This window comes from Orbicella franksi, chromosome 8 (genome assembly GCF_964199315.1).
Source record: "Orbicella franksi chromosome 8, jaOrbFran1.1, whole genome shotgun sequence".
NCBI classification, from domain to species: Eukaryota; Metazoa; Cnidaria; class Anthozoa; order Scleractinia; family Merulinidae; genus Orbicella; species Orbicella franksi.
In genome coordinates this window covers 18,281,089-18,406,971 of record NC_138152.1, presented here as the reverse complement: position 1 = coordinate 18,406,971, position 125,883 = coordinate 18,281,089, and the positions used below count along the sequence as shown (strand labels likewise).

Here is a 125,883-nt window from a genome sequence, read left to right as displayed (position 1 = left end):
ACAATTTTATCGCCTTAATTTTTAGACTTTTGGTGTATTGTTCCAGTAGCCGGTTTGTTAAAAAAAAAAGCGGAACCGGAAACGCCTTTACGTCTCATTTAGTATGCAAAACGATGTCATGTGACGAAAACTCATCCGAGCATGACAAAGAAACAAGCGGTTTTGAAGTCAGAAGGAAAATAGTCTGCTTCAGGTATAAAAGTTCAATTCTCGTCGCTTGAATCAATGATGGAAGGTCTTTCTTTCTTCTGTGGTTGAGGCTGAGACTTTTCATTGTCTTTGGAGAAGGAATTTGAAGGTGCATCCTGCGTAATTCTGCGATGGATTTCTTTTGAGTTGTGAAACTCCCTCGAGTGCACGATGCCCAGTGGATGGTACGTTTTTTTCTTTCATACCGTTTAATGGCATGATTTTAAGGGAGTCCAGCTCGTTATCATCTCCGTTTCTTTTTGTAACCTCGGCGAAGGACTCAATACTCAGGACCTTGTCAAGTTCTTGGGGCGCCATTTGTTTCAAGATATTTCCAAGATGGCGGGACTAACACCAGCTTCGTAAGACGTTCATTCATTCACTGTTTTGTGGAGCGGGGTGTATTTTGACTATGTTTATTCACAGCGACAGAGTTGAGCTCTTTTGTTGCTTCGTTTGAAACTACCAGAAACCTGGAAACATCTATCTTCTTGAGATGGCCCTGAATTTGTTGTTGTGTGGTTTTCGTTTGTTTATGTTTTACTGGACTCGGTATCATACGGATTTTGAGCAGATGTTGAAGAAAAATCGCCAAAATATTCATCAAAATGGACACTGAAAGTTGGAAACTTCGATTAAAGTAGGTGTTCAGCCTGAAGGAGCTGATAATCGTCATTTAGAAACTGTAATTAATTACATTCGTCAAGTTTTTTGGAAAAAAAAAAACACTAACAACAAAGTTTTGGCAATACTAGTTGCTAAATTCTCCACACAATGGCTTTTTGCCTTTCATTTTCCTGAAATTTTATTCTTTACTTTAAACTAATCTTGAAATATGATTTGTTGTTTTGTTTTACTGTCCCATTTTCAATGGCTGAGAAAAAGATGCGATTTAGAGCAAAAAATAGTGCGATTCGTGAATAAATCGCACCATTGAGAGCCAATCAGATTGCAAGGATAGCCAGTGATTTCAAAATGGATTTAATAAAGGTAAGAACTACTTGGGAGTTGAACTCAGCTGAATCAGCCTATATATTCAATATTGATAATGTTAAGCAATTTGTGCGGGAAAAGCCGGCGCAGTTTTTCAAACTGTATTCGCCACTGTATTGTATTTCAAACCCAATGGAGAGTGCAGCTTCAGTGAAAAGCAAGACCAGAAAAGGCCTGATATGTCTCCGAACTTTGAAGGGTTTTCGAAGTTGTCAGTCCATTCATCTACAGTGATCTTACTTCCAAGTGTAATTTCAATTCTGTAATTTTAACGACCAGTAACTGAAATCCGATCCCGGTATTGCAGCCGATGATGACCGCTTTTCAACGCGTCGAATATGAGCTATTGAAACACATTTACCGCGTCTAGGACAAAACGAGATATTGAAATGATTATTTTTTTCCCGGTGCAAGAAAGTATTGTTTCCATTGGTTTCTTTACTGAAGTCCGATCGTGTTCTTTATATAACTGAAGGCTGATTACTTATTGCCGCCTTTTGGTATCGCCGAAAATTTGCCCTGAAAGAACTGTTGACCAACACACCTGATTGATCTAGTTCCATGCGAATTGTACTGTACTTTGGGATTTAAACGTCAAAGGTCAGAAAAGACCAGAAGGTAATCATGTCATGCCAGATTTTGTTCTTTCGGTGTCGATAGCGCCAGGACAATAATGTGTAATTTAATTTCTTATGCGTTTCAATTTCTTAACGCGCGTGTTTTTCGCACATTCAGTTTCTGTTCAGAGAACAAGTTGTTTTGGATGCCTGCGTTGTTACCGGAGATGGAGACATTTCGCCTTGCTGTCCTTCTTTTTATGATGGCACGGACAGTCATTATATCGTGGAACAATTATCGCGCGGTTCAATTCGTGAAGCTAAGGCAAAGCGCGAAACGTGGCACACGAAAAACTAGGGGAGGGGCGTGGCACCAGTTCACACCATTCACTGAATTCGCGCTTCTGGGTTATAGTTTGATGGCGAAATGAGCGGTAAAAAATCATTCCACGATTATTGCTTTCTTAATCCTTGCTTCATTTGATTTGCCCCAGGGAATATAATTTTCAGCAATGTAATATCAGTTAAAATCTAAGACATTTCATTGAATACTCTCATGAATGAGTTACTTTTGTGAACATAGTTCTTGATCTAGATCTTACATTTAGGGGATCCAGTAGTATCACCAGTTTTGTATATTATTATGTGTCCGTGGCTGTATGCGTATTTGGATGCACTTAACTGTGTGAAACTTTTAGCGCGGTGAACGGCCTTTAACATCCCAAGAATACCGGGTCTTTCCTGCGAAACTTTGCACTTAACTGTGTGAAACTTTTACGGTGAACGGCGTATAACATCCCAACAATGCCGGGGTCTTTGCTGCGAAACTTTGCACTTAACTGTGTGAAACTTTTACGGTGAACGGCCTATAACATGCCAGCAATGCCGGGGTCTTTGCTGCGAAACTTTGCACTTAACTGTGTGAAACTTTTACGGTGAACGGCGTATAACATCGCAGCAATGCCGGGGTCTTTGCTGGGCAACTCTGCACTTAAGTGTGTGAAACTTTTACGGTGAACGGCCTTTAACATCCTAACAATGTCGGGGACTTTGCTGTGAAACTTTGCACTTAACTGTGTGAAACTTTCACGGTGAACGGCCTTTAACACCCCCACGCATGGGTCTTGGTGAAATTTTTACGGTAAACCACCTCTAGGAATGTGATTGTCTTTGGTTGTTCAACTTTCGAGTTAAATTAATTTTGTGAAAGTTGTGTTGACAGTGCTTTGCAGTCTTGGGTAGGGCATGGATCAGCGACATGGACTGGGGTGGATCACCAACATTCAAGGTATTATCAAGATTTTTTTTGTTCATTTTATGATAAAGATTCTAATGTGGTTTACACTCTTTTATCTCGCAATTGCAGACTGTGGCAAGCTCAGAGAAAACAGTTGTGCAAAGAAAACGAAAAAGACGTTATTCAATACTTTTTTGCAGCAAGCATTTCTTTGGTGAAGGCAAGTTTGATCTGAATGTCTAGAGGGACTAGAGGGATCTTGTCTTAAACATTAGCGTGGATCATTTTAGATGTCAGAACGTAAAGTGTCAAACTGTCACACGTATGCTGAACCTGGAAGGCATCTGAAGTATCGGAAAAAAACCCGACCGTGTTGGGAGACACCTTGTCCGATCCGCTTAAGACATAAATGGTAAGTTGTATTGTTAAGTTTTTAAGTGATAACATAATCAAAGTGTAGATTGTGCTCATGGCGGCAAAATAGTCAACAGACAATAGGCTGTTGAATAGTGGTCCTAAACAATGCGTTTGTTTTTAATCCAGGTCAATACGCTAGCCAGAACATTTTTTCGCCTATAATTGCCTTGCTGGCATTTCAAATGTTACTCTTTACTGCTGGCTGGCTACTTGGCTAATTGCCATTTTTCTAGCTCGGTATTCAAAATTTTCATTATGTCTAGCTAGCAGCGAAGAGCGGATATTTTTTTCCCAGGAAAGTTAATTATTAATGGTAACTGACGTGTAGCACAGAATCAAAGCTTAGGAAGTCATATCTTTAATTTCCAGTTAAAGTGTCGTTGGGTACTCCTGCTCGGCGTGTCGATCGATAAATACTGTTAGCGGATCGATCGTGTTTTCTACTTTATGTAAGAACCACTGACGAGTATATAGGTTATTAATTATTTTTAGTGCCAGCGGTTTTCCAGGTATAATTAAAATTCAACCTGCAACCTGCAAAACATACCTGTCGTGTGTTCAGACGCGGCAGGTTACTTCTCCAGGTCACAGGTCACAGGTCACCAAAAATATGCCAAAACGTCATAAAACAGATGCGTAGAAGTGCGTCCCAAGTGTTACTATAACAGCTCTTTTCTGGAAAAAAAAAACGCATAAGGGAAATCGGGTGTAGCACTGAAATAAAAAAAAAATTGATCCAAAGAAAGCCAAGACTCATTTCTGTTGAAAACATAAATTCTTTGTAACCTTTCATCTGTGAATTATGCATTTACTTACGCGTGATTTGTGAACCAACCATTTCAACCCATTTCGTACATATACCACATATAGAAATTTTTTCATTAAAATTGTACAGCAAAACATTTTTAGTTGAGGTTTGTTACATGGAAACATCGATAAACCTCTTGGGAATCTCGGGTAATTCTGACATCGCGAGTTTTACTGAGTGCTTTTTGATTGCGACCAGTGACCTGTGACTTGTTACCTGCGACCTGCAACCTGCAAAAGAAACCAGCCGTTCAGACGTTATTTTTTTACGCTCTTCTGCTCACGCGCGACTTGCGCTTAGCACTCGCCTCGCTTTCGCCTCTGTTCACCTAAAATACGCAAAAAAATTACGACTGTTCTGCACGCTAGTGTTTCTGCAGTCACTGTTCAGACGCTGTCACGACTGTGCAAGTTCAAAACGAAATACAAACTGTATGCATTGAGAATACATCAGTGTGAGTACAGTCGATAAAATGTTGTAAGAATGAGTGCCATGAAATCATCTATCAAGCAAATAAACTGATGATGTTGGTTTTTTTTGTTCTACCCAGAACTTGATGTAGCGTTTGTTTTATTTCTTATAATGCTTGTAACAATTACAGATGGAAATTGAAATGTTCACCCAAAGTCTGGATCCTTCAGCGACAGGATATTCAAACGCTATGGTGGTAAAAAGTCATTTGAAGCAGGTCGATCAGATCAGATTTTTTGATTTTAAATCTATTTTGAATCACTGGTTATCCTTGCAATCTGAATGGCTTTCAGCAGTGCGATTTATTCACGAATCGCACTATTTTTGCTCCAAATCGCATCTTTTTCTCAGCCAATGAGAATAGGATAGTAAAACAAAACAACCAATCAGATTTCAAGGTTAGTTTAAAGTAAGCAATAAAATGTCAGGAAATGAAAGACAAAAAGCCATTGTGTGGCGAATTTTGCAACTATTATCGCTAAAACTCTATTGTTGTTGTGGTTGTTTTTCAAAACATTTGACGAATTTAATTAATTACAGTTTCTGTATGACGATTATGAGCTCCTTTAGGCTGAAGACCTACTTTACAGGAAGTTTCCAACATTCAGTGTCCATTTTGAGGAATATTCTGGCGATTTTTCTTCAGCATCTGCTCAAGATCCGTCCAACAAAACACAAACAAACGAGAACCACACAACAAATTCAGGGCCATCTCAAGAAGGTAGATGTTTCCAGGTTTCCGGTAGTTTCAAACGAAGCAATACAAGAGCTCAACTCTGTCGCAGTGAATAAACATACGTAGTCAAACTACGCTCCGCTCCACAAAACAGTGAACGAATGTCTTCCGAAGCTGGTGCCCCGCCATCTTGAAAATATCTTGAAACAAACGACACCCCAAGAACTTGACAAGGTCTTGAGTATTAAGTTCTACGCCGAGGTCACAAAAAGAAACGGAGATACTTACGAGCTGGAATCCCTTAAAATCATGCAGAGTGCCATTGAACGGTATTTAAAAGAGAAAAACTATCCACTGGGCATTGTGCACTCGAGGGAGTTTCACAACTCAAAAGTAATCCATCGCAGAATTACACTAGCTGCACCTTTAAATTCCTTCTCCAAAGACAATTAGAAGTCTCAGCCTCATTCACAGAAGAAAAGGAAGGTCTTCCATCATTGATTCAGGGGTCGATAATTGAACTTTGATGCATGAAGTACACTGTTTTCGTTCTGACTTCAGAACTGCTTGTTTCTTTGTTATGCTCGAATGAGTGTTTGTCATATAACATCGTTTCGTCCCAGTTACCCGGGCTGGAGTGTTCATATGGGAAAAAAACCCCGAGACCCGGCTTCTCATATGAACACATCGAAATTTTTATGAAGGAAAGAGTGGCGAGGCGAGATCTCGGAAACCGAGCCAGCCCGGTTGACTGGGCTAATATGAAGAGGCCCGTAATCATTTTGTCTTTGGCGACACGACGGGACCCGCGAAAGTTTCCCGCATGCACTCCCGTTCCCGTCCTGACCTTCCCGTCCTGGTATCTTAAGGTCCCTAGCGGCTCAAATCGTCGCCGGCAAGTATGTGGACTTGTCGGATCTCTTGGCTGCTAATTTGATACGTTCGGAGTCCGAACCTCAACTGCTCCTGGATGGCCGGCTTGTACTCAATACACCTCCGAAAATATAGCGTCGGCGCATTGGGCACGTGACAAGTTGGACAGAGGCTTTTACTATCTTTGCTCTGGTCATAACCACGTATTTCCCGCATCGGTGAAAAGACCTCACTCTCTAAAAGCTTCTGATCCTGCGCATCCATCGCTAATTTAGTGGTCGAGTTTGGCTCGCGTTCAATCAGGCCTTCCGAGAAAATGCCGCGGCTACAGGCTGACCGACTGGTCGGAATTAAAGTCCTTGTTGTTCAGTTTCCACTCCGGCGGATCGGCAGTTCGCGATCCCGGCACAGCAGCCGCAATCGACACTTCGGAACCAACAGGCTCGCCGTCCTCGCTGATCCCATGTATTTCGTGGAACAAGCGGCGTTGTACGGTCCCCTACGCGTCTTGTCGCTACCACCTTCGTTGTAGCAAATGCTCTGAAGAACATCGGGGAGCTATCGTGCTCCGTCCGGGCCGATCGTAAGTTCGACGAAAAACGGCGTTCACGTTCTCCGGCCGCTGGTCCACCCTTAAACAAATCTTGCCGTCATTAACTTTCAACTTTTGGCGGACCTAGCTCTCCCCTTTGGGATTCGTTCTTCCCCATACATCTACAATTCTGTGGCAGACATGGTGGAATGGATCCTCCTCAACCCCCACGGTGTATTGGATCTCCTGCATTACTTGGATGATTTTATTACGGCTGACCCTCCCAACTCTAACTAGTGTGCTTTCAATCTAGCAACTTCTGTGGCAGTTCGTAAATCATCAGGCCTCCACATTCACCCTGACAAGTGTGTAGGTACTTCGTCCCGCCTCGTGGCGCTAGGCATCGAGTTGAATTCCGTGGCTCAGGTGGCACGTCTTCCCGCCGACAAACCTCTTGCTCTGCAGCAGCTGATACGATCGTGGTGTAGCCGTCGCTAGTGTTCAAGACATCAACTGGAGTCTTTGAGTGGCCCTCTTCATCATGCTGCCGGGGTTGTCTGGCCAGGTCGCACGTTCCTCTGGCGCACGATCGACCTTCTGCGTTGTTTCCTTAAACGTGACCTTCCCATCCGCCTCAATGCTGAGTTTCAGCGGGATCTTCAGTGGTGGCAGCAATTCTTGCCCTCGTGGCATGGGTTTGCTTTTAGCTGTTTCCAGGAATGACGGCCACTTCAGATGTGGAAGTTACATCAGATGCTGTGGGTTCTCTTAGTTTTGGTGCTTACTTGAGGGGTGGGGGGAGGGGGGGGGGTGGTTTAGTGGAACGTGGGCTCCCTCTCAAGCAACCCAACCAATAGCCTATAAAGAGCTGTTTCCAACTGTGATAGCTGCTCACGTTTGGGGTCATTATTAGTGCAGGTGTCATGTCCTTTCTCGGTCCGACAGTAAAGCTGTGGTGCATATCTTAAATTCACGCACATCGAAAATTCCCTGTTTAATGCATTTGCACCGTCAGCTCCTCGCATCATCCGCTCGTTTCAATTTTTCCTTTGCCTTCTTACACGTTCCGGGTATTCTCAATAACATTGCTGGTGCACTGTCCCGCTTTCATTGGCAGGAGTTCAGGAGGCTTGCTTCCAAAGCTCAGGCGCTGCCAGTACCTATCCCGTCCCAACTTCTGGCGGAATTGACCGACCCCTCCGAGAGCGACAGTGCGAGCAGTTCTTGGTTCAGGGCTCTCAGCCACCACTCGCAAGTCATATGCATCCGGTCAGAAAAAGTTCATCCAATTCTGCACCCAAACGGGCAGACTGCACCCCACTGGCTCTCCATGTCGTACTGATGAATGGACATTTTGTCTGTTTGTATCCAATTTGGCCGGGTCCATACAGCATTCGTCTATCAAGGTGTACCTTTCGGCGGTTCGCTCCCTGTATATTAAGCAGGGCTTCCCAGACCCTCTTATTGATTGTGTTCGTCCACAGCTAGTGGTCAGGGGAATTAAACGTTCCCAAGGTTCCGCCAACTCGCAGCAGTTGCCTATGACAGACGATATTTTATTGGTCATTTTCAAGTCATTAGATCTATTGATTCCTGACCATGGCATGGTCTGGGCTGCCTGAAATCTCGCTTATTTTGGCTTTTTGAGATCGGCGGAGTTAAATCTGGCCAGCTTCTCCGATGCTCTTTACCTGAATGTAGAAGATATTGCTGTTGACTCTGACACCAACCCATCATGCTTAAGAGGCCCTGCGCCTAAGAAACGACCGATGATTTCCGGTTAAAAAATAAAATCGGCCGATTTTTATCTCCCAAGTAGAGGTTACCGAATACTATTTAAAAATGAATTTCTTTTGTTTCAGTTTCGCTTTAAACCAAAAATATCGAGCCGCAAAGTTTTTCCGCCTGAAAGCAGCAAAATCAGGCCGAAAATAAGCCCCCGCAAATAACTGTTTAGAAATTACTATCGCAACGCAAAATAATGAGAAAACTACACAGTGTTGAAGAAAAAGGCCTTTTAATGCAATATCATTCGATAAACATAAAAAAACTGCCGAAGCGATTAACAAATAAAGTTTCAAATATTGCATACTAAATTAGATGGAGCGTTGGAGCTGATTTTAAAATAATTATTTCTCAAAAGTTCAACGCTTTTGAAGGCAATCACAGTGATGAATGAGACATTGGAGGGATACAAATCACGTTTCTGGAAAAACATTTTTCGGCCAAAGTATATTGACCTTGTACAAAGCATTCAAAGTTACCGTTTTTACCGTTATCCTGCTACTTCGGCGAAACACTTCTCTTTTGCCAATACGGCCGTGGATAGCGTGTTATACGCCACTTTAAACCTTGCTAGGCATTCAAAGACCGTCCTAAGTAGAAGGAAGTAGAATTAAAAGAGAAAGGAAGATGAAAGATACACAGAAAAAGAAAATAACTCGAAATTACCATCTGCTAACGAAAGTTGAATCTGGAAAATGTCGTCGCGTGACAGCGGCCATTGACGTCATTTGTATCAATAGCGGTGGAATCCAAACGAATGCACAAATAGGAAAACAATTTTTCCCGGCCAGAAAACGTTTAGTGGAACAATGTTATGTTATTTTTCACAAATGATGGTCACTCAAAAAGAAAAACTTCCCCAACCGCCACACCGTTTTGGCCGCAGCGTGATCTGAGTTATGGGTCACGACTGGATCTCTAGCCGCTGACCGCCCAAAGGACATTGCAGACTCGTTTTCCCACGCTCTTGCGACCTTTACGTGACAAATGACATCATTGGCCGCTGTCACGCGACGACATTTTCCAGATTCAACTTTCGTTAGCAGATGGTAATTTCGAGTTATTTTGTTTTTCTGCGTATTTTTCATCTTCCTTTCCCTTTCAATTCTACATCCTTCTACTCAGGATAGTCTCTGAATGCCTAGCAAGGTTTAAAGTGGCGTTTACCACGCTATCCACGGCCGTATTGGCAAAAGAGAAGCGTTTCGCCGAAGTAGCAGGATAACGGTAAAAACGGTAACTTTGAACGCTTTGTACAAGGTCAATATACTTTGGCCGAAAAATGTTTTTCCAGAAACGTGATTTGTATCCCTCCAATGTCTCATTCATCACTGTGATTGCCTTCAAAAGCGTTGAACTTTTGAGAAATAATTATTTTAAAATCAGCTCCAACGCTCCATCTAATTTAGTATGCAATATTTGAAACTTTATTTGTTAATCGCTTCGGCAGTTTTTTGATGTTTATCGAATGATATTGCATTAAAAGGCCTTTTTCTTCAACACTGTGTAGTTTTCTCATTATTTTGCGTTGCGATAGTAATTTCTAAACAGTTTTTTGCGGGGGCTTATTTTCGGCCTGATTTTGCTGCTTTCAGACGGAAAAACTTTGCGGCTCGATATTTTTGGTTTAAAGCGAAACTGAAACAAAAGAAATTCATTTTTAAATAGTATTCGGTAACCTCTACTTGGGAGATAAAAATCGGCCGATTTTATTTTTTAGCCGGAAATCATCGGTCGTTTCTTAGGCGCAGGGCCTCTTAAAGGCGTCCAAGACAGTCCCCCTTCGTAAGGGCTGTTTCTTCCACATTGGTAGGGGCAACTATCCCCTCTGTGCTCTCCAATCTATTTGTCAATTAGGGGAACTCTGGAAGTCCCCTGTTCCTGTTCCAGGATGGCCGCCCTTTGTCTCACATTATGCTGACCAGCTGGATACGGCAGATGTTGGCCAGGGCGGGGATTCCTGGTAACTTTCCTAGCCACAGCTTTCGTACTGGTGCTGCTACCGTGGCTGCTCGTAATGGGAATCCGGACCATCTTATCCAGTCTTTGGGTCGTTGGTCAAGCAATACTTATCAACTTTACATTCGAATGCCATCTGAGGCCTTGGCTATTCTCTCGCGTCGTCTTGCTCTACAGTTCACAACCCCAAGAGCCCCAGCTACCAGCTGTTAGAACGATGGATCGAGTATGTTTGACAGCACGGTTCTCGGCTCACTGGCTATGGGGAATAATGCTGCCGAATGCCCGACAGAGTGTCTGGCGGGGCTTGGCCTCTTGGATATGACAGGTGTTCCGGGGCCTATGCTTGCTGCTTCTGCCAATCTCGCAGCCTGGCCTATTGGATATGGCAGGTGCCTGCTTCATGTTCCTGCTACTTGTTCTGATTTCGCAGTTTGGCCTTTTGGATTTGGCAGCTGTTTGCATACTTGTGCTCCAGGCTTGTGCCGTTCACGCAGCCCGGCCTATTGGATACGACAGGCAGTTGCTTATCTGTGCTTAAGGCTTGTACCGATCTTGCAGCCTGGCCTATTGGATATGGCAGGCCTTTGTATACCTGTGCCTTAGATTTGCTTCAATCACCCAGCCTGGCCTATTGGATACGGCAGACGTTTGCATTTTCGTGCTTTCGGCTAGTGCCGATCACACAGCCTGGTCTATTGGATAGGGCAGGCGTTTGCATACCCGTGCATTGTGTGAAATAACCACACTCCGTGGCCTTTTGGAGTCTGCGGGCCTCCTCCACCGTCGTACTCGCACTTGCTGACCTCACAGCCTGGCTCATTGGATTCAACAGACGAATGCAGACGCACGTTCCCTGCTCTGGAATCGTGGCTGACTTTGCAACCTGGCCTTTTGGATATGGCAGGCACCCGTACCTTGCGGTCATGGGCCATACTGTTGCAACTTGGCGAGGCAGATTTGCGCCCCCAGCTCTCATTGTTGCAGCTTGGCTTTGTTCTCGATTTGCTACCTGTGTATGTCTTCAAGCTGAGCTGGGGGAAGGTGCTTGGAGATTATTGGCAGTTGACGTAGGTCCCAGGCCCCCACCCCACCCCTGTTCGCGGGGCCCTTCGCCCTTCCAAGCCCCTTGTTGGGCGTAGGTTTCTTAGGTGGTTACCACTCTCAGGGTTGCCGTAGATACCTGCATGCTCTGCTCGAGGTTCATTTCTCGGCTCCACCATACCTAAGGCACCTTTCCCAAGCTCATCAATTGGCGATGAGTTTAATATTTTGCTCCCGCCCTAGCAGTATAAACCTGCGATTAGGCGTTCTATTTGGGAGGCGAACGCGAAGGCGAAAGGGAAAATTTTTCATAAAGTAAACCTGATCGCGGGTTAACGATCTAGCAGCAGAATTATATTACGCGGCGCGAGGAATATTCTGACAACGGACGTGAGCATAAATATTTGCATGCGTCGAGACGTTATATTTTCTGCGACATCACCGAGCCAGGGCGTGAACAAAATAAAAGCCGCGGGGGATTTGATGAACACGAATGCAAGGGATAGGTTCTGTGAAGCCTCTGGATAGCCAAAACAACGATTTTCACACATTCAAGGTCACGTAGTTTTATTCCATTTGTAGTTTTGTACTCGATATCTATTGACGTTGAAAGTGATGTAGGTCATGCCATGTTAGCTATTTCTATCGTTTCAACCGAGACAACCTACAGTGCTTTTTGGTTCACATTTGAACAAAATTGAAACAAATTGCAACATCTATCTTAATCGTTGCTGATTCGTATGACATGATAGAGGAGGCAAAGAGTGAAGACGAGACAGGCTAATAAAAACAATCACGGCAAATTATTTATGGTGAATTTGTGACGCTGATGATTCCAGAGTTGGCCCAGAGGATCAGCAAAAAGTAAACACTCGAAAACTCAGCTTTCCAAATTCGCCACGGTGGTTTATTTACCATAATCAATTAAGTGATTACTTGCCTACTATCCCTGCACAACAGTTTCTTTCGAAACTAGTTACTTTGTAACAGAAATGAACATGATTCAACGCTAAACGTTTGCGTGAGCAACAATCGCCAAATACAGTTGGTAGACACAGTTGAACGTACCCAGTCACGAGTTTCAGGGGCTAACAGAATGGCAACATAGTATACCACTCTTGTTCTATATTTGATGTTGACGAATGGATGACATAATGCCACCAGCGTTTCCAACTATCAAGAGCCTCCTTAATTCAACCAATATGTGCCAATTTATCACGAATGTTTGGATGAAGAATAAACAAAATTTAACTTAGATTAGTCTATTGCGATGGAAGCAAAACACAATTTTATTATTTTAAATATTGAATGTTGTTGTATACGTTTCCAGATTCACCTTTTTCCAGTTGCCTTATGCCCTTGACATGAAAATTGATTACTGCGAAAAAGAAAAAGCCACCTTCATCAAACCTGATCAATCACACAGACTATTATTACATACCACCTTACTCTTACTTTCCTGTGATCGGGTAACTGAAGTAAATCCATTAAAATCACTTCCAAAGGATGCAACACGTCAGACGGTCACGTTACAATTCATTACCTGCCTAAGTATTGTGTGAAAAAGACTGTTAGAGGCCCTTTATTACATTGCATTTTTCTTATTCCGATCAAGTGCGAACTGTTAAATTACCCTTACAATATGCGTAAAAGGCCCAAATAAGGCACCCAATTCATTTGATAACTTCCAATAAAATATAGGTAACGTTCTAAATGTCATAAATGGAGGCTTTTGGCCTCTCTTGTGCTGCTGTAGCAGGTTTCCCTGACTCGCTATCGGAAGTTTCAGCATGGTTATCACCCACAGGAGCTTCCTCAGACATTTCCATTTGTTTGGGGCCTGGATCAGTAGGTGTTGAGGACCGAGACCCCTGAGGTGAGGAGAGTGGCCGAGCTGAAAGGGCTGGACTGGGAGCCAGGATGATAGGTACTGAGCTGGGACGTACATTGTCCGCCAACGAGCCCAGATGTGTTGGGGAGCTGCTCCTGTTTGCTAAAGATGGAAGCGGTGGCTGGAGCACCACACAGACTTGTTGTTGTCCCCCGCTAGGAGGGGAAGAGATGCTGCTAGTGCTGGTGCTTCCCTGTTTTGAGGGCAAGCTTGGGCCAGGGTTAGGCTTGTCGGGCTTGTCTGGCTTATTCAATTTCTCAACTAACAAGAAAACGAACTGATCACTTGAGGGACTTGAACATTATAGCGTGTCTGGAAGCACTTCTTAGATTCTAACTATCTGGCCGTCTTCACACAATGACAAGTTTTAAACTGCTGAGATATATTTTCTCAATATCAGACAAATCTTAGTAGAAGACAGTGCGGATACAGTTTTGGATTCTTGCGCTCTAATCAAAATAGATAGCGTAGGCAATGGTAAGCAATCATCAGCATAACACAATAGGGATACGTCACGTTTCTTAGAGACCAGTTCAGATTACTGACAACACACAAACAAAGAAAGTTTTTCTTATTTAACTGACAGAATAACAGTTTCTTACCTTCCTCAACAGGACACGTCAAATCTGAACCAGGATTAGATGGTTCTGTCAATACCTTCTCTTGCTCCACCTTGACTGGAGGAGTGTTGGCAGGGGGAGATTGGCTACGAGGTGTAAAAAGCTCTTGCCGTAGATTGGGTAAAAAGCAGTCGATTCGCTCCCACGTGACCTGCCACAGGGCGGAGTACTTGTGTACTTCGGAGTCTGATCTGCTGTGTGTCTTGCGGCTGTCGCCCTGGGAATGAGCTGTTAGTGCACATTCCTCTTCATCAAATATCCCAGCTGTTGACATCACCAGTAACATGTTCTTCAAGGATTCTGGAATGGCTTCAAACTGTGAAGGTAAAGGTTAATAATGTAGTAGAATTAAGAGCAGAGAGGGAAATGTAGCCTGGGGAGGGGGAGGCTACTGGACCTCGCCCTGTACTCTCAGCACACCAGATGGAGTCCTATCAAAATGAAATAAACCTCGAAGTTCATCAAAAGTACTCCCTTCTCGGTGTTTGAAAATGTGGTCAAACACCATCTTGAATGTTTGATATACGTTCTCAATCGAAACTAAAACTAAGGAGAAAAAGGGGAAATAAACTCGTAAAAATCTATGCTAATTAAGATCAGATATCCAAACGCCGTCACAGTAATGCTTTTCTTTGTTTTAATGAGTTTCACGACATTTTACTACCATGCAACAAAAAAAGCAAAAATATAAACAACCTTGTCTGCGTACAACCGCCCGTCGGAGGAGCCTGTACACAGTCTGTAAACAACAAGGCCTGACACGCTGTAGGTTGCAGTTTTATTTGTGCTCATTTTTTGCCTTAAAAGATTACTTTACCCTTCTTAGGACGAATGCTACTTCTCTAGAGGAGTTACGTCTTCCTCTAAGTTTTGAAGTTTGATTGAAATATCCCAAGAACTCACCAAAAGATCGCTTTTATCTGCGTGCATGTACTTATCCATGAATTCAAGGATTGTAAGCCAGAGGGCAGTGAACGTGGACAGTGACAGTAAAGGAGTTAGATGCTGCAGAAATACCTGGAACATGAAAATAACAGATGTATCCATGACTAACTTCGTTAAAATTGATTGGAAACGAGCGTCCCATGTCTAGACAGTATTTCGGGGTTAGGTAAAGCATCAAGTTAGCCGACGGTTAGCTTAGAGGTACAGTTAACTTTGGCTCATGTTTAGCGGTTAGTTTTATAACGTTCTCAAGGTCATCCTCTCGGCTGCCACGCACAGGGTTCCACATATCACTACTTTCGGATGATTAGAGACGAGGGTCGCACATGTGATGGGTCACTTTCGTCACAATAGGTTCGTCCCAAATGGTCCATCCCAGGTGAAAAACTATATTAACAGCTATGACAAAAAAATACACACAAAGTGGTTCTATCTATCTGTCTGTCTGTCTGTCTGTCTGTCTATCTATCTATCTATATATAGCAGTTTGAATGTTTGAGAAATTCAGAGGATTTGAATGGGTAATAAATGTTACAATAACATGAAGTAGTCTCTGTCTAGTAAAATAATATACGCCAAATGTTTGATACCTTGCACAGGAGTGTGGCAGCTCTCATGCGTGTTTCCTCCACACCCATTGGGTCACCGTTGCTATTAACTTCTAGCAGCTGAGACAGCATGGGAAACAAAACCTACAAACACACGGACTTATCACTCATTCAGGGTGTATAAAGGTCATCGTGGCACACAGGCAATGTAAAGTACTCATTTTGTATTTAGTCAAATGACTGGCTAGTGTGTAACAGAGTTGCTACAAGTCGACCTTCCACGTATGCATAGTCACGTTCACATAAGGACATCTACAACGTTTTTACAAAGGCTTCGCATTTTTCTTTCCTCCCACTGAAGACCGTGTTCCGTGACAGGAGATACGATTGCCCACCGCAATTACCTCTCACACCATATACATCCAACAGGTATCTCTCTCTAAAGTACTATAGTGTGCAGTCTACTAACCTCTTGCTGTTACCTAGTAACAGTACTCTTCTCTCATTACGACTCACCTTGTTAAAGCACGCTTCCCACTCCACTGCTGTCAGATCTTGCAGCTCATGAACAAGTAATGCCCGCTGGAGATAAGTGAGCGCAGACATTCTTACATCACGGCGGACGTCACAACAGAGCCGCGCGATTCCTTGCAACAAGGGACACCAGCATTTAGTCCACAGGAAGTCCATGCTCTGATCATGTGCTGTTACGTCACTAGGCCTACTTTGCTGTGATTGGTTACTATCACCTGGGATTTTCTCAAAGATGCTGCTTGCATGAGTGTGTAGTGTGTACATGAGTTCGGTGAGTTGGAGAGACATAGCATCGTAAGTATTGTTAATAGTCTCTACAATTTCAGCTTCGTCTTCGCTCGTGGCTGGACTGCTTGTTGCTGACTTAGTAGATTTGCGCGTCTTTAAGCCTGTTGGGCTCACTTTCTTCAAACGCGAGGATGACGATGACGCCTTCTTGCTTGATCGTCCCCAGCTGCCTTTGTAATCAGCTCCGTTTTCTTTAAATTGCCAGCCGTCTTGCCGGTATCCCGCACCTCCATTCAGACTGGCTTCTGAAAACACGCGAATGGCGTGCACACACTGCAGGTAATTCTCCTTGGTGACGTGAGCGTTATCGCGGATTAAAAATGCCAAGGTCTGGCACGATTTGACAAATGATTTACTATCATGTTTGTTTAATTCAACACCTACAGTCAATTCATACTGGTTTGCAGGAGAACTTTCCGAATCCTGTTTCGTAATCACTAACCACGTGTCTCCTAAAACGCTTCCGCTTAATGCCGAATCTGCCTCGATGCTCGCAAATGAGCTTACATCGCTTTCCGAGTTCGAAATTCCGTCGGCAAATTCGTAATCTCCCGCGATTGAATCACTATCCGGATCCTTGGATACTGATGCCATGGCAACAGGACCCGAAGTGACAGTAGGTGGCGTGGCGGCAGCCCCAACACATTCTAAGAGCGTAAACACTGTGACCCAGTCTCTAGAGGATGTTATGCTTGAGGCATTGGTTCGAATAAGTTCGTGAAGTCCGAATGAAATTTGCCTGCCACAAGCTTGAAGAACATTTTGCTTCATTAGGAGAAGGATTCGTAGAGTTAAAAGGACTTGACTGGAGACTTCCTCTTTATGCAAAAGGCGAATCGCCAGCCGGAGTAAGCCCACAACAGACCTTTCTACAATTGAACTGCAAAAAAAATTCAAATTAAAAAGATTTTATACATTAGCTTCCAATACAGTAGGTAGGTTTAATACCAGTTTCACAAGTCGTATCAGCGTTTTTCTCAAAGTAACCCAAAACTCTAGATTCAACGATCAGCCCTCTTCAAAACAAACCTATGAAGCCCAAATATGATTAAAACCCGTTTTTGAATACTGGATTGAGCATTCCACGAGACTAAACATTTGTTGAACAACGTAGCACTGTCAGGCGAACAGGCAGTAATTCGATCAAGCGTTACCCTTCCAAAAAACGCCCCTCAATTAAACCCAATAAACACCCCCATTCCAATAAACGGCTCCTTATTCAGAGGAGTGAACTTTAAAATATGCTTCAACTACTGCTTCAACCTTCTAACACTGGTACTTTCGATAGATAAGATAATTCTATAAACAGCCGTTTAAGCCAAGTTCACAATTTGTAGTTCGGAGATGCAAGGTAAAAATATATAAACCTAAATGGGCGCTGCTTGCAAGTAAGTTCACTGTCTCCAATAACTGCTTTCCTTTAACTTACTACCAAAATTTATTAAGCGCCCCGGTCACTAATAGAATATTCAGGTATGCTATCTTGTTATATGTTTAAACTAACAAATCTGAAATAATCAGGAGACTGAAAAGTACAGCCACCAGTTGTTATGAAGTTCTTACCTGTGTTGAGATGCGTTCACAAGAATGTTGGAAAGATGGTCCCTTACCGTGCCCCATAATGCTGAAACACGATCCCTGAAAACCAAATAAAAACATTGTGTCCCTTGTTAACGACACTGTCATCTCTCAGTATTATAAAACACGTCTGACTCGAACCCAGCCAGACGTTATCTGTCTTGACCATTCGAAAACCGAAGATTAATTAAAGTGGCACAAATCTGTTGGCTGTTAAAGAGTAAAATTGTACATTACCGGTTTTGCAAAACAACTCTTATTAGGAGCTCAAGGAAGAATACCGCGGCCTCTTCATCACATGTCTGAGCGGACATTGATTCATGATTATCAAAACTGGAATTGTAAATCAGCACCTAAATCAATAAACACAACAAATCACCTGTTACAACAAACGGACTGAACTCTATACTAAAGCACCTAGTGGATTTTCTCTAATGTAAATATGATGTTAGTTACATCAAGTCAAAGCACTCGATAAGAGAACTTATCAGAGACATCGACTTGTTAGTTGACATGACCAAGCTCCAAACAAGTTGTAGCAATATCCCGGCCATCATAAGCATTATAGTGAAACATAGAGGACAACAAAGTTTCATTTCGGTCTTGTGCACGAACAAGTACATCACCTTCATAAGTTCATTCAACGACTCCGGTCTCAAAAACTTGCTCTCTGTGATAAGGAGCTCTGGATGGCAATCCTAAGGACACAGGAGTCAAAATAAACACGATTTATTTTCTAATTAGCAGCAGTCCGCTTCGGAGATTTTTACCAATAATACTGTAATTCACTTTTGAGTTTGATTAATCACACAGCGGATTTTAGCAATGGGGGTCGAAGTTCTAGAACCGTCCTAGATCGCGTCAAACTCCGTTAGCCCGTGGGAGAGGTTAGGATATGAGAGTCCGAAGAAAGACTCTGGATTTCACTGAAACAAAGCGATACATTGATTGAAGGAAGGAGAAAATGCTTCCGAGCACCACGAGAGACAGAGTGCAACTTTACTCCGTCAGTAAGCAACTACCTTGATATTTTCTGTATCGTGTCTGAAGACAATTCCTAGCCAACTCCTGAAGTGTATTACAAACACCTGATTCAGGGCCGTAGCTAGTAACAGGCAAACCGAGGCACTTGCCTCAGTCATTTGTTTCGTTTTTGTTGTTTATAGTCATCAAAAACACCCCAAATTCCCAGGAAGAGAATTAAACCATGAACATTGCCTCAGTCACAACTCATTTCTTGGACACTGCCTCAGTCATAATTTGTTTCTGGCTACGGCCCTGTGATTTAAAAAACACGTTCATCTACAAGGACACTCCTTTTCCCATTTTCCACCAAACAGGGTTGGAGAAATTGTAATGGCAGCAAAGCAGAGTAAAGGGAAACTTAACTGGAGTCTAAGCAAAGGCTACACATCGACTTTAACTCTTCAAATGTTATCAACAACAACAACAAAGAAGAATCAAAACTATAGTGCCCCGTCAAACAACTCACTCTAATGCAGTTATGAGCTTGTTTCTGTGCCTCTTTATCCTCTGTAGACTGGCCTCTGTAGCTCGCAGGTTCAGGGTTTGCAAACCACCACGAAAATATGGAGGTTTCCGGCCTGTGAATAGTAATAACAGTTTGAGCCAGAAAAAGTGCGGCCAGTCTATAATATGATGAACGACTTTACAGGCTGTTATTGGCTTGTTGCGCAGTAGGCATGTTCAAAACTCTTATGAAACACGTTTAAGGCGAGTGGTCTGGCATCGAAAGTTCGTTTGCACTTCTTGAGAGGTGGTTTCTCTGCTCTTTAACAGTGACAACCATGAAAAAAGGTGGTCGACTTGGGTTTTTAGGATAACATCGAAATCCATCATCAGTGTGAAATCGAACGTGGGGGCCGCTGACTGCAAGTAAAATCACTTCACTGCTGGAAGGCGACGAGTTTCTATTCCACTTGACAGTTCATTGAGGAAGACAAGACAATCTCTTAAGTTATCCGAAAGTTACCCTGCGTTGGGTTACAAGTTACGTCGTTTTTAACTTGGAAAATCCAAGTCATAGGTATGGATGCGAGTTTCACTCCATCCTACCTTCCCTCCGTCTTTCGATTCCTGTAAACTTTTTGTGATCGAATCCGCTAACCAATGTATAAAGCTTTTGCAGTCGTCGCGAAGTTCAAGTTCTATCCCATCTGAAGGCGAAATGATTTCCTTACGGAATGATTAATTTTAATTTTTATTCGCAATTTTTCTCATTTTTCTTTGCATTTTTGACGAAAATACTCCCTATCTTACCGCAGAAATGATCTACATTGAATAGATTTTCGCCCGAACGCTTTTATATGTAGAAGCTAATTGTATAAACAGCTCATTTCCCGAAGGTGTCCGCTTAATACAGGTTTAACTGTATTTGATTGCCGAAAAAGAAGATATTGAAAATCAAAAAATTGATGAGCCGTATAACTTTTCGAATGATTCAAGCCGTGATTAAAAACGGACAAGAGAATTGAGGAGAATTCGAACGACGCGTTTCGCTACTCTTTGTAAATAAATACACATAAATATGGACATGGTGAAATGATATGAATAAATAGAGAAAATAACATCACACAAGGCTGGCAGTTCTGCAGTCACTGATATCGCCTCGGAAAGGGAAGAAAAAAAAAAAAAAGAGAAAAAGAGAAAAAGAAAAAAAGAAAAAAAAGAAAAAAAAGAAGTTGTTACAACACGGGGTATTCGTATTTGGTCACCCAGCCAAGTAGGAACCCCGCCAAACACGAGATGCGGTGCTGTCCCTGTGGTATTAGGACTCTACGCTGGAAACGGATTTTGATTTCTAAGATCTCTCAAAAGGTAACAAAGAAAGAAAAAATCACATCTATCGGCTGGGAAAATGTAGAAAGAAAAAAAAAATAGGGAAGAAAATAAGAATTACTTGGTGATCGGATAAGAAGCGGTACTTTCTTTGTAATTGTCTGGGACAAGGATCACCGATACCTTCATGAATGTTTTCAACGGTGTCACATCTCCTTGTGCATTCTCTTACCGTTGCGTTTTGCACTATTTCTTGACAATGCCAGTAAGCTTTAACTTTAACTTACGGATTAAAAACTGAATTCAGCGGCATCACAATTGCCACTGTTTACAGACGATCCATTTTCCAAGTTGAGTGGCTCATACTTTCATCGACAAATGAGAATGTAAAAATTGTTTCCGTCAGTTATCACAAAAAAAGTAAAGTAGAATAGCCTTGAACGTAAAGCGTGCAGGAAAAGATACCCGTTACGGAAAAATGATTCAAAACATAAGCAGTCTGCAAATGGCTGGTATAGAACACAAACCTTGCAAATGGCAGCTCTTCTGGCAAAAGACTTATTCTCCCGCTGGCCTCCACGAAGTCCTCAGCCTGAAACGACAAAACAGTCAAAAGTGTGCTCGATCCGACATTCATTCGACTTTTTTGTCCCGGAATTGTACACAACAATGCTAACTCATTTAAACTTGACAACAAGTACTAAAATAGAAAGATAATAACACAAAGGCGGTAACTTTCAAATACCTCCACCATAGATTTGGGCAGCATCTTTGCCTTGAACAGTTGTAACATACAATCCATGATGTTCTTCCAGCCTTCACGGAGAATATCACCGTGACGATGAGCCAAAGCAAACAGTGTTCTTGCTGATTGCTGAGATTTCAGATTTCTACCAAACGACACTGGTAGACTTTCCCCACTCTGAGGACGAAATCATCAATTTTTGATTGAAAAGTAAGTCCTTATGCGTAAAATAACACAATTTTAACATCGTGAGAATACGATTCAGCGATTGATCAAGGACTGATTAGCATAGATCAACATCCAGCTTGGGTTTGAAAGTGTCTGGTTAAACCTAAGACATGGACATACCGATGGCAATAAGAAATTTCACGTTATAAAAGCCAAGAAGTGTTTTAAGCATATCGTAGTAACCAGCTCAGAAGAGAATAACAAGTAATCAGAAATCTAATACAAATTCAACTGATTGGGATAATTTGGCACAACAAGTCACAGGTCAGTACTGATACTTTTACAGCTTGCAGAGCAAATCCAAAAATCCTCTATTGTCGATCAGGCAAGTTATAAGAACTTAACTTAAGTACCTTTTAATAACGTACGAAAAGTGAAAATTACGAAGGTAAAGACCTCACTCGAAATAACAGATATTTTAACAACACATGAAGTCGCAAAATATAGTTACTGATTGCAGCAATGCAACTCACCTCGGGTGGGATAAGTAATGTGGTAAATTTACACAGTGAAATAACCAGGTTATCAAACACATCTGACAAGCTGTAATGGGCTGATATGAGGGCGCATTTTCTGAAACAAAACAAGAATCTAACACTCAAGCTCAGTCATTTATGCCCACGACACAACACTTGAACTCTTGAAGTTAAAACAGGCTTGAAATATAACATTAAAGTGGCACCATAGGACGATCATTTATCGCGTTGCACGGGTTAGTGTTGTATTTTGAAAGTTGGTCTTGCATTCCCTTTTGCATCCATTTCTCTCCAACTTATCAAGGAAGCAATGATGAAATAGTATTTTACAATCATCTCTGCTAAATCTCGCCTTTTAGCTTTGAATTATAAAAGCCCCACAATGTGTTTTTCATCGTTTATATGACTTTCTTTCGGATTTTCCTGAATTAGACCGTTCATCAAACTCAGAATACACACATCGGCGGTAAAAAATACAATAAAGAAATATAGTTGCCTCACGAAAAAGGAAACTGTCAAAACAATTATACGTAATAAATACATTAAGTTAAACAGATTTTTTTACCTGAATCCCAAAATAGCTTTCTGTGCAACACTTTTTTCCAGTCCGTTATCATACACATATGACAGAGCAGCCACTGCAGGACCCCAAATGATTAAAAACAAGTCTTGATCAAAGCTACTACCCAAGCCATGGATGTATTTCCCCTCTGGAGTGCTGCTACGTCTCAACAAAACCTGTTTGATATCATCACATGTTCAAATGGACATTTAGAAAGGCAACAAAGTAGAAATGACGACAATTAATAAGAAATTAACAGTACAGCTAACCTGGCAAAACTCATTTGTTTTTCAGTGTTGCTGATTCAAATGCACGGTTTAAAGTAAAACAACGCATACAGTGTCCAGAAATCCATCTCAGCTAATAGTCTGAAGCGTACTCCCGCAAGAAGTTTCTGCTGAAAGCAAACCACTGCTCTAGAAATGTTCATTGGGTCCTAGTAGACTTGAAAAGTTTTGGTGGCAACTTTGCAACTCGCTGAGACAGGATATCGTGCTTCAAAATAATAGTTCTACCGCAAAACTGTAATCATTCAATCCATTCTCACCTTCCATTCATAATTTTCTTTTATTTTTCCACTTCTTTCAGAAGGCATTACAATCTCCTCATTTCTGTTGACAGTAAACAAGACAGGTAGCAAAAGAAAGAACTTAATGTAGATGATCAAATCTAACTCTGGACGTGTTGTATATACCGGATAAAAATGCAGCTCATCCAAGACGCAAAGCATGTCCATACTTCCTTGAAATACTAAAGACGCTGCTATTTAGAGTCACCATTTTGGTTCATGACCAAATTTAAGGGGACTTGATATCGCAACCTTTATACAAGGACGCCCTTGTATTGAAAATGTTATACTGGTTTATATAATAAATAAATAATAGCCTCCATTTGGCGCGAAAGTTTGCTCGGATATTTGTTCGCGAACATTATCTGTTCCAAGAAGCGAACAGTCTGTGAGCTTTAAGGAACAGATACTGTGCAAGGACAAATATCCAAGCATATTTTTGCGCCAATTGAGGCTTTTGTGTTTATTATCCTTCAAATATTTTTCGCAACATGCGCAGTACAGTGAAACTCCACTCTACGGACACCCGCTTAATACGGACACCTGCTTCTAACGGACAGTTTTCTTTGTCCCGACAACTAAAAAGTTCATATATTTTCTCTTAAATTAGCCTGCTTAATACGGACACCCGGATAATGCGGACACTTTATCATGTCCCTTTGGTGTCCGTATTAACGGGGTTCCACTGTATTGAAAATTAGGGAATATCCTCGGATATTCCCCAGTTTTAGCTGGGGAATATTCAGTCACGTGATGCGTTTAGACCAATCGCGCGCAAGCGAAAATATTTGATGTATTATAACCCAAGTTATTCTCGCATTTTGATTGGTTCTCGCCTATGATCTATTAGAGGACAGACGCACGATTGACGTCTTCATTTCAAAGTTTTCACCTCTGTGTTTTAAAAGAGCGGAAAGTTTTGAGAATTTAGACAATATTTTACGTGACTGGGCGAAAGATAAAGTCCAAGTTATTCTCGCATTTTGATTGGTTCTCGCCTATGATCTATTAGAGGACAGACGCACGATTGACGTCTTCATTTCGAAGTTTTCACCTCTGTGTTTTAAAAGAGCGGAAAGTTTTGAGAATTTAGACAATATTTTACGTGACTGGGCGAAAGATAAAGTCCAAAAAAAGTCTTGTCGAGGCATTGAACAGGTACCAGAAGGAAGAAGACAGAAAAAGCCGTTTCTTTTTTAGAAAATGACTCCGAAAAACACTCGAGCAGTCTCAGTCGGCAGTCGAGCGAGACTAAACCAAACAAAATTGGTCTTGAAATTACTTTAAGGTAAGAAACCATCGCTTTGTCTCGAATTTAACAAACCCAGTTAATAAAATTGTTACATGACTAATTTATTTAAACAATTCAACTTTTCTCAGTTTCGAAATAATTAAGGAAACATGAAAACATCACTTCATAAAATCAGTTAAAATAAACACATAACCTTGCTTTCCGACGCGAATGTTCCAGTCCAGTAGAGCTCACAGCCAACTGTATCGCAGCTATAGGATGTCTCCGACACTATATCAAACTGATTTGAGAATCACCAACCACAGAGGACGCAAATTTCCACCGTCACTACCGGTCGTTTCATTTAAAACTCGAATCGAATGGCCTCCAGTGTTGACCGCAACCGCAAGTTTTCCGAGCGTATTTTTTCAACTCCTTCAATATTCAACGCAACATCCAAGCTTTTCGGCTCACAAGGCTGCTATAATGACAAAAACCGACTTGACTTTTCTAGCATTTTCTTCAAGATTTGTAGATTTCGCAGTTCAATTCTGCTTTCACTGTAAGTTTTCATTCCACGAGAAGCGATTTGTTTACGATAACTATAAAATTCTCGCGCGCTCATTGGCTACTTTTCATCGTCAACAAGCAGACAGGCACATAAATGTATAATTTATGCGACGCGTCAACGAGCGAGAGCGGACAATTTGACAATTTGTTATCGTAAAAATCAAATTGACGTCAGTTTTTCATGCATTTGTCCTGTTATTGACAATGAATTTCGTCATAACATTGTCAAAGTAGTGTGCGGATCCACACGTCTATCGCCTCGTGGATCCACAGCTACTTTGACAATGTTATGATGAAATTCATGATCAATAACAGGACAGACGCATGAAAAACTGACGTCAATTTGTTAATTCGAGTCAAGTTTGACAGTGGCGTGATTTTCCTGGACCAATCACAATTCTTTGCTGCGCATAGCAACCAATGAGATTAGTTCATTTTGCATAGACAATAGATTAGGTCAAATGGCTTTTCTTCGTGGCAAAGGCCGACTTTCGAATTAGGGTGAAAGATTCTGAAATAAAAAAGCTTTATATGTAGTAGCTTTTTTCTTTATTATATAAAACAAATAGATTTCATGTTGCCGTACGTCTGTTCAGTGATAGATCACAGAAGATGTCAAAATGTGGTATTAAAGAACATCAGTGTTGAGGCTATCGCCTCGTGTGTTACTTTTTTGATCTTGCAACATTTTGACGTCATCTGTGATCTATTACTGAACAGACGCAAGGCAACATGGAATCTTTTTGTGAAGTAGTTAATGTATCATACCAGGTTCAACACATCATAAAATTGACCCGTTTGTTAAGGGTTATTTGCGTCTTGCGTAATCCTCCGTAAGGAGAAAGGAAGCGACTTGTACATTTACCCAATTCTTAGAGCAGGAAAACCTTAACAACGCTCATAAAAACATACAAAAAGCTCTAAAGTATTCAAATGTAGCATACACAATTTCGTCAATACAAATATTGCCAAAATATGACTTTCCCTGTGCTTAATGGGCTGTGTTAGGTTGGCAAGGTATTGTGGTAGAGTGTAAAGCCGCCATCTTTAGTCTTAAGGGAGATTTGGGATGAGTATGAAGGCTGTTTTGCTCTTGGATGGTAGTTATAGAGCAGGTCCCAGTTGTTCAAAGGGAGGATAACACTATCCACCAGATAAATCGCTTTCCAGTGGATAAACGTTAACAAAACAAACCATGCTATCCGCTGGACAGTGATTTATCCTGTGGATAGCGTTATCCACCTTTCGAACAACCTGGGCCAGTGATGGTAATTCTGTATTACGATTGGTCTCTGATGTGTCAATATGTTATCACCAATTTAATCCACCAGATAAATCGCTTTCCAGTGGATAAACGTTAACAAAACAAACCATGCTATCCGCTGGACAGTGATTTATACTGTGGATAGCGTTATCCACCTTTCGAACAACCTGGGCCAGTGATGGTAATTCTGTATTACGATTGGTCTCTGATGTGTCAATATGTTATCACCAATTTAATCTAATAATTTAATCTAACTGAATCAACTTTAGCTGGAGAAAAATCCAGAGTCCAGAACCCTGTTACAGAAGACAGTTCAAGGAGTCTAAAAGCAGTCGCCAAGTCCACTGTGCTAACAAGTTAGCTATCTAATTTATTTCCCTCGAGTTATGGGGAAGTATTTGACCCTCGAAAGACCCTACGGACTGGGGTGATTACAACAGTGTACTGCAGTGATACCTGATTGCATGATAGACTTCTTCCAGCATGCTTGCTTTAAAATCACCGTTACCATTTGTTCTTCTCAGGTTTCTCTTAAAATCCTGCATTAAAATGACAAGCAGATTACGTGATTTTCTTTAACTTATCGGGCATTTTGCATATTGCTATTTGTTATGCAACGACAACCTTTTTGCCATAAGCCTGTTTGTTTGTTTTGCAGAATAGATTCTTCAGCTTCCAAAAAATGGCATACATATCGTCGCTATGTGTCACAATGACTTTTAATGTAAAACTTACTGATGCAGAGGTGTTTTACTTCATATCCTACCAGTAAATACGGCTTCATGGGTCATCCTTGCCTTTTATAAAATATTTAAGATAGTACGCGCAATCCCATTGGTCGATAGGTATGTTAGATGAAAGTATGTAAACACGGTTGTGTCGAATTATTTTAGAATTCTCGAAAATTAAGCGCTCCCCCGACTGCGTCTCGGGTTTGCATAGCTGCCTTGAATTCTCCCACCCCGCCTCGTGTTTAGATGAGGCCATGTCAACACGAAAAAAGCACTCTGCTGCTTAAATATATATAAAAAAACGTATTACACTTAGGAGACACTCAATGTCTTCTTTTGGAAATCCTAAATTTGATTGGTTCTCCCATTGCGGTCTGCTTCCACTGTAACTCACGACAACACAATAGTGATCATATAATGACTGCTGACTGTACCTCACATGTCATCGGCTTCTGCTGTTTGATGTTGGAATTGTGTTGATCCACGTTCAACATAATAACAGCATAACACAGCGTAAATACAGCATCCTTGTTGGCATATGGTTCTGGATTACTTTCCTGAAAATAATTTGTACTCCAGCATATAAATGGCAGAATAGACACAATGTAGCAGCTCTCGTTCTGTCTCTTCATGAATTTAGGTGGTTAAACTTCATTATATCTCGAACGTACCCCCGTCATCTCGAACTATTTTTCGTTTCCCTAGAACTTCGAGGTAGCAGGGTTCAACTGTATTTTGTGTAAAAAATTCCAAAGACAACATTACGACAGAAACCCACATGAACAGACGCCTTACAACCTTTGACAGAGTTTAAAGAGGAATTCTCACAACGAACATTATCATATTTGTAAATGAAAAAAAAATCATCAATTGTCTTACAACAACTGGTCATACAGGTAAATAAGATTCAGCACTGAATGTGTGTCATTACACATGTGAAGGTAGGTCTACTCACATAAAACTGTTTAGAAAAGAACTCCATGATGTGTTCAATGACAGGGCTTTCACCAGGAAGACGGTAGCTTTCCAGGAAAGAACGCAGAGCTTCATCCACTCTCAAGTCATGGAAATGGAAAGACCTAAGAACAACATAAACCTGCTTACTTTGGGTACACGTCACACTGAACAAATGAAATGAACTGTACTCCAGCAACACAGGCTCGCTCATTCAATAGTGAACTTGGAAAGTTTTTTTCTCTGTCTTAATGTGACAATTTTCGTCCGAAAGGCCCCAGCAACAGTTGTCACGTAGTTGTATTGAGTAAATATATCTAATTAGATGTTTTGATATCTAGTATCGCTGTACATTTTTACGAGTTGTGCCGTATTTTGACGAGCCCGTAAGGCGAGTCAAAATAAAAACGAGTAAAAATATACAGCGATACTACATATCAAATCTAATAAGAGATTTATTATCCAACTGTTGTAGTCAATAATTCTATCAGCGAAAGAGGGAGAGTATGACAGTTTTGCGTACGCGCGCTGACCTGTCCGGCAAACAGATAACAAATACAAATAACTGTACAATATCGCTGTATACTTGTACTCGTTTCGTGCGATATTTGGACGGTATTCGCTGCAGTTGGACAATAAACAATCATAATTCTTTCACAAAACTCACTGGCAAATTGCATAACATTTTGGGAAATTATCTGACAGTAACGTAACTGACAATGGTTTATTTAGAGGTCCACGATCAATTCTGCATGTAAAATAGGGCTGAAACTATACGTTTTTCTTTTGAAATGAACAAATTAATTTTCCCTATGGAAATCCTCCATGTCTGAATGTAGTGTAACTGGTAGACTAAAAAAGAAAATCATTTTACCGAACAAAGGCCTCTAGAATCCTGCTGTTCTTTTTGTCACCAATATAGTCACCAATAGTCTTCTTGTCAAGGCGAGGGTTTTCACGTAGAAACTTGGCCATTTCTTCTGGATTAAGGGGAGAGCAAAGCAGTCCATGTTCTTGGAGAAATTCAATTCCTTTCTTGGGCTTGGTGTTGAACTGTTCAGTGCCTGCTTGAAGAATCTAACAAAAACTACGACTTACTTAACTTATTTTGCAATAAGTAGTAAGGAATAGTGCTACAGATCTGACGCTAGGTCCATTGCGAGAGTAACATGTCATGAACCAAAACACAACAAAGCTTTCCATGAATAGCTCAGTGACTACAACACCTGACCAGTGCGGGAAGGTCATGGGTTTGTTTCCAGGAGCGGGGCAGACGACTCCTGAAATTTTCGTATATGCATCATCCACCGAAAAAATGACGTCAGATCCCGTCTAAACTGCGCTTCGCAGTTCGTTTCACAAAGCGAGAAAATGGCGCTTCGATTACTCTCGATTTTTCTCTATTTGTAAAACAGAAGCCATTTAGTTCCGAAAGTCGCTGTCACCAGAGCTTTTGTTGCTCTTGGCTCACGTGTATTGGCAGAAGAGACAAGCTGGATCGCATGCATGTTGAAGGTCAGTATCCCACATTCCCATAGGCGTACGGGCACCTTCGGACTCGGGAGGTGGGGGGGCCTTCTTGCCCGAAAAAATTAAGCAAAGCCCTAATGCGTGAGTGTTGAAATCGGGATGCAAACGCACTCAAATTGCGTGAAAAACGAAAACGCTCACAAAGAGAGTTATATTGAAAGCTTGCATATTCAATGACCTCTACGAATAGTCTCAATCGAGTAGAGTCTAAAACTTATTAAGAGAAAAGTTCTTCGTTCAGAGGACGGCTGATCAGCAACAGAGAGATTTGTGTTTCAAGATGCACCGTTTGGACGACCGTTACAGAAGCTATCCTATATCGAGACGTACAAAGAAGAACATGAGGCATTGCTAGTCCATCAAGCCTTTCATGAATTCAGAAGCCACGTCAATATGATGGTAAACAACATGGACGTACTAGGGTAACACCTCCAAAGAAAAATTCAAGAAAGAAAGAAAGAAAGGAACACCCCACGGTTAAGACATTCCAAACGGCTCTTTTCAGGGTTTCCACAGAAACAAAAGTCTTGGTCTTCATTCGCTTTGATTCGTGTCCTTGTTTTGTTGATAGAAAATTGGGAAAGGAAATATCTTTATCGTGGATTTCCACGATATACATTTAAACGACTTGTAGTTAACAAAAAACCTCAAGTAACTTGACGGCCTACAGACTCGCGGTCGGGCGTCTAATCACACAGAGACTCAGAAAAAGGAGAAACATTTTTTACGAGTTTTGAAAATCACGCCAATAGCATTATTTTGTAATGCTTTCTCTCAAGTGTCGTTGTCCGAATCATTAGAGTTTTGCCTGAATTATTTCCGTGACTGGAGGGCCTGCAGCCCCCTTCGCCCCCCCCCCCCCCCCCAGCTCGTACGCCTATACACATTCCTAGATCTCTCTTTGAAGATTGTTGTTTTCAGTAAGATACAGTACATATATTGGTACTTTGGGGTCATCATTCTTTTTCATGGTAGGTGCTTTTAAAACGCCCAGTAAAAACTTGATTACATGAAACCTGATGTCTCCATGGAATTCGAGGAAGATTTTTAAGTTCTATTCCTCTTTAAAAGTAATTGAATCAATTCAAAACCAAGCCATCAGAAGGAATCCGCCATTGAAGGCCCGAGATAAGGTCCTGTTTAAGAACCTTCCCCTTTAAAAATCGTGGGGGTCTTCTTTGAGGCAACACACCAAAAAGTGGTAGTAATGTTTGTAAGGCCCCATTTATATGGTCCCGGATAACCGTGACAACCCTCCCTCTGAGGCAACTTTATCAAGTGTTTATATGTGAAAATGCAGTCCCTGTAGCCCAAGTAAAGGTTGTACATTAATAGTTCGTGTAAACATGACCCTCCTAGATTAGCTCAGCTATCTGCTGGCATGTTATAATTGTAATTTTAATTTGAAAACAAAAATAAAATGTATGCATGTATGTATGTATGCGTGTTTGTATGTATGTATGACTTGCACGATTATTAATAACCCTTATAATTTGAATCAAATGTGCAAATAGCCCTCTTTGTTTAAGTTTCCCTCGGTCATTTGACCACAGTGGGTTTTGCCGAGTGAATTTTCTCTTCTTTGATACAAATTGCTCCTTTAAATCTTAATCTAGACATTACGTGACACTCGCCATGCCGAGAATTGTCCCTGTTAGGCAAGCCAAAGTGTTTTTTATATGAAGAAAGTTGTCGGTTACTTTACTTGCCAAGGCGAGTCAACTTGCCCACCTGAATTGTCTTGCCTCCAAGTCTGGTTCGCGATACTCATGTAAACGGTTGGTTGAATTTTGCAAGGAAATAAGTGAAAGGTTAGTTCGGCCAGGGTAACTCGGGGGAAGGGTTGTCTCAGGTACACAAGAGCCACTCTATTTTATTTCCATATTCCCTCATCCTCTTCCAACTGATTACGCAAACTATACTTTCCAAAATCTTTATGGGTACAGGTGTTTGAGAGTATCATCTCTATCACTATTACGGCCACTCCGTTAACACAGCCACCTTGTTATTATGGCCACTTTATTCTGGCTCACACAAAAGCTCAGTCGGTCATTTTCTTATTTATTAATTATGCAGTCAGATGTTTGTGGCCTGTTGGTGGCCTGATAACAGGCTTCCACTGTTATTTAAAATTGTCAGTGTCAGTTGGTTGTTTTTAGAATATTTGCACCTCAGTAATGAAAACGGATTTGGGCTAACCCACAAAACAAAATTCTGGTACATTGTAGGAGTAATTTATGCAATTTACAGTAAACATCAGGCATCATTTTGATAGTGGAGTCCCATAATCCTTGATTATTTAGAGATTGGTTATCCCCTATAGCCGTCCCTGAAATTATCAAGGCTGATATCTCTATTATGTCATCAAGGCAATAATGTTTTGATTCCTACCCCCTGGGGGGGGGGGGTACGACTCATATTGGCTATATATAGGTATGTGCGGCCCCAAAGGGTATGGTTTTTCAGCCGTTTTGGTCATAAATACTGTAGGTTAAGGTTTTTGCACTCTAGTCTTCAAATTGGTATGTTTTTTAGAAGAAAAGAAGCTAGTTAAATTTTCATCATTATCGATAAAACCATCCATAAAAGGCCCTTCACAAATTATGTTTAGGCAAATGTAGCAATTGCAACGGTCATAAATGGGGTAGGGAAAATCGCAGATTTTGGTCATAAATAGGGTAAGGGTTTTGAGAAGTGGGCAGCACACCCCCACCCAGTTTTTCTGGGATGTACCAAACACATTTTCCTAGCAGTTACTACAGAAACGCAGCAATGTTCAAGACAACGATGACGTCACAAGCAGAGTCTCAGTTCCACTCCTTCCATTAAAGTGCGCGTTCATTTTGGAAATGTTTTCGTGAAGCCATCGGCTATCTTCGTACTTTTAACATTTTGACTCCTTTTCACGGCTCAGAAAAAAAATTTTTTGCATAAGTTTCCTTTTACATTTCGTGGCCATAAAATGGCTGAAGAAAAGAGGTCTAAATTTTGGTTCATTTGACCTTTAATTCAAGATACAATTGGAAACTCAATCCCTTGGCACAATAATTTGAACATCTTTGTTACACAAGGAGGGGGGGGGGGGAGGTAGTATTCTACAAAGTTTTAAATGGGAAGGCTAAATCTCAAGGTCCATTACCCCTTACCCTTTTGTATACATTTGTACCACTTTGATAGAAATTAGGCACCTCTTCTGTAGACCTTTCATTGCAAAAGGGTACATGTACCCCTCTACAAACCTATTTAAGAATACTGCATCCCTTTTCTATTCCCTTGAAAAGAAGTTAATAAACAATATTACAGAATCCTCTCATTCTGGCTGGAGAGTAAATGAGAGCTTTTCAACAACATTTTAGAACCAGAAAAATGGAAATCCCTAAATGACAGATTTCCCTACCTTTTCATACATGTGAAATCCCTATCATTTTACATGTGTACCTGAAGCCTGAAAAAGGTACCTAGTTTGAGCTGAGCCTCCCCATATAGGTCATTACAGGGAGTCTTTCCACACACACAAGTCAGGAACTCTTGACAAGTAGTGATGAAGCTGCTTTAAGACAGGTATGAGCCAGCTTTTTCAGTGTTTGAGCACAAACTTGTTGCTCTCTGTCCACTTCTAGTACAGAACCTTTTCTTTGCTAATCTGGTCCGAGTTCACAGACACTAGCATCACTCTCACAACACTAACACTAACAATGTCACGCACAGTCTGATTCTTTAGTTCTACTTCACCATGCTTCACAATCACTCATCATTGTCAGACATGAGTTCATTAGGTTGTAAAATTCACCAGCCTGACAGTAGCACTGTTGCTGTTGCTTCCTTTTATGGCTAGGTGTAGGGCCATGAAATTTCACTACTGTTTACAAACAGTTTGTTAAAATGGCACATAGAAAGTTTAGTGTGATAAATTAAAATTAAACTCTATAAGAGAGAATTGTCAGAATTGCTAGTGTTCTCTCATTCCCTTAGGGATTAAAAAGTCTTGATGTAAGATTATATAGAGAAAGCACACTGAAAGATAATGCAAAATGTATGAGTAACCTTTCAAAATGACAGGGATTAAAAGATAACGAACTTGCTGTGCAAACAAGAAAACGAGAGGGTTTGAAGAAATAAAAGGTGCATGTTGACCTCACGGGATCGGGGGGGGGGGGGCAGGCGGTATTGCAACTTAATGTTGCTAACATTTAACACCGTTGAAACGGAAAAAATAAATTTGATTACAACTGAGAAAAAAACCACGCCATGTCCACATTACTGAATCGCAGTTAAAAGTATCCTCTTGCTCTTTTTAGTTAAGGGGTTCATGGCCTGCCCGTAACGAAGCGTTTATCAATTAAGGGATTGCTTAGGGAAAACATATCTTGCCTAAGGTTCTTAACCTATCGTAACATATTTTATGACATCAGTTTGAGTCATGAGCAAAAACATGAATTTGTGATAGTGTCGATCCGTAAGAAAGTTCCACAAAGCGCATTATGTGTGCGAGTCTATTCTTGCAGTAATACGATTAACAGCTCTCAAGGGGCAGGTATGTTTTGCAGGTTGGAGGTTGCAGGTTGAAAAATCAACTTTTAAGCCTGAGTGAGTCTACTTAGTATTTCGGTTAGCCTGAATAGCGTTCCAGTTAGCCTAAATTAGCTTAGGTTGCTTGCAGTTAGGCTTTATACTGGGGTTTATTAGGTGACGATGACTGCTGTGGAATTCAGGGACAACGAAATGACGACATATCGTAAAAAACACGTCTTCAAAATAGCGTGTTTTTGAATAAATAGTTGCTCTGTTCTTCAAACAAACTGATATGACGAGGAAGAAGACAAAATTTTGTTTATCGTGGCCAAATAAAGCGTTTAAAATATCCGGCCGATCGCAAAATATCGCCATTTTACTTACTGAGAGAACGATTATGCCATATTCAATTTAATTTTGCCGTTCAGCCCGCTTTTTTTACTGGATGTGACATCATTTTTCGTCGGATGATCAAGATACACAAAAAGTGCCAGGCATTGTAGATTGTTCTCCCCCACCCCTGGTTTGCCTCCCATCCCATGTTCTTTGTTCCACTTTTTCACAGTGTCAAACATCTAACAGGAAACACAGCACAAGGGTGTAATAACCATTGTAAGGATATCGGTAAACTGCAAATACTTTGTGACAGCCTCAATACACTATTGTACTATCCTCAGGCCACCATATCTGACATCGTTCAGCATCAACTAGAAATTTACTTTCGTAAGTCACTAATAATGAGCTGTTGTATCCGTTTAGTTCTCCAAATTAGGATTAAGCTAATCCCAAACTGTCATTTAAAATTGACCACAAATATCACCTGAAACAGGAGAAATAACCCTTGGCTAACTTTTAATTCTGAATAACCATTAATTGGTGTGTAAAGAGCTGATATGGTACGAATACCTTTTTTCTCTGCCTCAGTTTAGCTAGGGTGTCAGCTGTTGGAAGGTCAGAAGAGAACACAAGACCAACACGAGATTGAAGTACTTTATCACTGTCACTATACTTCTGTGTAATCTCTTCACTCTCCTCTGAAGCCACACCCACTGCCATTTTCTTGGCCATAGCAAAGCCTGAGGTGGGTGGGGAGGGTGGAGACAAAGGTGGTGAATCACAGTTTTCATCTGTCCCTGAGTCGTCATCACCTACAAAGATGAATTTTTCACACTTACCGTCAGCTTACATATGCAACCAAACAATGTATTTATTTAGAAAATAGTCCTAAGAAAATTTGCGCACTGATTGGTTAAAAATCGTGTTTCTATAACTCGATAGAAACACAGAACTAGCGCGAGCTGTTGACGTAATGATGGCGCGAGCAAAAAGAATTTACATTTTGATAATCAAAGTTAACAAGGAGTTTTCCTTTTTTTCGTCGCGGTGTTTTCTAAAAGAAATAGGAAACATGTTCTCTGTGTTTCTATCGAGTTATAGAAACACTCGTGAAAGTTTGGGAGAATGTACAGCGCCGCAAATGATCCCTGACCGCAAATGATCCCCAGACTGGAAATGATCGCCAAATTGGACCGCAAATAATCCCTGATGTGGACCGCCGATGATCCCGCCGGAAAACGAGGAATGGCATGGAGTCTTGTTTTGCTGGATTTTTTAATTTTTTTTCCTTCATTTATTTATTTACATCAACTAAATGATAAATTAGATCAAATTAAAGAAAAGATATACTGACAACGTGAACTGTAATTTAAATATCATTCTCATAACAATTCCACTTCATTTTCTCTTGACATTTCTTCTGAAAAATTACGGGAAAAAATCAAAGCTCGTAAACAGAAATACCATTTCTCAACAAGGTCGATCTACAACAATAATAGCTTAATGCTACCAAAACTAAGACATAAACAACTTGTGTTGATTTTATTTGGACGCATTTCTATGTTAAATAATTCACTCAAAATGCCTAACAATACGAGAAGTAAGGCCAAAATGAATCTAAAATTCGACTCAGCCTATACCAATTGTTCGTGAATATTTAACAGCACTCAGAAACGAATTGTACATAATATTCGATTTAAATATAATTTTCATGCTAATTTTATTTCGTGGATAAAATCACCGAAGAAGGCTCGCTAACAACAACGGAACAACCACAACGGAATGTCATAACAGTTCATTACAATTTTAACCACAACAGAAGATCCTTATCACGGATAAATCCACGTCCATGCAAAGTCCGAGCAGGTCAGGTCCATTCCAGCATCTAATCAAACTTGTATTTTTGACAATTGTCGCAAAACGCGTTGTCATCAGAGTAAACTCGCAGCATACCATTCGCACCCTCAAAAACCCCCCGTGAAAAGCATAGGAATTTTTTACCACAGTTTGGACAGATCTCCTCGGTGACTTTCCCTTCGCCATACCTTTCTTTTAATTCAGAAACAACGTTCTTTGGATTGGCAGTACCACTAGCCGGCTCAAGGCTGTGGAAGTGGACTTCTGCTTTGCAAAGCTGAACTCTCCGAAGTCGCCAGTTTCCTCTTCGCAAGCATTAGGGTTAATAATTTGCAATCCTGCCTCTCCCAGGCTAGATACCAATGCCACGGGAATATTTAGCATATTAGTTAGTCCCCATAGTGCAATCCAATCACCCCTTTTGCCATCCATTGACATCCGTCTCAGGTAACTATCCCAGCCTCCATGATTAATAAATTCACGGTAGTGAATACCATCAGGGGTGTTGGGGCTACTTCTGAGGTAGCTAACCAGGCCAGCACGGAGCTGTGATGCCGTTTGGGGAGCCTGTCCGACTCGCGTAAGCTGGTCACTCATTGCGTGGAACAAACAATTGCCGTCTTTAGGTGTGGGGGGCTGGCGCTAAGGTCATTTATCTGAAGAACTCTTTAAAATGGGAATTCAGTATATCTATATAGAATATGGTCAGTTATGACTTGTTTCTGTTAATGTTAAAAATTGAATCCTCAACCCGAGGAACAAACTCCATGCCATTCCTCCTTTTCCGGCGGGATCATTTGCGGTTCGGGATCATTTGCGGTGCACATCGGGGATCATTTGCGGTTTGGGATCATTTGCGGTCCACATTGGGGATCATTTGCGGTCCAATTTGGGGATCATTCCAGCTGTGGAAACACTCGCCTGCGGCTCGTGTTCCCACAGCATTTCTCGTTCTCCCAAACTTCCACTCGTGTTTCTATTACTCGATAGAAACACGGTACATGTTTCTATTTCTTAATTAATGGTCAAGAGCAGCAGGACTCCAGGAACAATATAACTTTATATGTATGTTCAGTAGGAGTAAATTGAGGACTGTGAATGAGTACCCCAGTTCACCTCTTCCTCATGAACTTACGTCGCCACCTACATTGTATTAAAGTAACTTATGAGTTTTGTTTCAAGTAAGTTAGACTCCTCAGTCTTGGTTCCCATCAGCAAAACAACAAGCAGCTGATACAAACTTCACCGGCTAACAATACTGGGAACTAAGAAGCCTACAATCAGGACTTTTGGTCATGATCTATTCTTGAAGAAATGTTTAGACTTGAGCAGGCATGATACTACGCAAGACATCTGATAGCAGTAAACTGACTCGGCAACCTCTGGGCTCATTCTGATTGGGTATTATCAACTGTTCACCAATTTGTGACTTACACTGCACTAATGAAGCAACCTTTGTTTCCTGGAAATCCTACTTGTTTATTTCTATCATGATTACCTCATTAGTGTTAACCTCGACTGTATTCTGAGTGAGTCTAATTTATCATGAAAATAGAACCTTTACATTAAGTACAGTATGTCACTTTCTCAGGTGAGCAGAATCCTCTGTAGGAAAAAAGATGGCAGCTGCACATTTTACTAAAACACCATGCGAACCTAACACGGTCTATAAAGTACAAAGAAAGCTATATTTTAGCAATATTTGTTTCTGTGCTAACGACATTGTGTATGCTAGGTTTGAAAGTTTTAGAACTTTTCTGTACGTTTTTATGAACATTGTTAAAGTTCACGTGCAGAGAATTATGGGTAAATGTACCAGTCGCCATCTTTTTTTCCTACGAAGGTTTATTCCCCATTAATTTTAGTGTGTTCCAATGCTCGAAGCCACACAATATAGTATTCTCATGGTGAAAAGTTGACATAACAATTAGTGCTACATCTGATTGGATAATAAAAACTGCAATTCAGATCCTTAGACAAGGATTTGCCAAAACTGACATTGACACAACTGAGCTAAATAAGGAAGGGTTCCAACACTAATATCTCGTACCTGTCTTTTTCTTTTGAAGTTTGTTAGGAATATTTTCATCTATTGCCTTTTCTATTGTGTTTAACAACTGAGAATGGCAGTGTTCTTCAATACTCTGAACTACAGCAAGAAGAGCATCAAGAGCAAGAATATGGACACTATAAAGACTTCCAGCCGCAGGGAAGGCATTCTATGAAAAAAAAAAAACAAAAAAAAAAAAAAAACAAAAAAACAAAGCAATGCAAATAATGTCATTGTTATGACCATAATGATTAATCATATGTGCTAGATGTGATAATGACAGCCCTCCTATGAAACTGCTAAGTATGTAATTACATCTATTGGCCATAAAATACTCATGAAATAAATAACTGAATAGATACAGATTGAAGAAGAAAAACACCTCTGCACCTTGGAAAGAAGTTTGCAGAGTTCCTCAAATACATTAGTACTGTAAACATCACAATCATAGTTCAGGTACAGTTCCATTACTAAATTTGGCACTCTGAAAAGCTGAAAGATTAACAAACATGCAAAATGTTAGTATGTACTTATGGTTGAATTTTAATTTACGTGTTCACTGTTAGGTATCTGTTTATCAAAAGTAGGGTGGCATAAGGCGGCAGATAATCCCAGTTATACCAAGGCCGCAAAGTGGCCTGTCAGTATAATCAAAATTACATAGACAAACGAAGTGAGAAATATAGGAGAAAGCATCAGGTACACTTCTGCTCATTTGTGCTTCGAACCACTTTTTAACACATAAAAAAAAGCCTGTCCCTGGTAGGGACAGGTAAAAGAATGACGTAATCCCATAGTGCTCCTGTAAAAGCACATGGTCCCATGATTCTCTGCATCTTTTTGACACTGTGTGAGGAGAGCAGAGACTAGGTTTGAGGAGTTGGACTCATGTATTTCCCACTTCAGCCCGCTTTGGAGGCGTCTGAGATTATGTACAGCTTGGGGGCAGGAGGATTGATGGTACTGCCGTTTACGGTTGCTATGTTCTGGAGCCACCGCTGAAGTCCGGTGTGAGCATTCCTGTTTAAGGACGTAAGTGTCTTGTGATTGTCTCGAGAAGCCTGTAGGGATTTTTTGAGCTGTATTTGTATTAGTCTGCAGTGTAGGGGGGCCTGCTAGATGGCAGGGTGGGCTGCTTCCAATGTCCTTATGAGGCTTGCCACTTCGCAAGCTGATGGAGTGGGATTGAGAATGAGACTGACATTTGTTCTGTATGTTCAGGACCTTTTTCTCTGGGAGACTGAGCGACATTGTCTGTGAATCTATGGAGAGGACCAGAAATGTCAATGACTGAGTGGGGACTGAGTGGGGAGTAAGACGGACTTCTGCCAATTTATGGTGAAACCTAGCCACTGCAGAAGGTCTAGTGTTAGTTAAGTGTTTGCTTCTGACTCTTCTATGGAGGAGCCCAGGATTAGGATGTTGTATAGGTAGACGATTATTTGAATACCTCTTTTCCGCAAGTAAGCTGCTATGGGTTTTATTAGCTTTGTAAATACCCTGGGAGCTGTATTTAGCACAAATGGTAGGCCTTGGAAGGCATAACAACTGTTTCTCCATTGGAAACACAGGTACTTTTGTGAGGACTTGTGTATGTGGATGGAGAGATATGCATCCTTTAGGTCTATTCATGCCATTAAGTCTCCCCTTCTTAGAAGCGTCTTCAGACAAGAAATGTTCTCCATTTGAAAATGGAAGTTCTCTACAAACTTGTTGAGCTGGTTAAGGTCGATTACAGGGCAGCAAGTTCCCTCCTTTTTCGGGACCAGGAACAGTCTGCTGTAGGAGTGTTCTTTTGAAAAGGTATTGCTTTTATTTCCCCTAATGACAGGAGTTTGTTCACGTCTGCATCTACAAGGGGAACTGTTAAATCTGAACATTTTGTAACTAGAACATGTAACTGACCAGGAACAGAGTGGAAAGGGATTTGATAACCCGACACAACATGTAAGATTTTGGGGTCTGAAGTGATTTCCTTCCACCTCTCTAAGTAGCTGTTGAGTCTTGGTTTGAGGAGCCCTTGTTGGGGCAAAAGAACCGATAGTTTTTTGGTTGGTTTGTCTGTTACTTAGAGAAGTTACCTGTGGTTTGTTTGGATTTTTGGGCATTTGATAAGTTCTTAGCTAGGCCATGACAAAGTTCTACCTGCTTGGAAGCAACAGAGGAGAAGTCCTCTCCAAACAAAAGACATTTGGCATCAGGCAGTGGTTGATCAGCCAGACTTATTTTCTCTTTATTAATATTTGCAAGGCTTTCGATTGGCGATCAATCGATATCGTGGGAAGTTGAATGCAAGCGGCGTGACCTTTTTCAATTTGCCATTGTGTTCTGAATGCGGTTTCAAAGCACAGCAGAAAAAGATGCAGGGGATCATGGGACCATGTGCTCATACAGGGGCACTATGGGATTACGTCATATAATGATATATATTGGCAACTGTCGAACCACATACATGTATCATCATGAACTGATCTCTTTAAATAAATATTGGCTTCTTACAGAAGGGACTCATTAATCAGCATGACTAAAAATAATTGTCTTCAAGTTCATACAATGTCTGGGCTAAGTGCTGGGTTAATAAGAAAAGGAAGCTTGGCAGACCTTTTATAGTAACCAACACTTTCCTTCAGGTTAATATTAGATAAATTCAACATAAGATCAAAGATATTCCGGACTTAAGTGATGAATTCTACTGTTTTGTACGAAAGCTGAGGAGGGACTTCCGACTTCCGACATCCGACTTCTGAGTTCCGACCACTGACTTCTGAGTTCTGGCTTCTACTTCCGACTTCTGACTTCTGACTTCTGAGTTCCCACTTCTGACTTCTGAGTTCTGACTTTCGACTTGTGAGTTCCGACTTCTGACTTCCGACCTCAGACTTCCAACTTCAAACTCCAAAATTTAAAGTATCAATTTTCAACATGCAACTTATTTCCCTGGAAATCAAGTCAAACTTAATCAAATCAGAATCATATTAACTCTTGTTCTTAGGCATCGTAGCTTGATTGAGAATGAATTTGAATACAATGTTTATCACAATGTTTAATGCTGCTGTTTGTGTTGTATTCTTGGCTAAATCAGACGTCAGGTTTCGGGCCAGATTTCGATATTTGTATTATGTCTCAGTAAGTTGGTGTCAAGTTAGTTTGTATTTGGGGTCAAATTATTGTCTTAAACCAAACAATTCCAGCTGAAGTGGACACAAATATGCGCAGTTTACGCCCTGAGCGAGATGATGAGCATCCCCATCTCTTTCAAAAGGGAGTTCCTCTCCACCCCAAATACCATTTCTGGGGTAATGTCATGCAATACGCAGTTAAGAATTCACATTTCTGTTGTTTAAAAGAGCTCGGTCACGCAGTGAGCTATTCACTAAGTAAATTTACTTTACAATCATATCTGTCAAAATTCAATTGTTCTTCAATGCCACCCAGTGAGAAACAGATTGCACAATGAGATATGCTGTTATTATTTACATCACAAGCTGACAGACCCTTATACCCTTATTTTCTTCTAAGGGAGAGGTAAGGGTTGGGAATTTTTTGGGCAAGAAATTTTTTTTCTCGCATTTCGGTTGTGCATAATTTTTTGGGTGGGCAAACATAAAAAAATCAAAGTAATGATAGTAGAAGCACTTGCTTGATTTTTTTCCCTGTGGCTCCCCTTGCACAATTTTTTTTCAGTTTTTGCTGTGCAGGATTTTTTTTTGGAAATTGTCCAGCCCCCCTCCCCCCTAAAAAATAACAATCTGTCCCTAATAAACATTCGAGGAAAAATACACTGCTCTAGTTGTTTGGAATCAGGCTCAAAAGATGTCTTCATGAAGAAAAAAAGAACATAACATAATGTTAGTTCCTACTAGGGGTTAAAAAGTTAGAACTGAAGTCTCGTCATCTGAGTTTATAATGAATGCAGAAAATTCTCAGAAAATCAACAAGATAAAGCAACGCTTTACTCAATAATACAGTATGCAGGGCTAGTAATGTGGCACAAAACAACCAGAGAAAAGCTATTCCAAACCCTAAGGATTGCACTCACTAATACACAAAATAAGGTTGGCACGCTACATGCGACCAAACTGTGTATAAATAATATAAGCGTCTATATGTAATGGCACAAAAAAATTTGTTAGTTTCAGTTCATTGTGATCTTTGTTTGGCAATGTCTCCAACTTGATACCGTTGTGTTTCCAACATGGTTTTGCAAAACAAAAGCATCTGTTCCTAGTTTCTCAGTGAAATTAGATTTACATAACAGTAAGTACAATGCAGCCTAACACCAACTTACCAACGATTGGTGATGTGACCGGTATGGTGGACGGACGCACTTTTTAGAGCTCCGTCCTTAGCCCGTATTTCCCTCCTCATGAAACGGTTTTTGGCTTGAAGAGTTACTTGTTTCTCGGTTAGTGTAGACAGTTAACATGGTACATGGGAAACAAGAAGAGAAAAAAGAGATCCAGCAGCCTTAAAGCTCCACAAACAGTCAACGCAAAGCTTCCATGTGTAAATAGTGCGGACATAGATACATCAGACGACAACACTCTTTTGCAGGTAACTCTAAACGCTATCATGGATACTCTTACTTCCCTCGGAGAAAAGATGGACAACAACTTCAAGAAGTTTAGAGAAGAAATGGAAATTTTCAAGCAGGATTTAAAGGCCGAAGTCCAAGTGTTGAGAAACACTGTGTCTGAATTAGAAATGGCCCCACAAATGTCTTCATCCAAAATTGAATCTCTTGAGGAGAGCAACAAGTTGTTGTCGCTGTCACTGGCCTCTCAGGTAAAAGAAATCCTACGTAGGAAAAAAGATACCGACTGGTACATTTACCCATAGTTCTTAGCATACGAAAACCTTAACAACGTTCATAAAAACGTACAGAAGAGTTATAAAATCTTCAAACCTAGCATAAACAATGTCCTTCGTACAGGGACAAATATTGTAAAATATTGGCTTTCTTTGCACCTTGTAGGCTGTGTTAGGTTCGCAAGGTATTGTGATAAAATGTACAGCCGTCATCTTTTTTCCTATGGTGGATTGTTATGCTACGAGCAGAATTAAAGGAAAAAGAAAAGGTTTTACATTTGGAAGAGTACTCGCGAAGAGAAAACTTAACATTCAGGAATGTTCCTGAATGCCCAAGCGAGAACTGCAAAGAGCTGATCTTCGACATAGGTAGACCTAGACATGCAGGTTGTCTTTCGAAAGAGGAATCTATTAAAAGAATCTACTCACTTCCCAAATACATACATAACCTTGGATTACCCAAGTGAAATCCAAGATGAGAGAGCCGTTCTCATCAAAGCAAGTGGCACACAAGCGAAGGTTATCGGAAGAACTCTGAAAATTGGAAGTGCGAGCTATACAAGTAAGAATGTACCCAAAGAACCATTAGAGTAAGCCTATCTTAATGATACTTGAGGTTAGTACCTTTGAAGTGGACAAGGCAATTGGGGTTGCTCTAGCAAACGCAACACAAATAATAATTTCTGAGGAATTTTTTTTGGGGGGGGGGAGGGAAAAGGGTAAGAAAGTCATTGTCTCAGTAAACTGCTCTTTCTTCCTTTTTCTTTGAGAGAGATTTAGCATGATCAGGTCAAAATGGACCTTAATTCTATGTTTAGTTAGCCAGAATATTTTTGTGTTAGGATTTGTTATTCATCGTTTCAATTTAATTTTTGTTCATGTTGTTTATCATTTTAATTTTTTTCGTACAATGCTACAACACTACATATTTGACATGAAGTTAGCACATTTTAAGAGATAAAAATTAATGTATTATGCCCAACACTTACATGCAAAGATCAAGTGTTCTCACACCTCTCAAAACAATGATAAAAAGAATAATATAAAATACAAGAGGGAATTTGAAACTAATTTTTGCTATGAATCACTTAAACACATTTCAAATGAAAATTATCACCCTTAATGTTAGAGGTTTAAAAGGCTCTACTAAAAGGCGGTCAATTTTCAGATGGCTACACAACCAAAAGGCACATTTATATTTTCTGCAAGAAACCTACAGTGATAAAAAAACAAAAGCTTTGTGGGAAGCAGAGTAGGGTGGAAAGATTTTCTGTAGTCATGGAACAAAACACAGTAAAGGTGTCATGATTTTTTACGGAACCCAAAATATGACATTGATGTGATAAATTTCGAGAAAGACAACCATGGAAGATTAATTGTTCTTGAAACAAAAATGAATGGCGCAAACTTAGTGCTAATGAACCTTGTTGCCCCAAACAACATTTCTCAACAGGTCCAATTTTTTGAAAAGGTTATGAATAAGCTCTCAAATTATGTGGACAAAAACGTCATAATTGGCAGTGATTTCAACTGCCCTCTCACCGAGTTGGACAAAATAGGAGGGAAACCTGTAGAAAATAAAAAGCATGATAGTGATAAAATTTCCCAACTGTCCCATCTATACTCTTTGCAAGACGTTTGGCGTGAAATGAATCCCAAAAAGAAACAATTTACCTGGAGAGACAAAGCATATAAAGTCCAATGCAGGTTGGATTACTTTTTAGCGTCTCAAAACCTTGCTAACCTTGCCAAAGAGTGTGGTATTTTCCAGGCACCAGGCTCTGATCACTGTGTGGTCAAACTATTTATTTATTCTCAACAAAAAGGCTGGGTCAGGTTTTCAGAAATTTAACTCATCGCTACTAGAGGATGAAGAGTACATTAATCAATTCAAAGTAAACATTGAAAGCTACAGAAATAAATACTTATATTTAGATGACAAAGGACTTAGATGGGATCTGATGAAAATGGAAGTGCAAGGCTTCACTATCGCTTACACCAAAAGGAAAGCTAAAAAGAAGAGGAATGAGTAAAAAAGTTGCAGGAGCAGCTGAATGAGCTATTGGCCCAGTCTGCACAATGTAAAAACAATCCACTTTTAAGAACAAAGATGCAAAGCACATGAATGCCTCTCAAATGAATAACATACCAAAAAGTAAAGGGTGCTATCTTGAGAAGCAAAGCAAGATGGGTAGAATACGGTGAGAAAAACACCAGATATTTTCTAAACTTAGAAAAAAGGGTGAGAAGAAAAACATCATCAAATTGAAATTAAAGGATGAAATGGAAACCGAAGATCAGGAGATCATTCTAAGAGAGGAGGAGAATTTTTACAGAGCTTTATATGAATCAAGTAACATCAACATAGAAACACCAGAGGGCAACACCTTCTTTGAAAATGAGCTCATCAAACCATTAAGCGATGAGAACGCGAATATCTGTGAAGGAAAAATAACTAAGGAAGAGTGCAAAAAAGCTTTAAATGAAATGGGAATAGATAAATCTCCGCACTCAGACGGCCTTACTTCTGAATTTTATAAGCGATTCTGGGATGAAATTGGTGATGATGTCGTACAAAAAATCAACAACGCCTTTGACAAAGGAGAACTGTCGATTTGTCAGAAAAGAGGCATCATTACTCTTCTACCAAAGACAAACCCACCGATGTCCTTAACAACTTACAGCCAGTTACTTTGTTAAATGTGGAGTACAAAATTGCCACAAAAGTAATAGTCAATAGACTAGCAATAGTACTCCCAGACATCATAAGCCCAAATCAAACTGGTTACGTCAAGAATAGATACATTGGTGAAAATGTCAGACTCATTTCTGATGTTATTGACTATACCAAAGCAAAGCAAACACAAGGTGTCATCCTTTTTCTTGACTTTAAGAAAACTTTTGATTCAATCGAATGGGAATACTTGCACAAAGTCTTGGATGTTTTTAACTTCAAGCAAGATTTCAAAAGATGGGTTAAAGTGTTTTACACGGATATTTCTAGCTGTGTTACAAACAACGGTTTTGCATCCCCTTTCTTTAACCTTAAACGCGGAGTAAGACAAGGCTGTCCATTATCAGGACTCCAGTTCATTCTCGGAATAGAACTCCTTAATCTTGCAATTCAAATGAATAGCAACATCAACGGAATAAAGGTTGGAGATGAGGAAATAAAGAATACCTTATAATTATGCAGATGACACTACTCTTCTTCTCAGAGATCTAGATTCAGTGCAGACGTTACTTGAGACATTAGAAAATTTCAGAGGCTGCTCAGGCCTAGAACTGAATAAATCAAAAACAGAGGCCATGTGGCTGGGCCGCTGGGCAACAAGGAAAGACACACCATTTGAGTTTCGGTGGCCAGAAAATTCTGTTAATGCTTTCGGTATCCACTTCTCCAACAATAGAAGCAAATGTGAAAGTCTTAATTTTGATAACAAACTAGAAGATTTGGAAAACATACTTAACTCCTGGAAAAGGAGGAAACTGACTCTGCTTGGGAAAATCAACATTGTCAAGTCACTTGGGTTGTCTAAACTTCAGCTTTATCATTACCTGAAAATTTCAGCAAAAGGGTTGATAAAACCATATTGGATTTTATGTGGGATAACAAACCATATACAATAAAAACAATTACATTAATTGGAGACAGGAATGTGGGTGGATTAACTAGTGAGAATATCTCAGATAGTGCAGAGTGTAATGTATAGCTCTGATGCAGTACTCACAACACAGTTCCTATATAACCCCTGCCATTCACTCCTGGTTTGTATAGACCTTGCTAGTCAGCTAGGGATTTTGATGAGACATAATCTTAGCAGTGTGTATGTTTGATGTGTGTATTTTCATTCACAGTCCAAGAATAACTTACAGTTAATTGCCGTTTGTCAAGACAGCTCTCAAATTTTACTGTAGTGTTTTATGTCGATTTTTGCTCATTTTAAATTAAATAATACATTTAGGCAGCGAACATGACAATTTTACTCTTCACGCAAACGTTTGTAACTTGATACTTTTGTTTTCCTTGCAAAGGTATGTAACCTGAAACTCTTGTTTTCTCGCAAACACACGGAAGATGTGCTTGTATTCTTTTCACAGCTGGAGATAACTGGGAGAAAGTTGAATGTCGGATGAAGAAATGGAAGAGGAACGATTTGCTTTATTTAAAGTGCACCTAACCCCCCAATTTTTTTTTCGCTAAAACGAATCTAGACTTTATTTCAAGCATTTGGGCGAAGAAATTTTTGAATTTGGTTGAATCCTCGATTTTCTATGCCCTTTCGAAGTCGCGCTTGAAGTGTTTCACGACCGCATTTTAGGGAGTCTGGGGCGGCGGTACCTGATGACGTCTACCCAGGAACCAAACACAATAGCGCCTCAGTCAACTCACTGTATTTGCTCGAGAAAATGGAACACAAAACTAATCGTTCCGATGTATTTTGGGACTAAAACGTCCAAGTTTTGCCTCAGAATCATTTCTTTTTTGTCACTGGAGTCAGAGTTAAGTTTCAATTCGGAAGACTCCGAAATAAACTTCGATTGAGCACGTTCGACAACTGTGAACTCACTGCTTAGAGCTTTGAGAGCAATTTACAATATTTCAAGCGACGAAGGGGAAGACTTCTTTGCGGACGAGCTGCTTGTATATTAGGAATGGAAAGCTAGATACGAAGTGGAGGAGCAGGCAAACGAAAAGCAGGAAAGAAAACTCAAGGGCTGCTTTGGATGGTAATTTCGTCAACTAAACATAAGATTCCCACGCGTGTTTATAGCCCGTTTACATTTGTCCTTAGCGAGAATGTATTTTGTCAAGGTGTGATTGTTCTGTTAAATCCAGCTTGTGTTTTACTTTCAGTTGAATGCTTCATGTTTATAAGAGCGATGTACGTGTCACAGTTTTCGAGACTTGATGACCTCCAAAACATTGGCTTCGATCGATTGAAAATCGTATTGTTTGGACCTGTATTTTTGAAGCTGCGGGAAGCAAGGCGGAAGGAAACGTTTCATATAATTACCGATTTCACATTGTCACGCGTTTTAAGTCGTAACTCCAAATAACCAATGTAAATTGTTCTCAAAGTTTGCGGCAAAATTCGTCGGATAAACGAAGAGGATGTGTTCCCTAAGCGGTCCACAGATAATGTTACGCGGTCATATTTTCAACGCTATTGCACATAATCTTTGTCGCACTGCTGATTTCCAAACCTTCGAAAAACTCTGTGAGTCTAACAATTTTGTTATCATGTAATTCTAAAGGACTAATCTTCGACTTTCATCTAAATCGAAAGAGAAATAAGTGTTGGTTAGCGGCGTACAGTTGCGATCTATTTACATATCAGTATGATGCTTCTTGATCATGATTGGATCACACAACTTTGCCGTTTATGTTATAAATACTGCGGGATTGGAAGATATAGGTTGTCGGTAGTATTTCTACAAATTGCTGGCTAGCTTTAAGCAGAAAATTTATGAAAATAGCGTTCGAAAGTCTGTGGAACAAATTCCAGTGAGAGTTCTTCAATGGTTCTCACAGATTCAGTTTGCTTGTTTCGGTTCGACAAAATCAACCATCATTTACGTCTTTGTTGCACCATTAGCTGATCATCGTCAGTAAATTGTACAGTATATTTTTCTTTAAGTCTGGAATATTGCTGTAACAGCCGATAACACCTCTGGAAGGCGTTTCTGTGCACTTTTCGAATGTGTATTGCACCATCCTGAAGGAATGAGAGGACGTGAGATATCCAACCTTCCTGGGTAGACGTCACAAGAGCCGCTGGACCCATTCTCCTCAAACTTGGTCGTGAAACAAAATGGCGGTGTTTTGGAGCTGTTTTCGAGATTTTGTCGGGGCACAGAAAATCGAGGATTTAACGGAATCCAAAAATTTTTTCGCAGAAGTATTTCAAATAACAAGTAGATTCGTTTTAGTGAAAAAAAATTTTTGGGGTTAGGTGCACTTTAAAGAGCAAATTTTCTTTTGACCAATAAACAAGAACTAATCTAATTATCAAATTGTCACGGAACAGCACATTCTGTTGCCACCTTTGGCGCTAACAATAAAAGCACTTATATTTAAAATACACACTGATATCGATTAATACAACTGAGAAGAATTTCAATGAGAGGTATTGAAAGTAAACAGCGCTACTTGACCGAGATTATATCCTTCATCGGTGAATGAGTCCCCTCACAGACTGATAAAATTTATGCTTTCAGTAGGTGCCACGGAGTCTGCAGCAATATTTGAGCAGTCTCCTGGGTTTTTTGTACAATTTGACAAGTTTTAAGGCCACTTACTTGGGAGGGTTTCGGCTGGGGTATGAACATTTTGGTCTCTTTGATAGAGACAAGGATGAAATAAACGCCCTAGTGTAGTTTGAAAACAACAGATGATATTTCTTGAACCAAGTTAGGCGTTATTCCAAAAGACACCCAGTCACCCTAGCATTCTTCTATCATGCTAATGATGCTGGAATGCATGCGTACGACTTATTAGAGTTCTACCACAAGGAAAAGCGCTCAACATCAGTGTGTGATCTTGTATAAAATGTATCTCTCACCTGATATGTAGTTGACACTAACACTTATTAATCTGCGTATGTGTTTAGGGCAAATATTGGTTTTGTTCTAAAGAGAAAAGTACCACAAGGAGAGCAAGGGACTTTCTGAAACAAATATATAGCTTTCTGAAGTACTCAGAGAAGTAACGTAGGTACATGCACCACCCATTTTATGTAGTGCTCACAAGTACCTACCCCATCCTACCCCCTTGCTACAAGCCCAATTAATTAATTGAAATTAATTAATTATACAAACATTGAAGTTTACACGTTCATGCCATAGTCCCTTAGTGCCTTATTGCCATAGTACTTTAGCAACGTCAACCCCCAAACCATTCCAATAGTGCACTCTGCACTAAAAATGAGTGAATTTGAGTCAAGATGAATAAAGCCTTGAAAGTTTCATGGGTGAGATGATTTAATACAGAGGTGGATGCGCCGTGGAAAATCATCCCCAATTACATGACTCGACACCTAGGTGGTTTTAAGTTCTTACTACCATGCAGTTATAAGACTAAAGAACTCAATTTAAACAGCATTCCTGTTTCTATTCAGAAATTCTAAATTGTTGGGAAATGATAAAAAAAATCAGAGCTGAAATAGATCAAGAAAAAAATAGATCCATGCGATGCCATAATATGGAACAACCATGAAGTAAAAATCGCAACTAAGCCAATATTTTATGAGTCATGGCACAAGGCGGGTGTTACAAAAGTTAAACAGCTCTTAAACTCTAATAGCAGAAAATTCCTAACGTATCAAGAATTTGTTAACCTTTTCAAAGTTAAATCTAGTTTCACTGTATACTATGGCCTTCTCAGTGCAATTAAAAATAAATGGAAAATTTTGCCTACTGGTAGACAGAGGCAAACACGGAAACAGAACTAGTATGACAATGAAGAAAACCTTTCCAATGCTGCTCCGCACAAAGTAATTGTTGGGAACAAATTTCAACCACCTACCAATGAAAACCAAATTATTAGTTACAGAGTGGAGCCTTCTGAAATCCAAAAATTATACAAATGGCCTTTTTCTGTTACGAAAAATACAAAGTTAATAATGTTTCACTCAAGATAAACCACAATATCATCTACACTAAAGACAAACTTAAATGAGGCAACATAATAGCTGATGATTTATGCTACAGTATTGTGCAAAAGTAACGCAAGCGAAATGCGCGAATTTTGTTCTTTGTACCCATGACTTTTCGATGAAAGTTTGCACGAAAGTTCGAGTGAAATTTCCCGGCGTATCAAGTGATAATTCGCTTGAACAAAGGGCGATTTTTCTTCGAAGTTTCGTTAAGCTAAAGAAAATTTGTGAGCACAAACGATAGTTCGCTAGGCAGTACACGAAATTTTGCAATGCATTGAATGGCAGTTCAGCAGCGTTCGCGCAATTTTTCTTTCAGCTACTGATACGAACAAACTGTTGTGTAACTTACAAGAGATAAATTTGTAAATACATGCCGATAAGTTGTTTGTAAATATGTGCCGGTTTGTAGTCATCGATCACCAATTAAGGGGATAACATTTCATCTACGAGAAATATGTTACTAAAATCTTACCCACCTAAAGTTTGCGAAAGACTTTCAAGCAGCTTCGCTTACTCAAGTTCAGCTCAGGCCCAGTTTCATATGCAGAGAATTAGAATACACTGAACCGCATTATGAAGACAATGAGCTCAGTTCGTTCCACAAACAAAACAAAAACATCTCCAGTCCTGTGTACTTACACCACTTAAGTAAACAGTCGCAAACAATTTATGACGGTTTTTCAGTCTGAACACACGTGCACACTCATGAATCCAAGTGTTGTTTATTTCCATCCCGAATTACCTCCATTCCGGTCCCCTCGCAGTTGTTTATTAAAGTTTCTTGAAAGCCCTGGAAAGTTTTTCGGGCCTGCAAAGCCATTTTTAGATAATCTGTACTTAAAAACTGAGGTGTATATGCCTGAAACTTCTCGTATGAAGAGAACCTCTGTTCATATTAAGAATATGCGAATAAAACAGTGCTGTAATCATAAGGTTTGAGATTTTGCTATGGCTTTCCAGCCGAGTGCAAAAACTTTTCAGACCTTCGAGAAACGGGCCCCTGGCCCAAGTTGTTTGAAGGCTGGATGATGTTATCCACCTTTCGAACAACCCTGAACTGAGGTCACTGGGTGTTGCTTAAAGTCTTTGAACAGTTCACAATTATTTCGCTCCGTTTTTGTCGCCTTAATAAAAATCATTGAGACTCTAACTTATGGGGATAAACAAATATGGATGATTGCACCAACAATCCGTTTCCAAAATTTATTACAAGTTTTAACATTTAATATGAAAATTCAAATATTGCAGCATAACGAGAATATTACATATATCACAGAAAAACTAGGGAACTGATGTGTGACCTTCTAATATTGCAAGATCTCGGATGAACTGACAATAAGCGGTCTGCTGCAGAGTCCAGCCTTGCTGTTGGCGAGATCTTCATATGGTGGATGAACTCACGGCAATCCCACATTTTGCTAGCATCTTCTGAATCTGCCAGTCGAGTTCTCGTATAATTTGAAACTTAAGGCATGACGACTGACCATCGAGGTGCTTTAAATAGTAAATGTAAAGCGAATGAGCAGATGATTTCAGGTCTAATTTATATAAACACAAATGGTCGCTATGGCAGCAAACTGGCACGGAGACAGGGGTCTGGTGTGAGAAAAATCGCGTGGTTCTACATGCTGTGAAAATGGCGTGTTGGCAAGTGAAATTTAGCATGGAATTCACTGGTCAGGCAGTGAATTTTTCTTGAACCGCGTAGCTAAAGCCACCAAATCATTGGGTGAAACCAAATGTTTAGTATTTTTGTGAGCCACAGCAGTGCACAAAGAATGGAAACCCTTTCAGAGTCAGGTGTCAAGATCTAGCGAATAGGAAACACGATATTTTTAGAATGAAAACCACTTTTATTTTAAACTCGTGAAGAAAGCAGTGCCTCAAGTTTTACAATCTTCCGCAAAAAAAGCTGACTACAAAATATGGAGTAATTTAAGACAATTATTATGGCGGAGCTCCGGCACGCTGAAGACGCGTGAACAGAGTCCCATCTCTTAGAAAATTTGGTAAACCCATCAAGACAAGAAAATTTGGTTATGACGTCACTGTACGAACGTCTGTCCGTACAGACTCTAAGGGAGGGGGAATGGAGTCTCAAGGTAACCCTAACGGGGCAGTTCAAGAATGCCATGTTTTCTTGGCAGGATTTTTAAGAAAAAGAAAACTCATTTCTATTTGTTATGTCAACAAATGATAGGGGAAGCAGAACGTAAAGAGAGCGGCAGAGAGCAAGAATGAACAGGCAAAGAAGTGATGAAGATGATCGGGAAAGAGTGGACCAGGGTTAAGAAGAAGACGAGATAGTTAATACATACATACACGCATACATGCTGCACAATGCAGTGAATTATAATGAGTCAGGGTTAGAGAAAGGAGATGAAATAATACCGAGCTATGCTGAGAAGCAGAGTGAACGAGGGCTATAGAAAGGAGGCAAATACCCAAAAAATTCACTCAGAAGACTACAGAATTTTCCAAGTTAATTTCCACGCGGAAATGTGCAGTTGTGCAAATCACATGATTCATCATGTGATCAACAAGTTTCGAGTACGTCTTTACAGAAATTACAAAACGGTAAACATACCGGAAAAGTGGTTTATTGGTTGATCTATCAAAAAGATTACATCACTTCAGTCTTCACGACTTTTGCTGGACGTTTCTGCCTAAAGAATTCACACAGAAGTGAATGGCAAACTTGCGGTAAGTGAGTGTTAAATAAAAACTTTTGTCGTGTTTTCCATTAAAAAAGACCCAATCAAGTTGCTTTGTTGAGATTTAAAGTCTGCCTGATTTCATTGAAACCATGCTGTGAAATTTGATAAATTTCAAACAACAACACTTGAGATGCTTTGTCGAAGTTGTTGTATAAAGTTGCACTTCGTAATCGAATAGTTCTTTTTTTGGTGTTTTGCGCCGTCTACAGATAATCTCTTGTCCAAAAGTAATAAAACTGTATTTGTAAATACTACCAGGCGAGGTTTGAAGTTTTCTTTAATTTGTGTTAGTAGGGGCAGCCCCTTCGTAGACTGCTATAATTTCTTTCCCTCTTCACAGTTGCAAGATAGAAAACCATTTTATGCTTTAAAAGCAGACAGGATTTGCTATGCTTGACAGCTTTTGACGCTCGTAAGTTTTCATGCATATTGCGCATGGGGATTTCCTCGTTTTGTTTGTTCAAGTTATTGGGTTTGGTGAAATGCTTGGCTGAATTTCTTTTAAGTACAATTACATTTATTTATCGGAACTGTGGTGTTTTGGGGTTTTGGATCAAGTCAACAATTTAGCATTCCTTCTGAAATAACCAGGTGAGTTTCATAGCTAACATTTTGTCGAGCTGTGATGCTATTTCGGCAGATTAATGGTTTCTTTCGTACGCAATGATTGGAAAGGTCATTTGTATATTTCACTTAGCGAACTGTGTTTTAAAAACGCTCTTGGCCTACTGATAAACAATAGATCGGATTTTCGGGAAGAGCACATTATCGTTTGAAAAATCGCAGCGACTTTTCGGGAGGAGTGGATTATCGCTCGAAAATTTGCAGTGAATCATCACGCAAAGTGAATTAGCGTTCAAAAAATCGCGCAGATCAAAACAATAGGTGTCACGAAAATGTGGGGAAATTTCATGGAAATATCATTGCAAGCGAAATTTCTTCGAAAAGCCCCGAAAAGCAGGAATTTTGTCAAAATTCGTTTGCATTACTTTTGCACAATACTGTATCTATGTAAAAGTGAACAGCATACAATCCAACATATGTTTTTAAAGTACTCCCATGTAGCTTTATGTTGGAATGAATTTTTTGACTGGTGGTCGCAAGTCACTAGAGAAAACATTCAGTTACCAGACTCAACAATTTTATACGGACCTACAAACCCACTCAAGCACCATCAACCCCTAAGCTTGGCTTTGTTGGTGGCAAAATACTTCATTTATAAATGCAACCTAAATGAAAAATCTTTACTCTTCTCGCTGTTTAAGACACAACTTCAAGAAAACATAATGACTGAAAGGTACATTACAATAAAAAACAAAACTGCCAAGCTCTTTAATGAGAAATGGAAATGCCTTATATCAAAAGATTTTGTTCCAGAAATTTTGCCACCAACAACGTCTCAATAGGACAAATTAATTTACTTACTTTGTGCCAATGTTGTCATGGTTTTGAAATTTCTAATCAGTAGTGCTTAGCATTAATTTATTTTTATATCTATTGTAGTCCTCAAAGTGCCGTAGTTTTCTTTTTGCATGGAATTTACTTTACTCAATGTTTTATTGCACTGTAAGTGTTTTTTTATGAATGAATAAATAAATAAATAAATAAATAAATAAATAAAAGAGAAGAAGAAAAAAAAAACTTAGCGAAACATAACTATAAAAATATTACAATCTGGCCCGATTTCCAGGGAAACAAGTCTCATGTTGGAGATTGATCATTTAAATTTTGAAGTCAGAAGTTGGAGGTTGGAAGTCAGAAGTCCGAACTCAGAAGTTGGAAGTTGGAACTCAGAAGTCAGAAGTGGTAGTTGGAAGTCGGAAGTCAGAAGTCAGAAGTAAGAAGACTGAGACAGAAGTCGGAAGTCCCTCCTCGGCTTTCGTAGTTTTGATGTTACATTCAAAGTATCTGCTTGTGGGAAAAGTATTGACTTATGAGTCATGCATCTGTTCTGTTATTGACCATGAATTTCTTCATAACATTGTCAAAGTAGTCTTTGGATCGCTTGGCTATCACCTCGTAGGTCCACATGTACAGCTACTTTAACAGTGTTGTGCAAAATTCATGATCGATAACACGACAGACAAACAAAAAACTGATATCAGTTTGTTAAATTTCAGGTCACCTGATTGATTGCATCCAGTATAAGTTCTCTTTTCTCATAATGTACACTTTGAAGATCAAGTGCTAAGATATCCATCAGCTTTTTAAAGAACATCTAAAAAACAAACAATTAAATGGAAGTTAGCTGGCAAGGGCTTCTGGAGTGTATGAATTCTATATACCAGTTCGGTTACATACATTGTAACAACATGATGTATGTAAATTAATTGAACTAAAATGTGTAGTCCCTGAAAATATCCGTACCCCCACCACGGAGAGAATTTCATGCAAGCCCCACTCCTCCTGGAATTGCCATTTTTGAACACAAAAATACCCCCCCCCCCACCCTTCTAGAATTTCCACGAGTATTATGTACACCCCCCATACCCTTTGGAAAAATAGTTTTGGCAAGAAAGTGTGTTAAAAGTTAAAGTAAACACTCCAAACACTTAGATTGCACATTATTGCTGTTTATTCTTGATTGATCAATTGTAACACCTGAAGATACACACAAAGAAAACATACAGCAATTTATTTTGAAAAATTTCCATATAACCCAATACATTCATCATGCATCCAAAATGATTAATTATGTATGTCCCCTATTGTTTTTGAAGACAATAGCAACTCCCTAAGGTATTGAATAAATACACCAATAATTACTACTTGCTGTATGAATAAAAGAAGATTTTATTGTGCACTGTCTTTTTTCCCATTCTCTTCTTCCCCTAGCTCCATTCTTCTTTCTTTTTCTCCTCCATATTACCCAGGCTTCTTATGCATTGTTTTTTCCTTTTTTTTCTTGTACCCCTGCAAGTCTCAAACCCCTTACCTTTGCATATCTCATGCTCACTAGTCTCTCCTCTACACCACGACACTGAGGTTCAGTTGAGAATTACCCCTCGAAAATCATTTTTATTTTACTCAACTTGTTAAAATTCCAAATTATTTACATAACAATTTACTTATTCATCAGTTTAACACATGTTTAACACTGCACAAAAACATGCATTGGATTTTTTAATCGACTGGGTCCCAGCTGTTCACAAAAAGTGCATACAGTCATTACTAATATATACTAGTTGTACCTATCAGTAAGTGCCAATGAGTGAATTGAGTTAGTAAACAAAAGTCGATTGAATTTTATAATATTTACATGTATTTGGGATACTTCTAGTATAACAGGTGTTAAAATCAATTTCTTTTAGTTAATGTTTCAAATTATTGCTATAATTGAACACAACATTGTTTATTTTTTCAACTCAGTGAGTGAACAAAACGCTTAACATTTTTTTTGTATTTTTAAAAATCATACTTGTTGTACTTCCAGTATAACAGGTGTTAAGATCAATTTCTTTTTGAGGCGCACACATCTTGGATTTGTTGTGATTGAATCGTACAATTGTTAAAGCTGAACAAGACCCAGGTTGTTTTCTGGAATGAATTCAAGTGTTGTTTATTTGATTCAGGGTAACACTCAGGGTTTGTTTGCCATCTGCTCGACAAATTATTTCGGTAAGTAGTTTGTCTGACATTCTGCTTTTTGAAGGTGAATGTAACTTGGATTTGTTGCGATTGAATCGCATAATTGGAACACCTCATTCAGGTGTTTATTCAAGCGAAAGCACTCTTTGAGAGTAAATTTCAACCAACGTGTTGACAGAGCCAAAGAAGCTCAAATCAAACCAACAAGTTCACTTCTGACGACCTCTGAGCAAAGTTCTTGAAAATAAAAGAAACTTCAAACCAAACAAATATCATTTATCACTTAAAAACTTACCGCGAATCACCGAATTGATTGCAAATAATCCTTTAGAGACACGTTCAAGTTAAACAAGCAATATTGATAGTCTTCGTCAAATTACATATAAGCTTGTTTTACACTGTTCTCTGCTCACTGTTCTAATTTATCGGCTGGCCACTGATGAATCATGAGATTGTGCTCAACCTCGTCCAATTACTGTTAATTATCATTCGATGCATTTTTCTCGTCTTTTTCATTGGCCGAGAGCTCATCACATGACCTGCAAACAACTGCCGACAAATAATGGTCTACTCATGTGTAATTCCATCTAAAATAAGTACAGATATTATTCTACTCATGCGTAATTGTAACCACGCTCTTGTGTGACAAAATGGAAGATCGCTTCTTTAAGGTATTGGACAGTGCTTTGAATATGAAAACAAACTTGGTGATCGAACGATAAAACAATTATTGAACTGATTATGGATGTCTTGCAGATCAATTATTTGATCTGCTCGACACTAAGAAATCACAATATTTTGCTCCACCTTGTCCAACAGCTGTTAAGTATTGATTCATCAAAATAACACTGATGTTTATTTGCCAAGAGCTGTTGAAACATTAATACAGGGACAATGTCATGGATATTGTTTTCTTTATTTGTGTGTAAAATATATTTTCTTGCAGCTTCCATTTTCACAACGTGACAAATAAGATCGTGTCTACTTTGCAAGTTTATTTCGCCAGAAGCGATGGTCATTAATTTATTTGCAATTTTGCGAGCATTCTTGTACGTTTCGGCAAATGAAGTGAATTCTTCGGCTGTTTCATTGCAGCGAATTGAGAGATTTGAAGAAAAATTAAATATTTGCCGAGGTAAACAAGAGTTTGCCAGAAGAGAAAAAACAAAACTGCTCTAAAATTAGCCGTGGATAGTGTAAACCCTCTGATTGTGTGACTTGCGTGACTACCTCAAAGCACAAACAAATTAAATTTTGACTTTTCAGGAAGAAAGCTGTTTATTAATAGTGTGACACTCATTTCCTTTTGTGTCATTCATGGGCATATCCCGAGCGAACTTCCAGATTAAGACCATTGCATCATCATAGATTTCACAAAGGTTAACAGTGATGGTACAATAAGTTATAACACAGTTTGTGTTGATCAAGTGATGTGTTTACAGTAATCAATGAATCATCAAGGACTGCTTTGGAATGTGCACTGCGTTGTGGCTGCAGTATTAACAAAACGGTTAAAAGATCTTCTTGTTGCCATTTTGTTTAATAAGTGATCTGCAATTTACCGGAGGTATAAATTTACCCTTTATGTCTAGTTGATCCTGAACAAGATAGAAAATGTCATAGAGAACAGGATGTCCGTCAGTGGCAGCCCCCTGTACATTGACGGTCACGCCCCCACTTTCGAAGTCCAAAGGCTAACCTGGCTCATCTAAATATAAAATTTGATTTTTCCAACATATACGAGACTAATTCCAGATCAACACCATTTCCACACTGATACTGTGACAAGTCTGCATTTCATATTCTTGGTGGCCATCATATTAAAACAATTTATGGAAATGTTGCACAGTTACTTCCGTCTGCTTCTCGCTTGCTAACACATTGGACCACATGTTGTTAAAAGATGCTAAAAGACTGCCGGAAACTCACTGCAATAGCTTGTTGTTATTGTGCTACTCACCAGTCTTCTCAGAGCAATTTGATCTAGACAAGAACTGTGCTCTCACCAGGGCCAGGTTGAACAAAAGATGGGTAACTTAGCCTATGAGCAGGCTCTCGTGTTTGGGTCGGGGGCATGAGCGGCAAAGCCACACGAAGGCACTCGCTCACATGTCAATGCAGAAAAACACTAGACTCTTATTTAGCCTGCTCAGACACTAGAGACAGATACTAGAGCCTGCTCGCAGACTATGAGTAAGTCTATCCACCTGAAAAATCAGTAACCCTGACTGGATAGTGATGTACCCAATGGATAGCTTTATCCAGCTTTTGAACAGTCAGGCAAGATGTATAGCTAAGGGTTGTTCAGAACTAGTCAATAATGTTTTAGCAATTACAGCTTGTGGCTGAAGTAAAGCCAAGAAAATAAATAACTAAAAGCAAAATAATTTTTCCCCATATTTATTTATTAGACATTGCTGAAGTGAATTATTTCTATCATCATTCATAATATCTGGATTCTGGATTCTGGTTTCCGGTTCTGGATTACGGTTTCCGGTTTCAGTGTTTTAGGGTTGCCCTTAATGATGTACGTGCATGTTAATCTTGAATAATCTGAAATTTCAGAGAGTTTAAAAATATCATATCATATCTGTGATGGTTCTGAGGTGGAGGGCTGTTACATGTACATGCAAATGTCCCATGCACGGTTTTTCACTTGTTATGATTCAGCTGCCAATAGTTTCTGTATCTGTTGGTGTGTAACGATCTAGACCAATATTCAACCTAATAATGTACAGTGTATATTAATTAACCAAATTATGCTGTTTTTAGTTCACCAATGCTACTACATAGTAATGTGATGTTGAAGCACACAAATTTACAAACATGTCCAGTGTCAACTTGTCAAATATATGAACTGGCCAGACAGTCTAGATTACAAAATTTTCTGAAAGTTGGAATTACCAGGTAAGATATTTCTTAATCATTATTTTGTAATTAACGATTTCTCAGACATTGTTTTCTTCAAGAAAAGATTCATACCCCACATAGAGGTTTTTTCTTTAAGGGCTCCCTCCTCCTGTTACTTTGGAATTTCTAATGACTGGCCATGTGTGGATGTTGGGTGTGTATATCTTCTGGAACTGTACATTCAGATTAAGTCAACGAGAACATCAGTATTTATCCTGACCAAGTCTAATTTTCAGCCTGGATGGCCCTTTGATTGGGACTGTGCACATTGTTGTACTGCAATATTCCAGTTTCTTGTTTAAAGCAAATTGCAGGTGCTCTCGAAAGCAAGTCGCCAAGTTCATAACAGTTATATATGTTTGCTTTACATCTCAGGGCAGAGCCTGCCACTGTGAAAGTTTTGGTACCATCCCCCTAGCATTTGATTCACTACTGTAGACACTCAGTAAACAACTAACAATGAAGTACTCTGTATATCAATGAAAGGAATGTCATCTGTTGGTTATAAATTATAATTGATATGTCTTTGTATAATCAGTGGTGTTCAAGTAGCAGCTATATACAGTATGATTACATCCCTGTTCCTGTCAGTCAATATACGAACGGTGTACATAATTATGGGCAGCCTGGATTAAAACATCAAAGATTTTCAAAGCAACCATGGCCAGGAGAGATATTTCTAAAGAAATATAAATTCAAGGTCCTTAAGATTGCATATAGGGATTGATTTTTATTGCAAACAATATCTTACTGAGTGTATTTTTCTTGTGTACTAATTGTTGTAGAACACAGAGACCACTATTATGACAGAGATATTAATGTGTGAAAAGTTCCATAAAAAATGCACTGGGAGCAAATTAAATAATCATAGATGCAGCTTCTGAGAGATCCCCAGTATTAATGGAACATACATTGTACATACATGTAAAAGAGTTCAATAATTTATTACTTAAGATTGTAATGCTTTGTTTGGTTTCTCTATATTTAAAGACAACTTGATGCCATAATAATTTCTGCACTAAGTTCATTGAACAAACTGACTTGGAAGTTGAGTTCTGCAAGCCATACTGTGTGTCGTAATATCATAGCTGCAACAGTGTGACAGATACACTGTATTACATTATTAAGAAACACCTATGATACATGTATTAACTAATTAAAGTGTCTGTTACATGTAAGTTAATCAGTTTTTCCTAGAGATAATTTACTCATCATGTCATGGGTTGGTTAAATAATTGCTTTTTTGGCTTAAAAATGATATCTATTGTGCTTGGTTTATGTTGCTCTTAAATCAATTTTGTGACAACCTGCATTGGGCATGGCATAAACTAGTATTTTGCCAACACGAAATGGAGAACTGGGTCTCAAGCAAACTTGCAGGACTGGTATTTTTGCAGAAAGAAAGAGTTGAAAAATTTGCGACATTCTACCAACAGCCTTGCCATTCGCAACGTCCAATAAGGTTAATTTGTTCCCTAGTGTTGTACAAATAGTGTTCTCTAATTTATAAATTATTTCAATCTGTTGTTTAAATGATTGCCTTATAACCCCATGTCCAGCTTTGGTGCATGTAGGATATTGATGTATTGTTTATCCATTTTGCTGTAAATTATCTTTAAACCACCGTAGTAAAAAAGATGGCGGCTGTCCATTTTACTACAATGCCTTGCAATCATAACACAGCCTATAAGGCACAAAGAAAGCCAAATTTTTATAACATTTGTCCTTGTTCTAAGGACATTGAGTAGCCTAGGTTTGAAGATTTTATGAAGTTTCTGTACGTTTTTATCAACGTTGTTAAGGTTTTCATGCGCTAAGAACTATGGGTAAATGTACCAGTTGCCATCTTTTTTCCTACGAAGGATTGATGTGTCAATCGCAACATGTCTTGGATATGCTGGCTTTTTCTGACAAATGTACCTATGCCTCATAATCTTTGAGTGCGTTTGGTTGTGTAGTGCAGACAAAATACACGTACATAATATAACTTACTCATAGCTTACTTATATTTCTTGGTATAATTTATTCATAGCAAAATTAATTAATGGTACCCAATAACAGCTCCTGTAGTCCACAATCTCAGTCAAGAAAAAGAACAAATCGCTTTGGAATTGAATAATAAAATTACTATCAGAAGCCTATGCAAGTATTCATGATCAGCAACAAAATGAAGAAGCTAGTCATAAAAGGGGATCAGTGACGATTTTGGTTGCTTTTCTTTTTTTTGCTCCAAATTAGCTGAATTTTTGCATGTGGTCTTCAATGTAATAGAAAAACGTGTTCCTGTATTTTTGCCGCTGGTTTTTGTTTCGCTTTATAAAGACGCTGCTAGGAAAACCGCAGAACGTAATCGCAATGCATGCCGGGAAGGGTCTTTATTCCTCATGCGCGGGAAAACATGGCGGTCGATACAAGACAAATTTTATAAGTCTAAAACCAGTTCTTGCTTTCCAAACTTTGACGCTAGCCAAAGAATTCACTTCATTTGCCGGCTAAACCCACAAGAAATGTTCGTAGAATTGCAAATAAATTAATGAACGTTGCTTCTGGAGAAATAAACTTGCAAAGTAAACACAATCTTATTTGTCACATAGCGAAAGTGAAAGCTGCAACGTCAGCACATTTGTAATACCTTTTTTAGCGTATTTATGATTCCCTTTGAATCTAATGCTTTGATAAAACCAAAAGAAAATATATTTTACACACAAATAAAGAAAACAATATCCGTAACATTGTCCCTGTATTAATGTTTCACCAGCTTTTGGTGAATAAACATCACAGGTTGTGTTATTCAAAATTTGGCCAGGAGGAAGTTTGGGTCTGGTCACTGACAAAAATAAAAATAATAAACCAAGGGTAGAACATGAACTGCACTCAGCCCAAGGCCATGCGGTTAATGAAATGGTAACTTGTCAAATTACCTTCCTAGATCACTAAGTCCTTTTGTAAATGTGGTACAATTTCGGTTGAAGGACTGATAAGATGAGTGTGGATGAAACTGACACCAAACTTTTATAGTGAACACAATCATTAAAACACCCGCGAGGAAAATCAATTTTACAGCAAAATTACATAGAAATGGATGGAGATAAACATGAATAAGAAATTCTTAAGTTTGTGAAATCATAAGATCATTTCTACCGTTATAAAGAAACTAATTTTCACAAAAGAAATTGACTGCCACTTGACAGCTTCCAAGACCAATGAAAACAAACTAGGCTAGTCACCAGTGCTTTTTGATCCACAAGGTGACTCTACAATAATAATAATAATAATAATAATAATAATAATAATAATAATAATAATAATAATAATAATAATAACTTTATTTTAGTGTCTAGTCTTCTAGCTAGCCTTAAGCTTAAAAACGATATAAAAACGATTCCTGTCTATTTACATTAAATTATACTACATTTTCGCACACTCTTTGTATTTACATCTAATTCCTACAGTTAAGATACTACTTTAGAATATGGAATATCGAACCTATATTTATAATACTTATAACTAGTGTTTACGGCTCAAGAGTTGCAAAGGTGATACCCTTTGCATGTGTCGCCTCCGACAAGTCCACTGAGGTCCCTTCCCCTGATGTTCGCCTTAAATCGCTGCAAAGACATTTCTTTCTTGTCCCTATTGTCTAACTTCGACCACATCAATGGCCCAAGGAAGCGAAGGGAATGTTTCCCGTACTTAACAGTTCTTACTCTTGGTATGTAAAAATCTGAGTTCCTTAAGCTGTAGCTCGAGGGTGATCTAGGAAAAAGCTCTAGTACGTTGCTAGGCAGTAATCTATGTTTCACTTTAAACATGAAAATTCCGATCTCTTGCAATCGTTTGTTGTACAAGCTTGTCATCCCCGCGCGTATTAGGTCACTATAGGAGGAGACCCAATCGCAGAATACTGTATGGAGTCCTCTCTCATTGATCCTCTCCAGTTTCCTTGTGTCGCTTGCATGGCAGAAATGCCACACCAAGCTACAGCATGTTAGATGAGGTAAGACTGCAGTCTTATAGATCCGTAATTTTGCATGTATAGGGATGAGATATTTCAGCCTTCGTAGGACGCCAATCATTTTGCTAGTCTTCAAGCAAACCTGCGATATATGTTCCGGAAAGTTAAGATCCTTGTCAATTATCACGCCCAACAGCTTAAATGCATATAGAACAAAAGTAGTTTGTAAATTCTTGTGCTACAAGCCCCTGATCTTGCTGTATCACTCCTCGGATATTAAGGGAAATTGCACTGTTATCCTTTGTCTTTGAATTCAGAAATGGGGTAAAGGTGTTGTAGAACTTCCTGGGATTGTTGTTCATATCTATGGAAATTGAGTTCCAATATTCCTTTATCGCCCTCCTTCTTAGTAATGTTGCTCTATTACGCCATGTTTTCATCAGCTCTAGGTTTTCTTTGGTTTTGTTTTTGCTGAATTTCTTTGTGTACATCCTTTTTTTCCGTATCGCTTTTTTCCATTCACTTGTCTCTTTTTCAGACTTTTATTCTCTTCAGAGGTAGGTGTTTATCAACGATTCTCATCAATTCAGTGTACCAGTTATCATACTGCTCACCAACACTAGTTGAGTGTTGTTTGATCCATACTGCATCTGTTAAATCCCTTGTAAATTCATTTATGTCTAGATTCTTGATACTTCTGCAATTTATGATGGCAGCTGAATGTTCTTTAACAGCTTCCTTGAGGAAGCCATATACCATGCAGTGATCGCTCAAGCCGATGTTAATGACTCCAGCAGTTTTGAAGAGATCTGGTTGGTTTGTTAAAATGACGTCTAAAAGAGTCTGCGAAGAGGCTGTAATCCGTGTTGGCTCTGTGATTAAGCATGTTAATTCAAAAACTTCCTCTAGGTCTTTTAGCAGCTTTGCGTCTCTTTCATTTACTTTTAGCTTGTCTAGATTTAGGTCACCCATGATGATGACTGTGGAGCATTGTATTGTGGCCCAGGAAAGACAATCGTTCAGCTCTTCTTCCAATACTGAATAGTAGTTGGCACCTCTGCAATGTGGTGGTCTATACATTCCCAGTAAAATTGTATTAGTGTTATTTAGCTCCAACTTGATGGCCAACACCTCTATAGACTTAAATACCCTTGGTGGCTTAAGTTTTTTAGATGGTATTTGTGTTGCTATGAAAGTGAGCACTCCTCCTCCACCCTTCGCTCTGTCCTGACGATATATGCAATAGTTTGGTAGACTAAACTGCGTATCCATGTAGGAAGAATCGATCTTGGTTTCTGTTAAGACAATGATCCCTGCTTTGAGTTTATCATTAATCAGCTTAAGTTCTTCACATTTGTTTTGAAGGCTGTTGATGTTCAGATGGTACAGTAGTGGTTGGTTATTATGTGCCAGCTTTATGTTAATTAGGTCCTGAAGTGGATCTTTCTCTGTTTCCCATGCTGATAATGATACGTCTGCATTGTCAGAATTAAAGGAATTGTTTGTTGATTGAAAGCTTATGTCAAGTGGAAGAAAGGTAAGGATGCATCTTCGGGAAGTCCATTGCTTTCCTACTGCTTGAATCAGATGGAAGTCTTTCACCACAACGCCACCGCATTTAATATGGAACCACATTTGACAATTATCACATTGAAGAACTCGGTGATTAATAGCGACAGTTTTACTACAAATGTTGCAGTTTAACTTGCTGGTTTCGGCACGTTTTGGTCCTGGATTTGGGCAGATATCTCCAGCGATGATCAGCCTGGTCAACCGTAGACTCGCCATCATGTTTGGGTAGTATTTTATTCTTGCAGATAAGTATGTCTTCCTTCGCATTCAAGTCAAACAAAGATGGCGGCCGTCATTTGTCAGCCATACGATCTTTTCACTGAGGGTGGGGCCTCCGCTATGAGAAACTGATACTTGGATGTTGTCGATAGACCGTTTTAATGGGTCTCTATTGCTTTTTCCGTTGTCAAAGATCGCTTGGAAAGCTGCTGTCAGGAGAAAAATCGCTAAAATCGACGAGCGATTAGGAACACGTCTTCCCGTCATGATGACCACTGACCTATACCTATGTAGACTGGTCTTTTATCTTCTTTAATCTTTAATAAGTATACTCCTTAAACAGCGGAACTATACTAGGAGTTTAAAATAACATGAAAAAAGCACGTAATAAATAATTACAATATGTATATATACAGTAAAATTATAAGTTAGTAAAAGATAAAATAAAATAGATTAAGTATAATCTCGTCGAGATAAGTTAAGACATCTGAATATACATTATACAAAAGATTTAATGGCTGCGAGAGCAATAGTCTTAAAATTATTTATATTAACATCTTCATAAATAGGTAAATTGTTCCATGCTACTATTGTCCTTGGATAAAAGGAAAACTTATAGACATCATTTGATACACGGATTTGTTGGAAAGGACGACTGTTCAGTAATCTGGTGGCCCTTGTTATTTCGTGGACTTCAGGAGGAAAGCTAATACCAACATGTCCCATTAAGATCTTGTAGAACATAGTAGTTTGAAAGAGGAGTCGACGATCTTCAAGGGAGTCCCAACAAAGATGTTTGATCATTGGAGTAACATGGCTAAATCTTGAATAGTCATTTAATACAAGTCTTGCTGCTCGGTGTTGAACCATCTCTATTTGAGTGATGTTCTGTTTGGTGAAAGGGTTCCAAGCACAACAAGCATATTTGAGTTTTGGGCGGACTAGCGTGCGATAGGCCGTATCTTTGACTTTAGTATCACAACCACTTAGAATACGACGCAGAAGCCCAAGAGTAGAATTTGCCTATTTACAGATCTGATTGTTATGCTCGTTCCAGGACAGATTGTCTGTCACGGTGACTCCAAGGTACTGGGCTGAGGAAACTCTAGAAATGGGCTGGCCAGCCAATGAATATTGGAACATAGTTAGAATTTTCTTGCACATTATACCAAGTTGATAACACTTCTTGACATTAAAGTTAAGTTGCCAAGTGTTTGACCAGAGTGACAATTGTTCAAGATCATCCTGCAGAGCCCAACAGTCCTGTACTTCACGGATTTCACTATAAAGGATGCAATCATCTGCAAAGAGGCGTAGACGTGACTTTACAAAAGAAGAGATGTCATTTATATATAGTAAAAATAATACAGGGCCCAAAATTGAGCCTTGTGGGACCCCGGAGAGCACTGGTTTGGAAGAAGACTGAATGCCATTTACTGAGACTGATTGGGAGCGGTTTGACAGAAAAGCTTTAATCCACATAAGCATGTTCCCACGAATACCATAGTAGTCGAGCTTCATTAGAAGTCTTTGGTGGGGGACAGAATCAAATGCTTTAGAGAAATCAAGCAGTATGACGTCGGTTTGGCTGCAAGTGTTGATTGACTTGGCCCAATCGTGTATAGCTGATATCAGTTGAGTTTCACAAGAAAACCGCTGTCTGAAACCATGTTGCTCGTTGATCAAAATGTTGTTACTAGATAAGTGTTTAGCCATATGGCTAAGAACAATGTGTTCCATTACTTTACAGCAGATAGAAGTCAGCGAAATTGGGCGATAGTTGGATGGATCTGATTTGTTTTCTTTCTAAAAGACTGCAGTAATGAGGGCTTTGGACCAATCTGATGGGACAACATGGGACGACATGGTAACAAGTAATGGCGGCGATTTCCACAAAACAGCATGTTCTTCACACTTGCTAGCTTCCAAAGTGCTTTTTGAAGAAAGAAAATTTATTTCAAATATAATGTGATTCAAATACAAGTATTCAAACTGCTATTTTTTCATGTGAAAGATCTACTAGTAGGTAAGAAAGGATTTTTAAACAACTAGATCGATATTTGAATCTGTATTGAATTGAAGGACATCTGGAAACTAAAGCGACCGTTCAACCCCCATCCCTTCTGGAATTGCCTAGGTCTTTGACCCCCCCACCCATTTAGAATTTCCAATTCCCTCCATAGTGTGGGTATGGATATTTTTTGGAACAACACAGTCACCACAGGGTGGAGAGAAGTTACATTTGACCATGATTTTTGCCAAAGTCACCTTACTGAAATGCAAATCAATTCTCTTCAGTTACAGTAATGTACAAGACTTAACAATGTGTTATGCTATCATGTTATCAGCAACACCACCACAACATACAGCAATGACTGTGGGCATACCACCTGTGGCATACCACTCGTAGTAAGGCAAGGGAGGAAAGTGATCTCAGTTCAGTTTTGATGCTACCAGAAATCACCAAACTTTGAACAAAAAGGCTTCATTTGTGGTACATTATAAGTTGAAATTATGTGGAGGACAATACATGGCAGCACGAAGATATGAATCTTATTTTCGAGTGGTGAAATATTGTTTTAAACATATATTCATATCTGCAAGCCACTGTGTAACATTTTTCTCAATATTAATATAGACAAACTGACTCTGTACAACCATGAAAAAGTGGGAAATAACATCATCAATTTCTTCACTAGGAAAATACACCACTTGGGTCCTGGATGTAGTTTTGTATGAATTTTATGAGAGGTGTATTTTCCAGTATGACACTCAAGTCTATGTAATAAACTATATTATTTCCAACATTATGTACAATTTTATAACCAGTTAAATCATTCAATCTAACTTTCGGAAATGACTTTTGTACAGCTATGTACAGTCATGTTCACTTCTCATGTTGTGGACTATGTAGAGTACCTGTGACACAAGTTATGATGGATCATGCACAGGATCAGATGTGATTTTCTCTCTGTTTAAGAAATTAAGCACTAGAAGACCTGAACAAACTAGACACAGTTTTGCTGTTATGGTTGTTTCCAGGGGGGAATAATCAAAGGGAGGTAGCAAAATTATGTTAGTTATATTTTGAACAAACCTCCATTTGGAATTTCAAGTGAGCTCGAAGGCCTTCAAACAAGAGGAAGCACACTCTCAAAGCCATGGTAAACAAACCAAGAAAATCACACTGGACAAGCTGAGGAAAAACAATGCAATATTGTTCAATATAATAGTAATTTATTTATGAGATAAACTTAAATACATACATGTCATACTGTACAAGGTGTACAATGATGTTTAATGAGTGATGCAGCAATGTTCAGCATTTTAAGATTTATCTCACCCTAGGCCAGTTGGTTTCGTTTATATCAAACATGAGAGAGAGTGTTTCATCAGGATATCCAAACACCGAGAAGAGAGTTGAAAATATGACATGCAGCGGAGTATTTTTGATGAAAGTCAAGGTGTTTGGATAGCTGATGAAACACTGTCTGGAGTGTTTGATCAATCGAAACAAAAACTAAGGAGTAAACAAAGAAGGAAAATTGTCAAACTCTATGCTAATTAAGACCAGGTATCCAAACCTCCTTCTCAGTTGTGATTTTCTCTGTTTTAATTTGATGAATTATTAATGAGTTTGAGAGGTAACTGTCTCAAGCTGATAGAAAGATCTTTGAAATAAATGAAATGTTGCCACTGAGCTACAAAGAGTCTCTTGGTGAGCCAAGCAATTTTACTACGTGCATATGTGACATGCGTCCTGCAACTGTTAGGATCAGCAATGTTGAAAGTGTCATGTGTAAATAATGGAAGATGGTAAGTTTACAGCTCAGTGATGTGTGTCGCTCAGTGGTAAGAGTGCCCAACCTCTATCTAGGAGGTCATGGGTTTGAATCCTGTCAGGGACTCAGATATTTTCTTTGCCCACACTCATCTCAACATTTCACCTTTGCCGCATTTATTCAATTTTTATGAAGCATTGGAATGGGCCAAGATAAAAATACTGGGAATTGATCATTCCCTGAGGTCTACCTACCCAGAAGAGATTTTTGCACAAGTCATCCTTGACAAAGTTCATGAGTGATGGAAAAGTTCCAATGTGGTGAGAACCAGACTCAAGTGCAACAGTTAAAAGAGATAGTCCCATATGAATCATGGCCTCAGAATTATGCCTGATAACAGAAATAAAATTTCTTAGTACAATTTCCAGAGGTGAATATAAGAATTGGACATTCTGATTGGCTCAAAAGCTCATCACATGACGCTATATTCACCCCACTAGAGCTCAGTTACTAAGCTCACCATCTTTGCCATTTCGACAAGTAAACATAGCAGACAGTTGGTGAATAAAGTTTACTTTTATTTGAAAGACATCACTCCAGGTCTAGGATACTTGAAAGGATGGAGAATTTTCACAATGACTGCTGTCGCCCTTGGACCAAAAATGTGACCTTCTTTGGGAAAACTGACACTAACGCTTTTTCGTTAAACGGTCAAGAAAAATGGTTCTAAATGGATACTAAACAGCTAACTCAAGCGTTTAAACGGTTTCCATAACCGTTTAAACGGATAGCAAAAAATTTAAACGGTTGACCAAAGTCAGAAAACGGATAGCTTAAAGTGTTAAACGGTCAACCAAAAAAACAAACGGTTAGCTTGAAACATTAAATGGTTGACCAAAGTCCAAAAATGGATAGCTTGAACCGTTAAACGGTCAACTAAAGTCCACAAACGGACAGCTTAAATGGTTGAACGGTTAACCAAAGTTCACAAACAGACAGCTTAAATGGTTGAACGGATGAGTCAGCGAGATCATTTCAGGAAAAACTAGCAGTCTTACAATGTTAAACGGATATCTTTGAGCGCAACCATGGAGCATAAAAACTGTAGATTGTTAAGGATACATTCTGCGAACGAAGAAAGTACTGTCGTATCTGATGAACTTTAGTCGGGTTACTTCAAAATTCATTTGTTCGCTTGCTTTCTCGCTTGTGCATTCTATTTCTGGGCAAACTTTTGCCGCTTTCGTGCGACTTTATGTTGATTCTCTTCTCTGACATTATTTTGTTGATTTAAGCGCAATTTACAAAGAACAGTTTCGCTGCTAATATCTCAACCTGAACAGCTAGTGCAAGAAACATTAAAATAACAAAAACTGTAACCTCTGGAAGCAAATTATACATAACATCGTTGACAAGAAAATTTTTCAATACATGCGTTCAACAGGTGCAACTAACTTTTTATATGTCGAGGAAAAGGTTGTTGTTATTCATCGTGGTAGATGCAATAATAAAGTGTATTATCGTTTGTCTCACGATGTAGTCACTTGAGATGTAGATTACGACGTTTCGACTGCTTACTGCTAGTCTTCTTCAGGCGATAAGGTCGACTGATTGCACGGTATCATTTATATCACAAAGGTCGGCTGTGATTGGTGCATTTCGATCCTCCTATTGTTCCATTATTCCAGCGAGTAGCTGTTCCCTCAGTGGTCCGCTGTTGTACCGTTCTCCTGTTGTTGTGTTTCTTGATCGTGGGTATCCATGCTTCAGGAATTTCAATTCCACTATCCCTGTTGATGTTGTTAGGGTGAAGTCTTATGTGAATAGCTTCCTTGACCCTACGTGTGTACCAGTGAGGATCTCAATCAATAAACTTGACCTCATTCCAGATAGGATAGTGGCCGGTCTCGTGGGTGTGTTCAGAAACGGCGGAGGTCTGGGTTCGGGCGAGTCGTATATCCCTGTCGTGTTCTTTGATCCTCTCCTGCATAGATCTCCCTGTTTCCCCGATGTAGACTTTGCCGCACTCACAGGGAATCCTGTAGACAACACCATCTTGTTTGGCTGGGTTGACGGTGTCCTTTGGTCGCACTAAGTGTGACCGAAGTGTCGTGTCGGACTTAAAGACGGTGCGAATGCCTTGTTGTTCTAGGCAGTGGCGGAGAGACTCCGAAACTCCTTGGACATAAGGTAAAACGGCGGTGGATTTAAATTCTGCGACAGGCTCTCTTCTTGGGGTTGTTCGTGCCTTTGTGATCTTCTGTACAAAAGAGGAGGGATATCCGTTAGAAACAAGTACAGATGACAGATGTTTCTTCTCTCCAGCGATTACTGATGGTTTAGTGACGAGACGTTTAACCCGGTCGTACAGACACTTCACAATACCGCGCTTCACTGAACGAGGGTGGTGTGAATCATACGCTAGGTACTGATCAGTATGTGTTGGTTTCCTGTAGACACTGGTGGTAAGGCGGCCATCAGGTTCTCTGTAAACTGACGTGTCGAGAAAGGCGATCTTGTTGTTGTTCTCGATCTCCATGGTGAAACGGATTGATGGTTGTTGACTGTTCAGGTGTTGCAGGAAGACATCAACTCTATCCCGATCCAGGATGGTGAAAGTATCATCTACGTAGCGTTTCCAGATCTTAGGCTTGCAAGGTGCGGACTCTATTGCTTGTTCTTCAAATATCTCCATGTAGAGATTAGGAATAACCGCGGATACAGGGCTCCCCATGGCTGTGCCGTCTTGTTGTTCGTAAATCGATCCGTTGTACTGGAAGTACGTAGATCTTAATATGAAATTCAAGAGGTCCACGATTTGAACTGGTGTAAGTGTCGTGCGGTCAGCCAGGCCTGCGTCGTTCTCCATTTTTTGTAGCGTGGCTTGTACGGCGCCCTTTATCGGTACGTTGGTAAACAGTGACTCTACGTCGAAAGACACCATGATCTCGTGGTCCTGGATCTCTTCACTGGCGATGGTGGAGGCGAAGTCAGTTGAGTTCTTCACTGTGAAGTTCGAGTTACCTGCAAGAGGAGATAATACGTTAGCCAAGAAAGCAGACAGGTCGTATGCAAAGGTGTTGACACACGACACAATTGGCCTAAGCGGTGTGTCGGCCTTGTGGATCTTCGGCAAACCATAGATCCTAGGTGGTTGTTTGTGCCGAGGTCTGATCTTATTATAAACCGCCTCTGATATGTGTCCACTCTGTTTCAGGGTTAGCAGCTTCTCAGATAGCTTCCGGGTCAAGCGGTCTGTCGGATCTTTGTTGAGCAGCTGGTACGGTCCGGAATCAATTAGCGCTGACATTTTTGCGTGGTATGTGTCAGCGTCCAGGATTACGCTAGCGTGTCCTTTGTCGGCCGGAAGGACCATGATTGAGTTGTCCTCTTTTAAGCTTTTAAGAGCCTCCTGCTGTTCCTTCGTGATGTTGGGCGTGGGTGGTTGTGCCTGTTGAAGGATGGTGTTGACGGATCTCCTGACTGTGTCTGCTCGCTCTGCATCTAGTGGCCTGACTGCTGACTCAATTTTGGCAATGATCTTGGTGGCTGGGACGCTCGTAGGAGTCACGGCGAAATTTAGACCTTTCTTCAGTAGGGACACCTCAGCTTCGTTAAGGGTCCTGGATGACAAGCTGATAACTTACAAGTTGATAACCTAGTGACTACATCGTGAGACAAACGATAATACACTTTATTATTGCATCTACCACGATGAATAACAACCTTTTCCTCGACATTGACCAGAAATATGGGCGCACAGCCCTAAGGTTGATTCGTCGACATGAGCGTTGCTCTCGCAAGCTCGCACGCTATACCAACCATCTCACCTTTCTCACAAGGTGTATTAAGAACCACATTGTTCCAAGAGATCTGCAAGTTCAGCCGCCAGTTCCCACCAGAGGCGCACGCAGAGTCGCTGAACTAGCATCCATGAGATTCCTGAGGGAAAGAATCAGACTGACGCAGAGAGCCAAGGCAGATACGAAGAAAGAAGCCGAATCAACAGCACAGAGCATAACATCTGCTCTTTCTGCGGATGATGCTGCAGAGGTACTCGACAAGGTTAAATCCACTACCCAGCGAGTCTTTAATACCACCAAAGACCGTCAACAGCGCAAGTTTGAGAAACTTTTGCAAGAGAAACAGTCTTCTGTTTCTCCTACAACTTTTGTTGACAAAACAAAGTGGGTTATCAACTTGTCATCCAGGACCCTTAACGAAGCTGAGGTGTCCCTACTGAAGAAAGGTCTAAATTTCGCCGTGACTCCTACGAGCATCCCAGCCACCGAGATCATCGCCAAAATTGAGTCAGCAGTCAGGCCACTAGATGCGGAGCGAGCAGACACAGTCAGGAGATCCGTCAACACCATCCTTCAACAGGCACAACCACCCATGCCCAACATCACGAAGGAACAGCAGGAGGCTCTTAAAAGCTTAAAAGAGGACAACTCAATCATGGTCCTTCCGGCCGACAAAGGACACACTAGCGTAATCCTGGATGCTGACACATACCACGCAAAAATGTCAGCGCTAGTTGATTCCGGACCGTACCAGCTGCTCAACAAAGATTCGACAGACCGCTTGACCCGGAAGCTATCTGAGAAGCTGCTAACCCTGAAACGGAGTGGACACATATCAGAGGCGGTTTATAATAAGATCAGACCTCGGCACAAACAACCACCTAGGATCTATGGTTTGCCGAAGATCCACAAGGCCGACACACCGCTTAGGCCAATTGTGTCATGTGTCAACACCTTTGCATACGACCTGTCTGCTTTCTCGGCTAACGTATTATCTCCTCTTGCAGGTAACTCGAACTTCACAGTGAAGAACTCAACTGACTTCGCCTCCACCATCGCCAGTGAAGAGATCCAGGACCACGAGATCATGGTGTCTTTCGACGTAGAGTCACTGTTTACCAACGTACCGATCGAGGGCGCCGTACAAGCCGCGCTACAAAAAATGGAGAACGACGCAGGCCTGGCTGACCGCACGACACTTACACCAGTTCAAATCATGGACCTCTTGAATTTCGTATTAAGATCTACGTACTTCCAGTACAACGGATGGATTTACGAACAACGAGACGGCACAGCCATGGGGAGCCCTGTATCCGCAGTTATTGCTAATCTCTACATGGAGATATTTGAAGAACAAGCAATAGAGTCCGCACCTTGCAAGCCTAAGATCTGGAAACGCTACGTAGATGATACTTTCACCATCCTGGATCGGGATAGAGTTGACGTCTTCCTGCAACACCTGAACAGTCAACAACCATCAATCTGTTTCACCATGGAGATCGAGAACAACAACAAGATCGCCTTTCTCGACACGTCAGTTTACAGAGAACCTGATGGCTGCCTTACCACCAGTGTCTACAGGAAACCAACACATACTGATCAGTACCTAGCGTATGATTCACACCACCCTCGTTCAGTAAAGCGCGGTATTGTGAAGTGTCTGTACGACCGGGCTAAACGTCTCGTCACCAAACCATCAGTAATCGCTGGAGAGAAGAAACATCTGTCATCTGTACTTGTTTCTAACGGATATCCCTCCTCTTTTGTACAGAAGATCACAAAGGCACGAACAACCCCAAGAAGAGAGCCTGTCGCGGAATTTAAATCCACCGCCGTTTTACCTTATGTCCAAGGAGTTTCGGAGTCTCTCCGCCACTGCCTAGAACAACAAGGCATTCGCACCGTCTTTAAGTCCGACACGACACTTCGGTCACACTTAGTGCGACCAAAGGACACCGTCAACCCGGCTAAACAAGATGGTGTTGTCTACAGGATTCCCTGTGAGTGCGGCAAAGTCTACATCGGGGAAACAGGGAGATCTATGCAGGAGAGGATCAAAGAACACGACAGGGATATACGACTCGCCCGAACCCAGACCTCCGCCGTTTCTGAACACACCCACGAGACCGGCCACTATCCTATCTGGAATGAGGTCAAGTTTATTGATTGAGATCCTCACTGGTACACACGTAGGGTCAAGGAAGCTATTCACATAAGACTTCACCCTAACAACATCAACAGGGATAGTGGAATTGAAATTCCTGAAGCATGGATACCCACGATCAAGAAACACAACAACAGGAGAACGGTACAACAGCGGACCACTGAGGGAACAGCTACTCGCTGGAATAATGGAACAATAGGAGGATCGAAATGCACCAATCACAGCCGACCTTTGTGATATAAATGATACCGTGCAATCAGTCGACCTTATCGCCTGAAGAAGACTAGCAGTAAGCAGTTGAAACGTCGCGATCTACATCTCAAGTGACTACATCGTGAGACAAACGATAATACACTTTATTATTAACTTTTTATACTGTCACGAAACCTGTAATAATAACCATCGCAAATTGAGACTCCAGGTTTTAATCACAATCTCCTTCTTTGTTCATTGTTGTTTTGGTTTGAAGTTGCACAAAACAAATTTGAATACGCAATGAACTGCAAATGCCATGACCTTGTGAGGAGCCGAGACGCGTCAGGGTCAAATAATGCAATAGGCGAGAAATGATTTGCTTTCTAAAGAAATTTTGAAGTTTCGAGATTACAAATTTTGGACCTTTTTGTTTCAACCATAGCTATCGAAACAGAATGCGCCACAATAAAAACTTGATGGCAGTATCGGCGTCCTTGCGGCTATTCACCAGATTCTTGCTAAGTTAAGGTCATTCCTCACATTTGCATTGTGCATCCTTACTGTGCATAATTTATGGCGTCATTAGCGCGCGCTCGTGCACACGCACATTGAAAACATGATGGATTTGCCTTGATATTGAGCTCTGTCAGTTGAAAAATGGCTCTAGCTCACCAACGAGCACAGGCACCATAATTTTTTTCCAGTCATTGTAATCAAGTAATCATAAGCTTTGCGTGAGAAAAGACTGATCTAATTTCTATTGCTGAAAATTGAATAAATAAGAAAAATAGTAGATACACTGGGGTCTTTTCTATTTTGCAGTTGGTAACCACATCAAGAAATTTGGTTCAAATTTTTAATCAAGGATTTAGCTTTCTGTCAGAATCAAACTTAAAACGTTTATTTGTGTCTGACACATTGTATTGACTGTAGTTTAATGCGTGTTCTTATGAGTCCAGGCTCAAAAAGATGTTACAATTACTGGGAATGTGTTCTTAAAATAAGCATTAAATAATGCCAAAATGAGGCATTTTCAATGCCTCACTGCTCCTTAATGACCATGGGCACCCCCCTTTTTTATTTCAAAATTGAAGTTCTCATATGACAAATATTCAGTGGACAAAGTTTGAACAAAAATCTATTGTCACTTTTATTTCAGAGGAATCACCTTAAATTCATAGCCCAGGTGCAAGATGTTTATCTTCTCCGGTTTATCACTGTGGCATTGATCAAACAGTGAAAACTTAACAAGGTTTAAAATAGCAGCCCAAACTTTGATGACATTTGCTGGTAAATTTTTTACCGAAGAAATGGAAAGACAGAGTCGCTATAATGTTGTTTAAATTGTAGTCAGTTTTGTATCCACCAGACGAGACAGCGATAAACCAGAGAAGATAAATGTCTCGCTCCTTTCTGGCTGGTACCTATGAACATTGCGTGACCATAAAACTTTTAAGGTGGGTCTGAGTTTTCGGGGTCTGAGTTTTTCATGACACCCGGTATTAACAGGCCGCGCTAGCTCACCGCGGCTGAATTGTGCCAAACACATTCCGATAAATACAAGATAGCATAAATTCATTTCAACTTTATTTACACTACACTAATGAAAGAAAACAATTTTGAAGTCTAAGCGATGTCTATCATGGTTACAAAATAGTTGCAATATTAAGTTACAAACTTTAATTTCTTAATTTTCCCTTTCTCCGGCATGCTTACTTATCTGTTTAGTAAGGCGACACTTAGAATTAATTTTGCCCTTGATTGATTTCCACACTTTGTCCTTTTCCGTGGTAGATTCAAGGGGAAATCGGCTGAAAACTAGCACCTTTAACACTTGAAATTTTGTAACATCAAGCCACCATTTGTTGTGTGTTCCCTCAGTGTTGCTGTTGCTCAGCTCTTCCAAGGTAAAAAAGAAAGGCAGAAGCTTAAGGGCACACCGGTGCCTCTCTTTTTCCTTCTCTAACACTTCTCGCACCCCCGTCAATTTGCTCGGCATTACTAAAGAGCAGATGATGTCTTCGCCAACTTCTTTGTCATCCTGAGAACTGGATGACGGTAGTGTCAGCGTTTCAGGTGTTGTAGGCGCTAGTGGGGTTGAAGGCAGTGGTTCAAACTGTTCCATGGGATCATTGCTGAGGGATGCCAAAGCCTCGTGGTCGATGGTCGGCAGGTTATCGTTCGGAGGAAGTGCATCAAAATTCATTACTGGATCAGTGAACTGGAAAGTAGGAAATATTTTCTCGTTAGTTTCAGACCAATGGCGGAACAACTACAGAATACAGGGCCACTTTGGCCCCCCTCATTAAAGGGACACTGTCACCATTTTTAGCATGAGTTTGGAAATCTCAAAAACATATATCAATCGTTGGAAGCTGAACAATAATGGTTTTATTTTGTAGAGCAGCCCCAATAAATGATTAAAACCCATTGGGAAGTGAGGACAGCTAACGATTGCGTGGATGGAAACGGATTGCAATATGGATTTTTGAAAAAGCGTCAGGCTGTCAGTTTTTCAAAAGTTCAAGTTAGGCTCGAAAATCGTTGAAATTAAGTTCTTATTACATAAATTTTGGAACTATTTCGTGAATTTATAACAGTCTTAAGCAAACATATCGTGACAGTGCCCCTTAAATGGAGCCGTTTCTGAAGTAAACATGTAGGTTTTCAGTTGCCAGTCCAATTCAGTATGACCCGATCGGGTGAGAAAGCAAAGATGCTCCATATCCAAGTGTGATTTTTTAAAAAAATCCATTTTACGACAAGCTCACGCAAATCCCATGAAAGAACAACAACTTACCACTTTTTCTAATGAATCCAGGCGGTGCTCAATCTTGCTTAGTCGTAGGGACATGTTGTCCTCCATTGCTGACAGTGTGTCCTCCAATGTCTCCATCACCTGAAGAAATATAATTTGTGTTAGTGCCACAGATTGACTACAATTTGGAGGCAATAGTACTGACCTTAAAGCATGCTTTCTGGCCACCAGTGATAGGGCCTCTCACATTTTCAAACATCTGCAGAATTCTGAACATTGTCACGCATCATGTTCTGCAGATTATTTTCGTGTTTTAGATCACAAGTTTACCAGTTTTCAACTCAAAAGAGACTGTTCATATTCAGAGAGAACAACCCTGTTTGACTCAACAATTACACCATGTCAATCTTAAGGCTGGTTTACATGGTACGATTTGTCGGCCTGATGGCTTCGGAGCGGAAATCTTATGTGGATTTTGACAGCCGATGAACGACTGATTCATGGAAATGAAAATTGGTCCAATTAAAAAAATCTGTTGCAGTGCAACGGATTTTCTGAAGTCGGCCAGACACTCTGAATGAAACTGGCTCCTAAACAAAGGGCATGTGAACAAATTGTTAAAGGTACAGGTCGCGTCTTAAAATTGGCTGTCAAAATACACAAAAGATTAGTGCTCCGACGACAAATCGCACCGTGTAAACTGCGGGTCATTAAACTATCTTTTTAGTTCCCACACTTTCATGCTTCACTTCATTCCATTGTCGTTACTTTCTTAAAATTTGTTTCTTGATATGTTTTTGAAAATGCAGTTTAACATTTGATCACTGTACTTACCTTGCAGAAGCTTTCCTGTACTTTATTATTCACAGCTTCCACAACAGAAATGTTGGCACACTGAAGACTGTCGAGTTGGCCCTTTAGGGTTGCACATTCAGCTTCCTTGGCGGCTAACTGCTACTTTATTTCTTACAAATCTTTGTTTGTGGTCTGCATGGTTTTTGCCTTCTTGTTGGCTTGATTTGATTCCCAGTCAGCCTCCTGCTTTTTCTGCTCCGCCAGAAACGCATCATACGGATCAACACTAGTCACTGGACTTTCCTGGGAATGACGGCATTGTTATAAGACACAGTGAAATCCCCAATGTAAGACCCCCCGAAGAAAATCAACCCAGGAAGAAGTTATTTCATGGGATGAGAGCTTACGGTATTCATGCATGGTATGCCTTACAAAAGTAACTGGTCATTTCAAAAACGCCTCCAGTCTCCACCTTCTAAGTTAAGTGCCGCATGTGCGACATTAATAAGTGTGTACTGTTTTCAGTCATCTCAGTAATCCCAGTGTGAATAATAAAAGTGTGAGTTGTGCTTAACCAATTTTTGGTTCAGACTATTTTAAATGTCGAACGTTAAATTTCAATTCAGTAAAAATTATCAGTTTAGCAGTGCATTAAAAACGGGAATCAAATTCACAGGAAATAAGTTCCATCGAATCATTCCATAAAAAAATAAGGCTGGATACGCCTGTTTTGGTCTGAATTTCTGTTGATGATATAATCGTCTTACACTGAAGTTCTTATTACTAATTTTATGTAACAGTTCAGAGTACGCATAATATATGAGGTTTGCGAACTGGCTATCAGAAGTTTGCGAACTGACCAAGAAACGACCATAATTCATTACAAATGTGAGCACCTGTTGAAAACTTGATGCACTGCGTCGCCATGGGTAAGACAAGATTAGATGTGGGTGCTCCAGGTCTCCTCAAAACACAGCCCAAATCAATTCTATGAGTGAAATATAATTCGCTTTGATTCAGCCTAAGTTTTCTATTACATAATGGACAATTAAATGGTGTCAAAGAGGAAAAAAACTTTTTACCCAAATCAGTTCAGCCTCATTACCTTGTAAGTGCAAATGAACGATAAGTACCTTATGAACACTTGAATCGACTTGAGTTTTCCTTGGCTGCTGGTGTGTTTTCTGCTTTTTGGCTGGTAAGTTGGACTGGTTGGAACTTGGGCTGGGTTCAGCGGCAGACACAAACTTCGATGACCACTCAACATCTTTTTGATGAGAACCTCTTCGCTATCTGTAACCAAGGACACAAAAAGGGTTAGTTCACGCAGCAATAAATGTAAAAACTTAATGACCACACAAAATGTGCTTAAAATTGAAATTTTTGGTGTGATGTGTGAGGAACTCATGCAAAAATTACTGAACAGAATCTTCATGTGTTGAGCGAACCGTTACCAATGGAAAGGTTGTAAGACTTACCATCCACAGCTACAATCTCTGCTTGTATCTTCTTGCCTTCCCAGTTGACTGTCACTGGGCACCCTTTTATATACAGCTCATTAAATAAACAGATTTTGCATTAATAAAGTTAATTACTGTAAGGAACGCCCACTGGGACTTGAGTTGAGATTTTTTCCATCATTGATCTTTTGACTCACAAGCTTTAGAAGGTTTTTTTTGTTTCTTTGGTGGAATTTTGATATACCACGGACTTGCTTTAGGCCGCTGCTTTCTGTCGCGCGCTTAAAATAAAGATAATCACTGTATTCTACGGACTATTCTGTAAACAGTGATATAAATTTTATTCAGATATGTCCAGTAGAACCCGAGTTAAGCAGTTTTCCACTTTGAACCTTTAGTGAATAGGCAGCAGGTTGTTGTCTCGAAACTGCTCTTGAAGTACCGCGAGTTTTCAATTATTGTTTGGTCCATTAAAAGAGAGATGCTTATGATCAAAATAAAGCACAGAGCTCCACTATGACACAAGCGCTTTGGTCAAATTTATGAATTAGTTAATTAGTGTAAGGTACGCCTACTGGGACTCCAGGCCAGAATTTCATTAGTATATGTTCAGTTGAACTTGAGTGTTAAGCATTCTTGTTTCGCGTGACCTTGTGCCAGATGGCTCTCAAATGATTATCACAACAACTGAATAGCTTTCCAATCACTGAGATTTTTTGATAGTTGTTAAGCCCGCTAAATTATTGGTCATCATGCAGAAAAGTAGACGAACTGGCATTACGAAACAATAGCTTTTATTAAAAACTCCTCCTACATAAAGCGAAGCACGCGTCTACATTTAAGTAATTACTTTTTTCTCCCCTACGAATGCATAATATCCATGACAACAAATGATGCTTTTGCTCGCGTGCATTTTACGAAAGTGACAAACTATGGAAGACGTTGATATTATAGAAAGAGAAGAAACTCCGAACGAAATAATCGAAAGAGTGAAAAAATTCCTCCTCAATGGCTGTGGTTGTTTGCGTGGTTCCAAAGGAGGTCCCCGCTCCAGAGAATTTAAAGAAGAAGTGGTGTTATTTAATCTGAATATCTGTCTCGAGTTGACAAGTGGAGAGCTCGACTTGATAATTTTAGCAAACATTCAAGCCTTCAGCGGCAACAACTGCATTGGAACGAAAAGAAGCAGAAGTTCCAGGTGTACCTACCAGTTTCAGTCCGTCTCCATCTGCAAAGAAATGTTCATTCACCTTAATGGTATCGGTTATAACCGACTTTGTCGTCTCAAGGAGCATTATGAGAGATATGGTATCCATCCGCGAACTCACGGCAACACCAAAACACTTCCCAGTAACACCCTTCCACAGTCAAACACAGAGAATGTTCATCGTTTCCTTACCAATTACATTGAGGAGAATGCATTTGTGCTACCAGGGAGAATACCAGGATTCAAGCAGGAAGATGTTCAGGTGCTGTCTCCGAGCGAGACAAAAACGAGTGTTTGGCACGTCTACACTGCCACTTGCAAAGCTTCTGGAGAACAAGCGGTTAGTTACAGCAAGTTCATAGATCTTTGGCATCAGTTTTGTCTGAAAGTTGTTTGGCGAAACCCATGACCGATCTATGCTTGACATGTCAACAGAACACCACCAAGCTTGTACGGGCCACAAACCTTCCTGAGCATGAAAAGGCTGACTGTATTAAAGCACAGCAAGAGCATTTGGACTGTGCCCAGGTCAAAAGAGAGTTTTACAGGAAAACTTGCTCAGATGTAGCCATGACTTTCAGTCAAACAGATGCGGAGACAAATCTAAACGAAACGCAAGAGCCGTGTTCATTCAATGGCACAATGCACTACTCCTTTGACTATGCACAACAAGTGCACTTTCTAAGTAACCCAATGCAACCAGGACCGATCTGTTTTAAGACCCCAAGAAAGTGTGGGATTTTTGGAGTTATGTGTGAAGCTGTACTGCGTCAAGTGAACTATTTGATTGATGAGGCTGGTGCAGTCGGTAAAGGAGCCAACGCAACCATTAGTTACGTTCACCACTTTTTCACTCGTGATGGCCTTGGGAAAACAGACATTCACTTACATGCTGACAATTGTGCCAGACAAAATAAAAACAATTACTTTTTGTGGTATTTAGCATGGAGGATTGCCACTGAACTTCACCAGTCTATCAAGTACTCTTTCCTAATTGCTGGACATACTAAATTTGGTCCAGATCGTTGCTTCGGAATCCTGAAAAAGGCCCACAAGGTCAGTTTCATTTCGTCAATTTATGAACTTGCTCGAATGGTGGACACCTCAAGCAACACAGGAGTGAACAAAGCCCAACTGGTAACGACGCACAATGGCCATGTTATAGTTCCTGCATACGACTGGTGTACTTTTCTGGGACAATATTTCAAAAAAATTGTGAACATAAAAAATTTCACCATTTCAGATTTTCCAAGGATGAACCAGGTGTTGTTTACTGCCGAGAATATTTGACATCCCCGGAACAAGCGTGTGCCTTACTGAAGGATGGTGCTGTGATCCCACCTGCTTCTGTTCTTCCGCAGAAGATCAACCCAGAAGGATTAAGTGACAAACAGAGAAACTACTTACATCACGAAATAAGACAGTTTTCCAAGCCTGGAACTGAAGATTTAGTTGCACCACTTCCATAAGTTGATCATTGTTTCGAACTTGACCAGTGTTATGCTATGTGACAAATTGGCTTTAGTATTTACTTTTCTTTCTATTACATTCAAACCTAAGCTGTAAGAGAATTAAATGATGCTTACGTAGGTAGTTATTGTACATACACCATCGTTTACTAATGAAATAAATAAAGTTGTATACTGAAATTATTTTGGAATATTATTTTCCATGTGGTCCTTCTTTCAACAGTTCTATTCTTGTCCTCAAGTACGGCTAGCTGCTCAATTGACGAAAATAAGCCGGGTAGGAAACAGAGCGAATTCGAACAGATTTTCAATCCAGCTTAAGCGGTAATCGATCAGTCAAACTCACAACAAATTTTACGTGTTCGGTTTCTGAACTCTCAATTGATTGGTAAAATAACAAAGCCTCTGATGCAAAACAAAGACTGTTTTTCTTTGATAAGGAAACAGAAGAAGCAATAGATAATAATTATACAATAATGAAAGTTTTAATTGATTGAGCGCAGAGTTTAAATTCAATGGTGAAGGTTTTTACCTGGTTTTCGCGTTTTGTTTTTGTTTCCCAAAGAAGGTCACAAAGGTCGTCACTGTTTTCGAAGTGTTCCATCCCTTCCAAATCAAGCTCTCCATTCCATAAAATTATTAGCCAGAACAGATTGAGGTCGTTGTAAAAGACTGTTATCGAGTGAGTGTTTCGTCAGTGAGCGGTAATCAAAATAACAATACGGGGCAGGCAAGGAAGTGACATCACAATCAAATGAGCACGCACACGCTATTTTTATCTTCTTCCTGCCGTTCGACTGTGTGATCTGGTTGGTTACAAAACAGGTAAGAATAAACATCTCCTGAAAGATTATAACCCTTCACAATCCCACCAAGCGATGACCTAAATTTCTGAGCTAAATAAATTGTCTATGACGAATGATTTAAAACTATGACATGGGAACCAAGACAGTGTTATCTCAGGATAAAGTGCACTGTTCTGAACAAGATTGATGGCAGAATCATGGTCGGAATGAATGGCTTCATTGGCTCTCGATGCTATACGTTTGTACGCACGGATATTTTTTTTTGTCGTATGTCCAAGGATACGACGATTACTCGCCTTCTATAAACACGGATCAGTTGGAACTAAAATAAAATACCGTTGTCCTGCAGTTTACGTTCCGTGAGTATTGAGCGATCATTAGTTTGATAGTTCTTCTCGCAGAGCTAACTTAAACAGCTGCTGGCTTTCTTTTTAAATGGATAAGCAAACCATTTAAATGTTTTCCCTAGAGCATCAAACGGATAAGCAAACCGTTGAAACGTTTTCGCTAAAGCGTTAAACGGATGCAAATTTTTTTAAATGGATAAGCAAACTGTTGAAATGTTTTCGCTAAAGCGTTAAACGGATGCAAATTTTTTTAAACGGATAAGCAAACCGTTTAAACGTTTCCATTTAAGTGTTAAATGGATGCAACTTTTTTTGAACGGATAAGCAAACCATTTAAACGCTTGCATGAACCGTTTAAACGGGTATAAACGGATTGTAAATGGTTTTGCCATATAAACAGAAAAGCGTTAGTGTCTGTTTTCCCAAAGAAGGTCACAAATCTTTTCAAGAACTCGTACTCAAGGCTTTTAAGAATTGTAAACGCAGTGGTTGCATCGATCACCAGCAGGTTAGATCGATTGACCAAGATTTATTTTTCTTCAAACTAAAGCTACTTATTTTTAGGCGATGATGACAACTGTGAATGAAGTCAACAACAATAAAACAAAGGTACCGGATAAATTTAATTTTTGTAGTGTTTCCCTTGTTTGTTTTACTGCCGAACTCGATGAGTAAATTGATTGACAATCAATGTACATGTAAGATTATTATTAAAACTACGGCTACATACGTGTATGAACATGAACATTGCATCTGTGTTTTTATGTTTTAGTCCATTATTTTGTAGTCCTTGATATTCACCTCTGAAAATTATGCTAAGACAATTATTTGCCCCAGGCTCAGTGAACATTGGTGAATATTCAACTTGACTTCGTCTCGATGAATATTCACCAATGTTCACTTCGCCTTTGGCAAATAATTGTTATATATTAACTACCTGTATCAAATAAGCAATACATTTCTGGCAAATGTTCTTTGTCAGCATGGCTAGCAGTGGTGAAATGATCTAAAGTTCATTACTTTACCGGAAGCTACCTTAAAGAATCAGAGCTCTGCTATGGTTTATTTTACTTTCGTGTTGTACACGTCTATAGGTACAAAACCCCAAAATAAAAGATCACCAAGGTACATAAAAACAAACACGATTCCTTGCTGGATACAAGATGATTATAAAAAACTCGGTGCTACACACCTCATTTGTTATTGACTGTCTCATATCCAACATGGGCTCATGGAATTATAATTGTAAAATAGCACTACCATGTTGATATTATAATGACACTGCAGCATACCCTGATTCATGTACTACATCAAGACCCATGGAGCATGTATATCATCCAAGTTCATGACAGATTATTATGCCTTAAACCCACCTGTCATGAGGGTTAATGAGTGAAATAAGAAATCTGAATAGCTCTCGAATACAAGGTAATCCATAAGGAACCAAAGGACCAGCACCTACAAGGAAACACATCAGAGAAGTTAACATTACATGACCATCATGCATGGTTCCAGGAAATATTATATATTAGCTTTCAAAAAACGTTATACAACATCTACGTTGTAAAATTTGTAAATTGAGAGGAGCAATCCTGAATGAATGCCCACACAAATGCATTTGACTTGTAACCGGCAAAGTTTTGGGAATTCTGGAATTTCTGCAAAACCGTGTCTCTGAGTAATATTTCACTTAAACTGGTTGTCAAATTGAGAAGAATCTACTATTTAACATCTAGTGCATGTAAATTGTTCTAGTAAACTAAGGGCAGTTTATGAGGTTTTTCGTGGTACCTTCCTTCACAGGTTCTTGTGGTGTGAATCGCACTCCACGAGGGTTAACATAGTCATCCTGTTGCAAGCTTGACTCTGGTTGGCTTCCCTCAGTTACTTCTGACAAGTCTTCTGATTCAACAGTTTCCAGAGAGGCAGTGCTTCCCATTCGTTCTTTACTATCATCATCTTCTGTCATAAGAGTGCTAGCAATACTGTCTTGAGCACCCTAATCAATGATTAGAAAATAAGAATCATTATTATTTCGTACCAGTAAATTCAAAGAGAAATTTACCCATGATCTTAGGAACTACAGAACAATACAACTGCTCAGGAAACATTTTCTTAAAACATAAGCAGGCGAATATTAATGTTACAAGCTGACATTTTGGCATCATTGTGACACCATTCTCAAGGCAAAGTGAATAAATAATGCGAAGATTTGATTTATAAATCGTCGTCAATTTGTAAACAGTATTTGAGCAAACATAACTCGAATGTACCTCCTTGTCTTTCAGAACAATTTCACATGCTTACTAAATGTTCTAACAAATTTCATTGCCTAATTAAGGAGATGCTTTTTATAAGAAAACTTAAACCATCCCTAACTGTGCAAACGGACTTGATTCGCGCAAAGGTATTCACTTGAAGAACTTGTAATCCTTTGTTATTATGCTAATTCGTAGAGACTGTATATAAATCAAATCTTCGCATTATTTATTCACTTTGCCTTGAGAATGGTGTCATGATGATGCCAAAACGTCAGCTTTTAACGTTAATATTCACCTGCTTGTGGTTTAAGAAATCGTTATTGATCAAGAAACATTTTGCACATAATAAGCAGGCTGGCATCAGCTTGTCTATCGTGACTATCCTACAACTGTGAAACACGCCAAATGTCAACAATTTTCACATATTTAAGAGCTAAACCAGCTTTAGTCAGCAGGACTACATGTGAAATATCTTTGAAAACAAAGCATCTGGGCTGCTCTTACTAGTTCCATGGATGGGGCATCACATACACCCTCCCTTTCATCCTCAGACATAACCATGCCTTCCACACTCAAGTTGTCTCCTTCAACCTCACTGGTCATCAGCTGTGATGCAACTGATGGCTCTTCCTCAGTGGGTGACTCAGTCGTATTGGTACACTCTTCAGCAGGCTTGTCCAAGACCCCATCAGCAATAGACTCTTCTGGCAACACTTTTTGCCTTTCTGTGGCCTCTTCAAGGAATTCTTCAATTTCTATAGCATTGGTATCTTCTTCAGGGACCTCTACTTCCTTCAAATGTTCCTCAGTTTTGCTGACCCCTGTCAGTGATTCAGAAGATGTTGCTGTTGTAGTTGGTGTCATTGCTGCCCCTGCTTCTGCTGTTGTTGTTAGAGGTATCTCTTCTTGGTGGGCTCTTCTAAGTTTGGGTGACATGTGCTTTTTCCGTTTTCCAGTAGCAATAGCTCCTGCTCGTTTGAATACCTAAAGGCCAAAAAATAACCAAGCTACTGAAGAGAACTTGAACATCATCACTGCAGTGTAGCAGTACATCGCTTTGCTAATAACAATTGTGCAAGAAGCTATGTTTCACTAAAGGTGCGTCAAGACTTAATCTACATTCGGAGTCTCAAGTAACCCTTGCCAATGAACATGTATGTCAACTATCAACATAGTTGATCAATATCCTGCACATCCTCATGCACCTCAACCCCATTCTGTTCTGATTAGGCAAAGTGTCTTTTATTACTGTTGAAGTCCTTAAGAGCTAGGTGTATTGGGATCATACAAAAATAATGTAAGTTCAAGAAGAAACATATTGTAGTGGAAATGTGAATTTCAAGCAGTGCACCATTGAACCTCAGCGGGTATCTTCTTTAATACCCACCCACCAGCATGCCTCCCAGAAGAGGTCCAACAATAAATTATGCATATTTATTCAGTCCTAACTTAATATTTCGAACTTTTTGAACTTACCTTTCTTATATTAGGCACTATTCCTGACTTCAACTCTTCTTTAAATTGAGGGAGTCTATTAAGCAAAACAAGAGAGGCAAGGACTTGTTGTTTACTAATACCTTGGACTTATTTATTAATATTTAAATCATTTATTTTAATTTGATAGAGATTTTAGACACTAGGAGCAAAAAGCTTGAATTCCAAAATACTTCAAAATTATAAATATAATTACTGAGAACATCTTTTTATTCATCTTTTCAGTAATGATAAAGTATTTTTAATAACCATTCAAACACTTTGTACTCAGGGTCCATATCTCTATCAGAAGTTGTAAAAATTTTCTTATGCTCAGGGTTTTTAAAATAAAACCGTTAGCAACTCCCTTCAAGAATGTTTAACTTTCTGACCTTGAAAACAAAAGCTGCACCATGTCCATCAAGGTTTGTTCTGCAGAACGACGAAGGAGTTCTGAAGATTATTAACAGAGGAAAAAAATTAATGTTATCCTAACTAATATTAAAATTTAAAACCTAATTTTATTGTGGCAATTGTATCAAGATTGAGAGGAAACCCTATCTCCCACTACTTTTTAGAGTAGAGTGCACTATTGGGATGATTTAGGTGGGCAGCTGTTCACCAAGGCACTAAAACCATGGCGTGTTAACTTTAATGTTTGTTTAATTAATTAATTTCAATTAATCAGTTAGTCTTGCAGAAAGGGGGGCTTGGTGGGGTAGGTACCTAAGTGCATTATGCAAAACGTGTTATACTTACATTGCTTGCTAGAAAATATGACAAAACTATATCTATATTATAGTAAATCTCATGCTATCCTTGTGGTGCTATTATCTTAAGAACAAAAGCAATTTGTTTGAAACACATACACAGATAGGTTAGCGTCAATGTCGATTATATGTTAGGCGAAAGATACATTTCATATAGGATCACACACAAACATAGAGTGCTTTTCCTTGAGTTAGAACACAACATGTAACATGCATGCGTTCTGGCATTGGTGGTTGTAACGAAAGATAACGGTAAAATGTTGTCTTTAATGGTCCACAAACAGCGCTAGCCATTACATTGCGAAACTGACCACAAGGCGCATAAATTACAAGACTGCATCTTAAATACTGCATATGTGCACATGCACTTAGGAAAATAACAACAATCATAATAACACCTAATTACGGGTATGCAACAGGTAATAACAACAATCATAATAACACCTAATTACGGGTATGCACAGTTCGTCACATCTTCCCCTTTAAAGGAAAGCTAAAGTCATCACTCATAAGGATATTGTTCTTACTAAACGTCCGATTAAGACATGACATAGTCTTTGAAATAGCCAGGAGGGTTTCTCCGTCTTGTGGACCTTCTGATCTCCTGCTCTCCAGATGAGCCCGGTGCTGGCATAGGTTCAGCTACGAAGGGCGACGACGCAGGTGTGACCACAGGGACCGGGGCCACGGGTTCAGTCATAGGGGTCTGTGTCACAGGTTCAGGCGAAGGGAGCGGCACAGTGGACTCAGCAGCAACCTCTTCAAACTGCTGTGAAGGAGGCTCATAGTCGTTCAGCGGCATTTCTTGCTCACTGGCATGCCAGATATCTTTCCGATTTCGACGGCGAACTTCCCCATCGACTTGGACATCATAGGATCTGGGAGCTACTTCTCTCAAACATATACCTCGTTTCCAGGTACCCCGCGGGGAACGAACACAAACTGCTTCACCAGGTTTGAGTGGAGCAAGAGAGTGCTTGCCACGATTGTAGAATTTCTTCTGCTTCTCCTTCTGGGCGCGTAGCTTTTTAGCATCAGTGGTAAGGCTAAATCTTGGTCTGAGAAGAGCTTCAGTGGCCAGCAGTAATGTCTTACAACAACGTCCAAAGAAACGTTGGGCTGGACTAGCATCCAGTCCCTCGCTTGGAGTATTGCGCCAATCAAGAAGTGCTTGAAATTCACTGACACCAGCTGCCCGGCATTTCGTAAAGAGGCGTTTGACGGTGTGAACTGCGTTCTCGGCCTTACCATTGCTCTGGGGATAGCGGGGACTTGAAGTGACATGTTGGAAGTTCCACTGACTGGCAAATTTTGAGAAATCTGATGACGCAAAGCACGGCCCATTGTCAGTAACTACAGAATCTGGCACCCCGTATTGGCTGAACATGGCCATTAGACTTCTGATTACAGCTTTGGAGTTTTCCGCAGAGACAGAATTGACCTCAATGAAGTTGCTGAAGTAATCACTCACAACTAGGAGGACTCGACTGGAGAAATAGCAAAGGTCAGCACCTACTTTGGCCCAAGGACGCGGAGAAACATTGTGCTGAAGGATGGGTTCCCGAACTTGTGAGTCGTGATGGGTGAGGCAAACATCACACTGACTAACAAAATCTTTCATTTGCGAGCTCATCCCAGGCCAGAACATGTATTCGTGCAGACGACCAAGGCAACCACCAAGACCGATGTGACTTGAATGAACCAAAGACAATTTCTTTCCTCAGGGCACTGGGAACAAATAGACGAGAACCACGGAAAATCAAGTGTCCTTGGACAGTCAGTTCCCCACGAAACTGGAAGAAAGGACGGAGGGCAGGATCGCAATTGCGGATATTGTCTGGCCAGCCTTTCAAAATCGCCTGGCTGAGAGTTTTACAGACTTGATCTTGGGAGGATTCTTTCTCAATCCGCGCCAGTCAAGATGGAGATACACGCAGGGTCTCGAGGTGATCCACAAGCTCCAGGGACTTCACTTCCTCACAGGACACCGTTTCGTCAAGGTATGCGCAGCTCAGGGTATCTGCGATATACATGAGAGGCCCTTTCTTGTACTTGACGTCAAGATTGTAACGCTGAAGTCGAAGAAGCATCCGTTGCAGCCTTGCAGGTGCATCACAGAGACTCTTCTTAAAGATCTCCTCCAAGGGCTTGTGGTCTGTTTCCGTGTGGATAACGTCGCGCCCAAAAATATACTTGTCAAATTTCTCGCAAGCAAACACAATGGCAGTTTGGGTTAGGGCTCTTGACGAAAAGCTTACTGGCTGGTGTAACTGAAGTAGGGCAGCTCCTAGCCCCGTATCAGAAGTGTCGCATTGAAGGGTGACCTCATCGTTTAGGCTGTAGTAACGTAGGACTGGGGCCACGGGTTCAGCCATAGGGGTCTGTGTCACAGGTTCAGGCGAAGGGAGCGGCACAGTGGACTCAGCAGCAACCTCTTCAAACTGCTGTGAAGCTTACTGGCTGCTGTACTTGGCTGGAGTTTATCTATTTATCTGGCTGTACTGGCTGTGAAGCTTACTGGCTGCTGTAACTGAAGTAGGGCAGCTACTAGCCCCGTATCAGAAGCATCACATTGAAGGGTGACCTCATTGTTTAGGCTGTAGTAACGTAGGACTGGGACCTTGGTGATGGCTGTTTTGATGTCATTCCACGCTTTCTCCTGAAAATCTGACCAAATCCACTCAGTGTTCTTCACAGTCAACTGGCAAAGTGGGTGAGACATTTCTGACAGGCGAGGAAGAAATTTAGCCAAGTACTGAACAGTTCCATTGAAGCGAAGTAAACTCTTTACATCTTTGGGGCGAGGCATTTCAAGAATGGCGCGCACCTTGTCGGGGTGAACCTTCAAGCCCGAATTAGTTGCGTAGTGACCTATCAATGGGACTTCTTCTAAGCACAGGGTAATAACAACAATCATAATAACACCTAATTACGGGTATGCACAATTCGTCACAGTGGTGTGATAAACTCCATTCTTGAGTTCAGATCTGCATGTTTTTTTTTTGGGGTGATACCACTCTGGTTTTGACCGGGCATAGCAACTATATTTCAGGAAATGTCAGTGATTCCTTTTTTAGTGCAAAGAACACTACTGTGACTGGGTATCTTCTAGAATCACCCCTAGCTTGATTCGAGAAATTTGATCTGCTGTTTCATAACTATTGTGAGTTTGCCAGGATTCAAATAAAGAATGGAAACATATTGCTTCTCCTTAGCAGCTTGTTTACTTCCTCTTCTTTGAGGGGAGCAAAAAGTTCATATTCAGCCAAAACTTTCCATTATTTGTAAAACTAGTAAATTTGTGACAGAAGAAACTTTGCAATTATTGCCTCAGTCTCACTTACTGAAACCGCCAATTAATTTCATCAGTCTTTGAGGTGACTTGGTCACCGATGAAGGATATAATTTTGGCCAAGTAACAATCTCTACCTTAGTACTTCTCATTGAAACGCTCCTGTTGCATTAATTGATAACATTGTGTATTAGTTTGACATGAATAAGAATGCACTATTCCATGACTCAACAGTACTATAGACTTAATCACGGTTTTCGAGGCCATCTTGCATTTTGTGAAGTGCAAAGAAAAACATCTCAAATGTAAGCGAATTTGCAAGTTATTGAGTTGTTTTTATGTTCCAAGCTCAGGCTGGCATAAGTAGCCGGAAGTGAAATTCCACCTCCTTAGCAATGCACCCAAGCGCGCACATGAAACGGTTAATGGGCCCTTAAACTACTAGGTGGAAGATTGTATTCACTAAGTTTGAAGCCTTAGGATGTAGCTTGGCTAGAAGATGCTCAATAAATTTTTCTAATTTCCCATTCATTTGTCCATAAACTTGGCCAGGTAGGTGTGGTTCGTGCAAAAAAAAAAATTACTGACAAATGTATTGAAAATTAGAAAACTAACTGAGCATCTTCTAGCCAAGCTACGTCCTTCAACACGTCATATTTTTTTAATTCTGTAAATATTTAAATGAGGGCCACTGGTTTTTCAGTTATTACAGTAACTGCTGTGTGCTATTATTATTATAAACTTGGTGAATACAATCTTCTACCTAGTATTTTAACGTTTTGATACACATCTATTGTAATATTTTTGAGGTAACAAGGGTTTTATGTTGCATACATTGGCAAGGAAAACAAAAGTATCAAGTTACAAACATTGGCGTGTGTAGAGTCGCGGTAAATAAAATAGCTCTTACTTAAGTACACACAAATTGACTGTTGGTTTCCACACACACTGCGTATACATTACGGCTGCTATATATAAATGGCGAGAACAATTGATATTACAGAATGTGTTCCGATACATGCCACATGTGCTGAATTAGCGGAATTAGTCACGACACTACATTCCCTCGTTTTTTACAGAAGAAAATTAAGGAAAAAGAACTAAGTTTACATGAACGCTTAATAACACACTATGACAGTCACATTTCAAAATGTTCCTCCGACAAAACAAAACAAACTCTTTAAATTATTAACGCCCTAAGTGCCAAAAACAAAGTATCTGAATCCTTTAAGACTCTCTTAACTTCTTAGTGATAACACAAAGTCTCTGAAGCCCACAGGCTTCTTGACAATTCACGATGATCTTCGCACAGCTTGTTGACTTATCAACGGACTTGTTGTCTGCATTTGTCTTTCAGTTTCTCCTCCCTTTTCCGGCAAACTATGAAGAGGCACTAGGCTGTTTCCAGACACTCCTGTCGTTGTTGGTGGGATACCTTTCTCTCTCTGTCCAACTTCCTCTGAAGAACTGTTTTCTTTTCTGTTTGGTCTGGACACACTATCTTGCTCAATGTACTTCTCTATGAATGCAATATTCCCCCTGAATTCCTCTCAAGCCTAGTTTCTGACTGTTACTTCTGTTCCAGTCTTCTGAACCCCTTTGAAAGGACTCGGACGGAAGTTAGTCAAAAGCTTGTTAGACTTTTCCGCTTTCAGTAGCACAGTGTCGCCAATCCATATGGACTTGGGCGTTGCACCTCTACGTGCATCCGCATATGCTTTGCCCTTCAACTTTTTTGACCAATCGCTATCTCGAACTTCTTCTCTCGGCACCTCTACGGTTTCTCTTCTTAACTCCAGCAACTTCGTCCTCATCTCCCGACCAAACATCAGGTACAAGGGTGTGGCACCTGTGGTTGCTTGCAGAGTGGATCGGTATGCCGCCAGCCAAGTAACCAACTCTGTTTGCCAATTTTCCCTTCTAAATTAGCAATCTGAAGAGACTTGAGCAATGAACGGTTCTGGTGTTCGACCTTGCCGTTTGCTTGAGGCCACAGTGGTGTTGTCCTGCGATGCTCAATGCCATGTGCTTGTAGAGATGACTCAAATTCTTTGGACACAACCTGGGGACCATTATCTGTCCTTAGGGAAAACGGAACACCAAATCTGACAAACATAGGGGTGATTGCCTCTATAATCTTGGTACTTGTAGTAGACTTCAAAACAGCAACTTCCAGAAATCTGCTGTAATAATCAACCACCACCAAAACACTCTCTCCAGTGGGTAGGGGTCCTAACAAATCTGTACTGCAGTCTTGCCAAGGAGCACCTGGAGGCAAAACATGAGACATCGGATCAGGTGGGTCACAACCTGAAGTAACTTGACAGCCATGGCAAACCTTGCACAAATTCTCTACATCTTTGTCCATTCCTGGCCACCACATCTTACTTCGAAGCTGATACTTTGTCTTCACCACCTCCTGATGACCCTCATGTGCTGACTACCTTGTCTTGCAAGACCTTGGGTACCAATATCCTTGTACCACGAAGCAAAAGCTCACCTTAGGTGCATAATTCGTCTTTGACGTATGCATACAAAGGAATCGTACACTGTTCCCAGTTCCCAGATTTCACACAGTTCTTCACTAAGCACAGTTCCTTGTCACCGTAAGACACCTCTTCAATCTCCTTCGGTGATAATGCTACAGGCATGCAGCTTTCTACAACGGCTCTGATGAAATCGTACTCCTCACCATGGTCTAATTGTTTCACGGAATTCAAACAAGATAAGGCATCAGCAATGTTTGTCTTCCCAGGCTGTTACACAACTTTAAAGTCGTACCCTTGTAAGCGCAACACCCATCTCTGAATTTGCGCACAAGGCTTTGACGTACGTGAATAGATTCATTCCAAGGGTTTGTGATCCGTTTCTAGCTCAAAGCTTCTTCCGGATAGATACATGTTGAATTGCTCACAGGCCCAAACCAATGCCAATACCTCTTTCTCCATCTGACTGTAGTGCCTCTCCACATCAGTCAAGCTTCTAGATGCATACAAGACAGCCCTCCATGTCCCTCCTTGTTCTTGGGCAAGAACTGCACCTAAACCCACTGGAGACACATCTGCAACGATTCTTTTCCTACAGTCAACCCTGAAGTAACCCAATGTCTCAGCCTGAGTGATAAGGCACTTCAGCTCCTGAAAAGCTGTCTGCTGTTCTTCGCCCCACTTGAAGGTAACACCCTTTCTGGTCAACTCTTGAATGGGCTTGGCTACGGATGCTACATCTGGCATGAACTTTTCTGAATACTGAACCAGACCCATAAAAGATTGTACCTCACTTGCGTCCTTAGGAGGCTGTGCATCTCTAATGGCAGCAACCTTCTCTTTACTTGGGTTAATGCCATCGCTGGTCAGTTCATGACTGAAAAATGTGAGCTTTGACAATGGAAACTTGCACTTCTCTCCGTTCACTGTCAACCCCACTTCACTCAGCCTATCCAATACTGCAAAAAGACATCGGTCATGTTCCTCTATGCCCTTGCCATGAACAGGTCATCTGCAATGTTCGCAGCTCCGGGACAACCCCTCAACACATCTCTGACAATTTGTTGGTATTTCTCCAGTGCCGATGTCACTCCAGACATCAGCCGCTTATAACGATAAAGACCTCAGTGTGTGACGAAAGTAGTGATGTGTTGACCGTCCTCGCTGAGCAGAATCTGATGGAAACCCCATTAGAGATCAGTCTTACTGAACAAGGTACCCCTGCTCAAATTGTGTAAAAGCTCCTCCACTGTCGGAATCGGGTGTCTTTCACAGATGATTGCTTTGTTTGCACAATGCATGTCCACGCACACCCTTATGTCTCCATCGCCCTTAGGAACAACCACCAAAGGTGAGATCGATCCTGAAGGCCCATCTGGTACTTCCTCTATAATTTCGAGCTCCAGATGCTGGTCGAACTTCTTGTCCACCTTCTCCCGTAGCCCAAATGGTATTCTGCATACAGGCTGGGCCACAGGCTTCAAAGACTCATCAATATGGAGTTTAAGCTCGTATCCCTTCAAAAGACGAACACCAGTAAACAAGGCCTTGTATTTCTCTCGGATACAACTCTCAAGTCCTCCACTGTCAACATTGTTCACTTGGAAGGGACCAGTGTGCAAGAGATTGAGAATTTCAGCGGTTTCATGACCCAGAAGCGTCTGACCATCGCCCTTGACCACCACAAAGTCCGCTCTACAACTGCTGTTGTTATCAGTCTGTGTTACATGTGTAGTAAAAGTTCCAAGAGTCAGTAAACATTCCGTATCGCCATAAGCAAAAAGCTCTCTGGCTGACTTGTGTGACTCACAGTTTATTCCTTTCAGTTTTAACATCTCCCAGGTCTGTTGTCCCATCATATTACAAGTAGCTCCAGAATCAATAAGGACATCAGATACAGCTACACCTCCGACTATCAAGGTTATCAAATCCCTACTTTGTCGCTTATGGCCAGTTAACTGCTCCACAGAAAATACAAACTCGGGACTATGCTGAACCGGTCTAGATTCTTTGCTGTGATTCTCGTCAGCCACAAGGTTTGTTTCTTGCGACCTTCCATGACCACAACCACGTCTTCCTCTACCGTCACCACATCTACTCCCAGTATTTCTTCTTCCACCATCAGCACCTTTGCTACCTTTATCCCTTCTGGATCCAGAGTCACCACCACCACGCTGACAAGCCCGGGGACATTTAACTTTGAAATGGCCAATAACACCGCACATTCTGCAAGCTCGGTCAACCGCTGGACACTTCTTGTCTCCACTGAAATGACCTTCTTGATCGCAACTAAAGCATTTCTTTCCTTTCCCAGAACGCGTATTTCCATCCGACTTGTCATCAACTGCATCCACTTGGTCAGTACCGTACTGTTTCAACTGGCGATTAACAGCTACTTGCGACCTCGCAATCCCTAACAAATCATCCAACATTAGAGCTCCCTCCTTTTCCAGGAACTTTCGACGCAACTTGCTTGAATAACACTTGTCAATAACTTGATCACGGATATAATCATTCTTGTTTTCATCGAACTCACAATTGATTGCTCATTGACGAAGCCTACAAATGAACTGATTGACGGTTTCTCCATTTTCCTGCACAATTTGCCAAAACAAATGTCTCTCAAAAGGAATGTTTGCCTTTGGAAACATAGGCACGCAAGGCATGCAAGAGTTATTTTTTTGTGTGAAGCGTTGGAGATAGAAGCATTCATGGTACAGTAATGATTTGGTTGATTTGACAAGTTTTTTTGGTTGCAATGTTACATCGGTCATGGTAAGATAGCTAAATAGTAAGCCATAAAATGTTTGACTGAACAAACTACAGTAATCTGACACGTCTCCAGATTAATGTAGTACCATCTTATTTTCTAACAGGCAATTTGATTTGTTCTTTGATACAACCCGCACTGTGATTGGTGTGACATGCGCACATGCATAACTCCCTCACTCACCGATCACATAACCCTTCCAACCCCCAAGAGGAATTTTTGCTCAAAAATACTCAAGTTAATTTAGAGACTTTTTCGCATTTTATACGAGTTGTAAGTTTACCTTTACACACAACACAACACAACTTCACTGAAAATAGAAAGAGAAAAAAACCTCTGACACATTGAAAGTCTGATTTAATTAAATTGCACTTTAACTTGGTGCCACGCAGTCTTTAAAAATATCGGACTGAAATGAATGTCATCACATAAAACTATTAAACTGTTACTGCAGAGACGTAAAAACCGTCCAGAAACGAAAGCTTCTTTTTTGTTTAATATCCTGGAAACAATAGCCGATAACTTGTCAGCTCTAATTGAATTTACTCCCATATAAAAAACAAAAGTGTTAAGTTACCATTTGTTACTAAAGATAGCAAACATCTCATGGGAAAGAGTGGTGACAATTCGTCCGCTCTAATTGAATTTACTCCCTTGTGAAAAACAAGAGTGTCAAATCACACTTTGTAACTAAAAAACAAAAATATCTCATTATATTTGCATGCAACAAGAACAAAACAATCGTTACCCGCACTTACTATTGTAAACGTTGGAACTGTTTCATATCTAAAGTCTCATCCCCTCTAAAACAGACACGACGATTCGTGACCTCTAATTGAATTTACTTCTTGTGAAAAACAAAAGTATCAAGTTACCTTTGTAACTAAAAATAAAAATATCTCGTTGCATTTGCATACTACTAACTCATGAACTGTTTCAAACCTAAGGCTCATCTCGTTCATTCAACTAAAATCCACAGAAAATTTCGAAGTAAACCCAATATATGAATACTTCCTCCTTTTTTATAGAAGAATAAATATGGCCGTTCTGAACTTTATGGGGATCAAATCTTCTCACATACCATTTACCTTTACAACAAGAAATTTGATTGGCTGTTTATAGTAGATCCAATCTGATTGGTGTGACATACATACATCTCTCACTCACTCACTCACTCACTCACTCACTCACCCATTGACCCGTCCTTAACATACCTGACGTGCCGACTAAGTATTTTTTTTACAAAAAAATAACTCAACAAAATAATCATCAAGAACTTTAACCGCGAAAGTAGCACTTTCAGCATCAGCAGCAAGTGTGAAGTAAATTTCCTGAACATCCATTCCCATGACATGTAAAAACAGAGCTCTTTTCTGTGCGTCATCCGAGACTCCTTTCCCTGTAACGTACAGATTAAATGCTCTTTTCCACCTCTTCCACCGTTGGCTTAAACTATGTCGTTCACCTTTTGGATTACACGGTTCCAAACAACCGACATCTAAAGCAACCAAAGTTCTTCCTGAACTACTCGAAGCACCGCTCGAACCACCGCTTACTCCATCTGTCTCGCCTCCTGACATCACTAAGAGAAAGCCTTGTCGAAAACCTCGACAAAATCCTCGATGAAATCTTTAGGTTATCCTCATCACCAATGTAGAGTCGCGGTAAATAAAATAGCTCTTACTTAAATACATGAATTGACCATTGGTTTCCACACACACTGCGCATGCATTACGGCTGCTATATATAAATAGCAAGAACAATTGATATTTCGTAACGTGTTCTGATACATGCCACACGTGCGGAATTAGTGGAATTAGTCACGACACTACAGCGTGAGAAGTAAAATTGTCACATTTTCTACATCTATGTATCATTGAATTTAAAATGAATGAAACCCAAAGTAAAACACTATGATAAAATTCAAAACCATCTCGACAAAAGGTGATTGTAAGTTATTTTTGGGCCTTGACATGAAACATACACGCTGCTAAGATTATGCTTTATCATGTTTTTGTGCGCTCTGCATATTCTACAAAGGAGAAAAGGCCTAGTTGACTACCAAGGGAGAGAACAGGGGTGAAGGCCTGTGTGACTACTGTATCAGAGCGGTAAATTGCACTCTGCACTATCTGACATTGTCTCTCTAGTTGAAGTTTTCATTTCCTGGCAGCCCTGAGGGATAGATCGAACAAAGGTAACTCACTCACAAAAAATTAACAGTAATCAAGATCAAAAATAAACTACAACAAATAATTATACATATACATATCATGTATGTATTGTAATAGTGTACTATTCTTTCAAATGAATTTGACTTCTTAAAGAACATCATTAACACCACATACCACTAAGTCTTGTTTCAAAACAAATCCTGAAGCAAGACTGCATGATCTCACAAACTGATTCATTTGTCATGTGTGCACCAACAGGCGTCAGCAGCAGTGTTCTTAGCACCTAATACAAACAATCACAGCCACTTGTAAACAAATATATTTTTGTACATGTGTCAAAAGTGATTTTCGATATTGTTTTTCATTATTTTGATTGACAGGTAAAATAAATTGATGTACCAACTTGCTTAACAGTTACATGCATAATAATATACATGAAAAAATTACTTGATTCTGATTGGCTGAGAGCCGTGCAGTTCAAGTGTAAACACCAGTGCAGATTTACACATGTATTGTAATTCTGGATTATGATTGGCTGAAAGACAATAGGAAATTTTCTAAGCCAATGACATCACATAAAATGATGACGAAAATTTTGTATGGAAACTTTGAAAAAGTTTTTTTAGATGAGAAAAAAATGGATTTAAGAAAGATCTTCTGGTGCTTCCTCCACGCAAATTTTTTCATGTCTATATTATCAAGTAATCAAGACATACAGTTTTTCTTGTTCAATTTGGAATTAATTTGCATCTGTGAGGTTTTCAAAAAGCTGAATTTGCACCCCATGAAGTGGCTCGTGCAATTTCAGCTTTTTCAAAGCACTCTAATGCAAATTAATTCCAAATTGAACGAGAATACAATTAAGAATTGGTCAACTCACTACGTTAAACTTAACATTGTACACTATAAGACACATATGTCTTAGAGAATAATAAGTCATCTCAAATAAGGAGCCTGGAATTAACATTCCTTATTAAAAACTGGATCATTGGATAATGCAATTCAAGAATTTTCCTTGGCTTAGCTACATGTATCATGCTATTTGAGCAATATTATTATACTATGCTCTATACATAAATTATCATAATGGTAAATGCACAGGAACATGTAATTTTTAGGGTTGTTTTTAATTTTATTTTATCATAGTTTTCTATATTTTTGGGGATGTTTTCAACAAAACAATTATTCCACTCACACTTGCTGGATGTGAGATGATTATAGACAAATTGACCGTGCCATGTGCCTAATAGTCTATAGATCTGTCATTTCATATCCAGTGCTTCTTCATGGAATAATAAATATTGTTAAATACACAATAAAGAACATTGGCCAGGGCCTTGTTATTTTGTTTTGATATGATCTTAGCCCAACACACATGCAGCCCTTACCATAGCTTCTGGATGTATGATTAATTATCCTCACTTGTAATGTGTATTTAAAGTATTGACTATTTTTAAAACTTAAATCTTGCTTGTTGAACATGTAATGTAATCACTCTTCTAGACCTTTCTCATGGCTCACATTATTAAGCAAAAAAAAAAGGAAATGAAATGGTTTTACTTCATATCAGGCACTTGAACTAAAATGACGCAGTGTAAAAAATTTCAAAATCTGATCATGCACTGTACCTGGAGAATTTTCATGAGCACAACTTCGTCACTGCTGGGGTCTGTTCCTACAAACCTGGCGTGAGTGACAGCATCAGCCAGGTTCTCAATACCAGATGCTGCACTTTCACTGGTGGGATCTGTAACACACAGTTACATAAAAGAAATTATAAATACTACTGCTAAGACATGGTCAAATCATGGTCATGAAGTCACTGTTCAAGGCAGCGGTATGGTGTAATTCATAGTCATCACACTCTAAGCTCTTAATAAACCGTAGGTGATAATTTGATTCACCATACTCTGTACATGAACATAATGATGTCCTTTTGTGCCAACTAAGCTGACCTGTCTGCTACTACTCAAAACAAAAACATGTATTTTAAATTCCACTTAGCTGTAGGCCTGTTTAGCTGTACATGATAGTAGCAAACAAGGTCTGTGAACATACCAACAAGTCCATAAGACAGAAATTTGTTGATAGATGACAATGCAACACCAGTGATGGGCCCTGTTGTGTCTTCTGACCGGATGACATCAAGAAATGGACCAAGGAATGTATTCACATCTATTTCACTTAGATCTGAGACAAAGAATAGCAACACAAATCTTGTAGCAATTTTATCAGACAAAACTACAGTATAGACACTTGACCCATCAGTAGTAAAAATGTTATTTGTTTAACTGCTTTCCAACTTTTTTTCAAAAGAAGCCAATAACTGAGGGGGGGGGGGGGGGGACAAGGAGGGGTTTGGTCACAAAGTCACGATAGTAAATTTTCAATTTCACGAATCACGAAACAAAAAATTCACTTTTCACAATTCTCGAACATGTGCACGAAACTGTAATCAAAATCTGTACAAAAAAGTGCATTCTTTAACTTTACCAATAATTTACAGCTGTTGGAAAGGTGATATTTGAAATCTTGATTTGTTGGTTTTACTTTAAGAGAACTCTTGAGAGACATATGGGACTTGGACAGCTCTTCCCCTGCGAGTTGTTAAGGCTCTTAAGAAGGTCAGAGTATCGTCGTCGTTGTCACTTTCCACGGTATCGTCAGGCCCACGGTCTGTGTCATACTGCACATCATCTTCTGGGACTTTGGGGGCTTCAGACACTTCAGGATGAGTGAAGGTGACTTCTTGCTCTTGCTCTTCTTGTTTGTTGATGATTGGTGGAACAGCGGGCTCTATGCTGCAGGAAGTTCAAGGTGGATCTTGTCCTTTGGGTAAGCAGAATCTGCTGGACAATACATATTCAAAGGCAACAACTGTGAGGACTTTGTCGGATTCAGCAGCCATGATCTTTATCAGTCTGAGTTACACCAAGTCCGCACATGTTGTTCATCAATGGCTCATCAGTCAAAAATCCTATTGAGACGGGTTCATTGGCTAATACCATGATCAGGAAATCAACGGGTTTATTTAAACCTGTCAAAATGTTTTGCTTGTCGCTACTCTCAGTCAGCTTGACTCGAGCGTTAAATTCACTAAGGTCACGGAAAAAATCTGATCACAATGCAGTGAAATTCAGCTACAAACTCAACTTTAGACATTCACGATTTATTTATCTATTCATGATTCACAGCCAAGGACTTTTGCATTTCACGCCTCACGGAATACACTTCAATCACAATTCACAGAACATTTTTTTTATCAAATCATGATTCACAGAGCAGAAAGAAACAGGATCACGGTGTCACAAAAATACCCTTGCCCCCCTCATAACTAGACATTTTAAAAGTGTAGGGGGGGGGGTATAAAGCCCATTTCCCAGCCCAAATTGTGTCCACATCCAAGTCCCAGCTGTGCAATCTGAGAAATACCAGTGCATGGAAAACCAAGACTTATAATTGCACTATACATGCAGTACTATCATTGTATGTGTTGTTTCAATTGGGTGATTCCAGAAAATATCCATACCCTACCACGGGCAGCATCTTGGAATTCCAAGGGAGCAGGGGGGAGGGGTTCTTGGACTGGAATTTTGAAGGCATTAGGGGTTACGAAGTTTGGATTTCCAAACGCATGGAGGGGGTTTCAGCTCTGAATTTCCAGAGGGGGAAGACGGTGAAAGCTCCCCTTGAAATTGCTGACCTGTTAACTTTTCTAGTTTGTAATTAATCAAGCACAACCCAACTGCGGAAGCAGGATAAAGATCAATCAGGCTGGTGTTACCAAATGGAACGCCTGACAGGTTTGTAAGCTGCACTTCTAGTGGTCAGCAGTTACTCAATGAACGAAATTTTCAATATGCGGGTGACGGCACATCATGAACTTTACTTTTGTCTTTGAATGGTATCAATGAACTTAATGAACGGAAAAAAAAGTTTTATTTAGTAGTAAGCAACTTCAGGATAACACTTAACTGTAGAAGGTAAAGCTACGGTGTACTGTATCAAACGTTCACAAACTTGAGTGTTGCTTTTTGCTTGACCAAAAATTGTGAGTAGAATTTTCTTGGAGGGGGGAAAAAGTGCAAGTTTCCCATTCATTAGAAGTTTTAGGCAGTCAAACAGGAATTCGGAAGGGTATGGGGAAATATCAGTTTTTTTTTTTAATTCTGTTGTTTATGCCAACATCTGGAGAAGTGAGAAGGCTCGGAACAATTAAGTAAATGGGTCCTTAGGCCCATTTCTACATGTTCAAAGTCAATTAAGGATGGACATTGACAGTGCCTTTTATTCAATGTTGTTTAAGCCAATAGCTTGCTCTCTAATGTTTTCTCGGTTTCGATCATGGAAAACGGTTTTCTCACACATGGCTGGGAGTCTGAATGTAAGTGTATGGGGTGGTTTCAGGTCGCATGGCTGGAAGGTCAGGCTGCGTGGTTTGGTTTGGCATGGCTCCCAGCTGTGTGTGAGAAATATTTCACGACAAAAATGAATAGAAACTCAAAATTGTAGTGTTGAGTAACATGTACATGTATGTTAACTACATTGTAAGTGTGTAGTCAACTTGAAACAACTCAACAGTGTTTACTGTACTGAAAACAAATGCACAGTACAACCATTGCCACTATCCTAAGGCAATACAGTGATTATAAATGAAAACTAAACACAACAAGCAGGAGGGTTACTGGTGGCAAACATTACAAAAAATCTAAACAGAAATTTTGATTTAGTATCCCATTACAGATACAGTCCCAGATAATATTACTCAACCGCAACATATTGAAAACAAGTTAAGGGTAATTATATAACACATTTTTAGAATTTATGCACGAATTTCTTACATGTGACAATAGAAAATCTTAAGGACAAAGTCACTATTGCATCTTAACCAAAATACTAATTAATTCTAGCTTTAAGAAATAAATTAACTAAAAAATAACATAAATTAAACCTAGAAACATACTTGGCCTAACTTGAAGCTTTGAGGCCTGCAAACACGATATATCCAACATTCTTACAAGCACACTTCTAAAGCTCCAAAGGACATTTAATGCATGCGTGCTCTGCCAGAAAATATCTCATTACCTGGCTTGAATTGAATGAAGCAATTCTCATTAATTATTCAGAAAAGATCAAAGATCCTCAAGATAAACACTTGTGCCCAGCTGCCACCTGCATTCAAAATGGGCAGGAATCTTCATGAACTCTAAGCCAAGTTGCTTCTCACATCAAATACTACCAATCTTGTAGTTATACTGTACATGTACATGGATTGAGTATGTGCTGCACATGTGGCTGTTTGATCCATGGAAGACAAAATTAATTAATGAAAAGAAATCCCATTGAAAAAAATACAAAAAGATCATAGGTATTCACCATTGCTTGATTGAAGACACCTACATCATGTCTGCAATTGTGTTACAGTGTCATAAAAGGAAACCCAAATGAACTCTGAGTAGCTTTGGACAGATACTTTGGTTCTAATCACAGTAAATGTTATATCCAAAACTACATTAAGGGTTACAACAGTAGTGTTTCCTTTGTTTACACTTAATTATTGTTATTTACATTGTATCTAATGCAACTAGTGGGAACCTGTCAGTGAAAAACTGTATAAATCTGAAGGGCTGCCCTGCAAGTCACGTACTGTAAAAGGGGAAACCGCTGACTGCATTGGTTTGAGTCTAACTTTGCCTAAATCATATTTAGCCACATGAATACCTGAAACATAAATTCAACAGAATATGTTGAGCTAAAAAAAAATTATTTTTTGTTGGATATTTGGTACAGTACAGGCACATTTTTATTTACTATTATGTTCATGTACATGTAGAAGCCAAAAATGAACTGACTGAATTGATTTACATGTTGGATCTATATTATTATACACAACCAAGCCTGCAATAATTAATTTTTTTTTGTCTACAAGCAGGTCATTTGTCAGGCCAGGGACAAGTTTTGACCTGACAAAAAGCCAGTCTGGTTGGACCAAGAAAAATTTTGTCATTAGACGAGAGACATTTGAGACACTTTGGTATTTCAGTGTAGCCAAAGAATGCTTTTTCATGGAAATAAATGAAACACAAGTGTTAAAGTTTGCCTTCATTCACTTGATCGCACATGTATTCTGTATTTTCCCACATATCAAGCTCAATCGATGGTTTGTTCGTTTCTCGAATTTTGTCATAGTTTTGATTAATTGGTAACTGGGCTTCGCGTCGTCCAATTCAGTCTATAATCATACTAGTGATTAACAAATAAACTCCTGCTTCGCGGTTGTCCGATTTTGTTAATCACTCATGTGATTACAGACCGAATTGGACTCCATTCAGTCCTATTACCATTATAAATAGTCAAGTTTGTTAGCTGCACTATAAAAAAATAAAAATAATAAAACATAATTAAATAATAATAATAATTGAATAATAATAATAATAATAATAATAATAATAAAAACCAGGAATCTTATGCCATGTTTAGTCAGCTGATAAACATCGAAACTACCTTGTCAAACTAGGAAGGTCAAATCAAATACAACAATCAACGTAGATGTCACTACTAAACAATCAAAGAAGAGGGCCTATAGAGCGTTTTTATTGTCATGCAATGAAAAATAATATCAAAAACCATTCAGTAGATTAAGTCAAGAAATTGTGATATTACAGAAGATAAATAAAGAAGACAGTTCTCCAAGTTTAAGGTGTGTGCGTTGTCCCAAAGTTGAGACATTCGTCGAAATATTCCACGGAAATTTACAGAGCCTAGTATGGAGCCACCATGTTGGTGTTCTGTGGTACACCGTTATGGCGGCCAGAAAATAGTGTTAACTTTGGTTATCTGGGACTATGATTATCTGCGCTGAACAAATAAACATTAAATAAGCACTTTTCCAAATATAGCAACATCTTAAAGGTCAAATGAACCAAAACTTAGACATTTTTTTCGTTTGAGTTCAATGTGTCCAGTAAGTATAAAACAAACATAATCTGAAGTTTAAAACGAATTGTACGAAGCATTGCGGAGATATTGGAATGTTAAAATCGCTGTTTTTTATCCATCATAAGCGTAGAGGGGTCGGGAAAATTGTCCAATAATTGTCAGAAAAAAAAAACTTGTGATGTCACTGTTGGTGAGCTCAAGAAATGCAGGAAATTTAAAGCTGTTTTGGTTTCAAGTTCACAGCGAACTTCAGAGGAAAACCACTCAAAATCAAAAGTTAGGACTTGCAAGTTCTCCCAGGACCCAAAACTTTGAAGAGGATGGCTTATAAAACTGAAAAGAGAATGCTTCATGCCCTCCAAGCATTCGCGCATTTGTGTAAAACACTTTACCGAAGACAGCTTCGAACAAAATCTTCTAGTAAAGAGCCTGTTGGGACCCTCTTTCAAGCTTCGTCAACTTGTAGTCAAGAGAGACACGGTACCGACGATTTTTAACTTCACTATGGAACATTGCAAGCTGGCAATTGGACAAAAAAAAAAAAACGATAAACAAGTGAATAATGCCCGCCGAACAGCGGGCGAACTCCTCAGCCATTTCCCAAGTAAAATAAGGTTTGTATTCATAACCAAAACCTTCCCCATGAAAGACCTACTGACGCAGAAATGCAGCAATGTTCAAGACAACAATGATGTCACAAAGTAGAGTCTCAGTTCCATGCCTCCATCAAAGTGCGTGGTCATTTTGGAAACGTTTTCATGAAGCCATTGGCTGTCTTTGTACTTTTAACTTTTTTTACTCCTTTTCACAGCTCAGAAAGAAAAATTTCTGCATAAGTTTCCTTTTACATGTTTTTTTTAAACATTTCTTCGCTATAAAATGGCAGAAGAAAAGATGTCCAAATTTTGGTTCATTTGACCTTTAAATGGCTAAAAATCACGAGATAAATACATATTTTTCGACAAACGCGATCGCAGCTTTGTCACGCACTGCCATAACTTTGAAATTCAAAATGTGCTGGTACCTCTTATGCCTGATGAGGATAACAACTTTAGTGGCTCTTTAGTTTTGGATTTCAGAATTTGATGACTTCACGTGAAAACACTCTATAAATAGGGCTGACAGATGAACAAATTAACCCTTCTGCACAACGTAAGGGTCTCCATACATATGCATGTCTGCTGATCCCAGAAGTTCAAAACACTACAAATCATGCCAATATGAAATAAAAATCAATGCAACCTGGATCACAGATCTATGTTACAATCGATCGCTACTTGTTAGCCATTATTGTTTAAATGAAAAAGGAAAAACAATCTAGTTACCAGTTTGAGAAACGTCCACAGAACATGATCGCAATGCATGCTGTGAAGGGTCTTTACACCTTGTGCACGGGAAAACATGGCGGTCGATAAAAGACAGTTCTCGCTTTCCAAACTTTGACGCTAGCAATGCTTGGCAAATGGGCCACAACTCATGAGAGGGTATTTTTCTTGGGCAAGAACTGCTCTTGGACTTTGCTGCCTGGCTTGATCTGACTTTGAACACCGATAACACGATTACGGTATATCAGCTGATTACAGTATATCAGCTGTGTTCTGAAGTTTCAGAACACATTTTGATTCCTTAAAACATGCTGATGACTTAAGGGTTTATCAAGGCTTTATGATGCCTCTCAACCACCAGGCAGGCATACTAGGTACTTTTAATAAATGCTTAAGATATTAGTTGATAGAGCTCTAATGCAGCACATTTCTTTTTTGTTCAATGGTACTTCGTTTGACGCTCGATCGATTCACTTGTTGTGTTCACGTCACAATAACCGATGAAAACAATCTGTTCCCAGATTTCCGTTCTATATACCATTTTCCTTTGACTTAAGGTGGCTGAACACAGTTTTTGATACCTGTGTTCATTCACCTTTTTCTCTAAAACCCTTGATCCCACGGTCGCCAAAAATGGCAGCAAGCAAGTTAACAACACAAACTTTGGTTTTTTGATGGCAACATGAATAAATATAAACAAGCCTTTAAAATCGGTTTTATTTATTTATAGAAAATCTAGTCATTAGATTTTCTTTATAGTTTGCACGCAACAAGCTTGTAACGATTCTCACAAGTTAACACCATTTTGCTAATAATTTAACAGAGAGATCTTTAATTATCCCTTGTTGAAGGTTCACTGGAATATCCAGAATTTCCTTTGTTAAAGTTCAATTATTTTCAATACTCCAGTTACTTATTTCCTTAAGTATTTTCGTGCCAAATTTTGTGAAATTCTAATGAGTGGTTTTCGAGTTATAGGCGTATTTCCGAGAGTGCAATTTTCATTCAATTGCAATTTTTTGACTTGCTATGCATGCGCTGCATTTAACTGGGTTCTTTCGGTAACAAAGAAAAAGCTGAGAATTGCTGGGTTCTTTGCATTGTTACCTTTTCTAACATATCTTTGTAACAAAAGACTAAAGCCATCAATACACTGGGTTCAATCATAGAGAAAAATAATGGCGATAGTGCGGGTGTTGAGTAAATAAAATGATCGCTGTGGTAAAACAAAGCCCACATGCCAAAATTCAGCTATTTTTGAGCACTTTCAAAATGGCCAAAAAAGCTAGGGGATGTTCTTGCCGGTGGCCTTTCAATTGACACCTGCCAAAACAAGGTATCCGCTGACCAGTATCACGTGACCAATTATTACTGGCTCAAATTTAGAGCTCATCGAGGTCATGTATTTTTGAAGTTGGCCGCTGACCAAGTTCTGTAGGCTCATGTCAGGTTAACTTGTTTTTTTCCTTTTTTTTAATTGCTAAACACATAATTACTTACATTGCCTTACTCTACTTACAACATGACACAATACTTATCCTACTTACAATACACTACATTATTGTTATCATTATTATTATTTCTAATGCTTTTACTGTCTCACAAACGTCACTTACAATACATAAAAAAAACCTATTTACAATACTTGGCATTACCTTACTTACTTACAATATGCAATAATTACTTGTTATGACTTACACATTACGTTACTTAAGGAGTTACAATATGTAATTACTTAATTATAGAAAAAAAAAAAACCTTGCAACAAATTACTGAGGGAAATGCCTTAAATGGTAAGAGGGAATTTCCACTTCTGTTGAAATTCCCTTTCACCATTCAATGTGGCAGCAATATATTTTTCTATCTTGATTTTATCCTGCACTAATGAGATGAAGTGGCTGAAAACGAACGTAGTATTACTTAGCACCTTGATATAAAGAAAGTATTCGCCTAGCATTATGAGGTGGTTGAGGGTCAAACAGTGAGTACGAGGACGAGTAATTCCAAATAATACCTCTGGCTTGGAGAGAAGTAAACCCCCGTTACTTACGGTAGAATACCAACTTTGGAACTTATACCAAAAGGAAGATGCTTGCGGGCAGCTAATAAACAAATGACGTATGTTTTGACTATCAGAGGGGCAGAAAGGGCAGGATGAGGAGGCAACCTTGTTCATTTTGTATAATATACTGTTCATGGCTAAAATGTTGTGTCTAATTTTTTGCTGGAACATTGCCAATTTAACTTCTTTTGTGGCTGTGAATGGCAGAAGATAAATTTTATTTAGATTCTCTTTTGCGATGCCGTATGATAAGAGCTTTTTCTTCTGAAGTGGGAGGAGGATTTTCTAAGGTTAACAGTTTGTCATATAACATCTTGCACGTTATAGTACAGATTGGCGGCGGGGGTGTAGTAGAGCCGCCAGAATTAACGTCAAGGAGCTTCTTCCAACTTTGAGGGATCGCGGGTATAAGACCATGATATTGTAAAAAGTTGCCATTTAGCGTGTATTTATTGTACAAGGAAAGGAAAGGCAGGAAGCAATTTTCATGCTCGTCAAAAAGGTCTGAAATTTGCTTTATACCTGCTCGGTGCCAATGAGGCAGATATACAATTTTTTGTCAGTCACAATGAATTTGTTGTTCCAGATTGTCGGGGACAGTATCTCGGTCTTGCTGTGAGGTGTCGTGCTGTGAGGTGTTGTAGACACGATTTCTTGCCAATGAATAATTTGTTTGTAAAATTCAGGAAGATGGCCTTTAAGATCAAGAAGGTTGTAGCCGTAATTACATTGAAAGAACTCAGTGCCGCTGACAGTAGGGAGAGATGATTTTGGAACACACTTCCACGGGCCTTCCACGGTGCATCTGAGTTGGAGCACAGGGCTCCGTTTTACCCAAGTTAGTTTCAAAGGCTTATCGAAAAGAACAAAATCTTTCAGGGCAAGACTGCCATCTGATTTCTTCTTGATGAGGGTTGTCTTTTTTATTTTGACAGGTTTTTGCTTCCACATAAAATCGAACATTATTTTTTTTTTTTTTATTGAGTTTCCATAACACTGAAGATGAATGCAAGTTTGGAAAGGGCTTATGTTTTAACAATATTTATTCTACCGTATATAGATAAGTCTCTTCAGGACCAGACACTTAAGGTTTTCTTTAGGGATCCTAATTTTTCAAAGAAATTTTTCTTATGAGACAATTCAATATTGTAAGTAAAATGCACACCGAGCGTGTAAACAGGATCATCGCTAATTTGGAGGTTGCAAATTGCGTCTTTCCTATGGCGCATGGAGCCAAGCCATAGCATTTCTGATTTTGCCTGATTTATTTTTAGGCCATGGAGCACTTTTCAAACAGTGAAAGTAAGTCAAATAAATTAGACACTGACTGGGCATCAGCAAGAAGGGCAGTTGTGTCGTCAGCATATCGCGTGAGCTTGACCTCTTCATTTCCCTGGATATGTGAAGAAGCTAGTCATAAAAGGGGATAAGTGACGATTTTGGTTGCTTTTCTTTTTTTTGCTCGAAATTAGCTGAATTTTTGCAAGTGGTCTTCAATGTAATAGAAAAACGTGGTTCTGTATTTTTGTCACTGGTTTTTGCTTTGTTTTCGAGTTAAAACGTAGGCAAAAAACTTGGCTTTTCCTAGCCATGTCTTTAGGAGTTTATTTGTTGAACAGCAAACAGGCAGACTGTTTATAGTGTATGAAGTCAAAACCAAATCCCACAGCATATAGAGCGGAAATCTGGGAACAGATTGCTTACACCGGCTATTGTGACGTGAACACAACACGTAAATTGATCGAGTGTCAGACGAAATGCCATCAAACAAAAAAGAGATGTGCCGCATTAGAGCTCTGTCAACTAATATCTTAAGCATTGTTTTAAAGTACCTTGTATGCCTGCCTGGTGGTTGAGAGGCATCATAAAGCCTCGATAAACCCGTAAGTCATCAGCACGTTTTAAAGAATCAAAATGTGTTCTGAAACTTCGAAGGCAGCTGATATACCGTAATCGTGTTATTGGCGTTCGAAGTCAGGTCGAGCCAGGTAGCAAAGTCCAAGAGCAGTTCTTGCCCAAGAAAAATACCCTCTGGTGAGTTGTGGCCCATTTGCCAAGCATTACTAGCGTCAAAGTTTGGAAAGCGAGAACTGGTTTTAGACTTAAAAAATTTGTCTTGTATCGACCGCCATGTTTTCCTGCGCACGAGGTGTAAAGACCCCTCCCGGCATGCATTGCGATTACGTTCTGCGGACATTTCTCGAACTGGTAACTAGATTTAAACATAATAATGGCCAGCAAGTGGCGATCGATTGTAACAGATCTGTGATCCAGTTTGCGCTGCTTTTATTTCAAATTGGCATGATTTGTAGTGTTTTGAGCTTCTGGGATCAGGGGACCTGCAGATGTATGGAGACCCGTACGTTGCACAGAAGGGTTAATCTGTTAATCTGTCAGCCCTATTTATAGAGCGTTTTCACGTGGAGTCATCAAATTCTTAAATCCAAAACTAAACAGCCACCAAAGTTGTTATCCTCATCAGGCATAAGAGCTACCAGCGCATTTTGAACTTGGAAGTTATGGCAGTGCGTGACATAAAGCTACGATCGCGTTTGTCGAAAACTATGTTTTATCTTGTGATTTTTTTAGCCATTTAAGACGTTGCCGTATTTGGAAAAGTGCTTATTGAAATGTTTATTTGTTTTATTTTATTTTTCTTTACACCTTTTTTGACCTGAAATCAACATTTTTGAGCTTACACGTTGCGTGAAATTACCATTTTCAGGAGCCCAGCATGGGCTCCTACCATTTTGCTGTTTTCTAAGTGAAACCAACACCCTTGCCATCACGTGTTAGCGTCAAATCAACATTTTAACCTATTTATACTTGAAATCAACATCATTGAGCTTATGCACTGCGTGAAATTACCATTTTGCTGTTTTCTAAGTGAAATTAACATCCTCCCCATCAAGCGTTAACGTGAAATCAACATTTAAACCTATTTAGACCTAGAATCAACATCATTGAACTTATGCGCTGCGTGAAATTGACATTTTGCTGGTTTCTAAGTGAAACCAACATCCTTGCTGTCATGTGTTAACGTGAAATCAACATTTTGACCTATTTAGACCTGAAATCAACATCATTGAGCTTATGCGCTGCGTGAAATTACCATTTTGCTGTTTTCTAAGTGAAATTAACATCCTTGCCGTCACGCGTTAACGTGAAATCAACATTTTAACCTATTTAGACCTGAAATCAACATCATTGAGCTTATGCGCTGCATGAAATTACCATTTTGCTGGTTTCTAAGTGAAACCAACATCCTTGCTGTCATGTGTTAACGTGAAATCAACATTTTAACCTATTTAGACCTGGAATCAACATCATTGAGCTTATGCACTGCATGAAATTGACATCTTGCTGGTTTCTAAGTGAAACCAACATCCTTGCCGTCACGCGTTAACGTGAAATCAACATTTTAACCTATTTAGACCTGAAATCAACATCATTGAGCTTATGCGCTGCGTGAAATTGACATTTTGCTGGTTTCTAAGTGAAACCAACATCCTTGCCATCACGCGTTAACGTGAAATCAACATTTTAACCTATTTAGACCTGAAATCAACATCATTGAGCTTATGCGTTGCGTGAAATTGACATTTTGCTGGTTTCTAAGTGAAATCAACCTCCTTGCCGTCATGCGTTAACGTGAAATCAACATTTAAACCTTTTTTGACCTAAAATTAACATTTTTGAGCTTATATGTTGCGTGAAATTGACATTTTACTGCTTTCCAAGTGAAATCAAAGTCCTTGCGGTCGTGGCGGGCCGATCCTTTGTTATGATAAACCGAGGCGAGACTTTGACTTATAACAAAGGCTTGGCTTGGCTATTATGATAAAGGATCGGCTCTGTTTATCATAACAAAGGCCCAGCTTCGTTTATTTGCAGCCTCGGCGGGAAAAGGGCGTAAGGTATTTTAATCAAAAGTGAACTTTGTCGAAAACACTCCAAATTTTGCATGCAGTTTTGTTTAGGTATGTTTAGCAATGTCCCGTAGGTTTTCTGCTAAACTTTGCTTCGTTTTTGGGTATTGCGTATGCAAAAAACCACTCGGTTTTCCTAGCGGCGTCTTTATAAAGCGAAGCAAAAACCAGTGGCAAAAATACAGGGACACGTTTTTCTATTACATTGAAGACCACATGCAAAAATTCAGTTAATTTGGAGCAAAAAAAAGAAAAGCAACCAAAATCGTCACTTATCCCCTTTTATGACTAGCTTCTTCATGTATGCCCTTGATGTCTTTTGACCATCTTATACTTTGGGCAAGAAGCTCCATAGCAATAACAAAGAGTATGCCTGAAAGGGGACAACGCGAATGGACACTGCGTTCTAATAGTTCAATAGTCGATGCTTTTCTAATGTCAACAGGTTACCACCTCTTTTGTCTAAAGTGCTGATTACACAATCAAAATCGCCCCCTAACACAAGATTTTCATTTCCATATTTGCTGAGGAGATTATTTGAAAGCCCCCTTAGGAATACAAGCTGTTGGTTTGGATCATTTGGTGCATAAGCATTAACCAGTACAACTTTTGCATTATCAATAACAGTCTCTGCTAAAATATATCTCCCATGAACATCTGAGGCAATTTTCTCAATGTTTACGTCAAGCCGTGGTTTAAAAAGAATCATAACTCCTCCGCTATGAGACAACCTATGACTAGATATGATTTTGCCTCCCCGTTCCATCTCGCATCTTCCGATACTATCGAGCCAGGAATAAGGACTCAGGTTAACTTGTTGTAATCAGGGTGTTGTTCAGAGCCCGGTTAATGCTAACCCTGGTTTAAATTTAACCAAAGTATAAACTTTTCTTGTATAAAAATGTTTTTCACTGCTTTTGTTGTGTGTTGTTTGAGATTATTCAAACTCAAAACATAAAGCCAAACAACATAAACAGAAAACCTTACTGCAAAGTTACAAGACTCAAATCAAAATTCTCGTTCATCCTGGGTTAGCTTGATCGGGATTTGAACAACCCGGCCCAGGAGCTCCCCTTTTAGGCTTGGCTAAATCTATATATTACTTGTGGTTAGAAGGAAGAAGATAAACCACAGGGATCAGAGTAAATCAAAATACCCTGTATACTCACCAGAAACAGTGACGAGCTGGTCCTTAAGTTGGGAAAACCCGTGTAGTAAAGGATCTTGCTCTTCATCCTGAGGGACAAAACCAGACAAACAAATTTTCACACATATAGAAAACTTTCAATCTTTGTTCTCTCAAAGGAAATTTTAAAAAATTCACATGTTGATATATCACAATAGAGGTTTGTTATAGGAAGCAACAAGGTTGAGAAGTTTAGGGTGTCTATCTCTTGTAACCCATTGGATAAGTTGCAAATATTCACACCAGAAGCATATCACCTAATGATGTAAACAAGCTTGAACTAGTGAGACAATTTCAGATAGTGCAGAGTGCAATGTATAGTTCTGGCAAGATACTAAGTCACACATGTCCTCACCTGTGCCGTTCACTCCCAGTTTGTATTTACTTTCATGGTACCTAGGGCTTTTCCCCTTGCAGAATAATTTTGATCAGACAGACAATCTTAGCAGTGTGTATGATTCATGTCTGTACTTTCATTCGATGTTAAACAATAACTTATACATATTACTGTTTGTCAAGACAGCTTTCAAATTTTACTCTGGTGTTTTACGTTGATTTTCGTTCATTTCAAATTCAATATGTTGAAGCAAACTTGACAATTTTACTTTTCACGCCAACATTTGTGACTTGATACTTTTGTTTTCCTTGCAAAGGTATGTAACATAAAACCGTTGTTTTCTCAAAAACTTTAGACATGAATGGACGGAAATAAATATCTTATGAGGAAATGGAAGAAGAAGAATTTTGCTTCATTCAAAATGCAAATTTTCTTTTCACCAATAAACAAGAAGTAATTTAATTGTGAAATAGTCACGGAATACCACATTCTTATTCAGTTGCCACCTCAGTGATATTGGTTAAGGTGGCTTACTACAGTTTTGATGGATTATAACAGCCCAACCTCTAACTCTTTTGAAAAATGTTCCAAGATGTTTTTCCTTTCTCTATTTACTGTTCACTCAAGTCTTTTACCATTCTGTGTGAAACTTGAACAATTAAACTTCAACAAATGGCCAAAATGAACAACTGAGTACTTAAGGGAAGACTGGGCACTAGTAGGCTAAATCACGTTTTTCTCCAAATCTACTCTTATGACCCCACCTCAAAATTTCAGGAAAAAGAAATTGGCTCTGATTTAACATTCATGTAAAGTAAAACAAAAATCTTTAAGACAGATTTTCCACAAACTAAGAAATTGTGAGATCAAAAATAGCTCAAAATCTGTCCTACAGATTTTTTTAAAATTTTGGCTCTAAATGCAATTCACCCCTACAAATAAAATGTGAAAATTTCATCATGGGTTGTACTGTAGGTTTTCGAGAAATCCTCGATCAAAGATTAGCTTTAACAACCTTGGACGAGAATTGAATTGTGCTTGCTCTTTATTTAAGCACGAGCTCATGTGACGTCATATATTGCGTGCGAGAAAGCAAGAGTAAATGAGAGCTCTTTTACCGGTTATTTATAGAGCATTTTTGTCATATTTTTTTGGCCCTAGGCTTAAACACATGTTCGAACGGAGTGTGAAACTAATGCTATGTGTACCAAAGTGATATAACCCCTTTCAAGTGCTGAAATGGTTTTAGTTTCTTCTTAGGGTTAGTTTCTTGCACACGCAATTAATACCGACGTCTGGCAGGCAATCATAGCGCACGCTACTAAGTCTCAGAAAAACTGTAGTTAGCCACCTAAATACACCTGAGAAGCGTTGGCGTTTCACGAAAAAGTACTGAAGGCCACTGCTACTCAGTTGACAGAGATTTTAATTATATCATACATCCATGAACAAGTCCCCTCAAAGACTGATCAAATTACCAGTAACTTGCATTTTCATTATGTGCCAAGGAGTCTGCAGCAACATTTGAACACCTTCCTGGTTTCTTTTGTCACAGATTTACAATTTGACAAGTGTTAATGCCACTAAATTGAGAAAGTTTGGCTGGATATGAACTTTTTGATGCCTTTCATGGAGACAATTGAAAGGGAAATAAATAAGCCCCTAAGAAAAAGCAAAAGGTTTCCATTCTTAATTTAAACCCTGGCAAACACACTTCTGTAGTTTGATAGCAGCAGATGATATTTGTTGAACTGAGCTAGGGGCAATTCTAAAAGATACACCACTCACAGTAGTGTTTTTTGTACTAAAACAGGATGGTACCTGAAAAATAACTGCTGTCCTCGGTCATATCATATGACATATAAAAAAACAGGTGGCTCTTGGGATGTCACCTGGGTATATACTTCATGTGACAATGCCATATATGCATCCAAGTAGTCTAACTATATACTTCATGTCAAGCGAACATGTAGTGTCCTTTACTGACTTAGCTTTCATTACTTGAGGTGCTTTGCTTACTTGGTATAATTTACTTGCTTAGTGTAGATTACTTGCTTGGTGTACTTTACATGCTTGATGTACTTTACTTCCTTGGTATACTTTACTTGCTTAGTGATAAAAGTGTTGACAAGCCTGCACAACTCCTGCCGTTCGCAGATGAATAAGTTCTAAAGCCCTCATAGCTTAAGGTGGCTCCCTATAGTTTACAATTGCACGCACGCTGAGGACGAAAGTTCAAGTAATCTGCACGCGCTTGAAGGAAAACGTCAGTATCTTTCGATATTTTATGACGTCAACATGAGCACAAAAAGCAAAACTGACAGTGAATTTTTTCGAGTTTCCTTCGCTGAAATTTCGTAAAATTTGGCAGACTGGTAGTACATATCTTACTTTAGTCGGAGCTTATTTTTGAAGGAAATCTATAAGACCAGTTTTCTGGCAGGCATAAAAGACATAAATTTGCAAAAATCAAAAAACCTGCCTTAATAAACCTTACTTTTTTCATGTTTAAAATTCGTATCCCGCAGGATGTGATATGCTGTGAAAATTTTGGAAGATTTCACTGAAGAAATTTCCAGAAAATCACAAATAAAGCCATAAAAAAGCAAAAAACACATTTGCTTGGGCATTTATAATTCAAAAAACCCATAATTTTAACAGAGATGATAGTAAAATACTATTTAATCATTGCTTATGACATGTAATAAGTTTGAAAGGACTGGGTGTAAAAACGAATGGAAAAACGGCACTCAAAACATAGCACGAGCATGTGCAATGCCATAAATGATTACCCTATGGAGCCACGTTAACTTTAACTAGGATGCAAAAGAAGGGATTTTCCCTCACAATATGAAATGATGGGGGGTTCCTTAAAGATTTCTCTCAGTTGTGGTTGATTATCTATAAGGTGCCATTTCCCCATGAGTGTGTCCTTTAGGTTAGGCAGTGCCGGGTGGTATTGCGTTACAAAGGGCAGTATTTTCTTTTGTGCGGCATTGTTTTTCTGTGCCAGCGACATTTTTCTGTCGGAGAATTTAATCTCTGAAAGGTGTTTCTCTACAATTCTAGCTGGGTAATGTCTATTCTGCCGGCGCGTTTTGAAATTACTCGTGTTTTCCTCAGAAGTAAATTGGGAGGAATTCGATCTCAGAACCCTCAATGCTTCTCCTTTGATAAAGCCTTTTGTGACACCTGGTGGATGACATGAATAGAAATTCATGTATTGAAAGGTCTCTGTAGGTTTGAAATGTGTTCCCACGTCAAGAATAGATCGATTCTTTATTGAATCTGTCACCTTGGTACACTTTCGTGTCCAAGAACATAGTTTCTGTTTCTGAGATTTCAGCCGTGAATATGATGTCATTGATGAATCTTTCCAAAAGATGGGTTTCGTGTTACTTTGTCTGAGTATTTCTATTTCTATTTTGGCCATAAATGTGTTAGCAAAAGCTACAGACATTTTCATTCCCATGGCTGTTCCATGAGTTTGGAGGTAATCTTTTCCATTGAATTGGAACAAAATTCCTTGTAGAATCAGACTAAGGATTTCTCTTAAATACCTGCTAGGAATTGGAGGATTCTCGTGATAAAACTCTTCGTATGCTTTGCATACTGTGGTAATACCCTCTTCCTGTGAGTATGTTTGCGTAGAGGTACATCAAGCAAGTAAAGTACATCAAGCAGGTAAAGCACATCAAGCAAGTAAAGTACATCAAGCAAGTAAAGTACATCAAGCAAGTACAGTACAGCAAGCAAGTAAAGTATATCAAGCAAGTAAAGTACATCAAGCAAGTAAAGTACATCAAGCAAGTAAAGTACAGCAAGCAAGTAAAGTACAGCAAGCAAGTAAAGTACATCAAGCAAGTACAGTAAATCAAGCAAGTAAAGTACATCAAGCAAGTAAAGTACATCAAGCAAGTAAAGTACATCAAGCAAGTAAAGTACACCAAGCAAGTAAAGTACATCAAGCAAGTAAAGTACATCAAGCAGGTAAAGCACATCAAGCAAGTAAAGTACATCAAGCAAGTACAGTAAATCAAGCAAGTAAAGTACATCAAGCAAGTACAGTAAATCAAGCAAGTAAAGTACATCAAGCAAGTACAGTAAATCAAGCAAGTAAAGTACAGCAAGCAGGTAAAGCACATCAAGCAAGTAAAGTACATCAAGCAAGTAAAGTACATCAAGCAAGTAAAGTACAGCAAGCAAGTAAAGTACATCAAGCAAGTACAGTACATCAAGCAAGTTAAGTACATCAAGCAAGTAAAGTACATCGAGCAAGTGAAGTACATCAAGCAAGTACAGTAAATCAAGCAAGTAAAGTACATCAAGCAAGTACAGTAAATCAAGCAAGTAAAGTACATCAAGCAGGTAAAGCACATCAAGCAAGGCTGCTGCCTAACGGGCGCCCGGTCGCCTGAGGCGCCTAACTTACGAGTGCGGGCGACTAAAGTTTTGTTCAAGGAGCCCGAGTGGGCGCCTAAACATGGAGTTTTGTTTCCCATGTAATATGTCCGATGACTTCAATCTTCTCATGAAATTGGTCAAAAAATCGTTCACACAATAAATTAAACGGAAAACAACAGCTACTCTGGTCCTGTTTTGCTTTTATCACGAGAAATCTGGGCAAAAGCACGGCAACAAAGTCTCTGTCCGCTCACGAAACAGCCGAAAACAGCCATGTTTGAAAATCGCCCTATAATGCATTGCAAGCTCAGTATTGAATAACTGTACATCATGTATGCCAATGGATTGTGTCTCTGTTGATGCCTTACTGATTCCAAGTTGCAAATTAACTACTTTGATAACAAATATTTTTGGAATTGGAGTGATGATGCTGCTGACATTATATTTACAGTTGAAAAAAGATAAATGTGTCTAAATATTTGTCTGATATTTCAGAAAACTTCACTTAGATGTACTGAATGAATTTCTTTAGGTTCTGAAAGGATAATTCAAGTAACTAGCCAGCAAAAGGAACACATCATTGCAATTCTCTTTGCATACTAGGGTTCTATATTTTAAATTATCAAATGAATTGTCGCGACTCCGCCCAATATACAAGAATTTATTTTCTCCAAAGAAGTGGCCAATATTGCTGTAATGCTGCCTCAAAATCACCTTTAGTTTATACTAATGTCCCAAGCCCGGGGAAAGAACACACATTTCAGTGAGGCCAAATTCAAACCCCCCCAAATGCCTCTTTCATTTTTGTTTGTTTTCATTTGTGGCTTGCATTTCATAATTTGTACAACGTATTTCGTCTTTTTAAAATAGAATTGCAAAACTCAAAAACAAAAGCAGCAATATAATTTTTCTTAAAAAAAGCTGCAGCACCTGCACGGATACACCAATAATTGAGTTTGACCAGAAATAGTATTCTTTCTCAGTCATGACCTGATCACTTTGCTAAATGCTTTATTTATAAAATTTGATTGATATTAGACCATATTAGTGTCTCATGGAAAATCTCTGCCCCAGGACCCCTCCCCAAAATTTCCACAATTAACCCCCCGCCATCTTCCTCAACCTCCCCAACCCCCCCCCCCCCCGGATTGACCACGGAGAATTTTATTTGGGCTCCTAAAAAAGTGGCTTGGGCTCCTAACTTTTGGTGAAAGAAGCCCAAAGGGCTCCTTAAAAATTGCCTTAGGCAACAGTCTTGCTTAACAAGTAACATTTCATGATAAAGACTGCCTTCATATTCAACACGCGGACACGTATAGGCTAGGTCAATTTGTGGTCAGTTCAGCTGAATTGTAAGTTAATTGTTTTATCTTCGCTTTGAAAATTGGAACAGCACATAATATTTGTTTACCTGTTTGTTATCTGTTTGCCTTCTTGACTTTTCAATGGTGGTAATAAAAAACAACAAGGTCTGCTGCCACCGCTTCATCGTGAAAATGTGCACATGCCGACAAATTTGATTCGTGTACTATGCTACACTGTATGCCTGCCAAAATTGCTCTTGCTTCAAAGTTCAAAAGGTACATGCAATAACTGCACTTTTACATTTTTTACCTGTTCATTTATTACTTCAGAAAAAGCAGATCACGATTACGTTGGTGAAATAATACTCCATATCAATTAACTTTGTGACTAAATGTACCCGGTGCAAACGCTTGTAGTAGCCGGTGACTTGCGTTGGGCGCCGGCTAATTTTGAAAACCCTGTGCGGTGACATTTCCTTCTTAATTCAAGGGGTAGCCATTCGTTTAACAACTGTGTCACAATGCCATCTTCCCTTCTGGATTCCCCCTTAATGAATCTGGCTGCCCACCTCTGGATGGTTTCCACACTCTTCACATCTTTCTTTAGATGGGGATTCCACACAGCTGATGCATATTATTTAACAAATAAGGAAGCCTAAGCCGTGTATCACACAGTGATAAAACACAGTAATAAAACACATACTCTGCATGTGGTCTTGCCAGGGCTATATACGCTTGCTCCTTGATCTTTTGTGGACATTTTGACAGGTTCCTTCTCAGGAATGCCAATGAGCGGTTTGCCTTTCCTGTAATATGTTTTCAATTAAAACTCTACGGAAATTTAAGACCACTTGAGAAATGTAGAAAACATTCGCCTGCGACTCATGTTTTCTAACTTTCCCTTGTGTTCTCAAATGCCCGTTGTGTTTTATCACTGTGTGATACACGGCTTAGGCTTTTTTATTTGTTAAATAATATTATCATATATTTGCATCAGGATTTGCCTGGGCATGGTGGAAATCCATGAAATGTATACAAAGTTAAATAATCCGTTGTCAGTGGCTGATCGAAGCTCAGGCTTCGTAAAATAATATACTTATTGACTTTGTACTTACAATGAGCTTTACATGTCGGATTTAAGCAAATCATTATAAGACTTACAGGTAATAAAAAAACACCGGTAGATAGTACATAAAGCTTGATAGTAATAAATACTTTGTCAAGACCTTCATATTAGATTTCTAGCATTAATGTCATTGTCTATGGCAAATGAGTTTTAATTCCTACCTGGTGACTGTGAGAGCCTCCACGAGCATTTCTCCGCATGGCTGCCACAACAAGCGACATCTCTCCCTGAACGATATAGACGCCATTTCGGGGAGACATATGCCCTTGATCTTCGACTTTAAACATGAAGAAGCAGCAGTTGAAGTGAGAACAATTACGCTAGATGAGTTCTTTAAGACTTAAGATCCAGGTCTAAATTTTCTAGACATCGCCAATGGCAGCAGAAGCAAGGAATTTGAAGATGTTTAAGATACCGTTGTCACTCACAAAAATTCATCGACGGACATTTTGGATGGTGGATACGCTGACGTCACAGGGTTACACGCAGGCGCCAAAGGAGAGAAAACTGGACAGGAGTTTCTCTAAGTACATTCTCGTCCCCAGAGCCTCCGTTTCTCCGACCACGTGACCAAAAGAAACGGATGGCTACTCGTCCACGACATTTTAAGACGAGTAGCACTGGGGACGAGAATGCTCTAAGTATGTTACCGTTGCAGTTATGTCCTATGTGGCAGACATGTCCTCTGACGTAATGTGATATACAGAGCCAATCATATCATTTTTTTTTTTTTATTAGTTACTTACCTACATAATTATAATAACAACTAATATTACTAATACTAATAATATAATACAACTAATTAGTACTAATAATACTACTGCAACTAATGTTATTACAACACTAAAAAACACCAATATCACTAACAATAGACGGTAACCAAAAAAAAAAAATTCCAACAAACTATAACTAAATATTTACAAAATATAATGTAAATAACATATTAATTAGTCTTACATAAGTCAACATACAGAAAGTGAATGCATATTAACACCTTTAAATAATTAAGTTTTTACAGAGGCGACAATATCCATTTAGCTTCAAAGAAATCCTTTGTTTTTTCACTATGCAGACTTATATATTTTTCCGTTTCATACTTTACAGCAATTTTCTTTTTAAATCCATATATATTTGGAAGAATTTGACTTCTTCTACAATCCCATAAGTACAATTTCCCAATTATAATTAGATAGTTTAGCAGCTTAGCAGAAGGGGAGTTTTGTGGTATCATTCCAACTAAAACATCTTGCAACGAAAGTCGAATGTTTTCCTTTAAAAGTTGGTGCCAGAATACTTCGAAGTCACGCCAGAAATCTATCGAGTAAGGACAGAGATACAGGAAGTGATATAGCGTTTCTGGTTCAGATGAACAAAATGAGCACGAGTCGTTCATTTTAAAGCCAATTTTGTAAAGTTTAGCATTAGTGTAAAGAATGGAGTTAAGAATTTTGAATTGAAATGCCTTAACATATGCTTCAAGAGCAACACTATGCGGGATCGTAAAAATTTGTTTAACTTCCTCGAGTGTAAAATGAAATTCATTTTGCAGCTTGTTTACAATAGTTGGAAAAAGAGCCTTTCTGCTTACAAGTAAAGTATAGTAGTCTTTAGATTTCTTCTTTGTCACATCAAATATATTCAATAAGCAATTTTTGATCATACGTGTAATAAATTCCTAGAGCCTTTATCGGTTCGTTAGGCCATTTAATCCCAAAAGGCTGTGCTTTGCAGTTCCTTGAAGAACCTATCCACATAGCTTCCGTTTTGAAACAATTAATCTGTAAGCCAGAGACAATCTTGAAATCATCTAATAGCCTAAAAAGAGCAGTAGCAGAGCTTGTGTCGGCAAGTATTGCTGTCGTATCATCTGCGTATTGAAGAATTTTTGTGGAGCCAATCATATCATGCGTTCTAGATAGAACGCCAATCATACCATGCGTTCTATCTAGCAACACGCAGCATAAGACTGGTAACTAAACTCCGTTGCAGTTCGGTCTTCGAGCAAAATTGATTTTTCGAGGGGTACCGTACGGAAGCAGTAGTTGACTTTGTATGTCTTTACTCTGAACCAGAGTGACTCATGAAAGTTCGATCGAAGATTTAAACAGTGGTTACTCTCCGGTTTGCGAACTGCGTGTTCCCGGCCAGCCAATATTAAACTCCGCGCTTCGATTATCCTCAAATCGTTCAGATCGTTCAATGATATTACAGAGGCAAAACGAAATCCCTGAGAAGCAGTGTAACCAATTTAAGTTTCGGTCCTGTAAAACTACCACTCAATCTGCGCAATATTTCTCTATTTCCAGTGTCACTCACACGAAAGCCGGTTCGCGAAAGCCCTCTTCTCAGTATGAGTTTGTTGAGGCTGACTGAACCTTTTTGGGTAAGCCGTCTCCTGTAGCATCGAACATTTATTACAGAAAGTTTCTTGTCGAGTAGATTTTATGGCCGGAGTGCTTTCTAACTGTTCCTAGTTCGCTTTGCTTTACAAAACAGCAGTAGTAGTCGAAAAACCACAGAGCACTTCGTGGCCTATTCAAAACACCCCAGAGCGCTTTGTGGCCTATTCAAAGCACCACAGAGCGCTATGTGGTGTTTTATTTTGGGATTTAACATTGAAAACTGGATGGCTCGTTGACTCGCAAATATCTCACGGCTATTTGCTGAAATAATTTGGTTTTTCCAATTTTCCACACCACAAAGCGCTTTGTGGCCTATTCAAAACAACACAAAGCGCTTTGTGGCCAATTCAAAACAACACAAAGCGCTTTGTGGCCTATTCAATATACCACAAAGCGCTTTGTGGTCGTCATCGTTATCATAGCGATTCCGTCAGTTGAAGTTATACTATGCGGACAAAACTGGCAGAGGGGCTCTCTTATTTTGACAGGGAGGTTGGCAAGATTTTCGCACCACCCCTTACATTAATTATGCATGGCATTTTTTGACTGACTCGTTCTTTTCACGATTGCTGTTTGAGTATAGTGTGATAGTTTGAGATGGTTGCAGACATAATTAATGTATGGCCTGTACGGAAATCGTACCTGGAGGTTAGCCGAGTGCTCTTAAAGAAACCTCTGAAAGGAACCAATAGATTTTCGCAAACGTGCTGAGGCAGGTTATGTTGAACACTATTTCAATTTTTGTTTTTAGAAAGAAATATCACCGAATCTCCGATGTAAGACTTAATACCCTTAAAAGTACTCGTTATGGTTATCAGATAGAGCACTGACTGCTAATGAGATTTGCATTTCTGGGATCGGCTGAAATTAGCTACAACGGGTGCCTGTTATTAACCGGGAGAAACGATGAAATGAAAGCAGGTTGAAAATTAGGAATTCAGTGATACCTCAACAACGTATCACTTGTTTCGGTTGGGGATTCTTAGAGGGATTTATTATGTTCATTGATTTATAGCTCCATTGTTAGTCCTCGTTTGTAGGCACACCCCTCAGGAATTTAGCACTGAA

General features: G+C 39.6%; 2 protein-coding genes and 3 pseudogenes across 3 annotated transcripts; 3 read left to right on the top strand and 2 right to left on the bottom strand.

Moving 5' to 3' along the window:
• The first annotated feature begins 4,791 nt into the window (after positions 1–4,791).
• Positions 4,792–11,313, top strand: LOC145495711 (uncharacterized; annotated as a pseudogene).
• Positions 11,314–12,269: 956 nt separating this feature from the next.
• Positions 12,270–122,882, bottom strand: LOC145495181 (Golgi-specific brefeldin A-resistance guanine nucleotide exchange factor 1-like). Its single transcript, XM_081474760.1, has 34 exons — positions 122,575–122,882; positions 115,226–115,292; positions 101,860–101,991; positions 101,430–101,548; positions 99,976–100,084; positions 88,702–88,762; positions 88,313–88,367; positions 87,341–87,820; positions 86,367–86,574; positions 85,949–86,033; positions 69,826–69,961; positions 68,887–68,985; positions 55,671–55,763; positions 38,749–38,850; positions 38,359–38,527; positions 35,022–35,263; positions 28,948–29,150; positions 28,075–28,198; positions 27,554–27,676; positions 26,845–26,927; positions 23,303–23,366; positions 22,759–22,931; positions 22,191–22,290; positions 21,490–21,666; positions 21,272–21,336; positions 19,438–19,549; positions 18,572–18,643; positions 18,183–18,298; positions 17,931–18,005; positions 16,062–17,247; positions 15,588–15,689; positions 14,956–15,069; positions 14,035–14,368; positions 12,270–13,693 (listed from the first exon to the last, which is right to left on the bottom strand). The coding sequence occupies exons 1-34, from the start codon at positions 122,698–122,700 to the stop codon at positions 13,251–13,253; spliced, it is 5,949 nt and encodes a 1,982-aa protein (XP_081330886.1). The 5' UTR covers positions 122,701–122,882; the 3' UTR covers positions 12,270–13,250.
• Positions 73,304–76,015, top strand: LOC145495194 (uncharacterized). The gene is made up of 2 exons (XM_081474775.1): positions 73,304–73,415; positions 73,457–76,015. The coding sequence occupies exons 1-2, from the start codon at positions 73,356–73,358 to the stop codon at positions 75,542–75,544; spliced, it is 2,148 nt and encodes a 715-aa protein (XP_081330901.1). The 5' UTR covers positions 73,304–73,355; the 3' UTR covers positions 75,545–76,015.
• On the bottom strand, positions 76,596–80,858 carry LOC145495710 (uncharacterized; annotated as a pseudogene). The gene is made up of 5 exons (XR_014050463.1): positions 80,765–80,858; positions 80,420–80,579; positions 79,326–79,589; positions 78,534–78,632; positions 76,596–77,954 (listed from the first exon to the last, which is right to left on the bottom strand). The product of XR_014050463.1 is annotated as an uncharacterized LOC145495710 (transcript).
• On the top strand, positions 80,857–85,942 carry LOC145495198 (uncharacterized; annotated as a pseudogene).
• Positions 122,883–125,883: the final 3,001 nt, after the last annotated feature.

Bases quoted from the DNA above. Each gene is read 5' to 3' on its own strand.
- LOC145495194 (XM_081474775.1), top strand. From the start codon at position 73,356: ATGAGCGTTGCTCTCGCAAGCTCGCACGCTATACCAACCATCTCACCT. The intron at 73,416-73,456 runs GTATTAAGAACC...CTGCAAGTTCAG, and splicing joins TCTCACCTTTCTCACAAGGT to CCGCCAGTTCCCACCAGAGG.
- LOC145495181 (XM_081474760.1), bottom strand. From the start codon at position 122,700: ATGTTTAAAGTCGAAGATCAAGGGCATATGTCTCCCCGAAATGGCGTC. The intron at 86,034-86,366 runs GTACCACGAAAA...GTTTCCTTGTAG, and splicing joins ACAAGAACCTGTGAAGGAAG to GTGCTGGTCCTTTGGTTCCT. The intron at 19,550-21,271 runs GTTTGTGTTCTA...TACTATTCACAG, and splicing joins GAAGAGCTGCCATTTGCAAG to GCCGGAAACCTCCATATTTT.